The sequence below is a fragment of the Nelumbo lutea genome, chromosome 7 (genome assembly GCF_056320005.1).
Source record: "Nelumbo lutea isolate HS-2025 chromosome 7, American lotus-T2T, whole genome shotgun sequence".
Taxonomy (NCBI): Eukaryota; Viridiplantae; Streptophyta; class Magnoliopsida; order Proteales; family Nelumbonaceae; genus Nelumbo; species Nelumbo lutea.
In genome coordinates this window covers 27751983-27891313 of record NC_142690.1, presented here as the reverse complement: position 1 = coordinate 27891313, position 139331 = coordinate 27751983, and the positions used below count along the sequence as shown (strand labels likewise).

The 139331-nt window shown below is 36.4% G+C and overlaps 4 protein-coding genes, 2 long non-coding RNA genes and 1 pseudogene across 15 annotated transcripts in view; 6 read left to right on the top strand and 1 right to left on the bottom strand.

Moving 5' to 3' along the window:
- The window catches only part of LOC148845860 (F-box/kelch-repeat protein SKIP20 pseudogene), a 2475-nt pseudogene extending 2295 nt beyond the window's left edge, over nucleotides 1–180 (top strand). Inside the window, exon 1 of the transcript XR_016102352.1 lies at nucleotides 1–180. This exon is cut by the window's left edge and continues 2295 nt beyond it. The product of XR_016102352.1 is annotated as an F-box/kelch-repeat protein SKIP20 pseudogene (transcript).
- A 3462-nt stretch (nucleotides 181–3642) lies between these two features.
- On the top strand, nucleotides 3643–4254 carry LOC148845859 (uncharacterized). The gene is made up of 2 exons (XR_016102353.1): nucleotides 3643–3801; nucleotides 3925–4254. It is a non-coding gene; the product is annotated as an uncharacterized LOC148845859 (long non-coding RNA).
- A 14982-nt stretch (nucleotides 4255–19236) lies between these two features.
- ASHH3 (histone-lysine N-methyltransferase ASHH3) lies at nucleotides 19237–61597 on the top strand. 9 transcript variants are annotated; one of them, XR_016102071.1, is made up of 17 exons: nucleotides 19237–19586; nucleotides 19973–20029; nucleotides 38922–38976; nucleotides 39071–39142; nucleotides 40026–40155; nucleotides 40659–40770; nucleotides 41070–41169; nucleotides 52023–52101; nucleotides 52223–52394; nucleotides 52484–52564; nucleotides 52741–52918; nucleotides 56222–56249; nucleotides 56408–56495; nucleotides 58267–58315; nucleotides 58433–58515; nucleotides 60855–61005; nucleotides 61135–61597. XR_016102071.1 is itself a non-coding variant. In XM_088953921.1 (16 exons), exons 4-15 carry the CDS (start codon nucleotides 39125–39127, stop codon nucleotides 58502–58504), a joined length of 1107 nt encoding a protein of 368 aa, XP_088810047.1. In that variant the 5' UTR covers nucleotides 19281–19586; nucleotides 19973–20029; nucleotides 38922–38976; nucleotides 39071–39124; the 3' UTR covers nucleotides 58505–58515; nucleotides 61135–61597. The 9 variants fall into 9 exon arrangements, 8 of the variants coding, with proteins under 8 accessions (XP_088810047.1, XP_088810048.1, XP_088810050.1 ...); XM_088953921.1 differs by lacking the exon at nucleotides 60855–61005 and having other exon boundaries at nucleotides 19281–19586; XM_088953925.1 differs by lacking the exon at nucleotides 60855–61005 and having other exon boundaries at nucleotides 19306–19586; nucleotides 52741–52870.
- A 4136-nt stretch (nucleotides 61598–65733) lies between these two features.
- On the bottom strand, nucleotides 65734–69436 carry LOC148845857 (uncharacterized). Its single transcript, XR_016102070.1, has 3 exons — nucleotides 69346–69436; nucleotides 67305–67370; nucleotides 65734–66106 (listed from the first exon to the last, which is right to left on the bottom strand). It is a non-coding gene; the product is annotated as an uncharacterized LOC148845857 (long non-coding RNA).
- A 6677-nt stretch (nucleotides 69437–76113) lies between these two features.
- Nucleotides 76114–86546, top strand: LOC148845856 (methylenetetrahydrofolate reductase (NADH) 2-like). Its single transcript, XM_088953920.1, has 11 exons — nucleotides 76114–76742; nucleotides 76833–76893; nucleotides 77022–77104; nucleotides 78359–78532; nucleotides 78908–79081; nucleotides 79184–79284; nucleotides 79403–79514; nucleotides 83453–83533; nucleotides 83640–83817; nucleotides 85685–86019; nucleotides 86217–86546. Exons 1-11 carry the CDS (start codon nucleotides 76341–76343, stop codon nucleotides 86298–86300), a joined length of 1785 nt encoding a protein of 594 aa, XP_088810046.1. The 5' UTR covers nucleotides 76114–76340; the 3' UTR covers nucleotides 86301–86546.
- An 18089-nt stretch (nucleotides 86547–104635) lies between these two features.
- LOC148845855 (large ribosomal subunit protein eL33w) lies at nucleotides 104636–106009 on the top strand. The gene is made up of 5 exons (XM_088953919.1): nucleotides 104636–104713; nucleotides 104837–104872; nucleotides 104976–105204; nucleotides 105295–105337; nucleotides 105818–106009. Exons 1-4 carry the CDS (start codon nucleotides 104682–104684, stop codon nucleotides 105334–105336), a joined length of 339 nt encoding a protein of 112 aa, XP_088810045.1. The 5' UTR covers nucleotides 104636–104681; the 3' UTR covers nucleotide 105337; nucleotides 105818–106009.
- Nucleotides 106010–120030: 14021 nt separating this feature from the next.
- LOC148845854 (large ribosomal subunit protein eL33w-like) lies at nucleotides 120031–121646 on the top strand. The gene is made up of 5 exons (XM_088953917.1): nucleotides 120031–120276; nucleotides 120406–120441; nucleotides 120545–120773; nucleotides 120864–120906; nucleotides 121309–121646. The coding sequence occupies exons 1-4, from the start codon at nucleotides 120245–120247 to the stop codon at nucleotides 120903–120905; spliced, it is 339 nt and encodes a 112-aa protein (XP_088810043.1). The 5' UTR covers nucleotides 120031–120244; the 3' UTR covers nucleotide 120906; nucleotides 121309–121646.
- The last annotated feature ends 17685 nt before the right edge of the window (nucleotides 121647–139331 follow it).

Below are 139331 nucleotides of genomic sequence, written 5' to 3'. Positions count from 1 at the left end.
CGACTTTTTATCCTTTTGCAAAACAGAGAAGCCTTGTATTACTTAGAATAGTCTTACACGAGGGGAGGTGGATATATCACAGTGCAGCGATTGTATGCAAAAAGATGAGCCGCTTGATTGTTGTTCCTACTTATATGTACAAACTGAATAAAAGCAAAAGAGGAGATTAGTCTTTGTAAATGGCTTCTGTAGAGCTGATTAATCCATTGGGTCGGGTTATCTGTATTAACAAACTCCATTAAGGGCAAGTCTACGCTGTCTGAAAATACCAAAAGATGATCAATACCATATGATAGCGCTGCGTGCAATCCCCCTAGGAGAGCTCTCGTTTCGGCATCATGACTGTTGATGGCCCAGCAAGGCTTGCCTTCTGCAATGGAGAGCTGGCGTTGTGCATGTTGGATGATGAACCCTCTTCCTGCATAACCTGTGTTAGGATCAAAGGAGCCATCGATATGCAGGGTTTTGCATAGGCTGGATGATATGCGTGAGTGGGAAGTGAGATGCAGACTGTATAACATGATATAGATCTGGTGGTTTATTTTCAAATATGCTTTTATTCCTTGCTTTCCATATGAAGTAGCCGATGATACTGAACTTGCTAAGATACAAGAGTGCTTGCTGCTCACCTAGTAAGGATTTTAAACTTGTAAACCATTCGGTGATGATGGAGAGAGGTTGATTTTCCGGTAGTGTGGTCGGATTCAACCCAAACTGCTCTGGTGAATGTGCATTGGAAAAACAGGTGGAAGGTTGTCTCCTCACTGTTGTTACAAAAAGTACACATTCGGTCCTCTTCTTGTAGGCAAGCCGAACATTTTCGTTTAGTTAGCAAGCCATCCCATATTAGTTTCCATAAGAAGAGTTGGAATCTGTGCGATATTTTGAGCTTCCAAATCAGTTTCCAGATGTAATGAGAACTAGAATTGGAGCCTTCAAATGAGAAGAAGTATCGGTAGGCTGATTTCACCGAATATGTACCCGATTTGTTCTTCTTCCAAATCACTTTTATCTGTCGTCTGGTCTGGCTCTTGAGTTACTGATAAAATGCGAGGCACAACAGACTCCTGGAAGAGAAGGTTTAGTTTGGGAGTATCCCAAGAGCCTTGAGTGAGAAGTTCTAAAACCTTCAGATTCTTGACTTGAGGTTCAGAAATCGAGGAGTTCAGGCTTGGAATGTGACCCGGTAAAGTCGGTATCCATAGGTCAGTGATTGCTAGGATGTCACGGCCATCTTTGATTGACCACAGTAAATTTGGCTTTAACTGGGGTAACATAGAGTGAGCTTGCTGCCACTAGTGTGAGCTGCTTCTAGCTTTCCGAGCTGCAAATAGAGGTATAGGGAAAGTATTTGGCTTTTATTTGCTTGCTCCAGATCCCCTTGTTATCAATTAAGAGCCTTCAGATTTGTTTCCCAAACATAGCCTGTTCATGATCCCATAAGATCTGAAACCCAACCCTCCTTGTTGTTTAGGCCTACAAATCTTGCCCCAAGAGATCGTACGTGTGGATCTCCCTGTTGTATCTCCCCACCAGAACTTTCTTGTGAGTTTATCTAATTCTGAGTTTGTAGCCTTTGGGAAGATTGTTGTGGTCATGGAGTATGCTGGGATGGACTAAAGACTGATTTGACTAGGGTGGTTTTTCTTGCTTGGGATAACAACTTCGAGCTCCATGCATTTATTCTGGCTGATACTTTGCTAAGAACTTCTTTGTGAGTGGAACATAATCGGGGGTTTGTTCCAATTTGGTTCCCTACATATTTGGAGCCCACTAATGACTTCTTCACATGGAGAGTATGTGAGAGGAACTTACGGTGATGCCGAGGGACATTTCTGCTGAAGGAAATGTTTGATATAGAGTCGTTTATTTTTTGCCCTGACATGAATTCAAAAGTGTTGATAACCTTGACTAAGGCTTTGACTTGCGCCAAATCTTCTTGGCAAAATAGAATACAGTCATCTGCAAAGAATAGGTGGGTGACTAGATTGCTTCTTTGCTGATCTGAATTCCTTCAATTTGTCCAGAGGACACAGCCTGATTGAGCAATTGGGTTAACACCTCCATTCCTATGATGAAAAGGTATGGAGATATAGGGTCCCCTTGTCTTATCCCCTGTTTTAGTTTAAAATGGTCATGGGTTTCTCCTACTAGTTTTATGGAGAAACTGGCTGTGGACATACATTGATGCAGCAGATTACACCATTTTTCTGGAAACTCCATCTTTTTTAGCACTTATAGTAGATATGACCACCCCATTCTATCAAAGGCCTTGGACATGTCTACCTTAAGTGCAATGTATTTTTTACCTTTTTTCTGGGCTTTCATCTTGTACAATAACTCTTTCACCAGTAAGATGTTGTCAGTGATTTGCCTTACTTTGAGAAAACCCGACTAACAAGGGGAGATTAAGTCCTGCAATACTGGCTGTAGTCTAAGCACCAACCATTTGGAAATTATTTTGTACAAAACATTTCACAGGCTGATGGGCCGAAAACTTGCAGCATCAGCTTGAGTTGTGGTCCTCTTGCTTATATATATCATTTAGGTCACCCATAATGATCCAAGGTGCTAGGGTTGATGACTGTGTTTGGGCTATTTGTTGCCACAATTATTTCCTTTGTTTTCTAACTGGGTGCCCATAGAATAACAATAATTGCCATGGGTTGCTTGGAGGGTGATTTGTGATTTCTAGGTGGATCAGATGGTTGGATACAGAGAATAGGTTGACTCTCGGTGAATTACCCCAGCAGCTAAAAAGACCTCCTAATAGGCATGTGGCTTCGTGCAAGACAATTTTTTGTTTTCAACTTATTGGCCAGATCGGTACTATTGTCTGCTGATAATTTGGTCTCGGATAGGAAAAGTATATCTGGTTTTTCTCTCTTGAAGAGCTTGATTAACTCAGTGGTTTTTGTTGGATCATTACATCCACGGGTGTTCCATAATAATATTTTCATGATGCTAGACGAATGCAGAATTTGTGAAATTATGATAATAATGGTAAGATAAATGAGAGATATAGATTGTAGTACCTGATTCACGAAGTGAAGTGAAGGGATTGGCAGGGGATGTGTATCCGGTTCAGTGAAGATGTAGTCCTCTGCACAGTGGCTCATTGGAGATGTAGCTGCTACCATTTATGGAGTGATCAACTGTTCGAAGATGAAGCTCTCTGTTAAAGTTGCCGCAACTAACGGGCTATTCAAAGGTGCAGTGGGCGGGCATATGATTGTGGTTTTGGTTAATAGGCTTTTGGGTGATATCATCTGGCCCGTGAAGAAATCAGAGACTTACCCATTTTTTACATTATATAGGGCGTTGGAGTTCATGTCAAAATGATAACTTTTGGGACGGCCACAGTCTCCTTTTGCCGGTTAGCAGATCAATGGTTCCAGCCCTCCAATCTTGGTGAGGTAATGAGCTATGAGAGAGGGTTTTACTTCTTCATTGGGTGATACATTATTGTTTTGTACATGCATGCCACGTGGCGCATTATTGGTCTGGAGGTGGTGTGCATGGCTTTGTGTTGTCTTTGGCGTGATGCCACTTGGCTGGCATGCGGTACTGTGCATTTGGTTGCATGCATGGCGCGTGTCACCTTGCTAAGAGTTGGGCTCGGCGTGCACTGTGTGGCTTGATCCCTATGAGTTGCCTCGAACTGCTGTTAGTAGCTTACCGGAGAGGTCGACACATCGTCGCTTTCTCCCGTCGGTGCCGTCTTCTGAGTCCTCATCCGATCCAAGGTCTCCATGCCTTACTTTGCAAACACTTTGTACCTCTGGTTTAGAGGGAGAATAGGTAGGTAATTTGAACTGCTTCTTGGGTCTATATTCTGCTCTAAGCCATTCTCCAAGGAAATCTGCTGTTCTTTCTTCGAAGAGCTGGCGATGATCCTCTACTGATGTGTTTAGTCGTTTGTAGTTGTTCCAGATGTGGCCGACAAGCCCACAGTTGATGCAGATGCGTGGAAGCTGCTCGTGGCAAAATCGGAGCCAGGTTTTCCATAGGAAAGGATAAACCTACCAGTGGACCTGTTCATGGGCTGGGCGGGCCAGGCTTTTGCTTTTCATTAATAAGATTTTTTCAGGCCTGAACTCGAGCCTGGCCCGGCCAACGGCCTTATAACATGGGCCCAAGCCTAGTCCTCATAGAAAGCCCGAAGCCCGATTCACACAACTTTTGTTCTAAAAAATTCTTTAACTTTGTTCTTATCTCAAGTCTTCAATAGATGGCAAATGAGTTTAACTTCAATGTAGTTGTGATTTCATTCATAGGTGATAAGCCCAAAACTTATATACTTGAGCTAACAGAGTTGAGAAATGCATGATTTGTACATATTACATACTACAGAATGCATGATTTGTACAAAACTAAGAAATACAGGAGCACAGGATTCACCGCCAAAGAGGGGCGACTGAGTTCACTGGTGGCGCGGCTAGCGCCGATGCTTTGAGTTCACTGGTTCCTGAGAAAGTGAGAATATGCGACGGTGAGTGAGAAACTGAGAATGAGAACTACAAGAGAGGTGAGAGAGAGAGGACTCATCGCCAGAGAGAGAGATCGCTAGTGCCTGAGCTCGTGTGTTGCCTCTAAGAATGAGAATGGTGGCTGCTTGTCTGGGTTCGTGCCAGTTCTTGAGAGTGAGAGTGAGGAGAGAAGATAGAAGATGAAGACTGAAGAGAGGGAATAGGAAGGGATGCAGCTAGGGTTTAGAATATGTTACACTTGGTCGGGCCGGGCTTTTGTGGCAAATCCTGAGCCCAGCCCGTAAAACAATCGGGCTCGGGCTTTTAGGCCTGAGGTCAAGCCCGCAAGCTAATATCTATGCACAAGCCCGTCCGGGGGTCAGGCCGGGCTGGGCTACCCGGCCATGAACAGGTCTACCTACCAGTACATAGTGGCTTTCTTACGTCTATGAGAATTTTCTTTCTTACATACATACCTTGTACCAGATGGCCAGTTTGTATTTTCTCTTGATTTGGCAGGACTTGGCCTGCTACACTGGAAAGAAAGTTAACTCTTTTTTCTTCTATTGTTCCTTAGGAAGCATGTGGACTAGCATCTAGATTCTTTGTGTCCAGACCTTGTCAACCATACCTATGAGGTAATCTTTCCATTCCCCTAAAAGTATCCAGCTTGACCTGTAAAACCAGGGCCCACCCTCTAGCCCAGTAACTCTATCCTAGTAGTAAATGCACCGATCACGACTTGGACTCACGGCTTCTCCTCCTCTAGGCTCTAGTAGTAGCATCAAATTTCATCAAATTTCAATGGACCAAAACTTCCCCCTTGTTTGCAAAATCCTATAATTTATGCCAATCGACATCGCTAGTATGGGAAATTTTCAAATTTCTATTTTACCCTTCATTTTTTGTGTTTATGGCTGTTCTTGTGGCCACAACGGTTTCATTTCTATGTCATTTTTTAAAATCATGTTTCAGAGTTCTCTCTATAGGTGGAAACGAATTTTTAACCAACTATTCAAGTTAGGCTCCTAAAAGGGAGACCGGATCTAGTAGGCACGTTAAATGAGCACTTGATAAGCATTTTAATCTTTTTCAGGTGAGATAAGGGTATTTTAAGGGACAGGTGTCAAAAAAAATATTTAAATACTCATTGAACGCACTTACAACATTGTACCTACCTGATCCGCAAACTACCTGAAAAGTTCGATTTGGCTCAATTTAAATCTTTTGAAAAGCTCGATTCAAGCACATCAATAAACATTGCAATATTTTTAGGTTGTGCTTGATTTGAAGGAAAAAGTAGGGAAAGGTATAGTTTCCCTACATTTCCCTTCCTTTCCCTATTTTTTCCTTCAAATCAAACCTAAAGAAAATCGTTGAAAGGAAAAAACAAACTCGTACTTTTTCATCGTTGGGGTCCTTATTCCTTTTATAAGAAGCAATAAAAAATTGTTTCTATGTATTATATTCCATGTATCATATAATAAAATGAAAATGCTTAGGATGGTTTATTCTAGCCAACTTTGAAGGCAATTTGAGTGGTGCTAGTGTGTGTTTATATATATTAAAATTGGTTTGTCCACGTCACCATACCTCTCCTTGCATCAAACCCCTTCCTAATTCATCATGAAATTATGTAATAACAATATAAATTATAATTTTATGAATTATTCAATTTAGATGTTATTCAAATAATAAACATTTAACACTAAAAAATAAAACATTATTTAAATATTTCAATAACTAAAAATCTTAAATAAGAAACATTAAAAATAGCTAAATAATATAACAAAATATTTAATATTACGTAATAATATTAAAATAAATAAAATTCAAATAATGAAAATATATAAATATTTTACATATTATTTAAATATTTAAATAACAAAATATTTAACATGACAAAATTTTAATAGTTAAAATAACGAAATTATGTAATAAATTTAAAAAAAATCTTAAAAGTAGAAAAACAATTATAATATAATTCATAATATTCATATTAATAATAATTTAATATTTTAGAGAATTAATAACGAATTATGTAATAATAGTACAATTATAATTTTATAGATTATTAAATTCAATAAATAATTAATATTTTAAGAATTTAAATGACATTATTATTTCAAAAACTAAATAATGTTGTAAATAACTAATTTTCCATATATCAATTAATAATTATAGAAAATAACTATCAACAAAGTTATTTTATTAGTAATAATTTTACAATAATAGTGTATATTCATTATATATGTATATATACTATAATTAATATTTATTTTATTTTCAGTAATTATTTATTATTTATTTATAAATATGCTTTCAATAATTATTTATAAATGTATTTTTATTTTTGTTATTTAATAGAAAATTATCAATAATTATTGGAGATTAAACAACTATTATTTAACTTTTGAAATTTAGTTTATCGTATTTATTGTATTTTTGTTATAAATTTATTTTTAGTAATTATATATTTTTATAATTTATAGATTAATACTTATTAAAGATTAAACTATTATTTAAGATTACATTATTTATTGACTAATTTAGTATATTTTTAGTATTTATTATATTTTTGCAATTATTGTATTATTATTATATCTCTATTTTATTTTCATTATAAACTTATTTTCAATGATTGTGTACGCTTGCTATAAATTTTCAATAATTATTGGATATTAAACTATTGTTATTTATTAGAGATTAGACTATAAATTTAGTTGAAATTAGGAGTGTTCAATGATTGGTTCAGTTTAGTTGCAAGTTGTTTCGCCAACCAAATTGATTTGGTCAAGTCCGTAATTTGTCACTCAAACCGATTGACCATTAGCAAAAAAAACGGAAAGAAAAGAACCATTAATGCTTAATTAGATTGAATAAAAGAAGAAGGCTTGACAATGAACTCTCAAGATTTGTTGTCCACTTGGCTCCCTAACATAATAGCAAAAGGTGAGTAGCAGAAGACCAATTCTCTAAAGAGAGACTTGTATTTGTTTATGCTTTAGGCTTTTCTTTTCTTTGTTTTTCTTGGGTTTCATTAATAGTTTGGTCTTGCCATCTTATATAGTTTCCTTACATTTGTTTATAAACTCCTTACCAATGGTGACCAGTGTTATATATAGAGCTATAAATCGAGTTGTGCTGCTCACGGCCTGGCACGACATGGACCAGGCCTAGCATGGCTCATCACTGTAGCATGTGGGTTGTGTTGGGCACAACATGAAGGTATAGGCTATGTCAGGCTTGAGTTTTCAGGCCCACAAAACTAATATAACCATTTTCAATAAAGGGGTAGATTTGATATAAAAATCAGGGTCAATCAACCAAAAGGTCCAAAACAGATATAACCATGGCACGACCCAGTTTACACTTCTAGGAGTGACCAGCTAAATTCATGCACAAATCTAATAGAATAATTTTCAATAAAGGGGTGGTTTCGGTATAAAAATCAAGGTTTGTTGACCAAAATTGATAGAATCATTCTCATTAGTAGTAGAATAGCCCGTGTTAAGCGCAGGATATTTGAACCATGGATAGATAAATGGATAGGTTATCATTCAAGGGATCATAAATCTTTATTGAATTATAACATATAGATAAAATCAGAAACAAACCAGAAATCTTTATTAGAAAAACAAAGCAGGAAAAGATGAACTAACCCATGCATGTCACGAGAAATTCTAACAAGGTCTGTAGTTTTTCTAGTGATTGAAGAGATGAGAGATCCATCATATGGATGGCCAAACCCTATAGGAAGATTAGGCGAAATTTCAAAAATTTCTCTCTCTCCCATATGGGAATCACATTCCCTATTTTAGAAAATTACATTTTCAATGATCAATCTTGAACCAAACCGGACCAGATCTGAAACAAAAAGGGAGAGGAATATATCTGATACGGAGTAGCAGTAACTCCCAATGAAGGTGTTTACGCCCAAGGAGAAAACCAAAACCCGCTTTCACTGAAGATGACATAGTGTGAGGATCAACAGAATGACTCTTCAGCAAGAAACGAATTCTTCAGCAAGAATGGAGTAGAGGGCTGGTGAGCACGACTTCAGATTGCTTCTTCTACCAATAAGCAATATTAAGAACAATTCTTGCCCACTCCCACAAGTAGAGATCGAATTGGGTAGGGGCGGCAATAATAGGGAAGAACTCTGCACTTTTCTGTGTCTTTTTTGGTATTTTTGCATGTCCACCTTACTCTCTAATTTATAACCTTAAAGAGACAACCTCCTAATCTAATTAGGAGTTTCCTGATCCAAATCTTTATTTGGATCTGCACTCTTTAGGTGGATAAGACTTATCATCTTTTTCTTATCTGCTGATCCAAACCCAGATATGCCCCTATTCAATTAATCCAATTAACCCATTTCAAAATTGGGCTTTATGCCCATTAAGTTTATGTGCTCACTTAACCTCTTAACCTGCTGCCCAGTTGGCTCTCTTTGTATGGTGTGGAACCCAAACATTGATATACACATAAGCTACATGGGTTTATCCCAGCCTTTATTATAAGGCCTGGCCGAATTCACTATAGGACACAATGAACTCCTAAGTCCATCACCATGGGCTCTTAATGGGCCCAAAATTTACACTAAATGGTCATTGAGTCTAGCCACCTTATGAAAACCCAGGGACCGTGTGCAGATGCAAGAATAGCCCATCAGGTATTACCCTCAATGGTCTTACACTTAACCTCTTAGCCCATATTGATCAAACACTACCCGACAAGAGAGGACCTCTCCCTCGGCTACAAGGAACAATGTTGCACTCTCTACTCACATGGATCCCGGGAATTAAAACTTTTTACAAAATATTTTGAAACCATAATATGTATATCTCTATATAAATATATTTTGCAAAAACAAATTTCAACAGTTGAAATCAACTACCGGTAGTTTAGGTTTCCATCAGAGAGGGCATCCCCGATCATTCACTTTGTCCGACAAAGGGGTTGATCCTGTCACTATGATCACCCACTCAGATGAATTCTTGGAATGTCCCAACATACCCAAGTTTTGACCCCCTCTAAGAATCTTACTGATTGGCATATCAAACACAGCCCAATCCAACACCTAGTGTAGTACCATAATTGAGTCTACGGGTCAGGTGTAGCATTCCAGTTTTGTCCATCTATCTCCAAGGTCCAGGGCAATATTAGAATTTTGGTCCGGTTCAAGGTTTCAAGAAAACCCACACTGCATGTACCTCATGTCTCACCCTGGCAGCTGAGACAAGCCACCCCAACCAACTTGGCAACACATCAGTGTCAGCCTTGGCAAGATAAATCTCCCCAGATCTATCCAATGGCTGTGAAGATTCTAAACTAACACGAGTCTCATAAGTGTCCAATTAAAAGGTATTACATAAAAACACACCACAATGACATGAATCAATTATGTACTTTATTCATTTACAATAAATGTCAAAAGATACATCAATCTGATTGGAGCTAAGGGCATAACTGTCTAATAGTGATTGCATGGAGTATCTGGATTTTCTAGTCCTCATTACAGACTTCAAGAAGCTCAACAATGTGACCAATGATCTCAATAATAATGTAGAAATCTAGATAGATAAATGGATAGGTTATTATTCAAGAGATCATAAATCTTTATTGAATTATAATATATGGATAAAATTAGAGGTATGAATAGACTGCTTAAGTAGAGAACCATGGAATCTTGTTCTAGAGTCTTAAGAGTTTTAATCAGTTTTTGTACAACCCAAATTCTATTTTTGGAGAAAATCTTAGTGTAGGTTAAAAGATATTGAAAAAACAAACTAAAAACATAACAAGGCAAGAAAAGATGAACTGATCCATGCATGTCACAAGAAATTTTAACAAGGTCTTTAGTTTTTCTAGATGGAGTATCTGCATTTTCTGGTCCTCAACACAAATTTGAAAAAAGCTTTTGGACAAAGTAATTCTCAAAAGAATCCATCATGATGAGTTTAGCAATGTGACCAACGATTTTAAGAAGGGGCAGCCATGTTGATCCTTTCCTATGAGATAAATTATACTAATGACCTAATTTACATAATTATATTTTTAATATGCTGATTTTGGATTATTACATCAGAGATCTATAGTGCCCGATAATGAACCTCGGGAATTCTGACTATCTAGCTGGAAGAATGCCGCTTTTAGAAGGATGGATGGTACTGGTAGTCACTATGAGTTTTCCATGGTTTAGTGTTATTGTTCATAAGTCTTATCGGATTGTCGTTTCTTCTTTTCCAATTCATGAAATGGTAAATGTTATGAAGTTGATCCATAAAAAATAGAGCTCGGACCTCCTACACTCGTCTTGGTGTATTCACGGGTGCTCTTCCACTCATGTTATTACACATCTTCTCCATGCATGAAAACCCGGTCTTACTTGTGCGAAGTTATTAGACAGCAACGTTGACCCTATTATGTCTTTATTTTTTAATTCCATTTTTCAAAATATAAAGAATAAAAAGAAAAGTGAGAAAATGAGAGATAAGAGATAAAAGGGAAAATTATTAGAGAGAAAAACTTAGCCCTTTCTTTACACCCAAAACCATTTACATGGTGGTGACCCTTAGCATTTCTTCGTCTACATCAAAAGATTTACACCCGAAACCATTTGCAAGAGCGAGTTTCTTTGAAATATGCTTCTTTTAACTTGAAACCCAACATATGCTCTTTGCAATGTGATTCCAGGTTCTCTTCTTAGTTCTCAATCTTGCAATTTTAAAAGATACAATAACAAATGTGAGTTTAGGCATGCATTGAAGTGATTTGAACTCTCTTCCCCATTCCTCCTCCTTTTGTGAAAAAAGGAATATGTTAAATTTTGGATCTATACTTGCATAAACAATTTTCTTTATTTATTTCTTTTAGTTTTCTTACAAATTTCAAAGATAACAATTGGAGAATACAGAATAGCTTTCTTGGTGTGATTTCATTTGATTTTGCATTATTAGCACGTCATGGCAATGGGAATATCTAATTAATATGGGAAACTTCACTCCGTTCCCACAATCCCCATGTCTAAGAGGAAAAGAACTGACCAAACATGTTTCACCCTCTTTTTGGGATTTCTCAAAGTCTAAGATTTACAAGTTATAGCTTCCTGCAGAAGTCCATGGAGCAGAGCCGTTTGTTATGGCTTCTCTTGTCAAGTTGAAAATTTTCAAGTCATATCTTTTCTTGTTAAAGTTCAAAATTGACCTTCCACTAGATCCATTATTCAAAATGTTTTGCCCTGAAATGTGACTTCACAATCTAAAGGGGGCATTTTCTTGAACAAAATATCAGGACTTCTGTCGTAGCTAAAGTTTGAAGAAGAAAGTTCTACAATGCTCATTAATGGTGTTCACCCATCCAGGGTTTGGCAAGCAAGCCCTTAGATTGAATTTTCCGATTGGGTTTGTTTAATCTCTTGCATCTGTCCAACTGAACAATCTTTTTTTTTCTTTTCAAATTAAAAAAAAAAATTAAAAACATTACATGATAATGACCTAAACTTACTGTTTAGTTTTTCCCGCACAAATGAGATAGGATGCCATGGGATGTGTGATGTGGCTGAATCTTAATGGAAGTGCACCCCATCTCACACCAAAACGAGTGTAGGAAATCCAACTTCTAAAAAATATTATTAGTCAATATATATATATATATATATATATATATATATAAGAAACATACAATAAGAGTTTTTTTGGTAGAAAACCAAATTTGTTTGATTCATTTGGGCATTGCCCATCCTCTCATTGTCATTGAACCAAAACCATAGGAACACTTTGTACTTCATCTCTGCCAAGTTTCGAAAAAATGCAAAGATTTTTTCTACTGGTCTAGTTCAGATCTTCTGCTATAATGGAATGTTTAAGGAATATAACAATGGGCTAATAGGGCATGTTCAATAGGAACCACCGCTTGTTTAAAATGAGGGCAAAGGTTCATCTCCAGAACATTGGTTAATCCATTTTTTTCAACATTTGACAAGTGATAGAATTCAATCCTCCACATGCATTGCAAAAAGACTACATAATTTCAGCGCATTAGTCCTAAAACACAAAGCATAAAAAAGGGCCATTACCTAATGTTATCCCATTTATCTGGGGTCTTGAGAGGGTGGACTAGATATGGAACTAACATTTGGCAATTTTTCCCACAAAAAGTGGCTATTCTCATATTCAAACATCATTCTCATGCTTGTTAAATTGGTTTTTAAAGAAAAAAAATCCATCCGATAGCTTACCAAATGTTGGTTCTATCTATCTATGGTCTTGGGAGGGTGGACTGGAAAGACACCTATATTGGATTAAAAATTGATCTAGAAAGCCTATCCACCAATTTTCAAATAAGAGATTTCATTCCCCCTGCTTAGGGGCCATTCAACAATAATTGAAGTGGTTGAACTGAAAAGCTTATAGTTGTGCTTTTTAGTGAATAAGATTTTAGGGAGATCAGGAGCCCTTAATGGCTAGAGTTGAAGTTGGGTAGGTTTCTATACCCTTGAATATTTATCCGCTAAAAGAAAAAGCAATAAGTCATTCAGTTCAACAACTTCAACTATTATCAAACAACTCCTTAGACACCATAGAATATATATATATATATATATATATATATATATATATATATATATATATATATATATATATATATATATATATTTATTTATTTATCTAAACTTCATCAAGCATGATAACCATCCATTACCAATTTTTGCACCACACATAATAAGCTCGAGTTCAAAACCTTTAAAATGATTTACATTTATGTTTCACATCATTATAAGGTACATAAGTAGTATATGGAGATCTTTCACTAGTTACATTGTTATAAAAGGGCCAAAAGGTCTTCAAGGACCTTGAGCATATATTCTTTTCATCAGGAAAGAAAAATATACATATAATGAGGCAATGGCAAGTAATTGACCTTGAAGTATCAATACGCAACATCTTTTTCGTGAGCTCGTGAGTGGCAATTTCCCTAATAAGATCCAAGAAAAATTATTCTCATGGAAACCTCTTAAAAATAATTAATGAATCAAAATCCATAAATTCTAGTTACTACAAGAAGAGAAAAGTTCTGTAATGAAATCTTATAACAAAATAGGCCTAAAATAATATATCAATCGTACAAGAATCTAATTCAAAGTGAAGGAGTAAGTGTGAAAACAATCTTACAATTATACCTACAAGTCATATTCTTTTTTTTTTCCCTTTAGCTCAACACAATAGAAAGTAGAACAATTAAACTTGATAGCACAAGAGGTTGAACACTTCAACTCCTCTCTAAATAAAAGAGGCTATAGTTGTACAAAACAGTTTCAATTGTTTTGGTATGTTCCACTTAAAACAATTTTCATTAGATTTTCACTATCAGATAAAATAAAGAGAAAACAACTAATGGTAAATTAAAATAATAAAAGAAAACAAAAATAACAAAAAAATTAAAGTAACTATTGTCATTTTTTCGGTCCCAAGGAAATATTTTCAGACACCACTAAAAGGTTGATGAATTCTTCTAAGCCGACCAAACTTTATATTTGTAGGTTTTAAGACCCCCAAAGTAAAACCAAAAGAATCCCATCAAATCATTCCACCAACAAAAAGTAATCATGCAAAATTGAATAAAAGAAAAGAGAAAATGTTTCAAATGAGCACCTCAAGAACGTCGAAATGATCCCGCACTATATCAGTAAAGAAAATTGTAAAAAATTAGTAATTGATTCCCCACATAACCTACTCAATCCGGTAATAATGGTCAATTTTGACCTGAATTAAGTGTCCACGACATAATAAACTTAAAAATAAGAAATCTAACCTTGAATTTTCCAACAGAACAATAAATTTAAAAATAGACATAGTTGTGGATTATCACATAACAGTAAACCAATAGGACTCCCATCATTTACTACTTTGAGAAAACAACAATTAAATTTTTATCTAAACAAAATAAAGAAATTACTCAAATAACATCCAGAATAACATGTGAAAGCCTTCTTTGGTTGTGTTCTCAAAAGAAATTCCTTGAATAGTAGCTGAAATCCATGAAGACTCCTTGTACAATATGATCTCAAAATTGGATTCAAAACGAACAACTGTGAATTGGGGTGATTCGATTCCATTAGAGAAGATGGGAAAATGCAAGAAGTTAGCAAGGAAGAGCACCAGGGGAAGCTTCTCCATCTTCCTTATCACAAAAGGCCCCATAGTCATCTTGTTTATATAGACAAATGTTGAACTGAGATTTAACAATCTCAATGGTCTTTGATTTGTCTTAATGGACCAACAATCGTTGAGATGTATTCTCCAACAACAGAACATGAGGACGTAAGAGGGAATAAGGGCTTTTTTGTTAGAAAACCAAATTCTGGGCATCTCCCATCCTTTCACTACCATTGAACTCAAACCAGATGAACACTTTGCACTTCATCTCTGCCAAGTGTCAAAAAAATACAAAGATTTTTCTGCTAGATCAATGTAGAAACCCCTTTCCACTCCAGATCCTCTGCATTTGGACTCGAAGGGATTTTCTCTTTGAATCCAGTCACATTTTGACACGTCATTAAGTGCTAAGCTGGAGTAAATCTGCAACCGATTGAATGAAAACTCATTTTCTATGAAAAAAATATACATTCAAAAGAAGAAAAAACAAACAGAACGAGGGCAACCAGAGCAAGCTCAACATTACTACTTTGGAGCAACAATTCAGCACACCATCCTCATCCTGCATTCCAGAGTGATCATAATGAGGGTAACCGAAGTTGGATTCCTCCTCCTTTCTAGTGGCGTAAGGCCAATTACAATTCGTGCTACAATAATACATTAGAGCTTTTGCCATGGCTTGTGTTGTTCATGAGTTGTGACCACAAAAGGAAGTTGGTCAATATAGTGAGTGACTACAACATGAACTTGGGTGAAATTTGATGCCAAACTTGTCATTGGAACCATTTTCCACGTGGAGTAGGCATTGTTCATCCCTTTCTTTATTATCGGCATGAAGTGTTTGATCGGAACCAGCCATTTCAAAGACTCGAACATTGCTACTTTGGAGCAACAATTCAGCACACCATCCTTATCCTGCATTTCAGAGTGATCATAATGAAGGTAACCGAAGTTGGATTTCTCTTCCTTCCCAGTGGCGTAAGGCCAATTACAATTCATGCTACAATAATACATTAGAACTTTTGCCATGGCTTGTGTCGTTCGTGACTTGTGACCACAAAAGGAAGTTGGTCAATATGGTGAGTGACCACAACATGAACTTGGGTGAAATTTGATGCCAAACTTGTCATTGGAACCATCTTCCACGTGGAGCAGACACTGTTCATCCCTTTCTTTGTTATCGACATGAAGTGTTTGATTGGAACCAGCCATTTCAAAGACTCTCGACTTTCCTTCATTCCAAGAAGGTTCAACAACACAACTCATGAGGTACATGAAAAATGAAAGCAGACCTTTTCCTTTTTAATGAGTCTAGCTAATAGCTCGCCCCCCCCCCCCCCCCCTTGGTTAATATGCGATTGCTTTATTATTGGCAAGTTCCATTCCATTTGGCTTTCAAACAAGTAGGAGGTGGTGATTAAAATATGGTCGGTCTAATTGTCTAAATGCACTGCCCTCCCAACATAATACGTTCCAACATGATCGGACACTAAACATCTCCTACATGGCGGGTCTCAATCTCATGATGAAATGTGTGGTGTTCGATCATGTTGGCAGGGGGTTGAGATGTGTTTTTATTGGTAGGTGATCCTAAGTCTTAACTCTTCTCTTTTGATGGGTCCTATTAGCCACCATTCCAGTTTGGAGTAAGTTGGGTGCCGATTGTTCTCTCTCTAGGATGTTGTTGTATATTTAGTGGGTTGGATTTGGGTTTCATTGCCATGTCCTGATTGAACAGGTCCAAGAAAATGTTGCCTAATGTAATGGTTATCCAACGCAACAAATTGGAAAACCAACTAAACAGGAAGATGGGAGACTGGATACAAGCTAATTGGTCCACTTGGACAGAACTCTAATAAATAAAACAAAAGGAAAAGCTTTAAGCTTTATTAGCCACCTTACCCACATTTGACTTTCTACCAGAGACCAGAGTAGGTGTTTACTTGTATATAGTAATTTGTCTACTATACTTACCACACATAGCTCACCATAATAATAATAAATAGGTTGTCTTCAAATTTGGTTTAGCCAAAAGAACAAATGATTCAATGAGTGGACTCTCTCTGAATTTCTAATGGAGGCCTTCTTTGAGAACTGGGATTGAAACCCAGCCAGCCAACCCAACTCATTCTTTATTGAATATTATTACTCACTGCCCTCATTTAAAATGCTATTGGATGGATGGATCATCACCACCCTCTATCCCTCTCCCTATTAAAACTAAAAGAAATGCGATTTCTTTCATGGAAAAAAACATGCTTTCTCTACAAGAAGGAAGGGGGAGCAACATCAATATCAACAAGCGAGACTTGAGAGCTATAATTTTTGGTTCCCAATGCTAATAGCAAGGATTTTTTATATATACTAGTGGGGTGCACATGCGTTGCACATGTATGTTTATCATATTATTGCTAAAAGAATATATTTGAATTATTATAAAGTAATTTTCAAATTTCAAGTATGAAAAATAATACACAAAAATAATAATGGGATGTGGGATCTACCATTAAGCACTTATTAGCATTTGGGAAATATGCTTGAAATAAATGCTTATTGGAGTAGCCTAAAATTTCAAAAATTTAAAGTGCTTATACAATAAACACTTATTCAAAATTTTGATTACAAAATTGTCCCCAATTAGATTTCAAAATGCCACTTATGCCTTTCAATCGTCCAAAAACATAGGGTTAGGTTCTTCGACACTTTCTTCTCCATCATCTTTTTCAACCAATGGTAGAACTACAAGTCAAACAATTAACCAGGTAAGGTATCCCCTCTTTTTTTTTTTCTCATTTTTTCATTCTCGAACGATCAACTTGACTGGTTTTAGTAGTTCCATTGTGACCCAGATCATCAACTAAGCACTTATTCTTAGGACTTTTAAACTAAATTGGTCTGAAATTGAAGAATTACTAGAGCATCTTTTTGTTCTGCCATGCCTACATCAACAACTTGAAATCTATCATTGACTCAACATATCATAATCCTCGGTCGTGATATCTAACTCATGTTTTGAACAAAACACCATCATCCTATCCTCCTAAAATAGTACAAAAATTCACAGAAATTGTTAAGAAATTGAAAATCCTTACTAATACCCTAAAAAATGCCATAAGAAAATCATTATTTTGTTATCCAATAATTTGATAATTTATAATTATGCCAATTCCAATAGTTACCATTATTTAAAATAATTTTCAATAATTTTCTTATTATAAATTATGAAAAATTATTTAAATTTTGTTATTGAAAACAATTATTGATAACTATTTTTTTATTCAATAATTTCATAATAATATGAGAATTATTGAATAACAATAATTGTTATTAAATAATAATAGTATTTATAATAATTTCGAAAATGATAGTTACATAATAATAACATTTATAATTATCCATAGAAATGATTGATAATTTCAACTTTGTTGGAAATTATTTATAATTCAATAATAATAATGGCTTTTAAAATAATTTTTGTTATTCAATAATTTTGTTAAAATTATATTTTATTTGATGATTTGTTATTTTAGAAATTTGATAATGGTGGAAATTTGAGTAATTATAGTAATTTTGTTATGTAACAATTTGATAGTTTTGAAATTATTGATAATTTCAAAATTATTGAGGTTATTAATAGTCAAAATTATAGATAACTATTTTTAATAATGACTAATGAATTGATATTAACAACTACTGAAATTACCATCATTATGAAATTATCAAATTATTGAATAAACAAACTAATTATCAATAATTATTATTGAAGTATCAATATTTTTGTAATAATTGTAAATCATTTGTTAGCACTTCAATGTTTAAATGCCATTTTCAAGGGAGATTTTTACTGTATTTTCCTCATAAAACCACGGCCCTTGGGTCATTCATTTGTCCATCCTAACAAATTCTTGGTGACGATTTCTACAAAGAGAGTTCAGATTTGAGGAATGGGTTGAGACGGAAGCTAAAAGGTTTTCGAACTCCAGGTTGAACGCTTTACCTTTATGTTTATTTTTTTAACAAAGAAAAAATTTTTAGAGAATTTTCATTTTAATAGGTTTTAGGTTTGCTCCAACTCAGCACCCGACAACATGTCGAAATATAATTGGACTCGAACCTAAAACGATAATTATACATACTTCTCAGTACAAAGGGCAGTTGACGATTTATCCATTTCTTCATTTATAAAATAAATGAATGGAGATGGAGATAAATGGAAAAGATGGAAGATAAGGGATAAGATAAGATATATATAACAAATGAGTTAATTATGATTATTTATTTATGTTGGTTATCATTTTATTTCAATCTAGCGCCTTTTATAAACCGATGATGAAATGGCTTGGTTGGTGGGGTCATGCCGACGTGGGTGGGGGTCATGGGAATTTCGATTTGTGAGATGGGGGGATGGATCCGACTTCCGAGTTCCGACCATGATCCATAGGGGAAAGAGGCGGATATTTTTTTCCCGGGGGTTAAATGGAATTTCCCCTTAAAATTTTTGTGGGGCCCATTTTTTGAATCACATGAAGAAAACAAAACCACCTATGTATGAAAGAAGGAAAAGACCTTTTCAGTCCTATTTTAGCAACCGTTTGGCATAATTTGATGGGGTAAGTTTGTAAAATAAATATTATGATGCCAACAGATTGCCATCTCGTCCGACAAAGCAAAACCCTAGCCAGTCCGAATTTGAACTTTGGAGAGAGAGAAAGAGAGGGAAGAGAGAGAGAGAGAGAGGAAGAGAGGACGAGACAAAACTTTGAATCTTTGGAGGAATGGAGGGTAATGTCCCCTAGTTGAAGATGGAAAGAAAAACTCACCTAGATTCAAGAACATACTCGATTTAAGATATTTCTTTGCAATTCGTCTCCGGATTGAAGCCCATCCGCTGCAAAAGCTTCTTTACTGGAGATTCTTCCATATCAGGTCAGGAAGGGGCATTATTCTTCCATATCTGGTAAGGATTTTGTTTTTAAAGTCAATTTCTTTTTCTTCTTCTTATTGTTTGATTATTTCTATACTGCAAAACAAAGGCTCCACCTTATCTTCAAACTGCTCTCTCTCTCTCTCTCTCCCTCCGGGCTTGCCTACTTAGTCACACACCTGTGTACAAATTACAGAAAATTTCAAATTTCTCTATTCAATTAAGTAGTTTTACCGTCTACATTCTTGCATCACGTTTCAGTGGTTGTTTTTTTAATAGATCAAGCAGAGAGCCTCTCTCTCTCTCTCTCTCTCTCTCTCTCGATTTGGAGCAGTCAATTTGTGGTCTATAGTTTTATTTTGTCTTGTTTCATTCTATGTAATTTTAATTATATTTTAGTTCAACTTAACTTTTTGTAGGATTTGATGGGAGCAACGAGTGGAATGAAAGTTATCAACTGTTACATATAAAAAATGGTAGTTTGTCTGTAATTGGTTCTTTGCTATCTTTTGCTTTACTTTGCGACTTTTTATGTTTTTCATAAATTATTAAATCAGCATTGTATTACGTTGTTTTGTTTTCCGCATTTTGTGGCAATGGACAAAATATATATTTGGTGATTGCTTCTTATTTGTTTGTTTGTTTTTTTTTTTTTTTTTTTCGGTTGTGAATTTAGTGTTGAAGTTCAAAAATGATTAGATCTGCTTTAGTGCTTTGCTGAACTAGACGATTATAATTGTGAAGTTATTACACTGTTTTGTCTTAATCATTTATTTGAACTTTAATTCAAAATAAAATTAAACCACCATTTTACTTGTTCCTTTAGTGCTTTGCTGAACTAGACGATTATAATTGTGAAGTTATTACACTGTTTTGCCTTAATCATTTATTTGAACTTTAATTCAAAATAAAATTAAACCACCATTTTACTTGTTTCTTTATTGCTTTGTTGAACTAGATGATGGTTACTTGTTCTGACTCTGAATATTGTTTAACAAGCCAAAAGCCAAATTCTTTTTTTGATCGATTAAACATTTACTGAATGAAATAAGAAAATACACAAAACATATACAAAAGGGAGGGAGATGGGAAAAAATACAACATGCAAGCTGCCATAAGGTGCTCTCCCTAAGGCCAAAAACTTACTAATCATGGCTATTGAAGAGCATCCAAGATACAAAATGGCTTGAAACCAAAATAGACCTCTTTCTTTCTTTCTACAGGAAAGCGTTTGTGTTGAGCTGTACAAATTTACTTGTAATGTTTTTATGCAATTGCATCTTTTACATGTAGCTTCTCATATTCTCCAAGTCAATTGCTATTTTCATGCTGAAGACAATACACGTAATATTTAAATGATCACTTGGTGAAAATACTTTCATACCCAGATTTGATACTTGTCCCTTTACCACTCGTAGGGTCCAGGGGCCACTTTCAACCAATAGCATTCTGCCCTATGGATTATTCTAAAAATTATCAAGTCGTACATTTAATAGGATTCAAAGCTTCTTGAAAAGAGTTAGCTTCATGCTTCCTTGTAATACTAGCACAAGTTGCATATGTTTAGAACCAATCAAGAGGCATTCTTATCTTCTCATAAGGGTGCTACTAGGGGTATGCTGGGTTGGGTAGAGCCTCTCTAAGTCAACCTGAAGGGAGACTAGGCCAATGTAAACATGAAATTAGACTTTTTGGTCAGTGACGAGCAAAGTTCATTGAATTATAAACAAATGAATAGAAATTTTACAAGTGAGATGATATCAGCAAAGATGAAATTAACCTTAAACTAACCTAAGCTGGTCTATGCTTGAGTTGAGCCCAGCTGAAAGTATGGGCTATGAAATAATTTGATGGTTACTTTTGAATTTACAAACTCCATCAAACTCAATTGTCTTATCATTGGGTCGATATCTTCTAATGATATTATGCCTATACATATATTTATACGAGAGAAACACAAAGCTAGGGTCCAGTTGCTTGGAGTCAAGACTAAGCTCAACTTTTTCCTGACTTGGGTTAACGCTTTACCGATGCTTGCCAACCTGATGGGTGGAAAGCCAAACCCATCCTGAATGCCTACCTAAAATTTAGTTGGGCCAATTGGTTCATAGGTAGGGTTCGAATAAATTGTTTTATAGGGCAACCACATTTGATAAGGTTTGGAATATGTCTTTCACAAAAGGGCAAAAATTCTGGTTTATAAGGAAAATCTAAGAACTATGGAATATAGGTATGACTGGTTTAAGGTTAAAGGTTCCAGACGGGGTGCATAAGTCTTGGAAAAAACTAAAATTTAAAGCAAGGGTTTATGAAAGCTTAAAATTCTATATCATGAATTTCTTGTCCATGTGCTGATTATTGACTCATCGAGGATTATGATATCTATTTTTAGGTGGTATAGTCGTAAAATGAGAGGGATATCCTTAATCACTCATTGGGCGCCTTTTATCACTTTTGGGTTTTGGATTAGGGTCTTAGGGAAGCGCTATCCAAATTCATTAACTTAAGAGTGGAATGACATATGTCTTCATAAGCCAGTAACTTTTGTTAGCTGCTTGGGAAACCCTGGAATTTCAGGAATTATTGAAGTGTTTAGAAATGCTGTATTCTGGATCTATTAGCCAAGGTGTCTCCACTTGGGATGATTTATTGGCAGTTTTACAGGGCATGAGAGTTGAGACTGGCTAAATCTATAGTCTTAGAGATCTATTGGTGGAAGGGGATTTTCATACATCTGTGGGCTGGTTAAAAAACAATACAAGATCTTGGAATATTGATATATAATGAGAGAGATTGAACACTTGGCTGTAAATTTTATAACAAACTATACTTCGGTTCCAAATCCTGCCAGTAGCATGGCAGATGGGTTGGCAGGAATCAATTGTATTGAGGAATAATTCCCCAAGGTGGGAACTTAGCAGCAGGGGAGACTAGTAAGAGCAGGCTAATTTTTGGGGTGCTTGGCACAACAATGTTCTACATTGTTCTCTTATATATGGTTAATAAAATTTTCATTGTGACAGATCTAATAACTTTTTCCCTCTGCTTGTCACTCACTTGGTAGCTTCTTGGTGCAAATATGGAAGCAAAGAAAGAAATGGAAGACAAGAGGTTAGATGGAAACCTGCAGAATGCACTGTCAATGAAAAATAGTGACTGTTTGACCAGTCAGAACTTGTTTGATTTGGCTGAAATTCTACAGTGCTAAAAACTGTAGAATTTCAGCTCAATCCAACATGTGGAAGTGCCCCATCTAAAGACGTCAAGTTGGCTGATTTTTGGATTCTGCAAGTCATGGTGAAAGTCCTAATCAATAGATTGACTAGTGGACCATATTGACATTTATAATAATTCCTGTCACTGATATTTATAGTAATTATCATCATTACTATTTATAGAAGAAAACGACTTACTATTTTTAGTAATTTCTGGTTTCTTATATTTAGTAGAACTAGAGAGTTTTAGCATCCTAGTTTGAAAGGAAAGTTTCTCTCTCTCTCTCTCTCTCTCTCTCTCTCTCTTTTAAGTTTGAATATGAGCAGGAGTGAGTCCAAATAGGAGTTAGAAGTTGCTACTTTTGGGTCTATAAAAGTGTGTCGACAAGTCTTGTAGAGAATCACCCATTTTATTCCATTCTTTTGTCCTTGCTAAGGATTAAATATAGAATTCTTTTTTTCCTATTTCTACCATAGCTAACACTTATAGTAGATGTGGTTGAAGCTTCTAATTGCATGTTAGATTTTATTTATTTATTTATTTTTTGCTTCAATTGGTATTAGATAACTAGGTTGAGGATCTATATTTTGGTAGATCCATGATTGGGCAGGAAGATCAACACCAAAGGGTGCAAGAAACAAGGAACAAGTGACTAGAGAGGATGTAAGAGTGATGCAACTGCAGATTAGGCATGACGTGCAACAAAAAAATTTCAACCTTTATGCTAGATTGGAGAAGTTGGTAGGCATGGATGATGATGGTGATGCTAGATTGGAGAAGTTGGCATATGTCATGGATGATGATGATGATGCTAAATTGGAGAAGTTGGCATAAGGCATGGATGATGATGATGATGCTAGATTGGAGAAACTAGGACTTTTAAGCCTTGCCAATTTCAACGTTGAAGGCAAAGGAATTGAAAACCTCAAGGTATGTATCAAAGGGAAGGATGTCTACTAGCTATAGAAACCTTTCACTAACCCATGGGAGACTCTTCCAATGAGAAAGGAGTGTGTGGAATAATTGGACATCAAGTACACCAATATTTGGGCATCAATAATCAAGATCAAAGCCCTAAGATCAAAGTAGAAGTAGTAGAGTTTTTTTTTGGTATAGAATCTACGAAAGAAGCTTTGGATTTGTTCAACTTGATGAATTTCGTTCACCCTAGACTGGGGATCCCATTGTGAAAGTTTAATTGCCAAAACCCTGCTCAGAATAACTTCAAACCATTGTCCAATTAGTCTAGGGAGAAAAGTGATAAGAGGAGGCCCTACCCCATTCATATTTGAGAATATGTGGCTTACTCATCCTAATTTCAAACATAGGGTAGAAGGGAGGTGGAGTGAGGAGTTGGTGGGGCTATAAATGGAAAGGAATTAGATTTTGTAAGAGGTTACATAGGTTGAAAGACAAAATAAAAGAATGGGTTAGGGATTGCTGTGGAAGACTTAAAGAAAACAAGGAAGATATAATTACCCATATCGATCTCTTAGACAAAAAGAACCTCAATCTGCCTTAAGCGATGAAGAAAAGAATAAAAGGTGGAAGCTGAAAAAGGATCTAGAGGAAATCCTTCTACGGGAAGAGATCAGTTGGAGGTAAAAATCTAGGTACAAGTGGATAAAAGAGGGCGATGGTATTAATAAAATTTTCCATGCTATGCAAGCGGGAGAAAGAACAAGAACTTTGTGTCCAAAATGGTTAGGGAGGGAGTGGAGGTCATTGATCAAGAGGGGATAGCAAGGATTTTTATTGGCCATTTTAAATCTTGCTTAAGAAGGCCTTTGAGGTTTGGATGGAAGTGGAAGGCCTAGAGTGGCCTTCACTAGATGAATCTAGTAGATTTATAGGAGAGGAGTTTGATTTGGAAGAAATAAAGAGGGTATTTTCCATGGCAGATCTAAATTACTAGGGTTGGATGGATTTACTTTAGCTTTCTATCAAAATTATTGGGACATAATGAAGCATGACTTGCTTGAAGTTTTCACTAAATTTTTTGAAAGAGGCATCTTAAACCAAGGACTCAACGCCACTTTTCTGGTGTTGATTCCAAAAACTCTTGAGGCCTTGACCCCTAGAGATTTTAGGCCAATTAGCCTGGTAACTAGTTCCCACAAAATAGTGGCCCAACCAAGGGGCTTTTGTGCGGGGCATGCAAAGTAAGACTGAATTTCGATAGCCAATCAGTGCGTATAGGAGAAAAGGAGGGAAGGTAGCAAAGGCTTTGTGTGTAAACTAGATGTGGAGAACACTTATGATTTGGTGGATTGGTCTTTTTTGTTAGAGGTCTTAAAGAATTGTGGGTTTGGGGAAAAATGGTGTAAATGGATCAAAAGGTTGCTTGCGAAATAGTCATTTCTCTGTGTTGGTTAATGGCGTAGTAAGGGACTTCTTTCTAGCTAATAGAGACCTAAGATAGAGAGAGCCATTGCCACTCTTACCCTTCCTTTTCACCTTAGTCGCAAAGTCCTTAGTAGATTGATTTCTAGAGTCGATTGGTGGTCACTCACCTACAATTTGTAGATGATACAATGATTTTTTGTGATGAGTTCAATCTACAACAAGTGAGAAGGCTAAGGTTGATGTTAAATCTTTTTGAAAGATTTGTAGTTTGAAGATTAACCTTAAGAAATGTTGTGTAGTAGGGGTAAACTTACATGAAAGGGAGGTAGAAGCAATCACGGAGACTCTAGGTTGTTAAACTAGTGTGTGGCCTTTGAAGTATAGGTTTGCCTTTGGGGGGAAATCCTAGGAGTGTGAACTTTTGGACATCTGCAGTAGAAAGGCTTGAAAAAAGATTAGCAACTTGGAAGTGGAATTACATCTCATTAGGTGGTAGATTAACCTCGATCAAGTCTACCTTGGTGAACCTTCTAATGTATTACCTCTCTAGTTTTAAGATTCTCCAAAAAGTGGCTAACTTGCTGGAAAAAAGTAATCAAGGATTTTCTATGGGAACTTGGAGATAAAAAGGACCACGTAGTGAAGTGGGAAGTAGTGAGCAAAAGCAAGAAAGAAGGTGGGTTAGGGGTGGGGAATGTGACATGTAAGAATCAACCATTGCTAGGGAAATGGTTGTGGAGATTCCCTTTTGGAGAGTGAGAATTTGTGGCATAAGGTGATAGTTAGTTTACATGGACTGTTGCAAAATGGTTGGGACTTTGGAATCTCAAATAGAGCTAGTTTGTCCTCTCCTTGGAAAGCTATTCATGCAATACTTCCTTGTTTCCTCGAGCAAGTCATGTATGGATCTTATTCAGGGTCTAAAATTCGGTTTTGGGAGGACCTCTGAGTGGGTGACTCTACTCTTAAAGATGCATTTCCCACTCTTTATTCTTGATCTTTATTTAAAAATGAGCCTATTTTTTCTTTTTACTCTGTTTCTGAGGGAGTGGCTTGAAATTTAGGTCTCAAAAGAGGGTTAAGAGAGGCTGAATGTGTTCTAATCTTTGAGTTGTTTATTATCCTTGATTCAATTGTTGTTTTTCCTTTTACCCTAGATGAAAGAATTTAGATCCCAGACCCCAAAGGTTCCTTCTCTTGTGCTTCTTTCTTTCATTCTTTGGTTGCTCATGCTCCTAATGGGTCTTCCTTTCCAATGAGTGTGGTTTGGTGTAAACAATTCCTTCAAAAATAGAGTTTTTTTTTTTTTTTTTTGTTGGGAGGTCTTTCATTGAAAAATCAACACTTTGGACATGCTTCGAAAGAAAAGTTAAAATGTTTGTTTATCCATTGATTGGTGCATACTTAAAAGGCAAATGGTGAGACTGCTTATCACATTCTAATTTCTTGTCTGTTTGCAACCTCTATTTGGGAGTGGTTCTTTGACCTCTTTGGGTGTAGGTGGACTCTACCTACAAGTTTACCTAGTCTGTTTGCAAGTGAAACCTTCAGGTGGCCAAGGAAAAGAGCAAGAATTTTATGGAGACGTATTAGGGCTGTTGTAGTGTTATGGGCCCGGGCGTAGGATCTCATCACGGGTCGGTCCACGGGGAGAACATCTAGCTTCCCCTTGCCCCTCCCTTTGTGTGAAGACCCTATCGTGGTGACCTAAGGGTGATTTGTTCAAGAGATCACCCTAACTCTCCTCAACTCTTTCCTTGACTGAAAACTGAATGCCTTTATTCTCAATTCGTAGCTCCTTAAATAGGAGATTACAAGAGGTGAGAATCCTCCCTGTAGAATTTGACTACTTATAGATAAGGCTAAGATAAATCAAACTTTAAGATCAATCAAACTCCTACTTCTAATAGATAAATCAAACTCTAGAAGATAAGGAAAACTACTAAAGATAAGATAAGCTGAGAGCTGATAAGATAAGCTGCCGCCATGTGGGCCCCTCCTCACTGCTGTTGCCGGCGGCTGTACGCCCTCCCCACGAATGCATCCACAACATTACACCCCTCCTGGGCGACGAGCTTGTCCCCAAGCTCGTGATCTGGGTAGGCGTCTTGGAGAACAGTCCAGGGGATCTAGGTGGCCTCAGCTGATGGTAGGTCGTCCCATTCCACTAGGACTTCGAGAGTACCTCGATTGACGCGGGATCGAACTAGAGCCCGAGGCTGGAGAATGGGTCTACTGTCCCTTAAGGGTGGTAGGGAAGGTACCTCATCAGGAGTACCTGTAAATGGCTTGAGCAAGGACACGTGGAAGGTATCTTGGAGTTTGCTGTGCTCTGGTAGCTCAAGCTGATATGCAACTTTCCCGATTCGCCGTACCACCTTGAAGGGCCCGTAAAATTTGGGAGCCAGTTTAGGGGGAGATATGCTTTTGAGAGAGTGCTGTCGATAGGGTTGGAGCTTCAACCACACGAACTGTCCGGGCTCGAAAGTTAATTCTCTGTGGTGCTGATCGTAGACATTCTTCATGCACGTCTGAGCCTGTTGTAAGCGGAGAGCGACTTCGGCCAGGAGCGCATCACGATCTTGTAGACCATGATCGATTTCTTCTAGCCGTGTTGAACCGGGTTCATAGGACAATAGGCGGGGGGGGGGTTCCCGACCATAGATGACCCGGAATGGAGTCATGCCAAGAGAAGAGTGATAGGCCGTGTTGTAGCAGTATTCGGCCCACGGAAGGCAATCCACCAACACCATGGCTGGTCACCCACAAAATAGCGGAGGTACATCTCTATGGTACGGTTTACTACCTCCGTTTGCCCGTCCGTCTGTGGGTGGTGGGCGGAGGAAAAGGCTAGGGTTGTTCCCTGCAATCGAAATAGCTCCTTCCAGAAGGTACTAGTAAAAAACCGGGTCCCTGCCACTGACGATGGATTCGGGTAGCCCATGCAAACGGAAAATATGTGTGAAGAAGACGTGGGCAACCGAAACTGCGCTATACGGGTGGGATAAGGGAATGAAATGAGCATACTTGGAGAAACGGTCCACCACTACGAATAAGACCGATTTTTCGGGAGTGTAAGAGGCTGGAGAAGGCCCGCCGGGTGTAAGTTTTCCCATTTTTGTTGGCACATGGAGCAATTCTGGATGAAGTCCCGAATCGAAGCTCGCATACCATGCCAATGGAAATCGTCGTGGACGCGGTGCAATGTCTTCTGAACACCTTCATGTGTGGAGTTATGAATGCTGGAGATGACGGAGGGGTTTAATGGACAATCGACAGGGAGATATACCCGTCCCTTGTATAGTACTAGCCTGTCGTGTATGGACTAGTTCGGGTTGGTCGCTCCGGATTGTATCTTCTGAACAAGGTCCCTCCACTCCGGTGATTGGGGCAGCATGCTTCTAACGCTTTCCAATAGGGTGACGCGGGGCCGAGAGATTGCACAAAGGTGTATAGCATCTTCGTCATGCCTGGACAGTGCATTTGTGGTCCGATTTAAGGTCCCTGCCTTGTAGTCTACCCGGAAGTCAAACCTGAGCAGTTTACTCGCCCAGTGCTATTGAGGCGGAGTGGTAAGCCACTGGTCTAGTAGATACTTGAGACTGTACTGGTCTGTCTTGACGACAAAGGATCTCCCTCACAAGTATGGCCTCCAGTGCTGTACGGCCTTGGCTAGTCCAATCAACTCGCGCTCGTAGGCCGGTAGCTTTAGATGCCGGTCAGCTAATTTGAGGCTAAAGAAGGCTATGGGGTGTCCCTGTTGTTATAGTACTGCTCCAATGCCTATACCGGAAGCATCACATTCAACTGTGAATTCCAGGTCAAAGTTTGGTAACTGCAACACGGGGATGGAGGAGAGTGCATCCCTTAAGTTTGCAAAGGCGGCGCCCGCTGCTTCATCCCACCAGAGCGCGTTCTTCTTCAGCATCTTGGTTAATGGGGCAGCTGATGCAGCGTGGAAGCAATGGAAAATCGGAGCTGGCTATGCAAGCACCGGGTGAACACTAGTTTCTAGTGAAACTACACGATTTCTCTAGGAGAGAGAAAAGGTGGCGAAACTCAAAGAAGAGAACTTGAAGAAAATCTAAAAAAATGAAGTATGAATTGATGAATAATTTTGGGAAAGTAGCAGTATTTATAATACATTTGGAAATTGTAAAAGAATTAGGAAATAACAACTAGGATAGATCCAAATATCTAATCTGATAGGATCGAACTTCTCTTGGTTTGATCTCCACCGTCCGATCTCCCTAGATGCATGAATCTTGGATTATCTTGCTAATCTTGATGCTTCTTGGAGTCTTGTTGGAATTCTGATCTTGATTTCTTGCTAATCTTGGAAGAGTCTTGCTTTATCTTGATAATCTTGGAAGAGTCTTGCTTTATCTTAACCTTATCCTAGGAGCTGCCGTCCCTAGGGGTGAGATGGGCCTCCATCATTCTCCCCCACTTGGAGAGAACTTGACTTCGAGTTGTGACTAGGATAGGCAAGTGATATTTCTGGCAGGTACCGGTGAAGGTCAGCAACGTTGAAGGTCTTGGAGATACCCAAGACCTTCTTCATGATCTTGTATGGGCCATACTTCCGAGGCTTCAACTTGTTGTAAATACCTACGGGAATTCTTTCCTTCCTTAGGAAGACTATAACCTCATCACCTACATCAAACACTTGAGGTCGACGGTGCTTGTCTGCGGCCATCTTGTACTTGGCGTTAGTCTGCTCTAGTATCTCTGTCCTGCTGAGATACTGGCGCTGGGTACTCTGGGTAGCTTCACTAAATCTAGTGCATGGTTAGGGACCTTCATGTATACGATGGAAAATGGGGATCTGCCTGTAGAACTGTGCTCTGCATTGTTGTAGGCGAACTCAGCCTGGGCTATGGCGACATCCCACTGTTTTGGCCTCTCCTGACATATGCTGCGAATTAAATTCCCTAAGGTCTGGTTTACCACTTTTGTCTGTCCATCTGTTTGTGGATGGGTTGTACTGCTGAAATTAAGTGATGAATCAAACAACCTCCACAGGGTCATCCAAAAGTGACTGAGGAACCGTGTGTCACGATCTGATGTGATGGTCTTGGGTACCCCATGCAAGCAGACAATCTCCTTGAAAAATAATTTGGCTGTTGCGGATGCATCTGCTGTTTTCTTGCATGGGAGGAAGTGAGCCATTTTTGAGAATCTATCAACCACCACGAAGACGGAGTCCATGTTCCTCTGGGTCTTTGGCAAGCTTAGCACAAAATCCATGGACAAGTCTTCCCATATAGCAGTAGGAACGGGTAGGGGCATGTAGAGACCTGTGTTCTGGGTTTGTCCCTTAGCTGTTTGACAAACATAACACCTGCTTACAATGGTCGGCCAGTAATATCGCCCCTTAACTGCTTCTACTGTTTTATCCCTTCCCAAGTGTCCTGCTAATCCACTCCCATGCAAATCCCTGGTGATCTTTTTGCGGAGGGAAGTGCAAGGGATACACAGTTGTTCCCCTTTCATAAGGAACCCATTATAAATAAAGAAGTCCTCTGCTGGCTGCTTATTCACGCATTTCTCCCATACTTGTTGGAAGTCTTCATCCTAGGCATATAAGTCTTTTAGGCACTCAAAGCGCACAATCTCAACATTGAGGGTCTTGATGAGAGCTACACGCCTGCTAAGCATCAGCCACTTTATTTTGCTGTCCTGCCTTATACACAATTTTATATGGGAACTTGTTTAGGAAGGCAGACCATCTAGCATGCAAATGACTTCTTAATTGCTTTTGCCCACTAAGATATTTTAGGGCCTGGTGGTCAGTGTATAGAACAAATTCTTTTGCAATTAAATAGTGTTCCCATGTCTTCAAGGTTTTAACTACAACATAAAACTCCTTGTCATAAGTAGACCACTTTCTCCTAGCTTCACATAATTTTTCACTAAAGAAAGCAATGGGTCTCTTCTCTTGGGACAATACAACCCCTATGCCAACTCCACTGGCGTCACATTCAACTTCAAATAATTTATTAAAATCTGGCAAGGCAAGAATAGGAGCAGTACATAATTTTTCTTTTATGAGAGCAAAATTTTGCTCTTGTTCTTCTCCCCATTGAAATTTACCATTTTTCAAACATTTAGTAATGGGAGCCATGATACTAATAAAATTCTTAATAAAGCACCTAGAGAAGGTTGCCAACCCATGAAAACGCCTGACATCTGTGACAATAGATGGGGTTGGCCACTCCTTAATGGCTTTCATTTTTTCTTTATCTACTTTTACACCATCCTTGCTTATAATAAATCCCATGAATAATAAATTATCATTCATAAAGATGCATTTCTTCAAATTAGCATATAATTTATTTTCCCTCAATGTTTGTAGGACCTCTCTAATATGTCCCACATGTTCAGTGATGGATTTGCTGTATATCAAAATATCATCAAAATAGACTACCACAAATTTACCAAAGAAGGGGCGCAATACCTGGTTCATTAGCCTCATGAATGTGTTGGGTGCATTGGTTAGTCCAAAGGGCATCACTAACCATTTGAACAGGCCATCTCTAGTCTTGAAGACTGTCTTCCATTCCTCTCCGGGGCGGATCCTGATTTGATGATATCCATTCCTGAGATCTATTTTTGAGAAAACTACAGTTCCGCTCAGTTGGTCCAACATGTCCAGCCTAGGAATGGGAAATTTGTACCTAATAGTAATCTTGTTAATGGTACTGCGCAAGGACTCATGCTGATTTGAATGTGTCCCTTTTTCAATAATTCTTCTACATTTTCTCGTAAGATTTCATTATCCTTAGGACTCATCATATAATGTGGGAGGTTAAGTAGACTGGCACCTGGAACAAAATCAATATGGTGCTGTATATCTCTCATGGGAGGGGAGTTCATTTGGTAACTCCTCTGGAACTACATCATTGAATTCATCCAGTAGTTCCTGTATTTCAGTTGGAATTTTATTTTCATCATTAACATCTTCTCCCTTTACTACTAATAAATGTATTTCATGAGTATCCTTACAATCTTTAACAAATTCAGCATGATGATGGGTGATGGTAAGGAAATTCTTCTCATATGCTTTTGGAGCATTTGTAATATTTTTTTCTGCTATGGGTAACAAAGTATAATGTGTACCATCTTTTTCAAATTGATAGGTATTCTTCCTACCCATGTGCCTCGCATCCGTATCAAACTGCCAATGCCTCCCTAACAAAATATGTCAAGCATCCATATCAACAATATCACAATATACTTCATCATGGTACTTACCAATCGAAAAAGGTACCTTGCAGCGTTTTTCCACTCGTACGCCGCCTCCTTCCTTGATCCACCCTATTGTGTATGGGTTGGGATGTTTTTCAGGAATCAGTTGTAATTGTTGGATGACATCCCTGCAAATAATATTTTCCCGTCTGCCACTATCAATAATTAAATTAAATAATTTTCCCTTGACAGTACATCTGGTATGAAATAATCTGTGCCTTTGAGAAATATCCTTATTTTTCTGGGACAACATTAATTTTCTTACCACACAAGTATATTCCTCATGTTCATATGGACCCTTTTCATCCTCCCCATCAGGTCAACAATATACTTCCTCCTCAATATCTTCTTCCTCCGCCCTTTCTACCATATTATCTGCCTTCCTCCTGGGACAGTCACTGGATCTATGTACAACCTCATTACATTTAAAACATTTAATAGGAGCAGGCCTTGCATAAGAGTTACTGGGTTTAGGAGGGTTGGAAGGATTACCTCGAGTATATCCTCCTGTAGTAGCCTTACCGGTGTTACTTGTGCTTGCCGGGTGAGAGGGTTGTACTGCCGGGACTGATTTGTTCCTGTCGACAGTTGCTGGTTTGTTGTCGCTCTTGCTGTACCGACAGTAATTATCACTGCGTGCCTTGTCTTGGAACATTAATTATGCTTTCAAAGCTAGGTTCCTTGCTTCCCGCACACTGAGAACCATCTGTACACCAATTTTGTCCCTGATGGATGGTCTCAACCCGCTCAGATAACGGGCTGCCTGCTGGTTATCACTTTCAGACAACTGGTTTCTTTCTGCTAATCTTAAAAATTCTGATGTGTACTCATTAACACTATGTGAACCCTACGCACATCGTTGATAAGATTCAAACATATATTGTTCATAGTCAGGAGGTAAACCTCTGATTAATTGTTTCATGTGCCTCTAGGTTCGAACAGGACCCCTTCCTTCTCTGATCCGGGTCTCTGTCATCCGTTTCCACCAAACAGATGCGCCTCCCTTTAATCGGAAAGCTACCAGTTTTACCCTTTGTTCCTCTGGTATTTCCATGTAATCAAAGAACCTATCGACTTCTGTGATCCAATCTAGAAGTCCCTCTATGCCAAGATCTCCACTAAAGGTAGGAATATCTACTTTAAGTTTGAACTCATCATTATTCCTACAGGGATTGAAGCTACCTTGGTTATGCCAATTTCTGCCGTTTCTGTCGTTGCCGGGAAGAACTGGAGCACCACCAAATTCTAAATCATCATCATTGTCGTCGTCCAGGACTGTTCGTCGGAACGTAGTATGGACGGGTCGTCTGTCGTGGTCGTCTCCCTCGATTTGCTGTGGATGTTCCCGTTTCCGTGGAGCAACCTCCCGTAACAAGGTTCGCAGTTGTTCAACCATCTCTGCCAATTGCTGCTCGATGTTACGTGTGGTCGTATGCTGTTCTTCGATTGCTCTTCAAACAGCTTGAAACCCCTGATCTCCGTCACGGGGTGGGTTGCGACTGCTACCGTCTGGGTTGGTCATGACTGGGCGAATTCCTTGCTCTGATACCACTTGATGCAATGTGGAAGCAATGGAAAACCGGAGCTGGCTATGCAAGCACCGGGCGAACACTAGTTTCTAGCGAAACTACACGATTTCTCTAGGAGAGAGAAAAGGTGGCGAAACTCAAAGAAGAGAACTTGAAGAAAATCTAAAAAAATGAAGTATGAATTGATGAATAATTTTGGGAAAGTAGCAGTATTTATAATACATTTGGAAATTGTAAAAGAACTAGGAAATAACAACTAGGATAGATCCAAATATCTAATCTGATAGGATCGAACTCCTCTTGGTTTGATCTCTACCGTCCGATCTCCCTAGATGCATGAATCTTGGATTATCTTGCTAATCTTGATGCTTCTTGGAGTCTTGTTGGAATTCTGATCTTGATTTCTTGATAATCTTGGAAGAGTCTTGCTTTATCTTGATAATCTTGGAAGAGTCTTGCTTTATCTTAACCTTATCCTAGGAGCTGCCGCCCCTAGGGGTGAGATGGGCCTTGTGATGGGCCTCCATCAGCAGCCAAGAGTCCGTAATTCTTTACAAACTTGCGGTAGTATCCGGTCAGTCCTAGGAACCCACGGAGAGCCTTGGTGGATTGAGGTTTGGGCCACTCTTGAATTGCTTGGATTTTGGAGCCATCTACCGAGACACCCTGCCCGCTGATTACATGTCCCAGATAAAGGACCTGGCACTCCCCGAAGGAGCATTTGGGCAGCTTCAGGAAGAGTTTGTGTCGGCGTAGTAGTTCCAGAATAGTTCGTAGGTGACGAACGTGCTCAACCCATGATGTACTGTAAACTAGGATGTCGTCGAAGAATACTAGGACGAATCTGCAAAGGTGGGGTCGAAATACCTTGTTCATCAATGGCTGAAATGTGGATGGAGCGTTGGTGAGGCTGAACGACATGACTAGAAATTCGAAGTGGCCATGATGCGTTCGGAAGGCTGTTTTTTCCACATCCTCGGTGGCCATCCGGACCTGAAAGTACCCTGCTTTGAGATCTAGCTTTGAGAAGTACTGAGACCCGTGGAGTTCATCCAGTAGTTTGTCTACCACGGGAATTGGAAAATTGTCCTTGACGGTTCTGTTGTTGAGTTCTCTGTAATCCACACAAAACCTCCAGGTGTTGTCTTGCTTGGGTACCAATAAAACCGGCGAAGAGAAGGGGGAGTAGCTGGGGCGGATGATTCCTTGTTTCAACATTTCCGTGCACTGTTTCTCTATCTCATCTTTTTGCAAATGCGGGTAGTGGTATGGCCGGACGACGATGGGTTCTGAACCTGGTATTAAAGGAATCCGATGGTCACACGATCGGGTAGGTGGGAGTCCCTTGGGTTCTTGAAACACGTTCGGGAAGTCGGTGAGAAGTCTCTCCATCTCTGCGGTGTGCATGGTTTCGCCATGGAGAGTATGCACCTGCGGTCTTTTTGCCTTTCCCCTGGTTCCCTGCCAGGAGACTTGTTTTCCATTCAGATGGAATGACATGGTTAGGGCATTGAAGTCCCATAGGATAGGGCCTAGTGTGATGAGCCACTTAACTCCAAGCATTATATCAAACTCGTCCAGGGGCAGTACAAATAAATCAACGGAGAAGGGTTCGGATTCAACCTATATTAGGATGTTCCTGCAGATTCCAGGGATATGAACTCTCTCCCCATTTGCGACGGCCACCTGAAGTTGCGATCTGCTTTCCACCGGTAGTTTCAGTTGAAGTGCCGCTTGCTCGCTGACAAAATTGTGCGTGCTTCCCGAGTCCACCAGAATACGTACTGGTTTCCCTGCCACCTGTGCCCGTAGCTACATGGTTTGAGAGTTCTTTATTCTAGTGATGGCGTGGAGGGAGATCTTGGGTTCTAGTGCTGTGGGTTCTTCCTCGTCTTCCTCCAGTTCGTCTACCAGGAGGCAGAATAACCGCTTTCATCGGTGCCCGACTGAGTACAACTCGTCGCAGTTGAAGCATTGCCCTCTTGCTCTGCGCTCTGCCATCTCAGCTCTAGATAAGCGTTTGATGGGGGGTGCCATCATGTTGCTTCCTATGCTGGGTGCCGATCTGGAAGTGCTACCTGTGTGAAGCCTTTGTTCCTTGCTGGCTGCCAAAGAAGACCCCCCTCCAGTTGATTTCGGGTTTGTCCATGAAGTCGCTGAACGCCCCATGCTGGAAGATCCTTGGCTGATCTGTAGCTTGCGCTCGAAAGCGCGAGCTAGGTTCTGGCGAGAAGGGTATGAAATTTCCGCTGGTACTTGGCTACGGTCCCGGTTTGCTTGAGGTTAATTAACTCTCCCAATGGGTTGCTTGTCAATGGGGGCCCGAATCGGAGGAGGCAGTAGGACTTGAATTGGTCCCATCTGAGTCCTGGTTCCTCCTGCTCTACCCGGTAGAACCAGAGCTGTGCTTCTTCTGTCAGATGAAACGCGGCCAAACTGACCTTATCCCTTTCCTCCGTGCGCTGATTGCGAACGAATTGCTCGCAGCGGTACAACCATCCTAGTGGGTTTCCGTTGCCGCTGTATGAGGGAAACTCTAGCCTACTATACTTGGGTATGACCGTTGCTGTTGGGGCGGCGATTTGTCGTTCGCCGGATGCGTCCACCAAATCTGGTCGGCGGCTGCTGGTGGTGGTCGCCCCTTCCCTGGTGGAGAAATACAACTCGAGTAGGCGACGAAGCTCTCAGACATCTTCTTTGACTTCTCTCACTTCCGTGTGGTTCTCCACGAGTCAGTGTTCCAATTCGTGGACCCTGGATGATAGCTGCTCAATATCGCCCATGACGTTTGGCTCTGATACCAAAATGTTATGGGCCCGGGCGTAGGATCTCATCACGGGTCGGTCCACGGGGAGAACCTCTAGCTTCCTCTTGCCCCCCTCCCTTTGCGTGAAGACCCTATCATGGTGACCTAAGGGTGATTTGTTCAAGAGATCACCCTAACTCTCTTCAACTCTTTCCTTGACTGAAAACTGAATGCCTTTATTCTCAATTCGCAGCTCCTTAAATAGGAGATTACAAGAGGTGAGAATCCTCCCTGTAGGAGGACTCCCTGTAGAATTCGACTACTTACAGATAAGGCTAAGATAAATCAAACTTTAAGATCAATCAAACTCCTACTTCTAATAGATAAATCAAACTCTAGAAGATAAGGAAAACTACTAAAGATAAGATACGCTGAGAGTTGATAAGATAAGCTGCCGCCTTGTGGGCCCCTCCTTACTGCTGCTGCCGGCGGCTGTACGCCCTCCCCACGAATGCATCCACAACATGTTGTATGGAAGGTTTGGGAAGAAAGAAATGCAGACTCTTCAAGGAAGAGGAGAGAAGTTTGGAAGCAATTTTAGATAGTGTCCTCCCAAGAGTTATTCATTCAGTTAAGTCCTTGTACTTGTTCTCACCCTTCTCCTTTGCCGATAGAAAAAGGAATTGGAGGGAAGTGGTCTCTTCATCTACCGGGAACAGAACAGTTTACATTTGGGAACCACCCTCAGAAAGCTTATAAAACTCAATTTTGATGGGAGATGTTTTGGGAACCCAGGCCCTTCAGGCATTGGAGGGGTGTTTAGAGACAATAAAGGCAGAATAGTTGGCCTATTTTTTGGGTCCAATTGGTGTAGATGATTCTTTAAGGGGGTGTTTAGAGACAATAAAGGCAGAATAGTTGGCCTATTTTTTGGGTCCAATTGGTGTAGGTGATTCTTTAAGGGCTGAGGTGTTGGCTGTCATGGAGGGACTCCAAAAGGCAAAGGACATGAGTATACAAAAGCTGGTTATAGAAGGCAATTCGAAGCTGGTAGTGGAGTGGCTGCAGAAGGAAGGAAAGGGACTTTGGGTTTTTAATAATGAAAAGAAAAGGTTTAAGTGGTTAACACAAAATATGGATGTGAAGTTTAATTGGGTAAAAAGAACTGCAAATGGGTTTGCTGATGTATTAGCAAAGCAAGGGGTGGGAAGGAGTCATATGTTTTGGGCTCAGTTGTAATAGCTAATTTATACTATTGAGAGTTAAGAAAGTTTACCTCTCCTGCTCTTGTAATTGTTCTGTTTTAATTTAATGAAATTCTGTTATTGATCAAAAAACAAAAAAAAGTTACTGCTTTGGTTCTGGTGTTTTCTGTCTTAATCTTAGGAGTGAAGTTTGAGTGATTGGTGCAGTGGTTTGTACTGGTGGTAGATTTTCTTCTCTCAGGCGACTTTTGGTCACTTTTCTTGTGTTTCCTTTTTCTCTTTAATTTATAAAAAAAACTTTTGTTTCTACTCATAACATGTTTGTCAGCTTCTTGCTATCTCTTTCAAAGTTTTTTTTTTGATCAGCAACTATCTCTTTCAAAGTTACACCTTTAGCTTGTCATTCCTTGTCACTTGTCATCTGATAATATCTTCTTAAAGTGTATCATGGTTGCTGAAGGATGTCAGCATATACATTCACCTAATTGCTAACTACTTATAATCATTTATTTATACAAACAAGACCAAAAGGAAACAAAACCTAAATTACAACATAGCTAAGGACTGAGTTGCTCCCATATCTAATTGTCTCAAGTAAGTCAATCATAAGTCCTGAACCAACATAAAATATGTAAAATGACCAAAATATCTCGCTGTACTGAAAGTATAGAAAATACACAAAAGATTCAGAAAGTCCTATAGTTGAACATTCAGCTTTTCCATTGTGACCCTACACCAAACTTGAAATGAACATAAAAGGTCTTGAATGAATTTGTCACTGTAGATGTTTATAACTATGCTTGGCTGTGTTTAAGATGGGCCACAACTTTTCTACTTTCCCTGAAAGCTCCATCCAGGCTTAGCCTAACCACTCAAGCATGCCTTGGTATCAAGGCCAGTGATCAAATTTGGCAATTGTGCACTGAGATGAAGCTGGTTTTTTATTTTATTCTTCTTTGGTTTTTAGCATTACTTCTAGAGGGTAGGATTGCAATTGAGATATATCTGCTTTGTGTTTATGCAAACCTTGGTATTTATTCTGATTTACCAGACTCAAAATCCTTATATTTTGCAGGTTACATGTGTTGATATTAATTGTTTTGCAATTTTTGTCTGTGAAAAGTCAAATGGTAATGAAACTATTTAGTCTCAGTTTTTATTGCTTAAGAATTCCCTGCTTAAAACTAATTAATATATTGGTTATTGCCTTCTCTGGTTGTTTAGGTGAAAGTTGCTCAATATCTTAATACATTACCATAGATTGACTCATTCAAAACCATGCCTGCTATGAAGAAGGTTGGTCAAAGTTGCTACCCTTTGCAGAAAATTAAAAAAACTTCATTAAGTTAATAGGATCTGTAACTTCAAGGCCGTTTCCCTCTCTAGTAACCATGCATGGTAGTGAGTTTCTATCTTCCTAAAAGTAGCTAAAAAAGGTTTTTCATGGAACATTTATTATTGGAGTTGGTCTTTGTAATTTTGTATCTATGCTTGATTATATTATGGATGTGATTGGTAGGTTTTGTTGTAATGGGTGATTAAGCTATGTGCTTGTGCTGTCTTTATGTTATTAGTTATGTTGTAGTATTGAGCCTGAAGTTAATTGTCTTGATTTAGTTCTTTTCCATTTGTGCTTATGTGGCCCTCAATGGGGCACTCTTTTCATTTCATGTAACTTCACTTCTTCAATATAAATGGCACATTTTGGCTGGCTGAGCCAGAGAATAGTCTTGCTGCCCATTACTTTTCTTCCTTCTTTGTTTTCTCTCTTCTTTGCCTTACTGGCATTGCAGGTCAACAGACAGGTTAATAGGTGATTTTGAATAAAAAGTTTTATGCTACATTACATTAGATGTTCATAAATGCTTAGGGCCTATACCCTCGTCTATCTTGTGATACTATCAGAGTTTGATTGCTAATAACTAAATGAATCTTTTATTTTAATTGGCATTTTGGCACCATGCAAGATGTGTCTGTATTTTATGGGATTTTATGTCTTCTCAATTTTTTTTTCTCTTATGTAATTGTTTTTTATCAGCAAAAGGAAAATTCATTTTCTCCATTTTTTTTGGTCAAGGAGAAGAATTTCTATTTTTGGAATTACTATTATCTCTCTCAATTTTGCCCTAACTAATTGATATCTTTTTGCTTCCTCCACGATTTTTCTTTGGCAAATCAGAATTCTGAACGCAGTAGCATCGGGCACATTTTCAACAAATTGCTGAAGGATCTAGGAAGTCCTGTTGAGTTTGACCTTCCAGATTGTTTGAAGAAACGCAAGCATACACCTTATACTTTTATAAGGCGCAGTATCCATCTGATTCATTGTTCAGGAATTTTTATATTTTGATACAAATTTCATGGTTGAACATTATCTGGTGAAGTGTTTGTGGTGTTTACCATGATTAGTGTGTGTGTGTGTGGATTTGATCATTACTCCATAGGTTTGCACTTTACCATAACAAAAAGGTACATACATTTTTACTTGAACGCAAGCATACACCTTATACTTTTATAAGGCGCAGTATCCATCTGATTCATTGTTCAGGAATTTTTATATTTTGATACAAATTTCATGGTTGAACATTATCTGGTGAAGTGTTTGTGGTGTTTACCATTAGTGTGTGTGTGTGGATTTGATCATTACTCCATAGGTTTGCACTTTACCATAACAAAAAGGTACATACATTTTTACTTGAACCTTGCAGTTTTCCTTCTGAGCAAATTATAGGTTTTGAAATTTGATGTGTATTCTTTTTGGTTTTCTTTTTCATCTTAAATTTAACCATTGTTGATATTAACTCTTCAAAAGATATATATCTCACAAAAAAGGTTAAGAGACGTCTGGAGGATGATGGTATTTTCTGTTCCTGCACTGCATCACCAGGATCTTCTGGTGTGTGTGGTAGAGATTGTCATTGCGGGTAAGAATCTTCTTTGGTAATCTTGGTTGCTTTATTAGGTATTGTCTGACGCTTTCTTACTCACTACCATCTGTAAGAACTGAAGTATCATCATTGTTGTCTAGGCATCATCAAGTGATTAGGGTTGGATTCTTGATCACCCTTTGTATTGCTAAAAACAAATTGCAATTATTAGGACCATTATTGCCATCATTGTTAGTTTCTTAAATAGTTTGCAATCACTGCACTGCAAAATTAATTAGGTTTCTTTACTTGCCATAAGAACTTAGATGCAAATTTCTAATGTCTTGCTTTAATAGGATGCTGCTGTCTAGTTGTTCATCAAGCTGTAAATGTGGGACTTCATGTCTCAACAAACCATTTCAACACCGAACTGTGAAGAAAATGAAACTAGTGAAGGTATGACTTTGTAAAAATGGTTCTGATGTTATTTGCTTCCTATATCAGGTGGGGAGGAAAGCTATACATCAATTACTCTAGTTATCATTGGAAAAGCTAATAGGATAGTATATTATGTTTATTGATAATAGGAAGGATAATATATTATGTGGATATTAATGCTGCAAACACCTCCCAGAACTGTCAACACTTCTAATTTACATGGTTGTGCTAAATAAGGGTTTGGCTAGGGATTTTGCAAATTTCCCTGTTTAATGTGGGGATAGAAAGTATTATTTTGGGGCTTGATTTTTCTTTATATTTCTGAAATTTTGGAAGATGTTAGAGATGCGAACACTGTAATTTGTCTATGTTATCTATGGTATTGTTTCATAAATTCTCTAGTTGCTCCAGTAAGTGTATGAAAAAGAAAAACAATAGAGGAGGATTGTAGTTGTTGAATCTAGTGTTAAAGTTATTTCTTGAAGATGGATTTGAAAATTGCTGACTAGCATCCCTGTATGCATCTGAATAGATCATCAAAATGAGTTTCTATATAGAGCAAAGTTCCTTCTTGTAATAATACTGGTGTTATTTGTTGTTTTTCAATTCCATGGTAAACATGCATGAAAAAAAGTTATCACTATGACTTTAAGATCAGGGGATACAAGCAGACATTACATCTATGTCTTATGTTGGTGGATAATCATCAACATGTCATTTTTTAGTCGGTTCTTGGATTTTATTAAATGAATCAGAGACTAATATAGTATGATACTAAGATGATTTGTCATGACCTCTTGTGACACTTAGGCTAGCCCTCTCTGCCTAACACCAAACCCAAAGATTTCAACACTTTGACATATATACATTTAAAATCCTGATTAGTTTTTTTGGTAATAAATGAAAGTGAAAATTTTATTAAAGAGAAGAGAGAAGAGGATACAATGAGGTGACAAGATATCATCCCAAACTCCCAAAGTTGAATGCTAACACCAGACCTTCAAAATCCTCCTTTTCCCTTTGAATAAGGTCTTTACTCCCCAAAACCTTATACAACAAAGCAAAATTCATCGTCAAGACCAAACAAACTTCAAGACCTAGGATAACTCCCCTTCAATTTTAAAATAAACCCATCCCTAATAACCTTCCAAATAGCTCTCCCCTTTCTAGTTTTACTCATTCAGCAAATATTTCTTTTCCAATTCCCCTAACTTTTTTCTCGCAAATTCTTCCTCTCCGATAAAGAATAATCCCAACGTCTTTCTTACTTGGACTTCAGTTTCCACTATCTTATCCAAATCCATACTTCCGTGTTCCTTACTCAACTGATCTCTACTTCCGTGTTCCTAAGAAGAATGAATTTTGGTTCTAAATGGCGGAATTGGATGAAAGTATGTGTGACTACTCCCTCGTTCTCAGTCCTGGTAAATGGGGTATCCTGTGGTTGCTTTAGTATTTCTAGGGGCTTAAGGCAAGGGGATCACCTTTCTCCCTTCCTTTTTTATATGTGACTGAAGCTCATAGCAGAATGATGAAAAGGGCCACGACAGGGGGCTTCATAGAAGGTTTTCAGGTGGGAGCTGAGAGGGTGGAGGTTTCTTTGTTGCAGTTTGCAGATGACACTCTCATATTTTGTGATGCTTCAATTGATCAGCTTGGGTATGTAATGGCAGATCTGCAGTGGTTTGAGGTTGTGTCAGGCCTCCATGTAAACAGGCATAAAACTGAACTGGTTGCCAGGGGGAGATGTACCAGAAATAGAGAGGTGGGCGGAGGAGTGGGGATGTAAAAGAGGTAAGCTTCCTTTGAAATATCTGGGGATGCCTCTAGGCGCTAGGTGCAACTCCAAATCAATATGGGAGCCCATTGTGGAGAGATTAGACAAGCGTTCTTCTTGGATCCAAGTACTTATCTTATTTGAGGTAAATTATCTCTGCTGTAAAGTGTTCTATCTTCCCTCCCCTTTATTTGCTCTCTTTATATCCAATTCCTAGTGGGGTGGCTAAGTCTTTGGAGGGAAAGATGCGGGAGTTTCTGTGGAAAGGATGGAGGGATGAGAAGAAAAAATTCATGCTGGTTAACTGGTCCAAGATTTGCAAACCCAAATCTCAGGGGGTCCTGGGTGTGAGAAGAATAAAGGATCTCAATTCTGCTTTACTGGGGAAGTGGCTTTGGAGATTTGGGGAGAATCAAGGTGGTTTGTGGAGAAGGGTGATGGCAGCCAAATATGGTTATGGGATCTCTGACTGGGTCCCGGGTGAGCTAAACCAATCTTATGGATGCTTTGTCTGGAAAGGGATTGGGAAAACTTATGGTCCATTCTCAAATGGAGTTATATTTAGGGTTGGGAATGGGAGGCGAGTTCTTTTCTGGAAAGATTTATGGTGTGTTAATATACCCTTAAGGGTCTCTTGCCCTACTCTCTTTGATGTAGCAGTGGACAAAGATGCTCTGGTTTCAGACTATTTGCAGGTGCAGAGTGGAAGTACTGTTTGGTCTCCTATCTTCAGGCGAAATCTGAATGATTGGGAAGTGGAGTCTCTGGTGGAATTGCTGCACTTGTTGTATAGCATCCCAGTGGAATTAGGGAGAGAGGATAGAAGAGTTTGGAAGTGGGAAAAGTCGGGAATTTTCAGTTAGGTCCTTTTACAACTATTTTTCCAGATCAGAGGATGAGCCTATCTCAGTTAAGTCTGTATGGTGTAAGGGTGTGCCCACAAAGGTGGCATTTTTCTTATGGACAGCCTACTTGAACAGGATTTTAACTAGGGACAATCTGGAGATGGGTATGTTGTTAAATACAACTGTCTGTGTGCTTTGTCAGAATCAGACCGAGTGAGTAAACCACTTGCTACTCCACTGTGTTTTCTCCTGTGAGGTCTGGAGCAAAGTAAAGAATTTATATGAGGTGAACAGTTGCTGCCCTGAGTCAGTGGCAGATTTTGTGAAGAGAGTCATAGGTCTAACTAAAGAGGGCAAATTGGCTTGGAATCTGACTCCTGCTGCAGTTTTCTGGTGCATATGGGAGGAGAGGAATGCAAGGATTTTTCAAGAACCAACACAGCTCCTCAGATACAGTATTTCAGAAAGTTATGGGAAAAATGTTTTCCTGGTTAGCAGTAAACAATGTTTTCAAGGACAAATTTTAATTCTTTTTTTGCGGTTGGGAATCTTTTTGTAAATCAGGGTTTGGGGGTCTAGCTCTGCTGGTGCAGTTCTTGTAAATCCCCGAGTACAGATCCCTGTTATACATGTTTTGTCTTAATGAAATTCTTACTTTACCTGTTTCAAAGAAAAAAAAAAAAAAGAAAAAACCTCCTACCCATTTAACAATGTGTTTTCTTTTTGAGTAACTGAACCAATTCTCAACTTTTCCTTCTCCACCCCTTTTTCCAGATGATCTACACTAGATTTGATTCTTTCACCGTTCTTGGTTCTAGTTTTCTCCTTCACCTCTTGTAATATCTTGTCTTTACTACATGGACCAACCCTGCAAAGCTCTGCCTTCAATCAGTGAAAATCTTTTGTAACAACTAACATGAATTAATTGACTGCCATATGATCATCTGTTTTTTTTTCAAGTTAACCAAATAATTATCACTTTTTTTTTGATAGGAAATGTTAACTTTCATAGATAAAACCATAAGAAACAACTGCCACCTTCCAAAGTAAAAGGTGACCCCTGAATAACAAAAATCTTACAACACTGCACAAAACAAAAACTCCCGATTCACCCCCTGTTTTGCTAGGTAGTCAGCAATTAATTATCACTTTTTTAGAATTCTTCAGTTGAATTTGTAACCTTTTTCCTTCCTGAAGCCACCCCCAACTTTCCAATGAACACATGGGAAAACAAAACATTGTCCACCTTATCCTGGATGCCACAAGGCCTTTTTGATTTTTTTGAAATTTCAACTCCTTTTTCCCCAGTACAGCTGGTTTTTTGGTTACTCCCTGTTTTGCTAGTGCTTTAGCCAAACTATTGGCTGATCTTTGTATTCATGTGAAAATTTCCCTTGATTCTCTTGCCAGCCATCACCCTTGAAAATTTCTCTAGCCAGTGATCTCACTTCATTGAGTTCCTATAATGCCAAGTTCTGAGATTTCTTTGTAGCCATCCAATAATTATTTCCTAGCCCTAGAATCCCCTTCCACCACAGTCTTTGTAGTTAAAGTTATTTTCCTAGCGCTAGTCCTTGAAGATTTGCTAGTAATTCCACTTTTGTTGAGTTCCCTTGACCAATAGAACTTGATAAATATTGCCATAATTGTTCCATATGTTCCTGAACACTACCAATACTTGAATTGCTTTGTTGCCCATGGCATACCTGCCCCATTAGTGGATAGGGCTAAGATATCTGTATAATCCTTCTTATCATGGGGAATTTTGCTATCCATTGATAAGAAGATCTTGTACTGAAAATGTTTAATTTTTTACCTAGTGTGCGGCCTTTACCAATATATTCTCATTTGAAGAATTGTTGGTATGAGTGTGATATTTATCCTTGAAAATTCTAGAATTACTATCTTCCTGTCCATAAAATTGCATCCCTAGTGCATGTCCACATGGTATCTTCCTTCTACTTATTGCAGGAGAAAAAAAGAATCCAAGAAGAGGCTCCTTACTTCTCCTAGAAGCGTCCATTTGCATCTAAAAAGAGAAGAAAACTCCCAAATAGCTTCATAAGGCTTTCAAAGCTGATCCCTAACATTGTAGGGAGAGTTCTTAACTAAAGAAACTCTTTGCTCCATGTACTATAGCCCTATACTTGGCCTTAGCACTAGATTGGGCCACAAATGATTGTTGCTTGCACCTCCAAGAAACATTTACCTCCCATGAGGATGCAATCCTGAAATTGACCTTAAGATGCATGACACTTGCATATGCCAGTCCTCTCCTTGGTAGGGGTGATCATTTCTAGTGGCTAGCCTAGGCTGCCCTAGAAACATGGCATGATACTGTCTACAATATGCACACATATTATTTAATATAGGTAGTGTCTCCAATAGGTGACAGAATGAGAGAAAATAACTAAGATGGGTTTGGTCATGTGTATAGAAGACCACCTACAACACTTGTAAGAAGAAGCAATCTGTTACGAGTTGAAGGGGCTAGAAAGAGTAGGAGCAGACCAAAAAAGAAAAAGAAAACATCAGTGAAAGTAGTAAGAAATGATTTAAGCACTCATAATTTAACAATGGATAATAGTTGGAATAAGGCTTACATGGTGATGATATGGACATATATACAATATATTATTATATATAATATTTTATATTATATGAAGTATAACATATTTTTTATTCATATTACTTAATATAAAATGTTATAATATAATATATTTAATGTTATAGGCTTAGAAGTCCAATTTGCCATGGGCTTGTGTAGGGCTTAGCCTAGGTTATAGCCCTTGTCATGGGTGCTAAGCTTGGTTTAGGCTCAACCTAGGCTGGGAGTCTAGGCTTGTGTAAATATTGACTCACCACACAAACAACATAGAGGATATTTGGTCAAGTCAACCAAAGATTCAGAAATCTGCCTAGCAATCATTGATTCATCAGTGTATCTATAATCACGTCATCTTCTTTCACTTGAATCTTATGATTACGATCTATAGGAATGTTAGCTGGTTGAATGTTAGCACATTCAATCTTCCCCGTCAAATAAATTATCTTGCCCTCCTTTTTTTTTGATCAGTAAAATTTCTTGCCCTCCTTCCTCGTTCCAAATTTCCCCCCTTTGCCAAAATTTCATAAGTCTTTCTTCCTTCCTTCTCCTATCAAGTTCTTCAATGCAAATGCCTCCCCTCCCAAAGAGAACAAACTCAAAGACTTGCCAACCTCCTCCTCCTATCAACAATTTCCTTTAAGTTTAAACTACCTTGCTCCACCCCTCCCCTTTCGGCATCACCTTGACCCCAACCTCCCCCATCTGCTCTTCAGAAGACAACCACTCTCCTCCACAAGTAGACTGTTTTTTTCGGACTCCCTCATAGGAGGAGACAATGATAGATTCTTTATCCCCTCAACACCTTGTAGATCTCGATTCTCCCCCACAGGGCTAGTACAATTGGAATTTCTGAACTTAACCCCTTTTCTTTTGTAAATCCTTTCGAATTTGTTGGTAAGCCACGCCCCAACCAAACCATCTTTCAGACGAGAAAACACCTTAAGTTGTGTTTGGTTTGAAGGAAAAAGTAGGGAAAGAAAGGGAAAGGTGGGAAAACCTTTATAAATCTTGTATAGGTTTTCCTACCTTTTCCTTCAAACCAAACATAGCCTTAGTAACATGCACAATGTGGGTTTTACTTGAAACTCTAGGCTTCTTCGAAACCACTAAATCAAGTCCTAAGCGTAGCCCTTTCGAAAGGCACATGCCTGGTGCGCCTTTTGAAAATTTGACACTTTTTGCTTTTTTTTTTTTAGTCTAGAGAGCCCTCGGACCTTCCTGCCACACCCCTCGAGGCAAGCCCAAACAAGTCCATGTTAGGGTCATTGAAACTTCGAGAACCCCCTATTTGGTAATGTTGTCCATTCATTCATCCTAATAAAATATCTTCTTAAAAAGCAATTAAAACTATAAAATCATTATTTTTTATGTGAAAATTAAGAATTTAAGATCCTAACATGGACTTGTTTGGGCTTGCCTCGAGGGGTGGGGCACAAAGGCAGCTCATAGAATCAGGAATGTAATATGTCACATTAGCTACTTTAAGTAATGTAATTGAGAAGAAAAAGAGATTGTGGGTTTTATATGCTTGAAAATGTTTTATATGTTTGATTTTATTTTTAAATTCTGATTTGAATATGCTTTACATGTTATGTTTATGTATTTTAATTTTGGATAATAGGTTTTTTAAAACATTTATTTTAAAATTTAAGTTTATATTTTTATTAATATTATGTTCATATTTTTTTTGGCAATTTTTTTTTTGATTTTTGACATTTTTTTTATGTGAAAATTAAGAATTTAAGATCCTAACATGGACTTGTTTGGGCTTGCCTCGAGGGGTGGGGCACAAGGGAAGCTCATAGAATCAGGAATGTAATATGTCACATTAGCTACTTTAAGTAATGTAATTGAGAAAAAAAAGAGATTGTGGGTTTTATATGCTTGAAAATGTTTTATATGTTTGATTTTATTTTTAAATTCTGATTTGAATATGCTTTACATGTTATGTTTATGCATTTTAATTTTGGATAATAGGTTTTTTAAAACATTTATTTTAAAATTTAAGTTTATATTTTTATTAATATTATGTTCAATTTTTTTTTGGCAATTTTTTTTTTTGATTTTTGACATTTTTTTTTTTACTTTTAGCTTTTCTTTGCACCTTGCTTAAAAAGGCGCGCACCTCGCCTTGCGCCTTAGGCGCAAATTGACCCCTGCCTCTTGTGCTTGTGTTCTGAGGGTCTGTTTGGTTCACAATTGGAATCAGAATTGCAATCAAAATCCTTCAGAATTGGAATTGGAATGGTCTATTCCCATAGTCTGTTTGGTTTAGATAGGAATCAGAATGAGAATTAGAATCAGCTGGAATGGGATTTCATTCCCAAGGGAGGGGGAGGGAATGGTCATTCCCTCAAATGGGGCAATGCCATTCCTGCCATTCCACCAGGAATGGGAATGGGATTTCGATTCTGCCCAACCAAACAGTTGGAATCAGAATGGCCCATTCCAATTCTGATTCCAGACCCCTATTTCTGCGAACCAAACGAGACTTGAACTATGCCTCATGCATCCGTGTAGTGGAATGCCTTGGTTCATGACTCCACATTTTAAAACATTGGTGTGAAGTTGGGAAACACATAAAATAGACCTGAGATGCTATCACTTAGCTTGATATTACTCATGTTGGAAGCAAGAGTATGAGATAATCTTATCTCTATCAGTAGATAACCTATATAAACCAAAACAAGATGGCATACCTATAATGTAGTTAGATACTTAGATGCACTTGAATCAATAAGGTAGTAGGAGGACGTAGAGGCATGATGAGCTATGAAGTTCTCTGATTTGGAAAAGGCTGTAGGACCATTAGACCTATAAGTGTTCACACTCCCATTGCCTTCAAGTTGTTTTAGAAGGCGTCTAATCTGTTCCAATTCAGCTTGGGCAGCAGCTAAGAATGTATCTGTTCCAATTCAGCTTGGGCAGCATCAATATTGCTAGAATGTATTGGTATGGAGATGGTAGTTGGAGAAAGTTCGGAATTGGTCGGCACAGGAGCATTGCCTTTCTTGTTCCCCTTAAACCTTGTTGGCTTAAAATATGGGTGTTGTTTTCAACATTTATCTCTGTTGCGCTTTGGCTTCTTGAGCCTTTCTAGAACTGCCACTTTGCTTCAGTTTAGTAGTGACAATCTGTACATGAGTATTTTCTATGGTATTCCTTTTAACTCTCCTTCCCCTTGTATAAGAGAATAAGTATTGGAAAGGCTAACGACACCATTACTCAAAATATGCTGCCTTGTGAAATCAAAATCATAGTTGAGATCAGCTAGAAAGCCCAAAACTATGTTTATGTCTTTCCATGAAACTTGAAGAAAGGAAAAGTTCATAGCCACAGATTTTTCCGCTTGTCTTATATTGCTCACTTGCTATATGCAATTGGTATGTGCTAGCAGTATTTTTGGCCTATGAATATGTTTTGGTCACCCTATCCAATATATCCTTGGTTGTGGATAGGAGCATATAATTCCTTGTAATATGAGGCTGCATGGAGCTGAGTAGCCATGACATTCTCCTTCTGCCAAAGTCCCACTTAAGGTGAGAGGGATCATCATATTTGGGTTTCTTCTCTTGTAAGATACCCCATCTTCCAAGTTCCAATTACCTCCAACAAATAACATTGTGCATATGAGAAGTTATAACCATCAAGTTTCACGATAGTAATCTGGATATTTGGCTATCATTAGCTCCCAAATAATATACAACTCTTTTTCTGTTGATCACTTGCTATCAAGAATAATTTTACAGTCTATTTATCAAAAAAAAAAGAATAATTTTACGGTCCTAAATGTTAAAGTGCTTGGCTTGATATGTTCCAACAGTCTCAAGGCTTTTGGCATATTGGTCAAGCACATAATAAATAAAAACTGCTAGTTATCAGTCCTGGAAGTATATGCAGAGGGGCAAGAACTCTTGAAACACCAGAAACGGCACTGAACATTCCAAATCAGAATACAATATGGTCAAATTGACCATCCAAATAAGCAATAAAAAATTGACCTTCCAATACCAGATAGCTCTCATACAACGCAAATCAGGCATCAAAACCCTTCAAATGGAGCTGGGCAATAAATATGGAAAAGGAAAATCAATGTTACAGTTTCTTTCTTGCTCCAATCAACTTGAAAGCAAGTTTGGAAGATTGAGAAATGTCAAGCAACCTAGATTGAGCTCCTCTGACCAACACCACCAATACAGAACCAGGACTGTCTAAATATCCTTAAATATACAACAACTGCTTCTAAACAGTAAAAAAATTGCACCAAGAACTGTCTAAATTCATATTTTAGGGTTTCATTGACCTGGAAATAGGTCTGATTGTATGGTCTGCTGATGTCAGTAATCAATGATGATGATGTCAGCAGCCTGATCAAGTTTATATTGATTAGTTCTTGATCACAATCCAACTTGTGGATGATATTGATGTCTGATTGTGTGTGGAACAGAAAATTTCTAAAACTTGAAGGTTTCTTAAATGGCTTATTCTCATTGAAGTCCTGCATATTCCTTTTTTGGGAATGACAGTAACACTGAAATTTTGAGTCTTTAATATCCTGTGTAAGGTTGTGTTTTTCATATTGAGTGTGGACCATAATCCTAGACATGTAGGGAAAATGGTGATTTTGAACATGTATTTCCATGTGTAAGAGTTATTAATTTATGAGGAGCATGTTACTAAAATGACTTTTCCTTAATGGCTACATTTTATTAAAAGGTTTGACTGTGCAAATTTCATGTCCACACGAATTTATTCCGTTGAATGGTGCTTGGCCTTTGGCCTTTCATGGGATATGGTAGAGGGTGAGATGTTGATGATTTCCTCCCTTTTGTGATACTATAGGGAGTATACAAAGAAACTAGTTGATTTTTGAAGGTAAGGAATATTGCTTTGGGGGAGGCTGCAACTCGCACCTCTCCGGGGGTTGTTGTATGAACTTTCAATCTCAAGCCTGTTCATGATTTAATAAAATTATCATCATTCATAAAAAAAAAGTCATGGGAAAGGTAGAAAAGCAACTGTCATGTGTTTTACAAAGATGTGAAGGTTCTGTGTTTTGCAAATAGTTGGTTAATATTTTGTACGGTGATGTCTTCTGCATAGCTTGGTTTGTTATATTGCACATGCATTTTTGCCTTGTAGCCATGGTATGGGTGTACTAAGGGTCTTGCTCTTCCAAACTGGGCAGGTCATTAAGGATTCAATGCAATAATGTGCATTTTCTTTATTAGGAAGAGGTCAAACTTGGGCTGACATTAATCAAACTCAAGTGTTCTTTTACAGAAAGCCATATTGGCACCATCAAAACCAAACATTTCCACTGTTTTATTTCATAAAAGCAAGCATAACATAATAATAAAATACATTAGTGGCATGGCTTAAGCTCAAGTACAAACTAAAAAGGTTGGAGTGAATGAGAGGACAGGAAATCCAGTGCAACCCTAACTTGGCTGGTAGTTTGGTATTACATCTGTGCTCAACTTGATCTAAGGGTGGTTTTGGATCATTGCATTTTGGTTGCGCCTAGGGTCAATTGGATTCTTGTTTTTGTACCAATTATTTTTATATTTTTCCTAGATATTGTGTTCTTTATGGATTTTATACATCTGTCATGGTAAACTAAATAAGCTATTGCCTGTAGACAGAGAAATGTGGATCAGGATTAGTGGCAGATGAAGATATAAAGTTTGGAGAGTTTGTAATAGAGTATGTTGGAGAAGGTGCTGTTTTTTTAACCATTATGAGTTCTCGTTAAAGTTTGTTGCGTTTAGTCTTTGTTATATTTGTTCTTTCTTTTGCAGTTGTATTTATTTACAAACATTGTTTCTTTATTTGACTCAGTTATTGATGATAAAACTTGTGAGGAAAGGCTTTGGAAAATGAAGCACCGAGGAGAAACCAATTTCTATTTATGCGAAATTAATCGGGATATGGTAATTGATGCCACATACAAGGGAAATAAGTCAAGATATATAAATCATAGTTGTCGGCCCAATACAGAGATGCAGAAATGGTTTGTCATCCTCCATTTTTGGTATTCAATTTATTTGTCAAAGCGGTTCCTACTTTCCTTATTAATCTTATGATGTTTATCTATTTCAGGAGAATTGATGGTGAAACTAGAATTGGCATTTTTGCAACTCGTGACATAAAAAAGGGAGAACATCTGACATATGATTATCAGTATGAGCACTTATATGAAACTTTGTTTCTATGCTCACATTCATTGAAACACTTATGTCTATTCATGTTTGTTGGCATGCATATTGTCTAAAGTTTTTGCTTTTTGATCTTTCTCTTCTGAATTCATCTTTCTGCAATTCTAAGTTTTTGGACAACTAGTCTAACAAAACCAGCAGGTTTGTTCAATTTGGTGCAGATCAAGATTGCTACTGTGGTGCTTTAGAATGCAGGCAGAAGCTTGGGGTCAAACCTACCAAGCCTAAATTGTCTTCTTCAGATGCTGCACTAAAACTGGTTGCATATCAGGTGGCACAATCCTCCCCTAAAGTGAAAGCAATTCTGTCTGGAAAACATGTATGTGTGAGTCGCTGTTTAATTATGTTATTAGATGCATCCTGGCATATTATTTCTTTGAATCGTAGCTCATCCTTGTTCTGGATTTGCAATGTTGAATTACTGATGCTTTGTTTCCTGAAAATCTCGTTTTTCATGGCTTACATACAAGACTTGGGGAATTATAAGATGGTTCATTCCAGATACCCAATAGATTGAAAATATGTTTGAAGATAGCATATGAATCAATGATGGGTTGAATCATTTCTTATTTCAGATGTACCCTTAATTGCTGAGTAGGTAGTTTCAGATGTACCCTGTCTGTGTGGCTATAGGCAGTACATGGCTGTTGGAATGCTCATTCCTCTTTTTTTTGGCCCTAGGCACATTCTTATTTCAATAAAGCCTGTTTTTGTTGTGTATTTTTTAATTAATTAATTAATTTCAACAATTTCTGAACTGTTCAAGCAATCTAATTTGATAATACATACATACACCATCAGACTAGAGGGCTTGTTCATCGGAGATGTGCCGTATACTTATTCTGAGAACAATTGAATTGGAGATGTAGTTACCTCCAGGCCCTCCACTCTGAAAAAATCTAGGGGTAGTTATCTCCTCTCTTGGAAGTACTCACTTCTGATGGTGTGTGACCCATATTATTAATGACCAAATTTTCTAATTGAATTTTGTCAAAATACAAATTCATTGGTGTGGCATCCAACTAATTTAACTATTTTTTAAACTCTTGACATAGTTTCCTATCTCAAGTTCTCAACTATTTGAACCGAAAAAAACCCAAAAGATTTTAATACCTGTTGTGTGTCCTAATCTTCTAGAAAAGTGGGTTATATATAAATAAAGCCTGATTTAATTTCTTAAGTCAAATAAAAAATGATCTAAATGTACTGCATGTATAACGATTCCTAAACAAAATATTTGTGAATAGTGGCCCCATTATCAAGTACAGGGTGGTTGCTTGCTAGTATATTTGTTAAATGCTAATCTGCTTCTTCTCTGAATTCTACATTAACTCAGTAGAACTATTATTTTATTGGAAATGGTAACTTTCATTAAAGATAGGGGCCATGCTAATGAAAGTTACCTAAAAACAGTAACTTTCTATAGATCAGAAGAACTATAGAATTCAGTCTAGGGTATTTTGGTCAGTTTTTTTCTTTGTATTCTTTCTCATCCTTCCAGGACTAATGGTATCATCTATACTACTGGTTTTAACATAAAAAAAACCAAAAAACTGACTAGGAAGAACAACACTGCATGGTGTGAGATTGAGGATAGAGTTTCAACTGATTAATAACTATCTGACCTACTTTAGGAATTGTTGAATTTAGCTGCTCTCTCAATCGTTGCTTGGTCCCTTGACAAAATTGAGGTTTATGGTGGTGAAAATAAGAAAAATGCAAATATTTTTTTGATCAGTAACACAATTTTATTAATTACTAAAGTAGAAAAAAAAAGTTGCAGCAAGAGGTTGTTAAATCTGGACACCCTTTACTTCAAAAGAACCCCACCCTCCTGTTACAATCGAGCACAATACAATTGAATGTTCATCGGTCTTGACAACATCTCGAACCGCTTGGGATCATTTCTATATTGCCAAATCACCCCTCTCCTTTCTTCACCACCTAATTACTACAATCTTTGAGTCACTTTCCACTACCAGCCTTGATCCCCTTCTGCTTAGCTTTTTGTACCCCAAAAACAGAAGCCATTAAGTCTGCCCTAATTGAGTTACCATGTCCAATTGGCCCTGAAAACAGTCCACATATGTTCCCAACCTCATCCTTAATTGAATCACCATCTCCAATTGCCCAAACAACTTCCATCAAAATTTAATTTTTCATCCATCCTCCATCTTGGGGTGACCAAACCTCAAGGATTTTTTGCTTCCTAGGGGAGGAATCAACTATTGACCCTCCGACTTCTGAAGAAGTCTTCCACTGAAAAAATCTGAAAAAATTTTCAAATGCAAATATCACTTCGGATCTACATTGCAGGAGAAAAGCCCTCTCACATAGATATCTATATCTACCAGTCAACCACCATCCTTGATCATAACAACCACCATCTATGTCTACTTCGGATCCATAGATTTATTTTTTATTCTTTCATCATAACAACCACCATCCTTGATCTGCCTGTCAATCTGGTTCTATCAATTAGCCTGTAGAGAGACCTTCTAGGGACTCTGGAAACCCTGTAGTTGGTGATTCAGACAAAGAAAGTAGAAAAAGGCTATTACCCAGTGTTGATTTTAGCTATCCAGAGTCATGGGAGTGGTGGACTGGATATGGACCTAAAACTGATGCTATGCTGCAATTCTATGATACTATGGTATGTCATATACATAAAAATAAATTCCATGTTACCTATTTTGTTTTTTAAGGTGTGTTACCTATTTTGTTACTCCTCTTGGAACTGATGTGATGATGAAATTGGTATGCCAATTAAAAGTCATGGTGTTCCAATCATGGCTTTGATAAATGAATATGCACTGTTTAGTTTTTAGCTTTGTGACATAGTTTTCAAGGCCAGGACGAAGCTGGGTGATAGATAATTTTTTGGAGGAAAAAGTGGATTAACACAAACAAGAGTGATAAGAACAAAATTAGAAATTACCCTGTTGGAGATGCTAGATAGTTAGTTGGAAAGGCCTCTGTGTTCTTCTAGTAGATAGTTAGTTGGTAAGTTATTTGTTGCAAGACTAGGGATTTGCTGGGTCATGCACATCCACTAATTGGCATTGTGTGATTTACTTGAGCATGCTGCCTAGGCATCCTCTTGATTACATTGGTTCAAGGTTCAAAATATTGATATGCCCCTGTGTATCGGTAGGGGCATATCGGTACTTAAATCAATGTGCTTTTATATTTTTTTTAGTTTTTTTTCAAATTTTGGTTTTTGGGCATATTTTTAACCATATTTTTTTATAAAAATAAGAGTGATTCCTGAAACACCTTTAAATAGGCGTATCGTGAAGCCATCGATACGATACGATACACCCGATACGGGGCGTATTGTATTGAAACTTTAAACCTTGCATTGGTTTATACATGTATGTATGGATTTTGTGAAGATGCTTTTGACAACATATTGAATTCTTGTTTTCCTATATTGTTATCTTCAGATTAATGGTTATACATGAGTCTCAAAACCCTAAAATTTTTTCTTCCTCTAAATGATAGATGGTTCCTTAACAAATTTCATTGATGTTTTAAAATTTGTTTCTCATGAAGTTTTCATATTTAATGTGACAAGTTTGGGAAAATAGTTGAGCTAACTTTTTTGATATTGTTTGTAAAGGGCTATGCAAATGGAGGCATACGTGTAGGTAAGAATGTTTACTTCATCTATTAGAATGATGATTTATTTTACTTAGAACGTTGACAATTGAAAAATTCAAAGTTTTGAAAATCTACAAGAGAACCTTGTTTTGAGACTGCAGTTTCTGTTCATGTTCCATTTATTTATACCATCTTTATGATGTAGGAAGCTCGCGACATGCCCCTAGCCAAAGATCATGTTCCCATAATTGTATTGGTGAAGTTGTTCGACTAATACGTCCCATGGATAAGAGGTATCTCAAGAATTATATCCATTATGCCCTCAGCATTCTATTTTTGTACTTTTATTGTTTTTGAGTGGTAACACAATCAATGGGGTTTTTATAAAATTTAGTGAGAGAGTAGAGGGGTGGGAGATTATATAAGTTCTTCATATTAAGTTAACCATTGTACATTGAAAAATGGATGGTTGTTACTTATCAAAATAAATAAATAAATAAATAAAAGACAATTGATTTTTCTGTTCAAGTTGATCTGACAATAAACAATAGATAACATATTTTTCAAGAAAACAAGCAAGATATTCAATACTTTAGATGTGGAAGTGCAAGAATGAACTTGCAACATAATTATTAAGTAAAAATCCAAAATATGATTATTATTTTTGGTAGGTACAAAATATGATTATTGTGTTCCACTTGTCTATATTGCATAAAGTAAATTGGTTTAACCCATTCTTTTTCTAGTATGCAATGCAACTATGCATACAAGTCTCAACATTGGGCCTTCTTTTTTCCAATCTATCCATTTTTTTTCTTTTTCTTTTTCAAATGTACCCATCTTTTCCTTGGGCTTGAAAGGTTTTGCTGAGTGCAGCAGCTGTAGCTCTCTACATCCTTCACCAGTCTGGTAAAAGTTAAAACATGTTCTGTTTGACTGCAACATATTGCAAACACTCCTTATTCTTGCAGACTTGTTCAAGCAGGCTTTGCAATCACCCCCTATGGATATAGGGAAGCTAGAGTTGGTGATGAGGTTTGGGGGGTTCGACATGAAACCCTGCTTGTAAGGTTTGCTAGCTAGGTGACCATGGTTTAAAGTATCAGCTAAACAAAACTATGAATTTTTTTTTTTTATATATATTTTCTTCTGATAATTTGATAGGAGACCTATCAAATTGTACATTTAAATGTTTTAAATCCAAAGTCCTAAAATACCTTATAATAACCTTATTAGATACCTAAGGATACAATACAATACACCCGATATGGGTTCTATTATATCAACACTTGAAGCTTGAAGCTTGATCTATCAACACTTCTCCACTTATGGCCTGTTTCTTTGGATTTTGGGGGATGGGGCTTACTTTTTGGGCTATTTAAATTTAATTTATCAACATGATAACTCTGAAGGTACTAATCAGATGGGTTAAAAGGACTGCAAATGGGATGACATATTTTTTTGGCTAAGCAAGGGGTTCATTGGCATCAATTGTTCTGTGATGAACTGTAATTGGCTTAAAGTTATAACTGGAAGGATTGTTGGGATTACCTTCCGTAATCCCAACTTTGATATGTACTCTTAAGTGTTAACTATTTCTTTTAACAAAATTCTCCGTTACCAATTGGAGAAAAAAAACTGAAGACTGAAGCACTCACTGGGAGGCTTCAGTATGAAAGGGGGTACCAGCCAAGTGGAGATGATGAAGTGTAGTTACTCCAATACAAAAGGTGTTGATTGTAGATTTATTGTAGAGCTGGCCAGGAGATGAGATTTTTTTCTTTGGAATTTGTTTCTTTCATGGTTCCACCTTTTCTGCATATGTTTATACTTATCTTTTCAGTTTTTAACAAATTCCTTTTTTTTAGAGATAGCTTTAACAAATTCTAGATCTAGGAAAAACTAGAGTAGGAAAATTCTTCAAAATACAGCTTCATTCCTGCTTATTTTTTTTAATATTGCTTATAATTGCATTAAATTCTTAATACTTTTAATTTTTCTTCGACTGACTGCTATATTGTGAATTCTTTCTGAAATATATGCTGTGTATGTCCAAAACTCCAGGTCTTTTGGAATAATAAAACGGTTTGATAATAATTCCAAAAAACACACGGTAAGAGAGGATTTTCTTTTTGTCCATTTTAAATGTAAATGGGTGATTACAAGCTTAAGTTGTCAACTCGCATCTTATGGCAGATTATGTTTTTTTTTTTTTGATAAATTATGGCAGATTATGTTTGAAGATGGTTGTGTTGAAATTCTTGATATGACAAAAGAAGACTGGGAGTTTTGCAACATTTAATGGTGTTTGGGGTAAGTTTTTTAATGTCTTCTCCATAAGTATTTCACTTCTTTTTTTTTTTCCCCCTACTCTTATTCATATCCTGGTCAATGAAACACCTGGGTGACCAGGGTTCAAATCTTGGAAACAGCCTCTCTGTATGTGCAGGGACAAGGCTGTGTACATCTGTCCCTCCCCAGACCCCGCATTGGCGGAAGCCTTGTGCACTGGGCTGCCCTTTTTATCAATGAAACACCACAATCTACATGTGAATTCCATATAAGCACACAAGTCAGCATCCTTTGTTGTTTATAACGATCATTGGTGTTAATGGCTCTTAATTGCTAGAGAAACCAACAATTTGTTGTTTCTAATTTATTGTGTAGGCATTTTATAATCTTATTTCAGATAATTTCATTAAAGGTGAAGTTGTTGATGCTACACATTTGTTACTGAGGCTCTTAATTTAATTGAACTTATCCATAAGCAATGAAGAGTGGAGTGGATTGGCATAATAGCATTACTATTTGGTCTACAATTTTCCATAGCATATATTTTCTAATGAAGCAACTTTACCTTTTGGTTCCTAATACCAAGATCATGCTCATGGTTTTCACAAGCCTCATCGAGACAACTAGGATGGTCTAGGAATTTTACAATTCAGATAGGGAGTGCTGCACGTACTGCATTTAGAGCACCTAATGATGGCTAATGATGTGGAAGATGTTATTACTATATCCACTGTCTATATAATAAAGAGTCATGGCAATGTCATTAGTCATTGGTGTTGGTCAGAACAGGCATGGCATCAACTGAAACTAACAAACTTTTCGAATAAAGTAGGAGATACTATCCAAGAAAACTTGTAGTTGGTTTCTGTGAGATTTAGGCCCGAGGAAAGAACCAAACTGGTTCTATGGTTACTTGAACACAGTGCTGCAAGAGTATATTCCAGAAAGTTTCATAACTAATGTTTTTAATGGAAAGCAATGACTGATAAATAAAGTGGGGCTTTAAATTCATTGTTTCCGGTGTTCCTTGTTATCTTGTTGGTTGTTGCCAAAAATTCACTGCTGCTTGTATTCCCATGTTCCTGGGCTTGAAGTGAATTCTTTGGGCTCTTTTTTATGAATAGAGGTATAATGTGGCTCCTTCCCACTTATGGTTCGTTTGGTTCTTGTGATGGGAATGGGAAAATGGGAATATTCCCATTATATTTCCTTTTTCAGCGTTTGTTTGAGTGGATGGAATGGGAAACCATGGGATGGAGGTTCCCAAAAACAATGAAGTGGGGTCGTGCTGAACGGTTCCCAATGGGAAACCTTAGCCGGAGATCGACAGGAACGACCCCAGTGAGAAAAGAAAAGTTTGGGAAAAAAGTATCGGGCTCTTCCTCTCAACCTTGCGCAGCTGACCATCACCACCTACCTGCGTCCACAACCGTCATGTTGTTGGCGTTGTTCCTGTCGATCTCCGGCTAAGGTACTACCAAAACCATGACCACTGACGACCGGCGACTATTTTCATACCATTTTTGAAGTTGTTGGTCTCGTGTTGGTGGCCAGAAGCCATTCTTTCTGGTGGTTTAACTTGTTTTTTTACAGATCAACTTCTTTCCGGTGGGAACAAATGCCTTGTTCTTTTTTTTTTTTTTTTTTTTTTTGTATCTCTTATGAAGACCTCTTTCTTTCTTTTCATGTGTTTCAGTCACCTAACGGCCAAGAGTCCAAATTTGTCATCTTCGTCCTCTGAAGGGCAGATCTATTGTCTTCTTCTCATGTTTTCTTTGTCTGCTAACCCGTCTTCTTCCCATGCCTTCCCATGTCTCAGCAACCAAACAGAGTGACAGAAATGGGAAAATAAATTTTCCCTTCCCATCCCATCCCTTCTCGGCAACCAAACGGACTAAGGTAGAAATAGAGCTGGAACGTTAGATTTAGCTCTCTTCTAGAACTACTTCAAGGAAGTGAGTTTATTCCGGCAGAGTTATGAACTTGTCATAACCCTTCTTCTCTATCATTTTTTGTAGGAAAGATCCAGTTCCAGTGCTTTACCCTAAATTTCATCAAATCTGAGCAATTTTTGTGCTTGCAGTTGTCTGAAGATGTCATGGAAAGTTGAATTGATCTTGAGGCTTAGTTTGGAAGGAGTACAAATGCAAATATGTAGAGTGCAATACCTTATATTTTGTATTATTTTCTATGTATTTGCACTGTGCATAATTGTATTTGTACTCTTTCCAAACTGAGCCAAGTTCAAATACAAATATGTGCAATGCAAATATAAGTTAAGAAATACCATACACAAGGTTTTGCACTCTACATTTTTGTATTTGTACCATTCCTCAACTGAGCTTAAACAACTGTTGTAGGATTGAGTATTCACTGGCTGATGTATGAACTATCAAAGTAACCATTGGATGCCTTTGCTGTTGTGAAATTGGAATCTTTTACGCACACTGCAACCTCTTAATGGCATGAGTTGTATCTAATACCAATCCAATCAATAAAAGCACTGTTCATGTGAGTTGGAACAATTTACCATAGTTTCTTATGTTTTTGTGCTCATTTTACATGTTTTCAAGGATGTATTTCCATCTAAGCTTGTTGGCATGTTGGTTTATGATACATTTTTTTTTTTTTCATTTGCAGGTGTCAACTCTATGTTATCAGTTAACAAACTGATCTACTATGGTGGGCTTGCTGATACTTTATTCAGAATTGTATTTCTCTACGCCAAGCACTGGTTCTTCAAATGTAACAAAAGCTTTTTACTTCTGGACCTTGCCTTGCTATTCTGGACGTTGCAACGTGAGGTGTCTTCCCTGTAAGGCATTGCTACCTGGGATTTCTTCTTCACTAGTGGCTGGCCTTTTGTTGTATTTTATGTTTGTTAAAGAAAAATGGTAGATGTTGTATGTGATCTTCAATGGAAATATCAAATTTCCAACTACCGTACTTAATCTTCGTCACGTTTGTAGCTGTTGTTGTTGTGTTATTTTATTTTATTTTTTTAATATATCTTGGGAAAGCAGTCAAGTTTGCTGCCTATTGATAAATATAGGTATATTAAGATGGATATTAATGTTGCTGCCTATTCAGGAGAGTTTCTGCATTGATTCAGCTGTGTTGACTGAGCCGTTTTGGAGAAGCTACCTAGCCTACCTGACAGTTTTTATCAGAATGTTGATTGAGTTCTTGTGTTGATTAAGCCCATTTTCAGTTTTCTGATATTTTACCAAATATGGCTTTACAGCGTTCAGGGCAGATTTGTTCTCACAGCGGGAGGTTGGTGTAAGGTTCAAAAATGTTACGTATTGGTTGATACGTATTGTACTGGGAGCACCCTGATACGCCCCTACAGAGGGTGTTTGGGGTTCTGACCGGTTCAGGGGGTGGAGGAACCTTAAATTGGCCCCCTTAACTGGATTTAAAACATAAAATAAAATAAAATAAAATAAAAACAGTACCGTTACGCCCCTACTGGCATATCAGGCATATCGATATTTAGAACCTTGGGTGTGAGGTGCACTGTGAGGAGTATATCCAAACTGATTTGTAAGGTCTCCTAGTGATTATAGTGGAGACCGTGGTCTAATCTCACCTGCACCAAGGTTGGGGCCTGGGGGTTTATGGGTTTGGGGATGGGCTACACCTTATTGTGTACCCCTTGGAGCGAAAGAAGAAAAAACACTATAAGGGTGAGCTGGAAGGTGCAATTTCATTGTGAACAGTGATGATCATTTATGATCTAGCCTGACCTGCAAATTTCTGGTTCCGGTTAGTTGTTTTTCTTCCGGGCCAGGCCTGTTCTGGTCCCGCTCTAAGCCTGCACAAGTGCACATAATGCGGGTTGGGCTCAGGCTGTGAAAACCTTAGGCACCATATGACTTGTATACAATGTTTTAAAAACTGACTGGAATCAGAACCATTCTGGCCAATGGTTATTGGGTTGACAGTTTGATTCGAATGGATGGTCCATTCTGATAAAAAAATAAAAAAAATAAAAACAGAATTAAAATAAAAAAAAGCCAAAAACTGTTGAACAGATTGAACGGATTGGTGGTTTGACCACCCGGGTCAACGTATCATTGACCAATTCAACAGTTTTTTAGTCAGAGACCAGGTTTGGTATAAAATGGAATCGGTTGCCTGAATGATTCCTGGGCCAAATGGTCCAACCATCAAAGTCAACAGTGATTCAAAAGCATTACTTCTATACATTATTTGGCATGATATATTAATAAATGGATAACAAAACTTCTGTATATTTTTCTATAATTTTGATTGTTAAATTAACTTAAAGTTTTAGTTTTTTAAGCCTTTGCCGGGCCTGGGCAGTCATAAAAACCATTGATAGACTGTCAAAACCCAGCCCTACCCATGATCATCCCTAATTATGAACATATCCCAACATTATGAAGGGCTGATGCTGTTGGACCAAACCTCCGTGTTGAAAGTAATATTTGTTATATATTTTTCATGATTTTCAAAACTGGACCGGACCTGAAAAACCAGAAACTGGTCACTTGACCGGTTCCATTTTCCCCAAAACCGCTTTCCCTCCCCTCCCCCCCCCCCCCCAAAACCGTTGATTTTGGTCAGCAAACTGCTGAACCATCCGGTTAACCATTTGAACGGTTTTGACCATTTTTATCAATTTTTTTTTAATTTTTTGTCAGAATGGACCGTTCAACCCGGCAACTGGACCCCTGACTGGTTCAGTCACCGGGTCAGTTTTAAAAACCATGATATTTTCCAATCATGTCCAACAACAAAAGAGCACAAACAGTAATTCCCTGAACATGATCTTCTCTTATTAATCCATAATAATTGTAATTGATAGATTCAAAACTTAAATGTTACATGTATACTATTGGTAAAATTGTTGGTATCTTTGCTTTTGCTCCTATGAATAAAAATTACACTTGGATCCTTTCTTGGCTCCCTGTGTGTAAAGATGGTGAGAAACCCTGCACCTAGGCAACTTAAGAGAATCAATGGTTCAAATTGTTCATCCATCACAGGTAACCTTAACTCATTGCTACACGGTTAAACTGATAAAAAGCGCACACTATCTATGCACAGGCCAGGCTTATTAATTAGACGGTCCAAAACAATGGAAGCTCCGAGATGATCTCCACTATTCAATCCAGTGTTTTAGAAACCGGATCAGATTGAACGGTCGGACCAAAAAATTTGGGAATTGATCACTTAGGCCAAAAACCGTTGATTTGGTCAGCAAATTACTGATCTGGGCGGTTGAACATCGACTCGGATGATATTTTTTTATCTTTTTTATTTTTTATTTTATTTATTAGAATGGGTCTTCTGTTTAGACTGGATGGTCAGACCATTCGACCTGGGAACCGGAGCTGAACGGTTCCATGTCCGCTCCTATTTTAAAAACCTTCATTCAATCTATGGTCGATCAACACAAAAATGTCTTCAATATATTAAAAAATTATTATCTCCTACTTGATTAATATTTGTTTATTTTTAAACATTTGAAGGAAAACGTTAATTTAGAAAAGACAAAATATGGGTTGGCAAAAACATTAAGTCGAGTGGCCACCCTAGTTTTTTTGAAAACCACATTTATTTAGTTGTAGTGATCATCAAGTTCAAATATTTGCTTCATGAAGAGCAAACCAAACTTAGTTTCAACAACTCTATAAATACCTGACAAAGAGAAACACTCTTTGGTGAAGTACTAATCCATTTCCATATCAAGGCATTTAGGAAATTGCCTTTCCTAAGCACAAGTAGTATGAAAATCGTGTCATTGGATTAGACACCATAACCAAATGAGAGTATAGAGTACTCCAATAAGGGCCACTCCGCTTCATGTGTATTACTTTTCCCAATGCCACTTGATGCATCCAAAAACCCATTGTTGAGATCACACACATTCAACCTATTTAAGTAAGGGTTCTACAATAGGAATGGAACGGGGCGGGGATCATACTCCCCGTTCCCGACCTCGATTGTGAAATTAATTCCGTCTCTATCTCTAATCCCTGTTGGGGATAAAATTTATTCTCCATCTCCAATCCCGACGGGGATGGGTTTCTCACGGGGACCCAAATCCCCAAAATTTTTTTAGATAAAAGTATTTATTTGAAAAATAAATTTACTTAAAATAAATTATAAATAATTTTTTAAATATGTTTTGATATATAATATAAATAATATAGTATATATACACAATTGGGGTTGGGGTGGGGCGGGGACCTCAATCCCCATCCCCAACCCTGACCTTGATTGGGGATTCCTATTAATCCCCGTCCTGCCAAAACAATCCCCATCCCCGACTCCATCGGGTCCCGTCGGGGATGGAGAAAATTGCCATCCCTATTCTACAAATGATGAGTGAGCAACCAATTGTTGCCCATGTAGCCTCATCCAAGAGGGGAGGGGTGAATTGGGTTCTAAAAATTTTATCTAACCCTTTACTTTCTAGTATGATAGATGCAAGAGAACAGAAACTGTAAGCAATAAAAACAATGTCCAAGATGTACAAGATGTGCAAGAGTTAAGTAAAAATAAGAGATAGAATGGATAAGAGCAAACAACAAGAATGACACATAAGATTTATAGAGGTTTGGCTATCCCTAACCTACATTATCTCCTAGGCACACCATCTAAAAATTTCACTATACCAACTAGGGTTTCAAATACCATCAAAACTTTTATACTAGTTGGAATTTCGGGTTCTATTCAAACTTCCACTACAAGAAAAATGAGCTAGGCCGGCACTCACCAAGCCGCCGCCTTAGCCTTTTCACCTGCCGGCATAGACATGAGCTGGATGTTCAGTGCTTGCCTTAGGTCATAAGCACCGGCTTAGAAGAAAAAGAGTGCCACCTTAGGGACCCGGTCCAGCCATTCAACAGTCGCCGGGTTTTAGAGGATCACCGACCCAGATAATTACGGCTGCAGCCCAAACCGCTGGGACAGGATAAGTTAGACAATAGCCTGACTGTCGGTCTAGTTATTAAGCTAGCAATCCAAACCGCCGGCTTAGATCTATTTGTCATTTTGATAAACTGTCACCTTACCTAAACTATGTAATCAAATCCAACGGTTATAACTACTGGCTTAGGTATATTGAGTTGTTAAAGGTGGTGGTTTCTATGACCGTTGGCTTAGTTTTTTAAAATTTTTAAATAATAATAGCAGTTGCACCTGCTTCAACCTAAAGCATAAAAATTATTTAATCAGTTGCTTGGTGGCATATTGAGCTTCTTTCAATAGAAAAAGCATTTTATTGAGTATGAAACTAAAACCTGAATTCAATACAATCAATTCTGGTAACCTGATTTGCACTTTTAATCAAGTTCTGGTAATCTGATTTGCATTGATAGTTTTTCAAGTGACAAATGCTTCCTAATCGTGAAACAGAAATTCAGACAAAACTCTTCAATTGAGCATTATTCATCCAGGCCAAGGACCCTTCAAATCACCTTGGAGAGGATGAAACTGAATAGCACCGTGGCTGTAAACGGGGAGCTATTGCAACAAAAAAAAAAAAAACTCCAAGGGGAGGTTTAGCTGGAGGGAATTCAGCCATTACTTCTAGGAGACTTCTCTGACTCTCAACAACCCATTGTGAATATTCATCCTGGAAATAGAAAAGATATTAAAAACAAATTAAAAATATAAAGAAAAGGTACTAAATAATAGCCATGCAATCATAACAGGAAAATAACCCAAATAAATAGATTATAGTACAACCAAGGGAAAAAAGGTAAACTATGGTCCTTTCCCTCAGGTGATGCAAACAATTTTATTCTTTCTGCTTCACTAGGTTCAGATGCATGAGCAGCCAAAGCAACAAGACTAGCCTGAAAGTACCAAAAGACAAAACCCAAATATCTCAAACTTCAAGTACAATGAAGGCAAAAGATACAAGATGATCAAGACTTAAACAATCTTTCTAAGAGGATTCAAGAGATCTGCATAGCGTGCTATTGCATTGCGCAGGGTACAAGGCCTAGGGAAAGGGGGTGGTAATGAGCTTGGCAGTGGAGTCCCATCTTCTTTGTTGGTGTGAAGTGAAAACAGCAAATCCAAGGGTTGAGCCAATAAGTTGCTTGTTTTTTCAATGGTTTCATTACAATTCTCAGCATAAACACCAATAGGGTCTCCAGTTTCATATCTGAGAAGTGTAACACAAATGAATCTAAATGCTAGGACATTCTAATCGAAGTTTTGGAAGAAACCAAAGAAAATAGAAATGACTTGAAACATGATGGACTGAAGAGACTGAAGAACATGATAGACTAACAACATTCAACAATTCATAGAAAGCAAATGACATTAATCTCAGTCTTACATTGTTTGCCAAGTACCTCTCAACATGGTTTGTCATGGATGTGGCTTCCACAATCCCCTTTGAGGTTCTGGCATTCTTGTTTACAGGAAAAACCAAGGTGGGTTTTAGTTATTGCATTTTGGGCTTACTCCGGTTTTGGAGGTTAAGAAGGGTCAAACAATTCTTCACAAAGGTAACAAGGTAATTTAATTTCACCCTCTGCAAGCAAGAGAGGATTATAGGATTACAGAGTTTATGCCCCCTAAAGCTTCTCTAACTCAAAACCTTTTCTCCTCTTTCATTTTAATGGATTTCAGGCTTGAGAAGGATATCATATTCAGCTATTTCTTGATAAGATGTACTACACTTCTATCTATAAGTAAAACTTGATTTGCATTTTGCTTTAAATGAATGTGCAGAACCATGATAGAAAGTTTTAGTGCAGGTTACATTGTTTCTAATTCATTGTGTTGGGTGTCTCTATTACTTCATGGCGGACTATTACCTGCATCAAGGGAGGACATGGATTGGCTCATCACTGCCATTTATTAGTCCACCACTACCATGACCACTGCAAAATCCAACAGTAGGAATCAATTCAAAACATGGAGTGAGTATGGATCCCACCATAAACACTTCTTCCTTTAAAATACAACCAGTAACACAACCTGGTAATCTTCTTGCTATAAGCGGCCATATGCATGGATGCAGCATGACAATTTCTTTCTCAGTTTTCATCATCAATTCAAACCACCAAATTAGAACAATTAATAACTGGGGTTTCAATTTTCAAGAGATTGGTCTCCGTGTTGAGGGGAAATTTGATCGACTTGCTTGAATTTATTGACAACTACGTAATTTAAATTAATTAGCTAGCTTTTACTTAGAATCTGTAAGTTTCCTTCAGCTTCTCTGTTTGGGGCTTTCACTTCAGTCCAGCTAGCATTGGCTACTGGGGTTGGGTGAATGGCGGGGGTGGGGAGAAAATCATGCACCTGTTACCTAGAAATCTATGAAGTCTGATGATAAACTCCTCTCCTTCTGTGGAAATGTTTCCCCTCTTGATATTTGACCTCAGATGTGCATCTGAATATCTAAGCCACACATACATTTCCAAAACTGATCAAGTTGCAAATTCACTTGCAAGTTGTCTTGAAAGGCTTATGGTGTTATGGTTTGGTTGTATATGTCAAATCCATGAGCTTTGGCAATTTCCATTCTTAACTATGAAGCCTTTCTTTGATTTCTTGATATTTAATTCTGATTGTTGAAATACCTGATGACTCTTCCCAGGGTTTGGAATCAAGATGAACCCACACTAACTTGTTGCACCTGGATCGTTTGAGAAAACTTTGGTAATGGGGATTGTGGGTCACAAAGGGCAAAGGTTGATCAGGAAATGGAACATAGTGCTACCAATGAAACTCATTTAATGTAAATTGTATCAGTCTTAGTCTGGACTGTGCTTTAGTTCAGTATGCTCTGTTTTGTAAGCTAGGTGCCATCTTGTCACCTATTGCATGTAACTAGTTTTCTCTATTTAATAAAACTTCTATTTTTACTCTTCAAAAAAAAAAAAAAAAAAAAAGCAAGGATGCACATTATGTAGTTTGATGCTCACTTATTTGAAGTTCCTTTATTTTTAGGTACAAGAACTGTGATCTTTGTTCTTAGTTTTTGTCTTTTCATATCTGACCCTTCTTTAGCAAGACATTCCCTGTTAGAATAGTCATTGAGTTGATACTTGAGCTATTAATTTGAAACTTCTCTTATCCAATGATTGATGATGGAATAGAAGTTATAATTGCTTTTCTTTAAAGGTGTTTATTAGAATCTAATTGATGTGTTATTTTCTGATTTAAATGATGGATATTTGCTTCTAAAGAGTGGGTTGGTTGTTTGTTTTACAAAGAGCTTCAGTATAATCGGGTAGTTTTGGCTAGAGAACATAGAAAGAGTAAATCCTGCTATATGCACTAAACTTGCAACTAAATCCACAACTCTACTTTTATATTTCAGCTATCTATAGTGATCATATGTTGAAACTTTGCCCAACAGGCCCAGATTTTAGTGTTGTTTTGAATACTACGAAAATAAATTCTTTGACAAGGGTGTCCATAACATAAATTCTCATTATGGAATTTCTTCAAACACCTTGCATTCAACTTGAATTTCTTTATGGTGTTTGTTGAGACTTTATTCAACAAAAAGCTAATAAAACTAATCTAACTAGGGAGCACTAATAAAGGATCTACAAATTCTACAAAATAAATAGATAAACAAAAAAAAATGGATAAGTAATTTGGACTAAAGACAAAAGAAAATAATCAAGCTATATAACCAGGCATACAAGAAAATAATAAGGTTAATCAAATCGATCAAGACCATATAAATGATTTACCTAATGACACTAATCTATGTTTTGGTTGGACCAAACTGAATCAGTTGATTGGGAGATAACATTCAAAATTTTCACCAAGAGATGGCGTAGGAAACAAATTAATGGAAATAAGAAGATAAGAGGGAGATTGGAATAACTCTTTCACCTCAGGCACTCAAAGTTCTTTCTTCTTCTGGAATTTTTTTATCTCCTTCATATTTGTATCCAAGTCCAAGACAAGAGGGAGAGAGTAGAAGAAGGAAAAAAGAGATATGAAATAGAACGCGAGAATTGATATTTTCTATTTAAAGTCGAAATCCAAGATACTCGTTGGTTGCTCTATTTTAGACCAGTTTACTATTGATTTACAACCAGTTCAATTTAAAACCGCCATCCCATTTTTTCTTTTTGCATTGTTTAATTCAAAATCGGCGGCCATGTTAAAACCGCCGCCATAGGTTCATCTAAGCCAACAAAATTTTCAAGCACTGGCCTAGAGCGTTTTTCTTGTAGTATTCGTGTGTTCTTTCCAAAAACACCTAACCAATCCAGCTAGAAACCTACTAGTTGATCAATCACAACAAATACAGTATATGAAATAGCAAAGCAAATAACAATTAAAATAATGTCTTTATGAGGCTAATATGCAAATATAATATAAACTACTTAGATGCAAGGGAATGTACAAAAGTATATGGGTTATAACACTTGAATATATTCAAGTTTCTTCATGAGAATCAATCATGAACAAATGGCTTTTTACCTTTTTTCACAAAGGTAAAACTCTTTTATCATAGAATCTTTCCAAACTTTTTCCTCTCTTGTTTTTTTCCTCTCTTGTTTTTTTCCCCTCTTTTTCACTTTAATTCTTTTGATCAATTCACTTCCCTTGAAACCTTTAGCTCAAACTCATGCATAAATAGCATGAATCAAAGCTAGAGACCTTGTGACAGTTATGGAGCCATTGGGAGAGGAGGAAATTATTCTATGAAACATTCAAAGCTAGTTTCCAATGAGGCTAAAGGCTTATCAACGAGGAAAAAGCCATTGAGCCTTCAAATAGTAAACAAAATCTAACTTTGCATCATAAAGTAGTCAACTATCACAATTAAGTATAGTGGATCGCTTCATTCTACCAAAGAGTAGGTAGTCGACTATATTATGACTAAGTAGTTAAGTACTATGTGCAATAGGGAATTTTTTTTTTCTTTGGTAATCGACTACTACCCTTTGATAGTCAACTACTTGATAAACCCAATCTTGACTGTCACAACTAGTTGACAACTACCTTATAGATTGGTACTGGACAAGTTGGCTATGGATATGCTTGGAAAACACATGGATACAGACGAAAAATATGGAAACACTTGGATATGCTAGGGAAATGCATAAATATTCCATAAATATATTAATAACATTAAGATTAATGTCAAAATGACTATAAATAATGTATAAATACATAGGAATTGAATATTTTAATGATATATATGAAGAAATGTGTTACAATTAATATAGTGGGATGCATAGATATTATACAATTTTATTGATAATGTATCAATTAAAAGTCCAAGACACATATTATATAGATTTATACAAATTAATACATGCACAAAGACATTATTATTTTTACTTTCTATTAAAATCCATGGCACACAACATATGCAACTATTATATTTGAAATATTATACCATTTTTTTATTAATAAACTAAATAAAATTAACTGTTAAATGTTTGATAAACAATATTTTCATTTTTTAAACAATAAATATACTATTATAAAATGTCAATTAAAATAACAATTAATAATTTATAAAAACATATAATCTTAAATTAAAATATATCAAATCTATTAAAATTTTGAAGATGCATATCATATGAAAATTTATAAATTTTAATTAATAAAGTAATTATTCCATTACTAAAGTTTTTATTTTTATAATTTTTCTAGAATAAGAAATTATTTTTTATATAAATGTAGATTAGTGGTTTAAACGATTCAATTATATTATATTCTTAAATATTTTATAAAATTTTATAAATAATAAATACATTGTTATTTAATGAAAATTAAAATATTAGTTTATGATTCATAAAAAATTTAAGAAATATATCATGTGTAATTTTATAAGTTTTAAGTATTGGAACAATTATTCTATTATAATTTTTTTATTTGTATAAATTTCTTGAAATTAAAAATTAATTTTTGATATATATGTGGATTTGATAAATTATTTATTCAATTAGTTTATAAAATACTAATTTTGAATATTATTATTTTTAATTTGTATTTGGAGTTGTTGAACATATGTGCATGTTGTTTGTTTGTTTGGATTACATGTCGACATTAATGTTAATAAAATTTAATCTATTTATTTATTGTTATGAAGTAAAAGGTGGCTAAGATGCATGCACTCTTGGGCATTGGGCGACCTAGGTTTTTGGGTTTAAATCATGTTGGACCCCTTCTTTATAATAAGTCAATGAATTACATTTGTTGTCAATTCAGGGTTCGATATGCTTTTGTATTAGTGTGTATCAGACTGTACAAGCTGATACTATATGATATGCCTCAAGATGGTGGTATAGTAGACCAATATGCATGACTGATAGGATACACCTCCAATCATAGCGTATCTCGTGTCGGTGTGATCCGATACCAATAAGATACACCCCATATTGGATGAATCATATTGACATTTTAATCCTTGGTTTTAAGTAGTTGGCTACTAAGTAACATTAGACTCAATTGTCACAACTAGTCAACTACTACGTATAATGCAACCTTAGATCACTCAATTGGTCAACTCCTACTGATTGAGAGTTGACTCCTTAGGCTTCCAATTGTTCAAGATAGAGTCCAAGAAAAGCCTAAAACCTTTTCTTGACTTAGCCATTAGTCTTCATGTTGTGGTAGAATTGAGGTAAGTTTAAGTTAAGCCTATACTGTGCTTCTTGCAAATTGATTACATCAAGTCCTAACAAATGTAATAACTTTAATATTTCTAGAACTTGATATTTTATTCGTCTTGTTCATTAGAGTAAGCTTGCATTCTTTGGATAGGCTTTAATTTATCTAAGGGAATAATCGATACAACTACACTCATATCTCGGATCATTAGTACTTTTAACGAATTTGTTATCATTAAAACACATAGCATCAACACCAACACCCATCTAAAGATTTAAAAAAATCCACAAACCAATTCTCCATATTGGAGAATTCCTCTCTATTGAGAGTCAAACAATGCCATAAGTAAAACATGATTTCCTATTTAAGAACTAAATTTACATATAACACAACTTTCCATTTAAGAACTAAATTTGCAAATAACACAACTTCCTATTTAGGAATTGAATTTACACATAAACTAGGGTGATCATTGTTGGCCCGACTTGGAAACCCAACCCAGCTTAACCCATAAGTTTCTAGGCTTAGGCAGAGGTTTTTAATTTGTGAGTATGGCTGATCTACAATATAATATAATATATATTTTAAGGATTCGACTATGATATTAGAAAGATATGATATCTAAAAATTTTTTGACCAGTCAGCTGATATCATAAACATGGTAGCCAATCAGGGGTTATTTATCAAAAATCATGGGTGGGTTTTGATTCTACAAAACTCTTCCGATAACGTCTCTTTACACTTTTTTCTCTCTTGTTTTTTATTTTTTTCACTTTAACTCTTTTAATCAATTATTTTTTCATAAATTATTTAGCTCAAACTCATGTATAAATGACATGAATCAAAATTAGAGACTTTGTGATTGTTATCTAGTCACCGGGAGAGGAGGGAACAAATCTAGTTTTCAATGAGGTTGAAAGGTTATGAGAAGAGGAAAAAACCATTGAACCTTCAAACAATAAAAAAATTAGTTTCTAAACTTTGAAAGTTAGTTTCTAGTCGACTATCATGGCAAAGCAAAGATTTAAATATTGATATGATATGTTCGATATGAGGCGTATCATATCGGTATTAGTCAATAAGGGTATGGGATAAATCATTTGTATTGGACCAATATGAATGTGTTGACCTTTATCGCATTGTATTGGCTGATACACACTAATATGGGTCGATGCACATGATATGCTACATCTCTCTTTATTATCTAAGTCTCGATAAAAAGATGCACAAGGTGATCTGAACTTAGTTTCACCTAATACACACCCACCCTTTGTTGGAAATTCTAAACCACCAAGCCATGCTTCATTATGTAATAAAAATGAAATAAACTTTTGTTTCCATATGCAATTTAAACAAAAAATATATTTATATTTAACTACTCTAACTAAAAATTCAAAAAAATATATATTTTATAAACTAATAGAATAAATAATCTATCAAATCCACATTTATATAAAAAGATAATTTTAATATCAAGAATTTTACATAAATAAAATATTAATAATAGAATAACTATTTTAATACTTAAAATTTATAAATTTGCACATGATATGCATCTTAAAATTTTTATACATTTTTAAAAATTATTAGCTAATATTTTGATTTAATTAATAAGTAATAACAGAATATTTATTATTTAAAAAAAATAAAAATATTGTTTACAAAATATTGAAGAATATAATATTAAATTGAATCTATCAGATCCACTGATCTATCTAAATTTATATATTTTTTATTTTTTGTTTATATATATTGTTTTTTATTATTAAGCAGATGTAGATTGAATCTGATTACATAAACACTTTATTCAAATATATGATAATTAGATCAAGTTTTGAAGTTTCAAGTATTATTAATAGGTTTATGTACTTAGCTAGACTATTCTTTTTGTAATGTTTTTATTTTTTTGGCATATCTTTTTTGTTCATTTATCAAAAGAAAATGTAAGATTTAAATAGAGGGAATTGAGTGAGGTGAAAAGTAGTAGCTCCACAATCTTATTCATATCTTTAATATAGATGTGTTCAAGTTTTTCTATAATTTTTTTTTTGTATTTCTATATGTAAAAATAATTTTAATATGCCACACTTTCTTTTTGTTTAATATGATAAATATATGATATTATACATGTGTCTAAATGTTTTTTGCAAAACTTATGTATTTTTTATATTTTATTATTTATTTATGACATTAAAGGTTAACAAATTTGACCCAAAAGTTGAACTATTGATCTTTGCTAACCAATAAAATAATTTCATTTTTGATCAGTTATAAATTATGTATTTCATTTTCACTATTAATAAAAGTAATTCTTTTTTATTACACATATTTTTTTAGTTTGATTAAAAAATCATAAATGTGTATAATTTTTTTCTATATTTTTGTAATTTTCTATATTTATTTCTATTTTAAAAATCTTATTACCTAACTATGATTTCATAGTTTGATCAATTTGTTTCGGATGGTTGAATTTCTTAGCCACCACTTGGTTAAAGAATAGTTTTATTTTTGAGTCAGTTTTTAAAACATATAGGTTTATATTGTTAAAAATATTGACGTAGATCTAATTAATAGCATTTATTAGTAAAAAAACTTAAATGTAAGATTTAATAAGAGAAAATAAGAGTTAATATCTTAAGTATAAGACTTAATGAGATGGAAATTAATAATTGAAGTTATATTTTCATCCCTTACTGTTAGAGATGGACTAAATACACAAATGTAGATATTTTAGTAGTCATAAAAATAGCACTAAAGTTATAATAAAATGGCTTTTATACCCTTTCTCAAACAAAGAAATAAAATACCATTTTAATCTAAAAAAACTTTCCTTTGACCAACCACAACCCATTGAATTTTGAATTTTGATGAAAATTCATATAATTGGTTAATACTTTTATGATGTTGGATGGTTGATTGGTAGAGTACCTTGGACCATGTGTTATTCATCCATTGAGGTTAGCTCTCATTTTCAGAATTTAAAAAATGCAAGAAAACATGCACCCACTCAGCCATGCTTCCATACGGAGATGGGAATCTTAGATTTGCTCTTCACACCAACCTTAGAGGACATTGCAGTCGTATATTCGGAATATTTGTTATTTATAACATACAAGTATGGAAGATATTACCGATGTGCGGCTCCCACGTGCCATGAAGTTGGTGTGAACTGTGAAAGATCGCTCTGAGGTTGGTGTCTATTGACCGAGGCCGGAACACCTTTGCCGTAAACAGCCACATGGATTCGCAAATCGGCCTTCGTGTTACCTGTATTCTACTGCAGTTATTCTGCCGATACCAACTCCCGAGTCCCGAGGAATTGGCGTGGAAGTAGGTGTAGTTGGTCCCACTCACCAACCCACCAGTTTGCCAACCTCCCAGTCCCCGCCAATCTAGTGGTGGATGTGAGGTCCTACTCCCATTCCCTCTCTTTCAATTGGTGGTTTGGTGGGCCCTACTCTCATTTTCTGTTCACCAAATCCTTTGACAACCGCGCAACCGTCAAGATCCCACAGTACATGACGTGCGCCTTTTTACATTCTTTATTTCTTTAAAAGAATTAGAACGGAATCTCGCCTTACAGACATCCACCGTGTATTGGGAACATCCACTGTGTGAAGCGCAGATCCGGTCTCGTTATGTTCTTGTATCTACGCTCCCATTTTAACGCCTCTGATCTTTTTATTCGTAAAACTTGCCAACCTGTCTAATGTTTCAGTGATCAGACCATCTTTTTTAGCCATCTGATATGGACATTTTTGATATACTCTCTTTTCAATCTTAAGCTGATTTGGTGGATTCTGATGCTCTAAACATGGGACAAATGGCAAGTTAAAGCTTACAGGTCCGAGCAAGTGTTGAAATTCTCATCTTGCCAGCTGGCAACATTGGATCCCGTACACATATTTTATCATTCACTGGGAGATGTCCCCAATTAACGGCTGAGATGTGGTGTAAGGAACGCTCTGTGAGGTCATTGCGATACTGGACGAGGAAAAAGCCGAGGAGCCGAGGAACCAGTTAAACTAACTAGTTACCACCAACCAAAATACTGTTTCTCTCTCCATTTTAGCCCAAATGACCAAATTTATTTACATATATATCCGACGCCAGAGCATTTGCTTTTGCGATTTGATTCTCCGTTTCCACGTTTTGTCGGTGTTGTGCTGCTCTGGTTCTGCTTATCTACTGCTGCATCTGTGCTCCAGAGAGAGAGAGAGAGAGAGAGAGAGAGAGGGAGAGACAGAGTGAGAATGAAGGTGATAGATAAGATCCGGGACAGTACCTTGGACGGCCGGGTGGTGTTCTCGTTCGAGTTCTTCCCGCCTAAGACTGAGGATGGAGTCGACAACCTGTTCGAGCGGATGGATCGGATGGTGTCTCACAACCCATCCTTCTGCGACATCACTTGGGGCGCTGGTGGCTCTACCGCCGATCTCACCCTTGAGATCGCCAACAAGATGCAGAACATAGTCTGCGTCGAGTCCATGATGCATCTCACCTGCACCAACATGCCTGTCGAGAAGATCGATCACGCTCTCGACACCATCAAATCTAATGGGATTCAGAACGTTCTTGCTCTCCGTGGCGATCCTCCTCATGGCCAGGACAAGTTCGTCCAGATCCAGGGCGGTTTTGCTTGTGCTCTCGACCTGGTAATTCAAACTAAATTCGTTCAGTTATAACTGCCACCGGATCCTGAAAATTCAACCTTTTTTTCAGTAATGCACTGTTTTCTTTTACAGGTGAAACACATCCGAGAGGAGTATGGAGATTACTTTGGAATTACTGTTGCTGGTTATCCAGGTCTGATGCTTTGAATTGTTATAATTTGTGAATCTTCATCATAATCTCCAAAATCAGATGCTGTTTCAATGTTTTCTGCTCTCAAGATCTGAAAATGTCTTCTTGTTTTGTGAAAAATATCTCTTTAGAGGCACATCCGGATGTTATCTCAGAGAATGGAGTGGCCACTTTGGAAGCATACCAGAATGATCTTGCTTACTTGAAAAGGAAAGTAGGTTAAATCTCACTGCCACTATCACCACTGTCTCCTGATTAATTCGATAACCATTGGCTTTCCCTGATATTTACTCTGATTTTTCTTCAATTTAGCTAGGAAGGTGCTGTAATGGCTGCAATTAAATGCCAATACAAGATTCATATTATATTCACATTTCTCAAGGTTAAACCATTTCACTTCTTAATAACGGCTAAGTCAATATGTTTTCAGCATGGGTATTGAATGAAGAACTGAGAAGCTTGGCTGTAGTTCCTTCTGATTTGCCCAACTTATGCTAAGTACTTGGTGTAACTTGTTGCAATCAAATGAAAATCTACCTACCTATCTAAAGTACACCATGGGGGTGGTTTCTGTTGCCTTTATCTTATGTCAGGAATATGCTCTTGCCTCTTATTATGGATAAGGGTAAACCTTTTCTTAAGGCTCAGTTTGGGAAGAGTACAAAAACAAATATATACAGTGCAAATATAGGTTTAGAAATACAAAATACAAATTTATATTTGTACTCTTTCCAAACTGAGCCTTAAGGAGTAGACTTACCAACAGAAGGTGGAAAATGCATAAAATATGTTGGAAATTTCCAAGGATGAGAACATTAAATACCTTCATTAGCTGTGTAATAATCACATTATAGTTCTGATTTTGGATTTCTATTCTGCAAATAGCTGTACTGCATCAACGATCCATTGCAACTTTACCCTTTACCATCTTCTATATATTCACTTCGTTTATCTTTTGCAAAGGCTATATCAAGTGGACTGTTCACAAATTTTAGTTTCTAAATTCTAGTGGAAAGTTGAGAACCTCAGAGAGCATTCTGAATGTTTTCTAGGGTAATTATTAGATAAAGTGGTTTTTGGAAGGTTAAAAACCTTCATTTAGATAGATGGATTTGTTCTTTCATTATCCATACTGCCAAATAAGATATTCTATTTTCAAACGAATCAAGTCCCAACTGCATGCTACATAAAAGCCCCATATTCATGGGTTCAAGAGAACTGTTTTTCCATCTGATTGCCGCAGTTTTTCTTTTTTGTTATTTTCTGTTTTGATTTTCTTATACCTTTTTTTTTTTGACAAATTCTTCAAGTTATTACATTATACTTTATTGATAAAAAAGTTGTTACCTTATACTGTTCCATTTGTTGTGCAAGGTCTAATCTGACGAATATTTGATAGTTTTAAGTGTTCTCCTTTCTGCTGCATATTTTGTTTGTCCCCATATTCATGGTGATTTTTCTTTTGTAGGTTGATGCTGGGGCAGATCTTATTATCACTCAATTATTCTATGACACTGATATTTTCCTGAAGTTTGTGAATGACTGCCGGCAAATTGGAATAAAATGTCCTATTGTTCCAGGCATTATGCCAATCAATAATTATAAGGGTTTCTTGCGCATGACTGGTTTTTGCAAAACGAAGGTATGCTATCTGCTGCTAACCAGTATTCTGTAGGCGAGATTCAGGCAGAGATTAAATATAGTACTGAGAAAATGAAAGAATATGTATGTCCTATATTTGACTTTTGTGCTTATATAGGTATATCCTTTTTATTACCAACCAAAATTTAAATGTCCTGTTTGTTACTTTGTTTTTTATATACCAAATGAATAAAAAAAAAAAGAATGCTTTATTGCCTAGGCACTTGCCTCGACAACTATGATTTAATGCAATATTTTCATTGTAATTGATTAAAGAAAAAATTGAAATAGATCTCATTCCCCATCTTAGTGGCCTTTTAGGTGGTGCTTTTCTTTGTTTTAATATGTAATATTTATATCTAATATCATTTTGCAGATACCTTCTGAAATTACTGCTGCCTTGGAGCCTATTAAGGACAATGATGAAGCTGTTAGATCCTATGGAATTCATCTTGGAACTGAAATGTGCAAGAAGATTTTAGCTCATGGGATAAACACATTGCACCTGTACACACTAAACATGGAGAAATCAGCATTGGCTATTTTAAAGGTTATCTAACGTTTCTCATTATGCTTGAACATGCATAATATTTTCTTATGCTTTCATGTTATATTTGACTTGGATCCTTATTAATTTTTTTTTTTTTGGCAGAACCTAGGATTGATTGATGATAACAAAATTTCAAGATCCTTACCTTGGAGACGCCCTACAAATATACACCGCGTCAAAGAAGATGTTCGCCCAATTTTCTGGTATTTTCTGTCTTCAATAATCTGGGATTGGTGAGATGCATGTAGTTGATTGAACCCTATTGGGTGTTTAGGTTGATTACTTGAATAGTGTTTGATGTTCCCTTGTGGATGATGACAGGGCTAATCGTCCAAAAAGTTACATATCTAGGACAATTGGTTGGGAACAGTACCCACAAGGGCGATGGGGTGACTCTTGTAATGCATCATATGGAGCACTGACTGATTACCAGGTAGATGGGATTTTCCTTGTTTTTCTCATTTCTATTTGTAATCCATGCTTTATAATTTGCATAGCATTGGACCAAGGCTTTTGGGCTGGTCCCATTCAAATTTTATCAAATCATCAACCTCATCATCATTACCATCCGTGCCTTATCCCAATTATATATGGGCTCAGCTACATGAATCCTGTTTTGCCAATTCGTCCTATTGAAAGCCATGTCCACAGTCCACTGTTAAATTATTAGTAGTTAAATCATTTCTTACTACTACCCCCTAGCCCCTTCAACTTGTACCAAATCACCATAGCTTTCAAGGTGGCAAGGTGAGGCTAGGCGACCATGGGGTGCCTGGGTGCCTAGGCTTTGCCTAGGTGATGGAATCTAAAAATAATAAGCCTATAGATTTCTGCCCCTCCTGAACTAGTTTTTTTTTTTTTTTTTTTTTTGTAATCTTCCTTCAAGTAGGCAAAACAAAATATTAGAGTTACAACTTACAAGTTAGAACTTAAAAGAACTGAAAGGGGCATAGCCCCTAAAGAACCTACGAAGAAAGGGGGGGGGGAGAGCCCCCATGTTATACCAAGAAAAGCTAGGGAACAAATACTAAAATAAAAGAAGAAAATGAAGAAGAAAAGAAGGGGATAGAGCCCTGTTTCAGACACCAATGATAAGGAAAAAAAAGGTAAAACAATGCAAGAAATTTAAGAACAAAAGAAGGGGGTGGAGCTCCTGTTTCGGTCCAATAAAATGATCCAAAAGGCTTGGGGAAAAGATAAAAAAAAAAAAAAAGAAGAGGTAAAAAAATGAAGTGTAGGTGTAGCTACTGTTTTAAACCAACAAAAAAAGGAAACAGAGCATAAAGCAAAGGATTGTGCGGGGAACAGTGGAGGATTCTTGCTCTTTCCTCTTCCTTTGTTTAGTTCTCTTGTCAAAGTGAAATCCCCGAAGACAACGCTTGTTTTTACTTTCCTCACAACAAAAAACATGATGACATGCAACAGGTTCTATTATAAAAACTAAAAAAAAAAACAATAAACTATTGTATATTTCATATTTGTTTTTATTTAATAAATATTGTATATTTTATATTTGTTTCTAGGCGCCCACCCAGTCGCCCAGGTATGTGCCTAACACTATTTTTTCCTAGCGTTTGGGCGAGGCGCTCCTTGAAAAGCCCCCAAGTGTCTAGGCAACACCTTGAAAACTATGCAAACCACTTCTAATTGTTACTGTCGGTGGTCTTCTATGCATGCGACCATACCATTCTTAGTCTACTTCCTCTAATTTTATCACCTATTGGGGCTACTCCTAGGTTCCTGCGGGGGACTTCATTCCTGATCCTATCCTTTTGTAGATTTTCTGTTCATCCATCTTAACATTTACATCTCTGCTACAGTCATTTTTTGGACATGTTATTTCTTGACCACCCAACACTCTACTCTATATGACATTCCTGATGCTATCCTTTCTAGAGTTTCTGTTCATCCATCTTAACATTTACATCTCTGCTACACATTTTTTGGACATGTTATTTCTTGACCACCCAACACTCTACTCTATATGACATAGCTGGCATCAAATCCTCATCCTGAGCCCCAAATTGCACCCTACCTGTAAATATAATCTGACATGTTACTGGCCTGCTATTTTCCTTTCTTCCTTAATTCCAATGCTATATTCACTTTTTTCCTTTCCAAGTCATTTACTCTTGTGTTACAGACTTACCGTATATGAAAGCACATCTGCTATTCTCTTATATATCTCCCTAGGTACCTTTATCATCTAAGAATAGGATTTGGCACTAATGTTTGGATTTATCTGTATTTTTTAACTGTTATCTCATATCTTGTTTTTAGTATTTGACAACCTAGGTTTTCTTTTTTTGTTCTTATAGAGTTCTCTATTTTTATGCAATAACTCAGGTCTAATATGTGGAGATTCTGGTCCTTTCTGTATATCGATGGTCATTAGTCGGGGGGGGGGGGGGGAGGGATAGGATTTTGAAGTAGTTAGGGTTGATATTGGGCTGGAGCTAAGCCTGGGTGAAAAGAGTGAAGGAAACTTGAGAGAGGAATAATAGATAGAACAAGAGGTACTGAGGTAGAAGTAGATGAGGATGATGCTATTTGTAATGGTTGTAATCAGGGTGGATTCATGTTATTGGTGATTGCTTATATGTCATGGCTGTTAGTTATCCTGCTCCATTTGGTTTGTTGGGGTTGTTGACACATTGTTTGGTTGGCTTGTGATAAATTATCGTGGCCTGATAAGTTTATGCATTGTTGGCAAGATTTTTTTACTCTCCTTTTTAGTGCATTTTTCTCCATGAGCATTTCCAGGATATAAAGATTTTAACAAATCAATCTAAAATGAATTTGAAAAGTTGGGTATGTAATTACTGAAAATGATACCAAAAGCATGGTATTAGCATATGAAAATTGAATGGGTTACTTATTGAATTTATATCCATTATCTAGATCCCAGAAACAAAGATCTCAAGTCACTGTTTTCTTTGTTCATTCTCATGCCCAGTCCAATTCTGGGTATCTTAACCTTTGGCTCCATTTTTACCAATGGTCCACCTTGAGCAAGCAAACAACTAGCCTGCCTATGCCTTGATGTTGATGGATGAGCATTTTTTAGCACCTGCAACCAAAGCCACCACTCAAGCCTCATTCTTCTAGGACCAGCCATGTGGAGTTATTTGTGCTTGTCTCCATGGGGTCAAACGTCCTTAAGGCATCCATGCCAGCATTCCCTATTTATAAACAGTGATAAAGATATTCTTGATAACAAGTTTACCAGAATATGCTCTATGTAAAGACTGAAAATTGTTATTGATTATTGGAGAGCTGTCATCACAGCCATCACCATTTTGTGAGAGCTTGTAAAATCTAAGAAGCATGTAAGACATTTTATTTTTTACAGTGCCACTTATATCCCCTCCATCTCCATCACACATGCTTTAAAAAAATAGTATTCATAAAAAGATAATAAAATTTATGTTTAACTTTTATAAGTACATAAATTAGTCATCTAATGCATTTAACCTATCTAATAAGGTCTATTCACTTAGCCACCATTAGTATACTAACTAAACACAGATTTTACATGTCAGTTGAGGTATGAATTGCCTAGGAATCCAACTTAATGCTCTATTGGCATATTACTCAAGCTTGGTTATAGATGTCCCTCTATTCAAGTTTCTCTTTAGCTGACTTAGTTATAATTTGGAGTGCTATAGCTGTATCCTCTCCTTCCTCCCTTGTGGTACAAGAAAGTTGGGTACCACCGCCTCAGCTCAGGGTGAAGCTAAACTTTGATGGAAGCTCTTTGGGTAATCCAGGTCAATCGGGAGTTGGGGGTGTGTTCAGAAATGAGGATGGAAAAGTCTTGGCCCTTTACCTAGGCCCAATTGGAGTGGGAGATTCATTAAGGGCAGAAGTAATGGCCTTACTTCAAGGTTTGAGACTAGCGAAACAATGGGGAATGCAGCAATTAGAAGTGGAAGGAGACTCCAAGCTGGTAATAGGGTGGATGCAATCTGGAAACTTGGAAGTTTGGTCTCTTAGATGGCCTCTAAGAGAGATTATTAGCTTAGCAAGGGAGAGTGGGGTGCACTTTAAATGGGTAAGAAGGTCAGCAAATGGAATGGCTGATACTTTAGCTAAGCAAGGAATTACTAGGGAGGCTTTGTTTTTGGGCTTGTTTGTAAGTTTTTGTTTTTTTCCATCCATTTTGTGGGTGGTAAGTCTCTAATCCTTTCAATTCTCTAATGAAAGTTAACATTTCCTATCAAAAAAATATAATAATAATGATACTTCTTTTCTTTTTTATGTACATGATATTGTTAATATCCTACAATACAGAACTGGAAATATTATTTGTTAGAGGTTTTCACTTGTTTAGTAGCCAACCATTGAACCCTTTTTGAACTTTTGTAACAGTTTATGCGGCCACGTTCACGTGATAAAAAGCTTCAGGAGGAATGGGGTGTCCCATTGAAATCTATTGAAGATATACATGAGGTACACCGTTTATCTTCCAATTTATCTTGGTCTTTTGTATTTAAATGATTCTTGGTTATGTATAACTTTACATGAGATCAATGCTTTTCTTGTATTGTGTCACCAGAGGTTCATGAACTACTGCCTGGGCAAACTTAAAAGCAATCCATGGTCTGAGCTAGATGGGCTTCAGCCAGAGACAAAGATCATAAATGAACAGTTGGGAAATATCAACTTGAAGGGTTTCCTTACCATCAATAGCCAACCAGCAGTAAATGGCGAGAAGTCTGACTCTCCAGTTGTTGGTAAGTAAATATAATTTGTATATTATTTGTACAACATGTTTGTTTTTCCTGAAATTAGGGGTTATTGCTTGGTAGACGGTAAGATTTGGGCTGACAAGCATGAAAAAGCAGGCTCAAGCCTGGGAATGGCCACCTTATGCTAAAATGCATGAGGTTAGGTTCATATCCAGTCAGTGATAGAAAGGCGTGCCTAGGCTCAGAAGTAAGGCACATTTCAAGGCTTGTGCCTTGCTTAGGCCCAGGCACTGCCACTTTACAAAAGTGTGTGCCTGGTGTGCCTTATGCCTCATCCCAGCAGTGGTGGAGCCAGGAATTTTCTCTTTTGGAGGTGGGGGTGGGATATGTTATTAGGGATGGCAATTTTCCTCATCCCCGCTTTAACCTGACATTGGAGGTAGCATATATATGTCCTTAAAATATATTTTATATTCAATTCAACTCAAATAGATGTTAACCAAGTGCTAAACCAATTTAGATTAATTTTTTTCCTTTCTTTTAAGTAAATCTCTTCCCAGTCTTTTTTTAATTAAAGGAGTTCAGGGATTCGGGTCCCCGATGGGGAACCTGTCTCCATCGGGGATCGATTTGGAGGTTCATTTTTCTCCCTAATAGGGATTGAGTATGGGGATGGGGAGTTACATACTTAGAAACTGGGAATGGGTATGGAATCCATCCCCATTTCTATTCCTACAAGTCATTTAACTTTTTTTGGTTTAAATGGAAAAGTTATAATAAGTCTACATTCACGATAGAAAGCTTGGAAAATAGAGAATATCCAAAACAATAGATTTTTTGTTAAAATTTATATATATTTAATTAATATTATTTTAATATTTTTCATTTTTTTGAAAATTTTGAAGTTTTTCGTTTTGTTTTCTTTTTTTTTTTTTTTTTTTTTTTTGTGCCTTGCATCAAAGAGGAATGCATTAGGTGAGGGCGCCAAAAGCTCCTTGTGCTTTTAAAATATTGTAGCCAGTCCATCCTTCCCAAGATTCTGGATAGCAGCCAGCATTGGGTAATGACATTTTTTATTTGTTTTTCCTGGAATTGTGTTCTTATGAGTTTGTTATGATATCATTATGTAAAGAAATGCAAATTTCCGATTCATTGTTCATCTATCATGTTAATTTGTCTCTATGAATCCAAATCTATGTCTAAGATACATGTTATTGCTATGAAGTGTAAAGCCTGCTCAAGAAACTCAAATGCATAATAGAAAATATATTGCAAGTTGATGAGAAACGAAATGGAATTCCTAGTAATGTTAAAGAATTTTTAGGATAAGGGTTTCTTACCTTGTATTGGTTGTTTCCCTGAAAAGATTAGCCATTGAAAGTTTTAAATTTATAATATAAAACATGTCAAAAAAAGAAGCGCTTCCTCTTGACACGTGGCAACTGCTTTGAGGCTTTGCTTCATGAATAAAGGCTAATAAGACATAAAGGCTAATAAAATCACTAAATGGCCCCCTACCTGCAACCTGCTCCCTTGTCAGTGGTCTCTCGTCTCCCCAAATGAAAAATCCTGTTTCTACCTTCGGTTACACAATTTTCTTGAAATGCAATTAGCTGGCTTCTATATTCGATAAGCAAGATGCTTTTATTGTTACTTATCACTTGTTAACTAGTTCTATGAGAATAAAATGATCATTTTAATTATTTTCTGTCAAAAGAGAACCAATAAAAAAAGTATTCCTGTGGAGAGTGAACAAAGAACATTTTATTGTGGTAATTGAAAGAACTTCAGGATCCAGAATTCTTTCTAGAAAATGATTACCAAGTGTAGGGTTGGATTCTTCCTTTTGGTGGTTTATGGTCTGCTTTAACCCACTTTAAAGTCTGAATTTCTTTACCTATTATGTTGGTAGGATGGGGTGGACCCGGTGGGTATGTATATCAGAAGGCCTATCTAGAGTTCTTCTGTTCTCGTAGAAAGTTGGAAACTCTGATTGACAAATGCAGCAATTTCCCATCTTTAACCTACATGGCTGTGAACAAAGATACACAATGGATGTCTAACGTTGGCGCAAGTGATGTGAATGCGGTCACATGGGGAGTCTTCCCAGCAAAAGAGATCGTCCAACCAACTGTAGTAGATGCAACAAGCTTTTTTGTCTGGAAGGACGAGGCCTTTGAAATCTGGTCCAGGGTATGGGCATCCTTGTACCCTGAGGGTGACCCATCAAGGAAACTGCTAGAGGAGGTATTATCTGTGTGCTGTCTTTCGATACATTTGAGGCTCGGTTTGGAAGGAGTACAAATACAAATATGTACAGTGCAAATACATACAAAATAATAGAAGGTATTTTGCACTCTACATATTTGCATTTGTACTCCATCCAAACTGAGCTTCCAAGGATTATTGGATTTGGACCAACGTATGGCTGTGCTTTTTTGCAGGTGCAAAGTGGTCACTTCTTGGTCAGCTTGGTGGATAATGACTATGTCAATGGGGATCTGTTTGCTGTTTTCAATGATATCTGAGATTACGTGCTATCTATCGATTCTTTCAGTTGTAGCAGGGCCCGCTTAGGAAGTTAATTGATTGCAACTAGTATTACACGCTATGTAGGTTTGTTGTTTGTGTTGCATTATTCAATAACACGTGACATTTGAAATATTAATTATTGTCTCCTCCCAAGTGCACATTGCATTAAGGGGCAAAGCTTAAGGTTTTATCTTTTAAACAATTTTATATCTAATAGTATGTTCATTTACATGTTCTTTTTCTTTCTTTCTTTTTATTTTTTTGGCTTGGTGGTTTTTTTAAAAGGTCATTTACGTGGGTTATGAATTCATTTATCCATGTTCTTTTGATTATCAGGTAAGTTTTATAATGACTTTTTTGCTCATAAAAAACCAATGTTAGAATGGACAAATTTGTCTCATTATGTTTTGTAAATTTTTCCTATTTAATGAAAAAATTATTTATCCACTTTGGAAATTGACTATTTAGGAAAACTAATTTCACCCTAGGGTCCAGAGTCCAGGCCTAACCACATTAGACTTTTGGAATGATCTGGGGTTCTGAGTTGCAGCTGCACTGTATGTCTGGGGTCTTTGGATGCAAATGATGTGTTTGTGTTGTATCAAACACCACAAAATCATGAAAAGAAAATGGAAGAATGCACTACTGACCATATGTATATGTATCCCATTTGGGTCCCCATAAGGCCATCTAGTAATAAGCTTAACATTTCCCTTGTAATTTTCCAATGTGGACTCAAGCAAATTAGGAAATTTAAAGTAAGGCTCAAGAGTGGAGGGAAACAAAATTTTGAAATTTTTGGCGAAGGTCAAAGCTTATGTGAGCATGTGACTTGTGTGGGTGTTTGCAAATAAAGACAAAAGACAAAAAGTTAAAATGGCAACTAATCCTACTAAACTTTTGAATCACACTCCAAACAAATTACAATAATCTCCCATATGATTCAAAAATTTAATGCAATGATGAGATTATTGAGTTGAGATGCTAAAACAAAAATGTAATGATGTGTCTTTTGGACTAAGAACCCACATTAGGGTATGCAGTTAGGATCTATAGAGATATGGTGGATTGAGCCTATGAACGAGTTCTCTTTATCGTAGATCTATTGATTTTCTACCCATAGAATTGTCTTATAATTGTTGCATGTTCAACGGGGTGGTACTAAATTGGTCCTGTGTTGTCCTGGTTTCATGAGCTTACTAAAAAATCGACCTAAGTTTTCATGGGAGGCAGCCTCACCTCCAAGCTCACATAGGTGAATCCAAATGTATAATACATGCGTGAATTGCTTAATCACACAATAAGCAATCATGAAATTAGCAATGATTCATTAAGAATATGCAACTCAACGTAAAAGCAACGAGCACTTTAAAGTGAGATAGGGACAAATAATTTAATTGTGCTCAATAAGTCATCTCAATGGGTTGGTGGCATCGTTTTTCCCATATGAATCTAGCTCATGGGATCTCCACTTGCATAGGTTAGGTTTCCATCGCTTATGACCTCTAAAATAACCCTAAGTCCCATACCTCCAGAAGATTCATACATAAGCTTCCTAGGAAGAGCTTTGGTCAAAGGATCTACCAGGTCCTTTTCTAATCATACAAAATCAAGAGAGATTATCCCATTAGAAATTAATCTTTTGACTACATTATGTCTCAATCTGATGTGTTTGTTTTTACCATTATAGGTCCTATTTTTTGCTCGATTAATAGCAACCTAGCAATCACAATGTAGTGAGATAAAAGGGAACTGGTTTTTTATAAAGGAATATCAGCTAAGAGATTTCTTAGCCATTCGGCTTCAGTCCCAACATTTTCTAAGGCTAGAAATTCATATCCCATTGTGGACTTTGTTGTGTAGGTTTGTTTAGATGAAATCCATGACATAGCACCCCCACCAAGTGTAAAACTATAACCACTGGTAGAGTTGGATTCCACATCAGAGATCCAATTTGCATCATTATATCATTCCAGTACTTAAGGATACCCACAATAAAACAGGTCATAATCCATAGTTCCTTTAAGATATTTTAGAAGTCTAACAATAGCATGCTAGTGATCATTATTAGGACAATGAGTATACCTACTTAATTTGCCAATCACATATGCAGTACCAGGGCGAGTTCAATTTTTCAAATACATCAAACTTCCAACAATTCTGGAGTATTCTACTTGAGACATAACATTCCCTTTGTTCTTACCTAAGTGAATACTTGGATCATAAGGAGTTTTAATTGGAGTACTATCAAGCTGACCAAATCTTCTGAGTATTTTCTCAACATAATTTGATTGAGATAACAAAATACCTTTATTGGTTTTATAAATTTTCATCCCTAAGATAACATTAGTTTCACCCAAATCTTTCATATCAAATTTGGACATTAAGAATCTTTTAGTATCTTTCACAACAAACAAGTCAGTTCCCATGATTAACATATCATCAACATATAGGCATATTATAACCCCAGAATTGTCATTAAATTTACTATATACACAAGTATCACTATCATTTATGACAAAACCATTAGAGGATAAAACATTGTTAGATTTTTCATGCAATTGCTTTGGTGCTTGTTTTAAACCATATATGGATTTTACTAATTTGCATACCTTATGTTTTTGTCCTAGAACTTGAAAACCTTCAAGTTGGTTCATATAGATTTCTTCTTCAAGATCTCTATTTGAAAATGCAATTTTTACATCCATTTGATGTTAACACCAGATTATGTATAGAAGCTATGGCTAGGAGTACTCTAATAGTGGAGATTCCGGTTTCTAGTGAGAAAGCATCAAATCACCTCTTTGTTTGTATCCTTTAGTAACCAACCTTGATTTCAATTTATTGATGGTTCCATTAGTCTTAAGCTTTTTCTTGAAGATCCATTTACATCCAATTGGTTTAGCTTCTTTTGGTAAGTCTACTAATTCCCAAGTATAATTTGATAATATAGACTTTAATTCACTATTAATTGCCTCTTTCCAAAAGGCAGCATCAGAAGAAGTTAAGGCCTCTTTATAAGTTTTAGGATCTTTGTCAACTAGGTATGCAAGCATATCATCACCCAAGTTAGTTTCTTTTCTTGTTCTTTTGCTTCTTCTAAGATAAAAAATTTATTCAAAATTATTATCAGGTATTTGGGTGTTAGGTGTTTCAATTAGTTTGCCAATTCTCTTTTCAATATTGGTTTCATCCCTTTTATGGGGAAAGATGGTTTCAAAGAATTATGCATCTTGAGACTCTAAGATAGTATTAGACTCTATAATATTGCCTTCGGATTCTAAGACTAGAAACCTATAAGCTATACTATTTTGTGCATATCAAATAAAAGTACAATTTATTGTTCTTAGTCCAATTTTCTTCTTTTTAGGTTCTGAATTCTAACTTTTGCTAGGTGTAGGTATATAGTGTCCGCTTAGACCCTCAAAGAATATTAAACACTAAATTAACACTACATGGCTGCATGCGAACAACCTACAGTCAACTTTCCTGTTGTGATGAACCCACAATGCACAACAGGTTCTACGATGAACTTACAACGTGTATCGCAGAACCGCGATAAACCTGCGGTTCACTGCACGCCCTCAACGAGCCAACTCATAGCTCGAGCCAAGGGAAACCATAGCCAAACCTGCAATAGGGTTCCACACTTGTTCGGACATGCGATAAACTCACGGCCCGTTAAAGAACTATGCTCAAACGACACCTACATGCGTGACTCCAAAGGGACAAACATGGCAAGGCGCCAAGTGTGACTAACAAGATATCGCCCGCCAAGCGATGATGTCACGAGTGCCACGTCAATTAAAGTAGGGTGCATAAGAGGCGGTAGCATACGTGAGTGATGAGGACTCCCGAGTGAAAGGAAAGTCAATCCTCAGGAAGATCCCCATGAGACATGTGGCAAAGCCCCAGTGGTGAGCCTAATGATTGACAATAAACGTAATATTCCCTTTCTCGATAGGTCATAAGCACCTTTATCTCCTACCTTTTAGGATCTCGGGATCTCCCCCATAAATAGAGATCCTCCTCGTATTGAAATTCATTCAGCATCCAACACTCGATCACCCTTTGCTTTTGGCTCTTTTCCCTAACACCCTTAGTCCGAAAGCCAATCTCCTCAATTCTTGGTCTTTCTCTGTCTTTCAAAGAGATCATCTCCCAACCAAGCCTTACCCTACCTATACTAGGCACCCCCACACTTTCAAGAATTTTAAATTTGGTTTATAACCCTTCCAAAGTTCGAAAGGTGTACTTCCTGTTTTCTTACACATTACAAGTAGTAATTATGGCTTCCCCTACATATTTTGTGGCAAACCATAACTTATTAGCAAATAACTCATCATTTCTTTTAAAATTTTTTTTTTTTTTTTTGCAACTCTATTTGACTCAGGAGAGTAGGGAGCGGTTGTCTCATGTATTATTCCTGTATTTTCACAAAATTTCTAGAAGGATAAAGAATCATATTCTCCTCCCTAATCAGTTTTAAGTCTTTTAATTTTCTTTTCTAATTGCAGTTCAACTTCATTTTTGTACATGTAGAACATTTCTTCTGCTTCATCTTTATTTTTAAGAAGATAAATTTTGGCAAATCTGGAAAAATAATCAACAAAAATTATGTAATATGATTTTCCTCCTCTAGACATAATGCTTTTCATATCTCCTAAGTCACTATGTATTAAGCCAAGTAACCCATTTCCCCTTTGTACTAGTTTGTGACTTTTCTTAGTGAATTTTGATTCTATAGATATTTGACATTTGTTAAGATTGTTTTCTAAAAAATAAGAAATTAATCATATTTGTTTCATTTTCTTTAAGTAAGGAACACTAACATGTCTTGATCTACCATGCTAAATGTCAACTATATAAACATAAGTAGAATCATTTTCATTCATAATTTCAAGTACATTCAAAGCAAACAAACCATTACTGTAGTAACTTTTCCTGACGAAACCCCCATTTTGCTGAGTATAAGCTTATCGAATTCAAATGAGAGTTTTACCCCTACCTTATTGAGTAAGGAGCCTAAAATCAGATTTCTATGGATGTTGGGAACGTGAAGAACATTAGAAAGGGATAGAATTTTCCCAAAAGTCAATTTTAAGAGAACATTTTCTTTGTCAATAACGAGAACAGGCCTAAAATCGCCCAAGAGCACCTGTTCACCTTCTCTAATGGGAGTATAGGATTGGAAACAGGTTTTGTTGTTGCAAATGTCTTGTGGCTTTTGTATCCAAGATCCATTTCTTAGAATTTGCTACCATGTTAACCTCTAAAACAACAACTGCAGCAGTGACATTTGATTCAACCAAACTGATTGAGTTTTTGTCATTGTTGCCATTGCCCAAGTTTTTCTTATTGAATTTGCATTGTAGTGCCCAATGTCCTTGCTTTCTACATTTGTGACAAACACATTTCTTCTTGGAGTTGGGATTGAAGTTTTTCTTGAATTCCTTGTTTTGGTCTCCACTTTTTCCTTCAATTCTTTCATGCTTCTTGCATGCTTTATTTTCAATGAGATTAGCCTCCAAGGACATATCACTAAGTGCATCAGCTCGTTCCTTTTTCATGTTCTTTTCTCCAATTCTAGTGTGAACTACCAATTCTTGTAGTGACATTTCTTCCGCTTCTGTTTTAGATTATTTTTGTAGTACTTCCAAGAAGCAAGGAGCTTCTCAATGAGCCCCAATAATAAATTGCTCTTGGAGCGTGTTTCCTTCATTCTGAAGGTCATTTATGATCATATGGTAGTCATGAATTTATGATGGGATAGATTTCTCCTTAGACATGGCAAAGGACAAGAAATTGCTAATGACATATTTTTTGTCCCCACCATCCACAATAATATATTAAGAGCATTCCAAAATTCAACAACAACGGGGTACAGTCAGTAAACATCAAACAATTGGTTTGTCATAGCATTCAGAAGTGCATACCGACAAATCTTATCAGTGAGAGTCTTGGTTTGAGTTAATGTGAATTTTGTAGGTTCATATAGGTCCTTTGGTGGGGAGTCATCAAGTACATAAGAAACACCATAGATGTCTAACAGAGAGTAAACTTTGTGTTGCCAACGTACAAAATGAGTTCTATTGAAAGGTTCAATTTTTGAGACATCAGGAATTACAATTCTAGTAACTTCCATTGTAAAATTAGAGCAAACACAGATAATAAAGGAAGAACTAATTCTACTTAAGATATTGTGCGTGAAAGTAGACGCTACTGTGAATGTGTAGAGGATATAAAGGTAAATGGAGCTTGAAGACTTATTGGCTTAGGCGTGTATGTAACTCAGTAACCATGCACTCAAAATACTAGGTGGGTAACCCACACCCACACCCCGACTTAGCCCGGTTTGACGCATGCATATGAAATAGAATCCCCAACCACCCCAAGCCATGAGACCATATGTATATGTACTCTATTTGGGTCCCCATAAGGGAATGGCCATCTCCTAGTACTAAGCTTAACACTTCCCTTGTAATTTTCCAATGTGTTGCCAATGTACAAAATGAGTTCCATCGAAAGGTTTAATTTTTGAAACATCAGGAATTACAATTCTAGTTACATCCATTGTAAAATTAGAGCAAACGTAGACAGTAAAGGAAGAACTAATTCTACTTAAGATATTGTGCGTGAAAGTGGATGCTACTGTGAATGTGTAGAGGATATAAAGGTAAATGGAGTTTGAAGGCTTATCGGCTTAGGCGTGTCTGTAACTCAGTAACCGTGCACTCAGAATACTAGGTGGGTAACCCACACCCACACCCCGACTCAATCCGGTTTGACGCATGCATATGAAATAGAATCCCTAACCACCCCAAGCCATGAGACCATATGTATATGTACTCCATTTGGGTCCCCATAAGGGAATGACCATCTCCTAGTAATAAGCTTAACACTTCCCTTGTAATTTTCCAACGTGTTGCCAATGTACAAAATGAGTTCCATTGAAAGGTTTAATTTTTGAAACATTAGAAATTACAATTCTAGTTACATCCATTGTAAAATTAGATTAAACGTAGACAGTAAAGGAAGAACTAATTCTACTTAAGATGTTGTGCGTGAAAGTGGATGCTACTGTGAATGTGCAAAAGATATAAAAGTAGATGGAGTTTGAAGACTTATCGGTTGAGGCATGTCTATAACTCAATAACAATGCACTCAGAATATTAGGCGAATAACCCACACCCACACCCACACTCATGCCCCGACTCGGCCTGCCCAACCACCATAAGGGAAAGGAAACCGTGTGTATATGTACCCCATTTGGGTTCCCATAAGGGAAAGGCCATCTCCTAGTAATAAGCTTAACACTTCCCTTGTAATTTTCCAATATAGGATTCAAGCAAATTAGGAGATTAAAAGTTAGCTCAAGAGTCGGTGAAACAAAATTTTGAAATTTTTGGCAAAGGTCAAAGCTTATGTGAGTATGTGACATGTGTGGGTATGTATAAATAAATAGGAAAGACAAAAAGTTAAAATGACAAAACTAACCCTATTAAACTTTTGAATCACAGTCCAAACAGATTAACACAGTAACAACCCTTCCCTCCCAGAACGTGATGAGAAGGAAAAGAAGGAACAAAATCCATTTAAATCCGATCTTGTAGCTTGTCGGCCTTGACTGTTGCATTTGCCTGAGCTATGGCAAGTCTTCCTGCGGTCTTGAAATCGAAGATGCAATTGTGCTTTTCTAGGTAGCGGTGTAGCGAGCAGAATGTTCTCCCACACCTGCAGGTGAATCCCAGTAACCCCACATGCTTGATACAGTTTGAGCAACGGTTCGCCAGTGTTTTCCGGCCACCGACCAATGATGCAGAAGAAGATGTCATTGAAGGTGATGCCGACGACGAAGATGAAGAGACGATTGGGTGGCCACATTCTCTAATCTCCACCGTGGCCCTTGGAATAGATTATCCTTACAAAGATGGTCTCTGTAACACTTAGAACAGAGGTTCTGATTTGTTGGTGTCCCGAAAAACTCACATCCATTAGCGCACAGTCGTGGCTGCTCGGGAGCTTCAGACCTCTCAGAAGCCATGTCTTCGCTCTTGCTATCTCTGGGAGATGCTGGTTTTGGTGCAACTGAGTACGTTGAGTCGTCTTGCCTTAGATTGTTGTCTGTGTAGTTCTCAAATCTTCTATATTTAAAAGGAGAAGAAAGAAACCCAATTCCTATACCCAGTCGGATTTTTACGAAGAATAGAAACCTCTGTTCTAACTAGTGAATATCAAAGAAAGCATCTCCTAATTAAGATTCAATTCCTAAAGATCATAGTTTAGAAGCTTAACGGAAATATGACTGGAGTTTGTTTTCCCAAAAATGAAAAAAGAAAATCTTTTTGGACTCTATCAATCTTTGTCCAAGGTTCAAGCCTGATTTACCCAAAAGCTTTGTCCAAACTAAAAATTGACACAGTTGATTTGGGCCTTGAGTTAGTTACTTGGGTTTGGGGGGAAAACGGGCCGAACATGACCCGATCCAAAAAGGTCCTATCCTGATTCCAATCAAATTCAAACAAGGATTCGAATTTTAATTTAAATCATATGAATTATTTATTGGATCTGATTCGGATAGACTCCAATTTGAATCCGGTCCGATCCATTTGCATCCTAGTTCAGGCAAGCCTATCAAACTAAAACATATCTAAATAAATGATAATCACCTTCATTTTTTTGGAAACCTTGGAAATGTCAAGTGAGAAATGGGTGTGACTTTAACTCTTAAGTAGCATATGCTAACTCTAAAGTTTGATGTCTGAATTCTGAAATAGGGTATAATTGAGTCGAGTCAATTGGAGTATTCAAAAAATATAAATCTCCAAACTCGATTCAAGCTCAATCAAGTTTCATGTATTCGGATCGAACTCAACTCGAGTTGATATTCATGAGCTACTCGAGCTTGGCTCAATGAAGTTCTAGGTTAGAATCCTAGAGTTACCAGTAGAATGCATGACACGAACAATTGGGGAGAACTTAGGGAAACAAACAAGGGAAGTCTATTAGACTATTATGCCCTTAGCTCTAATCAAATTGATGTACATAAACAATTATCAATAAATGACTAAAGTAAATTATTGTTTCATATTCTTATCAGTGTATTTTTTTGTGAAATACTCCTTAAGCTAGACATTTATGAGACTAGTGGGTTGCACTAGTGGAGCAACTTGTCTCAACTGCTAGGGTTGGACTCTAAGCACAACCAATAGGTGTTTAAAAGAAATACCAACTCGAATCAATTTTTAGTAATGCCCTAGACTTTGGAGATAGATAGGCAAAACTAGAAAGTTGCACTTAATTCCAGACTTGATTATGATACTGCACTAGGTATCAGACTGAATTATCTTTAATGTGCCAACCAATGAGATCCATCAAGGGTGAAATACCTGGACATGTTGGGGCAGTTTGGGAAATTACTTAAGTGAGTGATCATAGTGATAAGACCAACCCCTTTATCAAATAAAGTGAATATTAGGCTTTACACTCTCTCTGATGGAAACTGAAACTGCTAGCAGTGGATTTCAATTGTATTTGAAATTCGATTTGTAGAATATATTTAAATGTTATATTACCATTTTATGAAAAATGTTTGCAAAATGTTTTAATCTAAAATCCATCCGAGCAGAGAGTGTGGTGTTGCATTTTGTAGTTAAGGAAGAGGTCATTCTTTATGGGCAGTGTCCTGATGATTATGGGCCAAGAGATTAGGTGTAAGAGACCATTACAGGGTTGATTGCCTAATAGGTTTCATCTTACATAAGTCCATTATCCTTAAGTCTTCATAGGGTGACTGAATCTAATGATCATTTAGGTGTAAATGTTGGGTCCAAATTGAGCCCAAGCTGATTGGGTCAGGGGTTCATTGCCTTGAGTAGTGAATTCGGCCTAACCTCTTTCAAAGGTAGGGTTGAACCCTCATAAACTTGCGTGAGGCCTTTGTGGGTACAATGCCATACAGTATTTAGGCCCAAAGTGGCCATGCAACACCTTGAGACATAAAACATTAGTGAAAATGGGCCTAAGGCCCATTACTAATATGATTAGTTAAGTGATCACATGACTAGGGTTGAAAATGGGCATGGATCTGGGTATGAAGCACTTATCTTCTTAAGAAAATAATACTTATCAATTAAAGATAAAGTTGGATCAGCCACTAATTGGATTAGGAGAATGCTTTATATAAGGGACTAAGAGGGGAGGGGTGAACCAACCATTTTCTCCATTCTCTTGTCTCCCAAAAACCCTAGTTTGACCTAGCTTTGATAAGGGCTGATTTTTATTAGTTTTCCACTTTGTTAAACATCAAGGCATATCAGGTTCAAAAACCCACTTCAATCCAAGCAAGTTAGAGACTAGTTTTGCTGAAATGGTGTTGTTGAATGAATCGGCTTCACATACACACTGCACCATCCTTAGTTGAAGGGCGATTTTAAGACTGATATTGGGTGTGAACTACCACTCTAGGAGTTGTGCATTGTGGTCTCCATATTAGGTATTATCATTTTTAATTTGGGTTTCAAATCTGATTTGGTTTAGCGCAAGATCGACCCCAAAATTTCAAATTTCAAAATCACTAGGAAATCAGCTCCCGAGTTGAGTTAGAAATTTTTTTGAAAATGCAGTCAGCCACCAAACCTGGTTCAGCCATGTCAAACCTGATTTCTAATCCTTCCAACAAAGTTATCTTGACCAAAGATCCCTGTGTGATAAACACAAAAAATGATTTACAAGTGGGACTTTTCCTCAGGGTTTGTGTGGAAATTGATGTGTCTCAAACCACTTGTATGTGCGGTGCACAAAAATCTACCAAATGGTAAAGTTAAATGGTATCATGTCCAAATGGTACCAAATGGTATCATATCCGATTCTTCTAGCAAATGGTAAAAGAATCGAATATCTACAAACCAACTATGAAAAATTATGGGGAATAGATGTCTTAAACATGTTTAAAAACCATAAATTTTGTTTAGAAGCGACATGCATCCAAAGGCTATAGCCCTTAGCTGAAATAAAAAATGAGTAACGAAGATCAAAAGTTCATCAATGGCGATGAACATGTAGCAATTCAACAACGTTTAGAGAGGTGTGGGTCAAGAGTGTTGAAGGTGCTTTGACTAGAGACCACCCGAAAAACCTTAGTCTTGGATCATCGTGACAACTATTTCCTGACGAGATTAATCATCCAGCAAGCCCAACTAGATCGGGTTTTCCGATGGGAGAAATCTTGTAATTTTCTCTCTATCCAAATCAACTGGTAGAAGAACTGGTAGGTGAAGGCAAAAAGGTAGAAGTGGCAACTTGGTGGGCAGGAAACCTCAAATCAGAGTCAAACCATTGAGAGTTGGGATCTCCTACCCATACAAACTCTGCCCACGTTTATCACAGCCACACATATAAAACATCTCATCCTCTACCTAGTATTATGCAGGGGGAGATGTTCCCAATTCACAGGGGGTAGTGTGTTGTGGGTAGAGGTGGGTAGAGTTCTCGTGGGTAGGAGAACATGAGAATGTGGACCCAAAACCAAACAAATGGACTGAATGTGGACCCAAGTCATATTCTGGGGAAAAAGAGAATCCGAGAAGAACATGAGAGTTCAAGTGAATAAGAAAGTGAGGATAGAGTGGAAATTATAGGAGAAAACTAAACATTGAACAAACAGATGTTGATTTTGTGCCTGACTCACAAAGGTTTAATCAGGAAGGGAACACTCTAAGGGTTGAATAATCTATAGTTCCCGTCATGCAAGGGAAGTTGATATAGTTGGAGCTGGGCCAGATTATGGACGTGCATACATGAAGAAACAAACTTGCTATTTTCAGTGACAAAGTGCAGGAAGGAGATATGGATGTTAGTGAATGTAAATTTAGCAATTTGTGTTTCTCAACATCTAACTACTTGCCTCACAAGATGTCTGTATTATTTTGCTGATCTAAAATTAGAAAATGTGTTTTGAAGAAGTGCAAAATATTTGAGGGGATAAAAGAGGTTACAAAAAGGAAAAGAAAATGTCTGATTTTTTTTATTTGTTAAAAATACCAGGAAAATCTGGAAAAGAAGAAAGCCAAAAGAAAATCTCAAAATGAGGGGAATGGAATTGCATCTCATTTCAAGAACTGGTGGTAGGAATAAGTCAAAGTTTTTGGTCTTTGGGTCTGCATCAATATTTTCTGATGTTGTTAGGGTGTGGGTGGTTGCCTTTTCTCAGCCCCTAAGGGGCAATGTTAATCCTCAGTTGGAATTGTCAAGGGCTAGACTCACCTATGACAATCCGAGCCCTATAAAGGACATTTTTTGATGTTCAACTTTATATAATCTTTCTAATAAAAAAAATGTTCCTTGTTAGTTTGTAAAAACAAAATTCTTTGGATCAATCAGTGGGATTGCTAGGGAGTTGATGTTGTAGGACTGTCTAATGGTTTAGTAGTGTTTTGAGACTCTAGCCTTACTGTCAAAATAAAGTCAGCCAATGAAAGAACGATCTTGGCATCTGTGAAGGAAAAATAGGCTAAAGAACAGAATATTTCTATTATGTATGGTGAGCCTAATAGGAAAAAAAAGGACTTTCTACAATTATGGCACTCTATAGCCAGTTGGATAAGAAGTAGGGGTGGCCACGAGCCGAGCTCTTCATGAGTTACTCAAGTTCCGCTCGAGTCGGCTCAGTTCCAATCGAGTTTCGAGTCAAGTTCGAGCCCAATTTATAGGCTCGATTAATAAACGGGCCGAGCTCGAGCCTAATAGAGCTCGACTTGTGAGGCTCGCGAGCCAAGCTCGAATATATATATATATATACACATTATAAAAATATAGAAAATAATATATATAATAATAAAATATTATAATTCTTAATTTTTTAAATATCAAATAAAATATATTTTTATATATAATTTTTTATTTTTATAAAATTTTTTTCTCAAATCGAGCTCGGTTCTCTCAAGGTTCTAGTTTGAACCGAGCTCGAGCCTTGTACTACTTTGGCGAGCTAAGCTTAAACCTCATACTATTCTGCTGGGCTCAACTCGGCTCGAATCCATCCCTAATATTAAGAAGCCCCTGAATTTGCATAGGAGATTTGAATATGATTTTGAATGTCGAAGACAAATGTGGGGGTAAGCATGTTAGTAGATCTAAAATATCCAGGAGCAGAAAGTTCTAAAGCACTATAGGCCTAAAGCAAATTCCAAGCCATGGGCCTAAATTTACGTGGACAAATAAGAGGGAAGATAGGGAGAATGTAAAGGAAAGTATAGATATGGCTTTGACAAATAGTGAGTGGTTGGATATATTTCAAGAAGCAAAGGTGATTCATTATACCATAGGAGGGTCTGACCACACCCCAATCGCTCTAGATACTTCCCTGATTGCGCCAATGTGGTGTTTACTTCCTTGGCTGCTTCTAGTGTCGGCTGTGGTGATCGTGGTTGTCATCTTTTCAAGTGCGTCAGTGTTTCTCTTGGTGCAAAATCCGGTTTGAACCACTTGGGTCAAACGACATGGTTCTCGTTTCTTAGTAGAATTTATCTTAAATTAATTTAGACAACATGGTTTGAACCACCGAATCCGATTGATGGTTCTCGTTTTGATGCTTCATTGGTGGGCCTTAAACCATTCACCAATTACACCTGTTAAAGATTACTTCTGGTCTGGGTCCAAACTGCCACAATTGTTTGAATCGAACCACACAATAGTTTAAATCATGGTTTTCAAAATCGGACCAGATTGGACAATCGGACCAGAAAAATTGAGAACCAGTCAGGTGATCAGTTCTATTTTTCTTCAAAATTTGGATTTCTCAAAAAACCATTAATTTTGGTCAACAAACCACTGATCCGGGCGATTAACCGTTCGGACAGTTTTGACTGTTTTTAGTTTTTTTTTTTTTTAATTTTTAAATTTTTTTTATTTGAATGGACCGACCGTTCAACCCGGTAACTGAACCCCTGACCGGGTAGGTTTTAAAAACCATGGTTTGAATCACCAAATGGGATTGGATAAGCCTCGTTATTATAAGTTATCTTATTTATTTTATAATATAGATGTATTAGGCTTTATTATTGATTTCTATAATATATACATATATTTATTTATTTAGATATGTCAATTAGATAAGTTAAGGAAATCATTTAATATTAACTTGATTGATTAAACATGGTGAATTAAATAAATTGTAACTTCATTAATCTAATTGCATATTTAGGTTTGCATGAATTACTCAAGACCGATTTGAATCACCCGATTTAGATGGCATGGTTCTCGTTTCTTAATGGGGGTAGGCTGGCTTCGTTCTTATAGTTTTTTATTTATTTTACAATATAGATATATTAAGCTTTTTAGTTATTTAGATGTTTCAATTAGATAAGTTAAGGAAATTAATTTAGTAAAATTTGATTAGTTATCTTAATTTATTTAATTCAATTCATTAAACATGGCATGTTAAATAAACTATTAAGTTTATTAATCTAATTACATATTTAAGTTACATTAATTATTCAGAACCGCTTTGGAAAACCCACAAAGAAGGGGCCCCTTGCTAGTTTATTCTTAATGTGTTTTGAAGTGTTATCTCTATCCCTTCAAAATTCGCACAGTTCCAAAATTGCTCTGCCATCACTCATTTATTTTTTTTGCAAATGACTTGTACATCATAACATATCTAAAGGAGGTGTGATCATTAAGTCCTGAAGCAATATGAAGAAGCCTTGGGTCAAAAGGCTAATCTCTCAAAGTCTAAAATTTTTTCAATCCTAAGATGCATCCAAGGCTCCAAAAATAATCATCTCTAGAGTTTAAGGCATTAGAAAAGTAAATAAACCCCATCCTACCTTGGCTTGCCTTTTAAAATGGGAAAATCAAAAAGTAAAGGAAGTGGATGGAAAACCACATTCCTCTCTTCAGATGGAAGGGTGTAATGATAAAGATGGTTATATCTGCAATTCCTGTGTATGTAATGTCATGCTTCTTAATCCTAAATACCATTTGTAATAATCTTGCAAAATCCCAAAAGTCTATAGTGAGAAGAAAAAAGGGATCAAACGAAAATAAATTGGGTCAACTGGAAAAAGGTTAGCAAAAGCAAATTTAATGGAGGATTAGGCTTTAAACACCAATAAGGGGATTTGGAACTTGAATTCCAAAGGCTCATTTTGAAAGGAATACAAATACAAATATGTAGAGTGCAAAAAAATTTCAATCAAATCAGCTTATTATGTGGCTTCTGAGCTAGTGGCAAGCTAGTCGAGCTCGGGTTGTTCTAGTAGGTTGGACAGAGTTCATTGGAAGAAAATTTGGAATCTGAATGTTCCCCCAAAAGCAAGCATTTGATTTGGAAATGATGCCATAATAGCATTGTAGTTAATCAAGTTTTGGCATTGTCCATGCCCCATTTGTGGAGATGCTAATGAAAGCATTGCCCATGCATTGTGTTATGGTGATGAGCATGCTAGAGCTACTTGGTTTGGCTGTAATCTAGGTGTGACCCTCTCAAACTTTGATCTATTTCAGTCCCTTTCAGATTGGTGGTGGTGGTGGTTGGATCATCTTCCATCAACTAAAGAAGATTATGAAATTATCTTGTCTCTTTCTACTTATCTGTTGTGGGCTATTTGGAAGGTGTGGACATGTGGATGAAGGAAGCGAGGAAAACTTCCCAACAAGAATCAGTCATTTCTTCTAAGGATCAAAATTCCATCATCGACCGATTCTCCCCTACAAGGGGTGTTTCGAGTTGGCGAGTGGTTCAGAGGGTAGACCGGCCTTAAATTGGCCCCTATGAACCAGTTTCAAAAAAATAAAAATATAAAAATAGTACCGATACGGTATATCGGCCTGTATCGATATTTTGAACATCGATTTTTTCCCTTAGTAATGATGAGAATCTTGAGTCAAGTAGTCAACTTTTTGGTGGTAGGTCTTTCTTTAAAGCTAGTACCGATGATAGTTTTTTGAGTCGAGGTTTAAGTGGTTATGACCTTTTGATAAACCTTTTTGTTAGCAAAATGTGGCCCTTGTAATTGTAAGGCAAAATCTACAGAATATGCTGAAATTGTAGCTATTAAGGCTGCATTTGTTTGCAATGCAAATGCAAATATGTACACTATACATTTACCAATTTTTTGGTTTATAAATGCAAGCGCAATTCACATTTTAAACTGTTTTTGCATTCATCTTATTTGTTTGAAATCAGTGTAAAAGTGTGGGCCAATCACTAAATACTCAAAATATCATATGCTTTAATGTCTCAACTTTAGTCAAAAAGTTAATTATCAAGAGAACACAAAATGGTATCCAAAAAATAGGTACAAAAGTGTGAATGCATTTTTGCTCTGATAATTATTATTTTTTTACACATCAAATAAATACTCACAAACGCGAAGCAGAGTACATAAATACCCCAATTTGGTTTTTGTATCACAAACAAACGGAACCTAAAGAATATTACCACTTTGCTCTGGAGCTTGGTACTACAAACCTGTTGATTGAATGTGATTCTCTTAATGTGGTGAATGTTGTTAATAATAAATCCTCAAACTACTCTCCTGCGGTGTGGCCCATGCTTGCTGATATTTATAATCTGTCTTTTTTGGAGCTCAGACTGGCCTATATAAACAAATCTCTCAATGGTGCAGCCCCCGTCCTGACTTGATAGATGTGAAGAAGTTGGTTTCTAATAATTGCATACCTAACCTAAAAATAGGGCATTAGGATCTTCTTCTTCATGGAACCTAGACCCGAGTTGTCCAAGATACTAATGGAGGAAGAGGATGTTCTCTTCTACTGTTCAAGAAGAAAGAACTCAAATTAGGGCTCAAATCGGATTAAAAGAAAAGGCAATACAGGTCATTTTGCTCTGAAATGTGTCTAACCATGTTAAGAATTGAGTCATGTTTTATCATTTCAAACCTATTTTGCCTTATTAGAGTTTGCGTTCAAACCTAAACATAAACATATCACATGTCTAAAAATCAATTTGTTACCAAACACCACCTTACATAATCATGCATTGTACTCAAAAATGTAATTTGATAAAGCTTTTCAATAAAATATAAAACACATAAGATAGAATAATAAGGAAAAATTAATGATGAAAAATGGATGATTTTCCAAAAGCAACCAAATTGTAACGAAGAAATTAGTAGGAGGGAGGAGACTTTGGAAGGTCGCATGGTATTGCCTCAAGGAGGGCGGGGGTTCATTCTAGGTAGAGAACTGTTATCAATAAAACGCTCCCAACGCTGTCCCAATAGGACGCTGCAGCTTCACATTGGGAACATCTCTCTTATTATTCATAGTGAGGTGTTCCCATTAGAGACCAGATTGGCACCCCACAGCACTCCACCCACTCGTGCATTGGGAACATCTCATCATCTCAAATATGGGAGATGTTCCTAATGCACGCTGAGATAGTGCATGTTGTGCGTCAATCTGAACTCTTCCCATTATGTGACTGTAATGAGTTGTTGGGACAGTGCTGATAACGTTTGTTGGCATCAGATCTGAATTTGTTAGTTCCAAACCTATTAGGTAACTAATTGGGTAGGATTGGTTGAAGACTCGTTAGAGGTCGGTTCCATTCATTATGTATAGAACTTAGGGTCTGTTTGGTTTTCAATTGGAATTGGAATTGGAATCGCAATCAGAATTGTTTATTCCCATAGTATGTTTGGTTCAGACAAGAATGAGAATGGGAATTGAAATAAATAGGAATGGGATTTCATTCCCAAGAGATTTCATTCCCAAGGGAAGGGTAGGAAATGGCTATTCCTTTAAATTGGGGAATGTTATTCCAGTAGGAATAGGAATGGAATTCTGATTCCGCCCAACTAAACTGTTGAAGTTGGAATAACCCATTTTGATTCCAATTCCAAACCCCTATTCCCATAAACCAAACGGGACCTTACATATTTGCATTGTTCATCTTATTACACATATCTATTTATATATATATATACATATACAATTATATCAAATTTGAGGCTCATCTAGGTTGGACAAATGGACTTGACTAAATTCGGATTTGTCTTGGGCCTTAACCCAATTCTTAGGTTGGGCTGGATAGAACTTATATATTTGCTTTGTTCGTCTAACAATATATACCTATTTATTTATATACATGCATACATATAAAATTATGTGACAAATAGGACTTTACCCAGGTTTGGATCAGTCTTGGGCCTAACCCAATTCGTAGGATGGGCCTGGGTTGAGTTTAGACCCGGCCCATTCCGCCCGACTTGCACCCGAGTACATTCTTTACAGTTTTGGGTTTTCGTCATCCTGTTACACGTTTGACGTTTGGGATTTATTAGGGTTTTGGTCTTCTCATAGTGGCCTCCGAGTGCCGAGTGAGCGAGGAAGAGAGCGCTCTAACGAAAATGGTGAAGGGTCGCCAGGGAGAGCGAGTCAGGTCTGAAATCCTCCTCTTCGTTCGTTCTAGTAATCCTTTCTCTTGCCGTTAATTACGTTTCTATTTATCTTTAGTCTTTTGATCTCGATTGGTTTCTGTTTTGTTGTCTTTGTGTCGTTGCAGATTATACGTCAGAGGGACGATTCTCGGCTACAAGAGGTAAGAGACACAGTGAGGTCAAATTTCCATTGGTTTCAAGGATTGATTTCCTTCATGATGATTTTCTATCGACTTGTTTCTGAGTACTTCTGTGATGGGTCAGGTCGAAGTCGAACCAGTACCCGAACACGTCGTTGATACAGATCGAAGGCGTGAACACCAAAGAGGAGGTCGCATGGTACTGCGGCAAGCGAATGGCCTACATCTACAAAGCGAAGGTGAAGAAGAACGGATCCCACTACCGGTGCATCTGGGGAAAGGTGACCAGGCCTCACGGGAACAGTGGTGTGGTTCGTGCCAAGTTCAAGTCCAACTTGCCCCCCAGATCCATGGTACATTGTGCTGGAAGGCATCTGTTGTAAGTTTTGTTTCATGGGTTCTCGGGAATCATCTCAGTCTAATTTCTTTTCTGCTTTGTGCAGGGAGCGAGGGTTAGGGTCTTCATGTATCCGAGTAATATCTGAGGTATTACTTCCGTTTCCAAGTGTCCTTTCCTATTGTTGCTGGTTTGTTATCTTTCGTAATGTATTCCCCTTGCTTACCTGCCGTTTGATTTATTGCCCCTAATAAAATGGAGTGGTTTAGTTACCACTGGAAATCTTTGGTCCTGTCTTAAGGTTGTTTAGCAGCAGTCTTGGAAGTTATTTCCAGTGTGAAGTATTCAAGTAATTTATTTGCTTGTTTCAGTGTTGTCGGGATGTTTGTTTAAATACTCCTTCGGTTCTCCTTTCTCCCTTTTCATTTTTTCTGTCATGTTTTATGTTCACTGAAGCAGGAAAGTCCATGCATTCTATCGAATTCTTAGTTGTAGTCATAAGATAAGCTGACCCCGTATAGTTGGGACACTGCTTAGATGATGATTATGAGTCCTGACATAGTTAATTTTCTTGGTTTTGACATTTTCTCATTCTTGTTTTCTTTTTTTTTTTTTTTGTTTTATGTCAGGTTGAGCAGATACCAGGTTGAGGAGTATTAGGAACATAGAAGGATTGGGTTTGAATAGCTTCACATGCTGTTAAGAGTTTTTCTTTTCCCCATTTATTCCAGTACTTCTCAACTAGAATGGATATTTATTGCTTGACACTGTTTCTTTTGTGAAATGGAGAATAGTGCATTGAGAATGTTAATTTCTAGTTATATGCCTTTGTGGGAGCTTTACTTTTTTCTTGGTTAGTTGCATACCTGATTTTCTTTATTGCATTGAATTATACACAGGGCATAACTTTCCTTCGATTTATTGTGGGTTTGTTGCCTTGAAGTATTTTTCCTTTTATTTTTTATTTGTGTTAATGAGTTCTTTGTTTCTTTTAAATTCATACTATTGTGCATCTAAGATTACCATTTAGAATCCCCCCTTTAACGGGATTCCAATTCTATTAGAAGCCACCAAGGAAATGCTTTCTTTTCTTTCAAAGTTAATGCCTACTGCCCATGTGGCAGATATTTGTGTGTCGTTTCTGTGTTCTTGTGTTAAACTCCTGTGTTCTCTCTACATATGTAAATACTAAATATCTTAATTCCTGACAATTCACCTTGGGAAGTAACCTTTTATGCCATTATGGGGCATAGTGTAAATTAATATGTTGCAACATAGTTATGGCATAATGTAAATTAATTATTGCATAGTGTGAATTAATTATGATGCCATCAAGCATGGCATCCTTCCAATGCAGGAACCACCTTGCAATTGTTACTCAGAAACTGTTGAAAGTGGTTTCTTTCTGCAATACATACTGTTTTTTCTTGTCAATAAGCATGATGTTACATTAAGGATTTGTCTTCACACCAGAGAATTATCCATATAGGAGTCATAGGATCAGCTTTTCAAGCATCTGCATTTATGCTCCTGTTCATGTCATTTCCCCCCTGAATTGATAGTTCTTATTTTGAAGAATGTAAGGCATTTACATGTATAACCGGTTCAATGATTCAGTGGTTAAAATTCCTTAGAGGGTGTATATGTTGGTGCCAATGCTTAAGAGTTGTGAAATTATAGAAATTTTGAATTACTTGTAGAAGTCAATCCAGGTATGAGAAGATTCCAGGAGGATGATGCAGGTTAATTGCTTGTTGCTACATGAGAAAAATTAGTAGCTTCGCCACCGCTCTACCCTCCAAAGAAAAGCATCATTTAGTAGAATGAATGAATATAGGACACTGATTCCCTGTGGGTGCTACAGAGTAGATGAGATGCAGGTGTGGAAGCATCAAAGCATCCTACCTCCTCTGAGTATCGTACTTAATATCCTTGTATTTCAAGGATATCCCGTTAATATTATTTCAATGGTTGGGTGGGACCAAACTTGCCTAAAAAATATCATCTTTTTTAGATGGATTGGGTTAGTGGCAAAAGTTGATCTGGAGAAACTCAATTTGATCCTATTATCAGGGTTTAATGTTTGTTTCCATGGTGTCAAGATTCACAAAATATTCGAATATTCGATGGTTTCAAAAAACAAAAAAAAGGGAAATTATATTGCATGGAATTTTGTGTGGTCAAATGCTCTACAGTTGGATCCGGAGAAACTCAATTTGATCACATTTTCAGGGTTTTTAATGTTTGTTTCCATAGTGTCAAGATCCCCAAAATGTTGGAATATTTAATGGTTCCAAAAACAGAAAGGCTGAAAGGAAGGGGATTTATATTGCACAGAATTTTGTGTGGTCAAATGCTCCAAGATACCATAAGGAGTGTTTATGAAATCATGCAGGCTTTGCATATGCATCACCACGAGGGAATGTGGATGACTGGATGTCCTCTTTCTAGAGTTATTCAAAGTTTCTATTGACGGAAATAGTAGTTAATGAATGCCAATTTCATTCCTGGTTGGGTTTGGTTCTAGAGTTAATTGACCAAAATAGTAGCATCAGTGCATCACCACAAGGGAATTTGGATGACTGGATGTCCTCTGCCTAGAGATAATTGGCATTCCATCCCTGTTTGGTTTTGTGCTAGAATGAAATCAAGATTTTTTTTTTTATCAGCCACAAGTCTACAATGAGAAAGAGGGTTCCTAATGGAAAGTAACAAGATAAAGATAATTTGAATGGATTAAATTATCTGGATAGCATATTTTTGCATGGTTCAAGGGATAGAAGTCAACCGGCATTTGAAGTAGATATATACTCGTCACAAAATACCCTACTTAATGCAGCCATAATTGCAACTATTTGGGGTAAGCTACATGAATTTTATCCGGCCATTTTGCCCAATGAAGAGCTTTCTGTCAAAGTGTAGGTCAGACAATTTCCTTCTTCAGGCTTCAACCTTGTTTTCTTTGTTTTGTGTCTGCTCTTTAACTCTTTTATTTTGCCTTGTACTCTGCAAGTAGCAATGGGTTATTCTTCATCGGTGCAACATTGGCCATTGTGCATATGATATTGTCTAGGTCTACTCCCCCCCCCCCCGTTTCATCATGTCAACTTTGGATCTACGCCTAACTTCCCTCTCAATTGTAATCATTTCAATATTACCATTCCTGGCCTTTACAATCATCCATCCAGTATTCTCTTCTTAGATACTGCTGTCTTTTTTTTTTATTATTTTTTGAACATATTGTTTCATTGCCCATTACTCTATTCTATGATACATTTTGGCTTGCTGTCTTGTAAAAATTTCCTCTTAACTGTCAAACAATAATTGCTCCACTTCCAACTTTCTTTCTCTAATACTATGGTGAACATCCCTTCATTGGGGATGATTGATCCAAGGTGCTGGGATGGGAATACTTAGTTTGGGGCAAGGATCAAAATTTCACAATCTTTAGGCCAATACAATACACCAATACTCTATTTGGGGTTTGACTAGATTCACGGGTAGGCAGGCCTAAGACCGATTCCCTGACTAATTTTGGAAAAAAAAAATACTAAAAAATGTTGTGATCAGTTGAAACACCCAATAAGCAGGTTCATGTGTATTGGATGTATCAAGGAACCTTGGTTTGGGTTATTTCCTAATCATCAATCTTAACTGCACCACCATTGCTAATGTTATTTTTACTAAAATTGTTCTACAATCATAATCTAACTTATCTTGGAACCTTTTAATTTTGAATCATTTATCTATTATACTAACTTAGTATTTGGCCCATTTTTACTTTCAATCAACGATATATATTCTCAAGCGATAAAAATGTTTACTTTATCCATGACTAGGATATTTTATTTGTAGTTTTTTCATTTGCGTTGGGCCTGGGCCCTTTCAAAATATAACAGATGCTCAGCTCAAGCCTCTCCAAGTCTCCATCCATAACTATTCCAAAAAATGTATATTGCTGATTCTCGGTGTAAATCCATTTTGATTGGATATTCTTATGTTTCTTTTAGTGGTTCCTTCACCGGATGCCTTCAAATCTTTCTGATATGAAATTACGAATATACCTACTTAGGCTGCATTTGGTATTGCTTATTTTTAGGATTTATCTCCTTTTTACAAAAATTCAGTATTCATAAGGACATTTTCACTGCAAAAAGGTGATAAGGATGTATCCAATAATTGATATGGTCATCATGAACCAGAATTGGTTTTGACTGTGGGTTTATAGTAAACACACATGGGATCTGTATCTGATGCTCTAAAAAATTTGCTACTATTGCCTTGTGAGATGTCTCTCTTAAGATAAGAATTCCATGTCTGAGATACATTTTATCGTTGGATTAGAGTTTTGATATCAGGCATCATAAAGAAACTCTAACCATGACGCTAGACTCCAAAATGACTGATTTCACTTTAAGTTGTACATAATTCTAGCCCAGTAACATCAGTAACTATGTTGATAGGTTTGCAACAGTCGAATCCAATGTAAATTGAGAATATATCCCATACATGTATATGTTAAATTCATGAAGAGATGTTTTTGATTTACCGCTGGATGCTGTGTTCTTAAAATGTTTGCACAGTTTTTGTTTTTAGAAAACCCTCTTTCGCAAGTGAATAGTCAATAGTGATTAGTAAAAACATATACTGACGAAAAGGGCCTCTAATTGCTTTTACAATTGTATCTACATAAGCTAGGAAGTAGAATCATGAATACAAGAGGGTAATGCACAATTATTAAGTATATAGCCTATAGGTGTAATTGTATTAATCACCGAAATCTCCCCAATGTTTTTTATTTCATATTAATTTTTTGTATGTAAATTATTCATTAAGAAAACTAAAAAGCAAATTACTTAAACCTCCCCTATGCTTTGATCTTTACAAAAACATATCCCCTTTTAAATAAATGTGTGACACACCCCTTCTGTTCAATCTCTTTGTAATGGGGTATATTGAAATTGCATTAAGGCCCCATTTCCGTGGAAACATTTCCCTTGCATGGCAGTGTTTCTGCCTCACCGGCGTTCACAGGCGGCTCTACAAACGGTAAAGGCCTAGCATGGACTTCAACACTACTAGCAGTCGCCATACACAGATACCACTTACAGCATAGAGAAATTTCCATGTTGCATGACAAACTAAGAAATAAAAATGAACAGAGAATTCTTTATTTGTTCCTACGCCTCATTTGTTTTTTGGGAAGTTACTTATCTGGGTAGATGTTTGGCATTGATGCTGTTGCTTCAGAGATGTTTTTTAAGAAAACGGTGCTGTATGTGTGAGGGTTTGTTGCACCGTTTTCTAAGAAAATGGCTCTTTTTATTTTTTGACATTGATGCTACCACATAGGGTTTTGTTTGGTACCAGTGCTATATAACCGATTTCAGCATTGGTCTACTTTATTCAACTCCCAAGGTGATGTCATCTTGATGCCACGTCATTGCACCGCTGGTAGCAATGGGTAGTTTTTTGAGAAAACATTTAAATTTTGTGTTTCTTTAGACCACACTTTCCCAATTTTCAAGGTGTGGTCTGGAGTAACATTTTTTTTTTTGGAAAAACGATGCCAAATAAGAGGTTTTCTGAAGCACCGCTTTTTCTGATGTGGCATCAATGTGGCACTGTTTTCTGAATCAATGCCAACCGCCCAAATAAATGCACTTACCCATGGGAACATTTACGCTAGTAAGTGCATTTACCCATGTTCTTTTATTTATTGGGTAAACAAGACTGATAATTTTAGCAATAAAAACCATGATTAAAAATGACAATTTTATTCCATCAAAGTTTTTGACAACTTTCCCTCAGGTGAGAATGTTATTTACCCATCACTTAAGGAAAATAAATTTTTGTGAACCCCACATATATTTGAAAAGAGAACATGAGTATCTTGGTCAATGGAGTTTTGGTTTCTATTGACCAACTTCACCCCCCCCCCCCCAATACTAATGGGCCCTTACGGTTGAAAGACAACAGGGGATACACCGATTTTCATCAACTGAAAGGGAACACCCAAGCCAAACTGAGGGATCTTTAACCCAACAACCATGGGGAACATTAGAACTGTCTAGGAGACGAGCTACTATTCTATTTGAGTTCCTATTTATAAAAGACCAAATAAGAGAATCCGAACTACAAACTTCTTGTAGAATATCATAAAAAAGAAACCAAAGGTCTGATTTAGTTTTGCCACCTATAAACACCAGGCCTCGAATCGAGCCCAATTTATCACTATTTATACTAATTTGGCATAGGGTAAAAGGCTCTATTGGAGGATCATTAACCCAACAACCTCGGGGTCGGGGGTGCCCTAGAAACCATTTTACAAGATGACAATGAGACCAAAATATGTAATTTTTGAAGTTTAAAATTAATGAGGTTGAGGAAGAAATGAAGAAGAGCTATTAATCTTACAAAATTTATTTGTTTCTTTTGGTAGAACAGTGAATTTCACTAAAACATAGAAACAGAACAAGCAACAAACAAACAACTAAGAACATAACAAAAAAAAAAAAGACATGAGGCATTCCAGCAAAAGTGCTTGAGAAATAAAGGCCTTGCTTTGCTGTAATATGAGCAGCCATATTGCCATCTCTTCCAACAAAACCACAAGAGAAATGGTGTTCTTGAGACGAATGCAAGATGTCAGCAACCATGAACCAACAAACATGATCACACTATACTTCAGATGAAGATAAAGTTTTACCCAAAGATTGTCAATCACTTTCAAAAACAACCAAAGTCCCAACCTTGATTCATAACAAAAAGGAGACTCTCTTTGATTGTTAGGGCTTCAACATGTTGGGTAGAAACAATAAAGCTAGAAACTCATCCTTATAACCACAAAAGGACCATCATAATTATGCACGACCAAACCAAAACAATCTTATCCCACTTGCAAAAAAACCAACATTGATATTAACTTTTAACCATCCTCATGTTGGTGAAAACCAAACGGATCCTTTTGTCGATTAACTTTATTGGGAGATAGGTCTTTCTTCTTGAGATCTTGGCTTTGACAGAGGCTTTTAAATACATGTTGAGACAATGAAGCAACACTAGACATAAAATATTATTGTAAAAAATAAAATCATTTCTTTGCTTCCAGATGAACCATAAAAGTTGAGCAACAAATTCTTACACCAAATTTTTTTAATCCTTGTGAGCTCTAGGAAGTTCATGGCCGGCTCAAACAAACAAGTTGCCATCCATTTTTAGAGGAAATGGGTAATCATTTCAGCTCTAAAGATTTGATTTTATTTCAAACATAGTGATTCCATTTCTCCACCGAAAGACACTTAACTAAGAAACTTTGGATTTGAATGGATTGGTAGAAGGAAGGTATTAGGCACCCTTCTTTCTAAGCTGCAATAACGGTCCAATTTGAGATTTGTCTAGGCTTAACTTTTCTTCAAGAAAAGTTAGCAATAAGATTGCTCAAAATTCCAAGACTTTGTGGAAAATGCTCTCAAACTCCTAAACTTTCTCAACTCCTAAACTTGGTTCGAGTATAGCAGAAATTGAAAATACAAATTCCCTAGGTTTTGAGAGTTCAAACAACCCAAAATTAAAGTAAGGTACTACTAGAACTAAAATAAGTTGCTCAAAATTCTAAGACATTATAGAAAATTTTCTCAACTCCTAAACTTGGTTCGAGTAGAAGTTGTCAAGAGTTAAGTATGGATGCTTCCCTAAGATCCTCATTTCTTTGCCTCTTTACCCAAGTCTAGCAGAAGCTAGGAGTGCAAATTCTCCAAGTTTTGAAGCTTCAAGCAATTTAGAACAAAAATGGGTAAGGCACTACTAGTAGGGGTGGATTTGAGTCAAATATCTAACTATTAGAGCCCGGTTTGCCAATTGTTAGGCTCAAGCTCGATTCGAGCTAGAGACTTAAGCTCAAATTTGGCTCGGCTTAAAAGCTCATATGTTCGAGCTTGACTAGGCTTGAGCTCAGTTTAAATTAAGCTGAATCGAGCTTTTCACGATTCGAGCTTGAATGACTCATGAAGAGCTCGATTAGTTTTCCACCCTTAACTGCTAGAACTAAAACAAATTGTCTAGGCTTAACTTCCAACAAAAATTTAGCGAGAATATTGCTCAAAATTCCAAGACCTTATAGAAAATGCTCTCAACTCCTAAATTTGGTTCAAGGAAATGTTATCGAGAATTAGATATCGATATTCTCCTAAGACCACTGTCTCTCTACTTCTTTACCCAAGTCTAGAAGAAATTGAGAATGCAAGTTCCACAGCTTTTAAAAATTCAAGCAACTCAGAACTAAAACAAGGCAATATTAGAAAAAGATACTAGATTATTTGAAATGAACTTGAAGTAAGTAAAAAAATGGGACACTTACCTTTCAAATTTAACTTTATTAGATAGTTTCTAGAAGCTGAACCAGGTTGGAATGACACTTGAATGAGTCCTTGAGCTTAGGGGCTGCTTCTAGTTAATCCTCCAAGGAAAACAAGTGAGGGGTTTATGTTCCCCTAATGCCAAATGAAAGTAGAAAATGTCAATGGAGGAGGAAAGGCTTTAAGGGACAGATTTGAAACTCTAGGATGCAAGAATTGGGTGGATTTCTTGTGAAAAGATGAAAATAAGAGTTCTCTAGAAGTTTGGAATGCTTCTAGTGATCCCCCTTAGGCTCGATTTTTTACTCTATTTATAGAGAAAAAAGGGTGAAGAATGTATGAAACTCGTCTAATAGTAGGGTTAGTATTCCTATAACACATTTTCTTGTTAAGGATATTAAATGGAAGGTTTGCATGACAACCCAAGTAGCCTAACCCAATAGGGGGTAAATTGGGTTTTACGAGTTTTTCCTCTCCAAATGCCTTTTTAAAACTCAATGTGTTAAACAAAGATAAACATAGAGCAATATTGTGTGAAGTGCTTGTGTGATAAGCAAAAACAATATGAAGTAAGTATATATTATAAATAAACAATAGTTGCAAACAATAAAAGCATGCACAAAAGTTTATAGAGATTCGACTAAACCCAACCCTACATACTATCCCCAAGCACACCACCTGGGAGTTTTCACTAAAACCATCTAGACTATATATGCCAATCAAACCTTACAATTACATGTGCCAACCAAACCTTTAATGGTGTTCAAGCAATGAACACTCAAATACAACAAGATAATAACAATGTAAGCACAAACTATGTAATGCCTCTCAATAGAATGCTAAACAGCAATGGGCAACTAATCAAGAAGAAATTGCATGTGAACTATTCAAATGCAAGAAAATTCTAAACAATAATAGGCAACTACTTAGGAAGATATTAAGGAACTCTTGGCAAGAAGCTATGAAGCAAACAACAATTGCAAGTATGAAAACTTCTTTTAAGCTCATAATCTCTCCACTCAAGAATGCTCTATTGCTAATTCTCTCTAAAAACATTTTGCTCTTTTGCACAATTTCACTTCCTTGATATTTTTATCTCAAACATATATATTTATAGCAAAAAAATGCATAGAGAGCATATGACCGTTATAGATTTGTTGGGAAGAGGTTAATCCTTTCTAGGAAATGTTTATAACTTGTTTCTAACAAGATTGAAGGCTTACCAAAAGAGGAAAGATCTATTGAGCCTTCAAATGATAAAAAACTTATTTTTTGGTGAATTAGTCGACTGACTTGAATTAGTAGTCAATTTCTTCAACCTTATCAGGAGTTAGTAGTCAATTGATATAAACATATGTATTTATAACAAAAAAAACATGCATAGAGAGCATATGACCGTTATAGATCTGTTGGGAAGAGATTAATCATTTCTAAGAAATATTTATAACTTGTTTCTTACAAGATTGAAGGCTTACCAAAAGAGGAAAGATCTATTGAGCCTTTAAACGATAAAAAACTTATTTTTTTGGTGAATTAGTTGACTAGCTTGAACTAATAGTCAATTTCTTCAACCTTATCAAGAGTTAGTAGTCAATTGATATAAACATATGTATTTATAGCAAAAAAAATGCATAAAGAGCATATGGCTGTTATAGATTTATTGGGAAGAGATTAATTTTTTCTAGGAAATGTTTATAACTTATTCCAAACAAGATTGTAGGCTTACCAAAAGAGAAAAGGTCCATTAAGCCTTTAAACAGTGAAAAACTTCTTTTTTGGTGAAGTAGTCAACTGGCTTGAATTGGTAGCCAATTGCTTCAACCTTATCAAGAGTTAGTAGTCAATTGAGATCTCCAATAGTTGACTATTACTCACAAGAGAAAATATTTTCTCTATGGTAGTTGACTACTACATCTTGGCAGTCAATTACTTGGTGTACTTAAGTTCTCGATTGTTTAAGATAGTCACATATCCCATTTCATTAGTTGACATTAGACTCAACTATTATAGGTAGTTGACTACATAGTGACACCAATCTCGGCTTTCACAAGTAGTCGATTATAGGATATGTCCAACCTTAAAAAACTTTATCCAGTGACACCTAAAGTTAGGAAATCGACTCCTTAAGATTCCACACGTGTAAACATTACATTTTAGTTTAGATAAAGTCTCCTATCCTCCTAAAACTAATTTAACTATTGGTCCCTAATGCTGCATTTGGAAATAATGCAAATGGAGTGTAAATCCTAGTTCAGGGTAAATTTGCACTATTGTTCACTTTTGCCTGTGTTTGGCAACATTACATTTATGTATTGACAAATGACAAACCAATGCATATTTACATTGATAGCAAGATGTAAAAGCATATGCTTTTAATACATATTTACATTTGATAACAAGATGTAAAAGCTATTAACATTTGCATTCAAGTGGGCTTTTGATAAGAAAAAGCATATGCTTTATTGAAATTCATGTTTGCGTCCATTACAACTAAAAGTATTATTGGTAAGAAGGAAATTTGTCAGTGCAAAACTAACCCAACATTGCAATTTATATGAACCATTTTACACTACATATTTACATTCACACTTATTTGCATGTTTCGAAACATAGCCTAAGGTCTTAATAATGTTGAGGTAAGCCATAATTAGGCCAATGCTGTCCATCTTGCATATGATTATATTAAGTCTTAAATAAATAAAACACATAGGAACCACTAGAGCTTGATGCTTTCTTCTTCTTCTTCTTCTTCTTCTTCTTCTTTTCTCCTCCTCCTTATGTTGTCATGGTAGCACTTCTTCTTGCTCATTTAGCTTTAGAGATGTTTAGTCCTAAATAAATAAAACACATAGAAACTATTAGAGCTTGATGCTTTTTTCTTCTTCCTTATGTTGTCATGGTAGAACTTCTTGCTCATTGAGCTTTGGAGAATGTTTAGTCCATTAATAGACTATTATTTGCTTCATTAAGACTCTTGAGTTCAATCGATGATTCTTTTGCTACAATTACACACTTATTTTTCCACATTATTAGTAACTTTAACACGTTTGTTATCATCAAAATACATAGAGTCAACAATCTCCCCCATTTTAATGATGACAGACCATTAATTGAAAATGATAACATTTGAAAGCACATATAGAGAGTTTAAGTTTAAAGCCCCCTTGTAATTATTTTACATGACACATATAAACAGATAAATATGATAAAGAATAAATAACAATTCATAAATAAAACGCATGTATAAAGATCAATTTTCATCTCCCCCCTATTTCAAGCAATTGATGCATCACCAATTTTTTAATTCTTTTTTGCTTTCCCTCTGTTTCATGAGGTGATGCATCTTCCTTTGATTTGGGGGTATTCTTCCTCTATTTAAGTTGGAACATGCGAAAGTTGCTCATTTAATCAATTGAGCATTTTCTACTAGTGTGCTTGAGCACTTCCAACACATCATTTAACAAACATATTCAACAAACATTTATAGCAAGCAAATAATCAATTTATGCATTTTTTCACATTTTTCACATCAATCATATATTTCTCCCCATTTTAGCATTAACAAAAAGGAAAGAAAGCATGTGGAAGATTAAGCAATCAAGAGTATATAGACCAATGCTAGCAGATATGCAACATAATATATAAGTGTACCAACATTATCAAAACACCGAATAAAAACAAAAGTGTATGAGTTGTAGATTATGGTGCCATGGAAATAAAGGGAATGATTAAAGAGGAGAGTTTAATAGTCCAAGAATATAAGAGAGACAAAGAGGGGAAAATAGATTAAGACACCATGAATAAAATTTTCATGCTGTAGCTGATTAGGTTGGCTTCTAAGAATTTGATCTCTGATATCCATTAAGATTTCAAGTAAGTCCCTAGTTTCCCTTTGCATTTTTTCTTAAAAGGCAAGAAATTCTTGTTTATCCATCTCCAATTGTTGCTTCATGCAGTTGATACATTCCATTTTAGTGTTGATCATCTTGACAAAATGGGTAGTTTGTGCTCATTTTCATACATTGCATCCATACAAGCTTCCAAAGTATCAAAACAAATATGTAGCCCTATACTATGGGTGAAGGTGTTGAGGCTTTGAGAAAAGTCATTCTTAGTGAAGGATGTTAGACTTTGGGATGAAAATGGGATATCTATAGGATCAAAATGAGTCATGTTATCCCTACCAAATTGATCATTATCCTCATAACGAGGAGTCTATTCCTCCTTGTCATTTAGATTCTTGATAGCTAAGCAATCAATGAAATAATGTCATCCCATACTCCAAAGCGTTCTTGACCAAATTCATCCTTCTTAAGGTACAAATGTTTATAAACTCACCTTCAGGGGTGACCCTTGGCTCATTGCATAGATTGACTCCCACCTAATTGATGACCTTTGTGAGTGCCATCCCATACGACAAATGGCTTAAGGTGTTGATTGATGCCTCGTTATATGTTTCTTGATGCAGTACAAGTAGGGGTGTCAACAAAAAACCGATTTCGAATTCAAGATGTGACATAATCGAATTGGATTTGGATAATTCAAATATCTAATTGGTCGAATTCAGATATGACTTGATTCTATTTGATAAATATCCGAATTTGACAGATTATTTAATTCTTCTATATAATATATAAATATTTAAATGCCTAATATAATTTATATATAATAATTAAATTATATGAACAATTTATATATTTATATACTTATATAAATAAAATATTTATTTTATATATTTATTAATTACCTAAAATACTTAATTAATCAAATTCAAATTGAATCGATATTCAAATATTTAATTAGATCGAATTTGAATTTTGATTTTCAAAATCCGTCAAAAATAAAAAATTCTAATCGGATTCAAATTCAGATATTGCTTGATCCGATTCGAATTCAATCCGTTTACACTCCCAAGTACAAGAGTAGAAGTTTCAACTAAGAGATGCTACCAAATGAGCCCTTCTTTGGAAAAACACCTTAGCCATCATTAAATGCATAACTCTCATGGGTACTTGTAAGTCCTTCACTTGGGCGGCCTATATGTGTGATCAAGATTGGGGTTTTCAGTGCATCTACATACCCAATATCTATATTGTCAACCACCTTCCTTTCTCATAAGACATAGGTCCCTCATCACTTATCTCTAGAGTTTTTCCAATTCTTCTAGTATAAGTTGTATTGTTACCCCTTGGACAATTGTCTCAAGCTCAAAACATTTTAGGGTAAGGTTGGCATATAAGTGACATACTAGTGTTGGGTAGATCAATTCATGAAAGTGAACCAAGTTCTCCCACCCTAGGCAGCATAAGGGAGATTTAATATCAATTCCTTCATTATTTAGGAAGGAAAAATTAACCATCATCCCTTCAAGAATTTCTCCTCTTTGGGCCTTAAAGGGTGCATTCCTCTTTTTTCTACCACTTGTTGAAGCCACTAATGAGGTTGGATAGTGATATACAATGAGCACGGTCTCTCTTTTCATGTTTTAAGTGGATAGAACTTTAAAAGTGAAGAGAGATTTGTATTTAGGTTGCATTTGGTTGTAATGCAAACACAAATATGTACATTATGTATTTACCTGTTTTCGGTTCATGAATGCAAACATGGTTCACATTTTAAACTGTTTTTGCACTCATCTTGTTTGTTTGAAATTGGTGTAAAGTGTGGGTCCATAATTAAATGCTCCAACTATCTCTATGGTCCAATGCCTTAAATTTGGTCAAAAAGTTAATTATCAAAAGAATACAAAATTGTATCCAAAAAACAGGTACAGTAATGCCCTCTTCTCAGAGCACAAAAGTGTCAGAAAATACATTTTTTTATCTGATAACCATTACTTTTTTACATATCAAACAAACACTCACAAACGTGAACCGGTTTACAAACTTTGCTCTTGAGCACAGTTTGAAAAAATAAAAAAATCCAAAACTTTTGGCTAAATTTGGAAGGAGTATAAATACAAATATGTAGAGTGCAAAACCTTATATTTTTTTATGTATTTGCACTGAACATATTTGCATTTGTACTCCTTCCAAACTAAGCCAAATTACGCCAAAACTTGGACAAGGACTGAAAATCCAAGCATAAATTGCATGTTAGATTGGTTTGGGCTAAAGTTGAACCCTTTTAAGTTGCACCCCCAGAATCAATTCATCAACCATGTAAGAAATCCTTCCAAATAGGGGTGATGATAGGTTGAGCTGGGCCTTCAACTTTTATGTATAAAATATTAAATGTGTGATATTTTATATTTTGTCATACATAACATATTTTATACATTACATAATGCAAAATGTTATATATAATATATTTTGCAAGTGTCATATATTTATATAAAATATAACCATACATACATGTATATTGTTTATGTATAAATAACATTATATATAGGAGAATATGTGTGAGCTTGGCCTGGCCATGCCGAGCCTGAAGTATTGGGCCCAGGCCCGGCTCTGAAATTTCCAGGGCCTCATGTGGGCCTGAACACGACACCTAGGCCCAGGCCTGGAATTTTCGGGCCGGGCTGAATTGATGCCAAACAGGGCCTTGTTTCAATCAAGGCGATCTCACCATTCTTTACAGCAAGTTATGGGCTTTGATAATGGGTTATATTAGGGTTTTTGTCTTCCAATAGCAGTCTCCGAGTGCCGCGAGGGAGAGAGAGAGAGAGAGAGAGAAAGAGAGAGAGCTGTAACGAAAATGGTGAAGAGTCGCCAGGGAGAGCGAGTCAGGTCTGAAATCCTTCTCGTCGTTCGTTCTAATAGTCCTTTCTCTGTCCCTTATTTACTTTTATATTTATGTTTTCTTCAATCTTCTGATCCCGATTGATTTTCTGTTTTGTTGTCCTTGTGTCGTTGCAGATTATACGTCAGAGGGACGATTCTCGGCTACAAGAGGTAAGAGAAATGGCAAAGTCAATTTTCCATTGGTTTCAATGATTGATTTCCTTCGTGAAAGTTTTTTCTCGACTTGTTTCTGAGTACTTCTGTGATGGGTCAGGTCGAAGTCCAACCAGTACCCGAACACGTCATTGATACAGATCGAAGGCGTGAACACCAAGGAGGAGGTCGCATGGTACTGCGGCAAGCGAATGGCCTACATCTACAAAGCGAAGGTGAAGAAGAACGGATCCCACTACAGGTGCATCTGGGGAAAGGTGGCCAGGCCTCATGGGAACAGCGGTGTGGTTCGTGCCAAGTTCAAGTCCAACTTGCCCCCCAGATCCATGGTACATTATGCTGGAAGGCATATATCGTAAGTTTTGTTTCATGGGTTATCGGGAATCACCTCAATCTTGTTTATTTGCTGCTTTGTACAGGGAGCGAGGGTTAGGGTCTTCATGTATCCGAGTAATATATGAGGTATTACTTACATTTCTTCGTGCCCTTTCATATTCTTGTTGATTTATCGTCTTTCGTAATGTATTTGCCTTGCTTGCCTGGCGTTTGGTTTATTGCCCCTAAGAAAATGGAGTGGTTTAGTTACCACTGGAAGTGTCTGGTCCTTTAGCGCTTGTTTCAACATGTATTCTTCATACAATAGGCTCTTGCTATTAGCAATCTTAAAGTCGTTTAGCAGCAGTCGTGGAAGTTATCTTCCGTTTTGGGGTATTCAAGTAATTCATTTGATTGCTTTCATGATGTTTGTTTAAAATTCCGTTTGGTTGTCTTTTTCCCCCTTTTTCAGAGTCCTGAGATAGTTAATTCCTTTTGGTTTCGACAATTTCTCATTCTTGTTTTCTTGTTTTTGTTGTTTTATGTCAGGTTGAGCAGATACCAGGTTGAGGAGTATTAGGAAAATAGAAGGATTGGGTTCAAATAGCTTCCCATGCTGATAAGAGTTTTTCTTTTCCCTGTTTATTCCAATATTTCACAGCTAGAATGGCTAGTTATTATTTGATACCCTTTCTTTTTTGAAAGGGAGAATGGTGCATTGAGAATGTATGCAAGTTTCTAGTTATAAGCCTCTGTGGGAGCTTAGATATTTTTTTCTTGGTTAGTTGTATTCCTGATTTTCTTTATTACATTGAATTATACAGAGTGAGTAACCTTACTTCAATTTAATGTGGACTTGTTGCCTTGAAGTAATTTTCTTTTATTTATATTTGTGTTAATGAGCTCTTTGTTTCTTATAATTTTATATGTTGTACCTCTTGGATTACTATTTACAACCTCCCCTTGTCCATGTGATTCCAATTCTATTAGAACGTACCAAGGAAACGTTCTTTTTTCTTCAAAGTTAATGCCTAGTGCCCATGTGGCCAGATATTTGTGTGTTCTTGTGTTATGTTCCTGTGTTCTCTCAATATATGTAAATACTAAATATCCTAAAAATTCCTGATAATTCACCTTGGGCGGTAAAACTTTTATGCCATTCATGGGGCATAGTGTAAACTAATTGCGTTGCAACACAGCATGGTTAAAGAAGCATCAAGCATGGCATCCTTCTGATGCAGGAACTTTCTTGCAATTGTCACCCAAAACTGTTGAAAGTGGATTATTGCTGAAATCTCACATCTGCTGACAATTGACTATGGATAGTTCTAGTGTTTATGTATTAAAGTATAGGGATGGACGGCAGGAGGCTTTCGAAGTAAATATATATTCTTTTCACCAAATACCCTACTCAACTCAGCCATAATCCCTAACTATTTGGGGTAAGTTTCATGAATTTTATCCTGCCATTTTGCTCAATCAAGCGCTTTATGTCAAATTGTAAGTCGGATAATTTCCTCCCCGTTGAACCTTGTTTTCTTCGGTTTGTCTCTCTTTTAGGGCCTTGTTACTTGTACTTTTTAAAGTTATTCTTCATCACTGCAACATTGGTCATCTATGCATATTGTCTGGGTCTACTTTCCCTCATCTTGTCATCATTGAAGCTACTGCCAAGTCCCCTCTCTCTTGTAATCGTTTCTTTTTTACCATTCCTGATCCTTCCACTCAACTTGTCATCTATGCATATTATCCAGTATTCTCTTCTTAGGTACAGCTATTTTTTGAACATATTATTTATTAATTGCCCATCAATCCACTCTCTTCTATGTTACATTTTTCGTATTGCTGTCTTATAAAAATTTCCTCTTACACCGTCAAACAATTGCTCCACTTCAACTATCTTTTCTCTAATTCTATGGTGAATATCTCTTCTTCAGTGACTGATAAAAAAAATCTCTAATTCTAATGTTATTTTTTACTAAAATTGCTATGCATATTCTTAATCAGTTAATCTATCTCATCTTGAAACATTACTTTTTTTTTGGTAACATCTTGAAACATTACCTTTGAAGCATTTTATCGTTCCCAGACTTTGTATTTGGCCCGCCTTTAGCTTTAGATAAAATGTATTCTGCCAGAGAAATGATACTGGAAGAGCTTTAGCAGATAGTCTATTGCTGACTCTTGGTGTAAATCAATTGTGATTGAAACTCACTTTTAGTGTTCCTTCACTGGTTATAATACCTTCATATATTAATTATTCAATGACTAATTCAATTAATTGATATGGTTATCATGCACCCAAATTGGTTTCGAGTGTAGAACCGTGCCTCTTCTACTTGCTGCTTTTACAATTTTATTTACAGCTGGGAAGTATAATCATGAAAATAGGAGGCATAGAGCTAATGCCATATTTTATTATATAAGGGTAAATTATTTAATCCTCCCCTCCATATTGTTCTTTATAAAAACCTTAGTCCTCTTTCAAATAAATGTATAAATACACTCCTTCCCAAATCTTTGCCTCTTCTCGAGAAAGTTGGGGTTATGTCTCAATGGGAATCCCATTCACCTCAACTTTCTTGAATAGAAGAGGTAAGGATTTAGGATTGTTCATTTTTTGTCAACATTTGGATGATTGGTAAAGAGAATTAGATTATATTTGAAGGGCATTTGTGTCTTTTCAAATGGCACTTGATGGCTGGTTTGACACGTTTTGAAAGTTTGGTATCAAGTTTAGTATCCAAATTTTAAAATGTGACAATTTAGTACTTGAACTTTCATGTGAGATTTAATAATTTTGAAAATATCAAAATTACCCTTAGAAAATACATTGCTCATCATCTTCTTCCTTGGGAAAATGATGTGCCGTTGCACTTAAAGACCATACCACCCTCTCCCGGCTCCCATCTTCCCCACCATCATTGGTCAATCCCTCCCAAATTCACATTGAGTCGGACTCGCTCGACCAGAAAAGAGTAGTCGACCAGATCTCTTCCATCCTTGATCGCCGTGATGTTCCTCATCGTGAAGCCCCTCTTTGCCTTGTCTGTCTCAATGACTCTTTTGTCGCTTGTACTCTTGCTATTGTTGGCGTTGATGTCTCCCTTCAGAATGCCTCTAGATGGAACCCTTTACAGGAAGCGGTGTGTCGCTACAGCTTCAAGATCGCTCACTCTGCTCTGCCTCCACTGCCGTTTCGCTTGGTCTAAATGGCACTTTAGACTCTCGCCTCATTGCGGTTCGTTGAAGAATGCGACTATTACATGGAGATCGCCTCATTGCGGTTCTAGATGGAACCCTTCGTCAGCAAGATCGCTCCTTCGGACACTTATAAGATTTGGAAGCGTGATGGCAATCTCCGTGTTGACACTTATCTTGCCGAATTCAATGGTTTGAAGATACAATGGGCTGATCAAAGCTTTTTGTTCCTTGGAGAGGGCGTTCGAGATTTCGGTGTCCCCTTTGGCTCTTTACTAGTACTCAATCGTGACAAGCGGAAGATATTCTACACCTTAAAAAATGCTGTTTGCAGACAAGTGTTTACCGCCCTGGCATGGATGTTACCAAGGCTGATCTGGTAGGGAGAATGAATTGGAGAAGGCAAGAGAAAATGGAAACCGTTGGAGAGTGGAAAGCCAAGGTCTACGAAGGAGCGATCTTGCTGATATAAAATTGGAGGCTATTGGGATATAACTAAGATCGAGAGCTGAAACTCTGGAGTCCTTACATGTAACTCTGTTGAAACCGCAAGGATTCTGATTCCACTGCCAATTTTGAAGTAAGTTTGGATTTAAAACCGCAAGAATTCCATCCCCAAATCCGGTGGCAACAGATGCACAGTGGCGGTGAACAGTATGATGCAGAAACCATGGTTCGGACTAGAACAGTGGCAGTGAACAATGCTCATAGACTAGAATATTGGCAGTGAACTCTTGTTTAGTTCTGACTCTATGAACACTGGTTTTCTTTCTCTGGTTTTCTCCTGTGGCGGGGAACAATGGCGGTGAACTTTTGTTTAGTTCTGACTCTATGAACATTGGTTCTCCTATGGTGGGGAACAATGGGGTGTTCAACAAAGGAAACGAAGAACAGTGGTAGTGAACAATAAAAAATTAGATGAAATTTTAGGGGCATGTGTCTTTTCCCATGACACTTAACGACGAGTTAACGCCATGTACTAGATTGTCACAAAATGAAAGTTCAGGTACTAACTTGTCGCATTTTAAAGTTCGGGTATTAAACTGACACTCGACCTAAAGTACAGGATACCTATTGAGAATTTTCCCCAAGTTATATTTTAAAGTTCGGGGACCAAAGTGGTACTAGGCCCAAAGTACAGAGAGCTAATCGGGAACGTTCTCTTGAAGTTACAACAATTCTTTTAATTGTAACCATTGAGGTAGAAACATTTCCCTTTTTATGTTAGAGTTTCTTCCTAATTGGTCTTTATAGGTGGCTCTGCAAACGGTAACAACCAATCATCGGCTCCAACACTACAAGCATTCATTTGACATGGATACCACTTGTTAGGACATAGGAGTGAGCAAATGGGTAGGTTCTACGTGGAACCAAATGGAACTGATCTCGGACTGGCCTTGAACAGACCCTACCCAATTCTTAGGACCAACCACCTTGGTCGGTTTTTGGGTTTGTGGGTTTATCCTACCCGAACTGACCTGATGAATCGGCCTTTGCTTGGCCTTGGTGAAATGGTCTTGGTGCCTTGGACCAAATTTGTCTTTCAATATACCCAAAATACTTTTGAGGATGTGAAAGATTAAACCCTAGCACTAATGATTACAGAGGCCATTGTATCACTACATCACTTAAGTAATTTGATCATTTGTTTTCATTTTGATATTAGTGGGACACGGGCTTGTTAAAGGAAATTGAGATGAAGTTTTGTAACATTCTTAGTTGGGCCGAGTTACCATTTTCAACCCAAATATTATTTTTGGGTTATTTATTATTAGATAAATTTGTATTAATTCTCATTATTTTTATTTTTTATTATTTTAAAGTATTTTTAATTCAACTTATTATTAGTTTTTATTTTATTTTATTGTTGCTATTTTTTAAAACTATAAACATTAATTAATGTTAATAGATTTAACAAAATTAAGTATTCACTATTAATTATTATTATTATTATTATTATCAAAATCAACTAATTTACTATTAATTAAATGAAATCTAACTAATTTCTTATATAACCTACTATTAACGAATTCACAGGAAAACCTCACTACAAGAAAAGTGATTTTTAGCGGCATTTGAAAGTGTCGCTAAAGATAGGTAAAAACGCCACTAAAGGCTATTGCGGCATTTACAAATTACACCACCGACATCTGAGTCGGTAAAAGTTTTAGTGGCATTTATCCCATTTTTAGTGGCACTTACATAAATGCCAATAAAACTTACTTTCAGTGGCGTTTATCCAAATTTTAGTGGCACTTATATAAACACTAATAAAAAGCATTTTTAGTGGTGCTTTATTCTTCCTTTAGTGGTAGTTTCAAATGCCATTTTTAAATTTAATAATGGAATTTATTGGCACATTTAGTGGCAATTCGTAGTGCCACTAAATAGCAACCGCTATAGTGGCAATTATAAGTGCCACTATAAGGGTACCATAAAAGCGACATTTTTAAATATTTATCTGTATAGTGGCATTTATAATTGCCACTAATATTCATTTAGGTTTTAGTGGCATTTACAAGTGCCATTAAATGTCTAAACGTATTCACATGCATGCTAAAAAATAATAAAAATGAAGCAACAAAAAAGATGTGGCTTATAATATAATGGTAATTGGACCTATATCAATAAATATTAATTTCATCATGCCCTTTAAATCAAATGCATATTATATATTTAATTAAAAAATCAAATAATTATAAAATTTAACCAAATAAACCATTTTCATATAAAACAAATTTATCATAAAATGTTTATATATACAATTGTCACTTACAAATCATAGATCCATAATGGATAAGGCCAAAAACCAACAAAAAATCATTTCGCTCTATGATGTCCAAAATCTTCATCAAAATCCAAAGTATACATCTTCAATACCTTCCATGTTAACAATTTCTTGAAAAAACAAATACATCTTGTTTATAAAAACTAGATATAATATTTATATTTTTGGATCTAATAATAGATGGCTTAGAGATAGATAGATAAATAGAGAGAGATCTTACATAACTGATATTAAAAACTAAAAACCAAACACAACCTAAGACATCATCAATCACAGTAAAAACTAAAAGGGTTCGACTATGATATGGAAAATATATGATATCTGAAAATTTTCTGACCAGTCAATTGGAATCATAAACGTGGTAGCCAATCAGGTGTTATTTATCAAAATTCATGGGTGGGTTTTGATTGGCTAAAACTCTTCCCATACCATATTTCCACATCATAGATTTTCCCAAATTAGAAGCCTTTCAATTCGATGGCTATCTATTCAAACTTTCAAACTAAAAACTTAGGCCACACATAAAGAAGGCTAAATCTATTTAAACTTTCAAAGTTCTATGGACAATCAGCAATAGAACATTCATAAGTTATTGGGTATATTTGGAACCATGGTTGTTTCTTAGACAATGTTTATACCTTAGTTTTGTCTTGTTCACAGAACCTCCCAATTGAAAATATCTAACAAGTTAAATAAATTAGCAATCTAATGGATTAAAAGAGATTAACTTTTTTTTTTTTTTTTGTAGAATGTGGTCATAGTTTTCTGTAGTTTGTCCTCTGCATGGACCGGATATGGCAAATGGTGGAGCATTGTGTACGAAAAGTTAAATACCCAAGTGGACTTTACCTTTGACAGACAACTCTAGTACCACCTACCTGACAAGTCAAAGGGCCAAAGCAACTTTGAAAAAGGGTTATGGCTTTTCAAATTGAAGTTTTAATGGCTTTGTTGATTGACATTCATAGTAGATCTAAAATGAAGCAAATTTTAACAGTGGTTATTTTGGAACAAGGTTCCTAATGGACTCATGTAAACAACCATCCTATTTCTGCCTTGTCAAGTGATCATCCCTCCCATCTAGACTGCAGAAATTTGTCTCATTGCAGAAGATGAAGAAGATAAAGCATGTTTGGCCCCAACCCAATCAACAAGCAACCTCTTTGGTAAAATAATTGTTTTCAATTTCAACATCTGAAGGTGAAAGGGGACAAAATGGTTGGCTGATTCATTGTCATTCTAATCCATTTTTTCATTTAGAATAATATAAGGGCTCATGAGGTATAAGCCTCTCCACCTTATATATAGAATTCTTGGTGTCTTGACCTAAAAAATAGTTGGATGCCATATTTGAATGCAAAATATGAAAATGATAAAGTTGAGGTACAACCAAAGTTAATACCATGCAGAAGAGCACCTAACAGGTTCCCATAAAGGTTTAACATGTACACATATATGCTTCACAATTTATTCAAAAAAGTTCATGTATTAATAAACATCCAATGAGGTATTAATGACTTAAACAACTGTGTCCAATATCCTAATGGTAACTCTGAGGATTCACAAGGCATACATGATTTACATGGAGTCATTTACCTTCTTGTAGAGTTCCTGAAAGTAAGATGTTGGTAGTTTCACGTTTTCAACAAAATAGTATTAAAACGGAGGAAATGATTTGAGCGTTCTTTAAGGGACAAAACAATTCCGTATGCACTATATAGCCATTAACATATATGAAGAACAATCAGAAATCACAATACATGCAACAATGAGTAGTTGTGTCATGTGTGCATGCATAATTCCTCAAAACTATTGCAAAACAATGAAACCTACAAGTTGCACACTGTTCAAGCACAAGACATCAGAAATCGTTGAATCATGCCATTTGAGTTGCAACTTGCAAATATCCAATTTTAGCTTAAACAATCTTCAAATGGTTTGTCAAAAGAAATTAATGAACTTTATGGTGGATGGCAAAACTGCCATAGACTAATTAACAGGTTTGAATTGACATTAATTGGTGTTGGTCATTGACTAGTTAACCACTCATAAAGGAGAAACACAAATATCATAAATATATTACTTTTGCTTATGCAACGCAAACTCCAATCAAGAATTGTGAATAAGGAGAGTGGTCATTTTTGATAAAGAATTAAAGATGTTGATAAATGAAGAAATGGAAGCTTAATATTGAAAAACTATTGTTAAACAGATTCTAAAAGTAAAAACAAGCTACTAATGTATAGTATACATAGATTAAGATATGATGTGCTTAGAAAAATATAGTCGAGATCTGCTTCAAATACTGACATGTAAAATGGGCTACGTAACCAATCACAAGTGAACACACTAGTGCTTCATACACATGAGACCCACATGTGGTATGTTTACTAAACACTAGCCTGTTCACTAGTGATTGGTTATATAACCCCTTTTAGACATCAGTGTTTGTAGTAGGCCTGGATTTGGAAAATGCTTAAAAGTGGGTGTGAGACAGTTGGAGATCCTAAATGTTTCCAACATATAGTACTATATAATAACATGTCTAGTACCAATGACATAATTTAACTCAGAATGCAATATGTGGTGAATAGACAAACTAGATCTTCAATAGTTTTAAAATATGAGATTTAGTCTAAGAGTAGTCACTTTGGGCAATGGAAAATGAAGACATAAAGAGAAAAAAAATTCAATGTTTAGTTCCATGTCCATTTTACTTTGTCTCCATACCCAAGAGAGTTAGGACAATCATTGGGTAATGGCCCTTTTAGATTATATAGGTCTCAAGGTTGAAATGTGATCTTTCTCAGTTATTTGAGAGCTTATTGTTAATCATTTTTTATCAATAATCAAATCAAACTTTATTAATAAACCAACAAGGTTTAATTCAAGTTACACATCAATCTGAAACAATTTTCACCACTTGGCTAGTCAACAAGCTCCCCATTACATACAACTACATTCCCTAAATAGCAGGACTACAATGCATTTTTTCCTCATTATGCCATCTCTGGCCAATTCACCTTCCACTAAGTTAACATACCTTTGAACCTACCTGAAAAAGAAACTTGATCTGGACATAAAGGACCTCAACTCTTCTCTAATGTAATATTATAATATCTAAGTAACTAAAGTCCCCTCTTTGTTCATTAATCCATCCTATTACCAATTTGGAATCTCCCTCCAATTCATTGGAGAATGCACGCCAAAGATCTACTAAATTGTAAACGTAGTAGTAAAGAAAGAATCTTTGCTTGACTGAAGTTCAGTACCCATGGGCCCTAAGTAGACCAATGGTTCCTTCGTGATTTTTAAAAGCATTCCCCCACCTTGGACAAGTCTTAATCACCTAAAAAGAACTATTTGAAGTTTAGTTTCAGTAGTCCTATATGAGGTCAAAGCCAATTTAGGTTATTTCTCAATCTCAAAGTATTTGCATCCACAAAATCCATGAAGTTAATTTAATCTTACTAACATCATTCCACCACAAAAACAAGTTTGCAAACAACCAACCAATTTTGTAGTAAGAGAAAAGCAAAGCTTAAATCTAATTTTTGTCTTGGTAAATGTTGAATGAAATTTGTCCTGGTTGTAAACCAAGCTTCGCTAATAATCCTTGCAAAACAAGCTTTAGTAAAATTAGGAGTTTTTTTTTTTCTCAATCTCAAAGTTGTTTCCATCCGTAAAACCACTCAAGTCACATAAATATGATTAACACAATGATTTAAAAAGTAGCCACCTACACTAGCTGGTTCCCTAGCTTGTGGTGGAATTAATAAGAAGCTTTGATTTGGGTGGGGGATACATTTTGCATCATAGGAAGACTGTGCAGTTGTAATTCAACTCTATAAAGGGATAAAGGAGCAGAATTGGGCTAACTATATGTACACATATAGTGACTATACTTGTTGTATGTCATCATTGTATATATTTTACCATCAAAAAACACCACCATTTATCAATAAAAAGTTATTCAAGAACTTGTTGGTCTTAGAATATTATTAAAAATGCTCTATTTCACTTGTTCTCCATGATGTCTTAGGGAAAAACTTGTTGTTTTATTTTTAGAATGTACGGAGCTGTTATCTAATGGTTGTTGACTGTAATTCTACATTGGAACTGGCAGCCCAAAAAGACTCCACGTGTTGCTAATTATCAACCCTTCAGTGGGAGAGGAAACCCTTTTCTTCTTCTCGGGTTTCCTTTTTCATTAGCAAACATGAGGCCGAAAGACTCCAATAATGGGATTGGCTTACTAATTAAAGAGTTCAAACTTCAATGGTGGACAATACCATCCCTCCACATGGCTTATCTCCAAGTGGAAGGTTGATTTAGTCAAATCCAAAACATTCATCTAGTTGGGATTCCTTAAGGTTGACAACACCAAATTCAAATGGGTAGCCTTGCTTCAAATCCAACAAGGTATGTTTTGAATTTAGTGGAAAATCCAGAGAATAAGTATTATTTTTTTTTCTAGTAGTAAAGAACTACAATCTACAAAAATCTAGGTAATAGAAACTTACTTTGTTGTTGAAGCAAAAACTTTTCCTAATGCATATTTGTCCAAAGATAACATGTCTACAACCTATAAAAGAAAATAAAAATCAGTAAATCAAAGGTTCTAAAAAGGTAAGAAAATTTAACTTCAATGAAAAAAAACTTACCAATGAAGTCATCCAAGCAACACTTGGACCGTTGCATATATTATGATTTGCATATGATGTAGTGATACGATTTGGTAATATTTCAATGTTACTGGTCTCAGAAATTTGAGGACCCAGCAGAAGGGGAGGAAGCATTGGTGGCAAAGTTCAGGAAACTACATGAGAGATCCTAAATAAGTACAGAAATCCATTGAATGTTCCTTTCAATGTTCAAGAAACTACATGGGAGATCCTAAATAAGTTCCAGGAACTACATGAAAGATTCGGTAATCTTCAAGTGATCTGTTCTTTTTGACGACATGTATTAGTTAGTATTCTTATTTCATAATTTTCAAGCCTGTCAAATATGAAATACAAATACCTACTTAATAGAAATTACCATTCTTATTGTGAGAATGCAGTTGAAGGACTTTCATTTGGGAATAGTGTGTACTGGATTTAGAAATTACCAAATCCCATGCAAAACTTACTAATTAGAATAAAACAAGACTATGAAAGTTCAAAGAATAATCTGCATAAATAAAAAGGAAAGATCATTCTTTCATAACCTTTTTTAGTTGTCTATAATAATAAATATATTCTAAGATTATTTGTGGGGATTATGTTCTTGAATAGTGTCACATATCAGAAGAGGTCAAGAAGGGTAAACTTGAAATGAAAATCTAGAGCACCCACTCTTGAAAAGAAGGTCTGTTAGAGCTTTCTTTGCATCTTCACATTTTTGATGTGTTGCATATCTCATATAGTTCTGATTCTAGGTATGTTGCATTAGAGAATCTCAAAGAAACATATATGCAAACATTAAATGGAGGTAACAAAATAAACTAATGCAATGCTGACTTGGATTGGGCAATGCTGAATAGAGCAATCATTCTGGGCTGGATTGTGCAATGCTGACCTGACAGAAATGATTAAACCTTAAATGGAAGTAACAAAATAAACTGATGCAAAGAAAGTGGTAACATTAGTAGGCCAACATATATGCAAACGCATGTTTCACAAGTTGCACTTTTAAGACATTAGACTAATAAGAAAGACTAGGAAAAAATAAAGAAAATATCATCAATTTTTTATTGGAACACAACAAATAAGGGAATAGAATTCTTGAGAATTGCAAAATCAGATGGACTCTGGCTCAAGTTGAAAGAGGTTCTTGGTCATACTGAATAGGCTTTGCATACATACAAGTGATTCAGGTAAGACCTAGTACAATCTTTCCCAGTAACTGGATGCAAAATCAAACAAGTCCTTTAGATCAATTATTTTAAAACAAGGAAGCAAGATGCAAGATGTTCTACCATCCTAAGGCATGAGGTGTAAGCCTCCAAAGCATGGAATTTTTAATTAATAGATAATTAAAACTAAGATCAAACAAATAAAAAAATAAATATCTAAAGAATAGGAAAATTTATGAGAAATTAGAAAGTTTCATATTTGCAATTTCTAATAATAAAACCATCACATCTAAATATAGAATTAAAGCATCCATATGCAACTAACTTTTTCCCACATCAAGTGGTCTAGCCTTCTCTTCCAACATCTTTTTCCGCCAAGAAATAAAATCCCCATTATTTTGAGGGGGACTTAAAACTATATCTACACACAGAATGGCAATAGGGAGAGATTTATCTGAACACCCATGTTAACTAAGTTCAATTTTGTAGGTAATTTATCTAAAATCAAAGACCAAAGATATACTTTTATTTTTTCTAGACATCATAAGCTCTAGGGTTTCTTTAGTTGTTTTAACAGATCACCATTTTGCACTACTTAGCAGTACAAATAATATTTATACTAAAATTTCTAATAATGAGCAAGTGGGTGGCTCCTTAAAAAAAAGAAAAACAAAAAACAAAAGAAAAACATAAGCTTGTATTTGGGGCTTATGCAACGAGAGAAGATAAAAAATAGAAAAACAAGTACTTCAAGAACTGTTATAAGAAGAATGCCCAAATGTGAGACATATTCGATCTGGCAATGACAAAAATAGGTTCTTCTCTAGAACCCAAAGAAGCAAAATGATACCCAATAGAGAAAGAAGATAAAAAAAATAGAAAAACAAAAAAATACCTAAACCGAGAACACCCAAATGTGAAGGATTCAATTTTGAGAGGAGATTAATAGTTGAATCAGCAACAATAAGCTTCTTCGGTGGAGATTGTTCACCAGAGAGAGTTCGACTGAGTTCTTCCTTGAGAGAGTTGAATCAGTGTGCTGGTAGACTTCGACTCTGAGAGAGTTGAATCGGCATATTTTCTTTTCTCTCATTATTAGATTTTTCTTTTGCATTCTCAACCATTGATTTTAATTCAAATCAATGGTTAAAAAAATGATATATCTTAAAAGTCTAAAATTACATTAGTGGTGCTTTAAAAGTGTTTTTAATGGCAAGTTCATAAAAGCCACTTAAAACAAAGATATAGCGATGTTTTATACATGCATTTTATGGCAATTTAAAATATGTTGCTAAAAAATATATTTAGCGGTGACTTTTTTGCATATATAATGGAAATTCTTAAAATCGCCACTAAAACTAATGTTTAGTGGCACTTAAATAAATGCTACTATAGAAAACGCCTCTAAATAATGATTTTCTTGTAGTGATTGATTTTCAATGCTGTGTTTTCAGATTATTGCAATAAGGGGGAGGTTTATGTATTTCAAGGTTCAAAATATTATTATGTATCGACTCGTATCGGCCAATGCGTGTCATACAGTGGCCTTCCCGATATGCCCCTACAGGGGTGTTTTGGGTCAGACCATGGTTCAGAGGGTAGTCGGGCCTTAAATTGACCCCTTTGAACTAGATTTGAAAAGAAACAAAAAAAAAAAAAATACCGATACAGGCTGATACACCTTACTGGCATATCGACCTGTAATGATACTTTGAACCTTGATGTATTTAAAGGATTGAATTTAATTAAGTAATTTGCATGCTATTGCAAATTTTAGCATTTTTATGCAAGTTGTTGCAACTTCTTGCAATTCTCTGAATTGCCCTATATTTTCTTTCAAGCACTCCTTTTTTTTCTTGGAAATTTCTGCATGTTTTAGCATTTTCTCCAAATTATTAGTAATGCTTAGTGTTATAAATTATTATTATTATTATTTGTTTTTTAAATGGAATTTAAATGATTTTAAATTATTAAAGTACAACTTTGTTAATTTACTAAATAATTAACAAAATCATTAAAATAGATAGTTATTTAATTAATTAACAGAAATTGCTGTTAATTATTGGTTATATTTAACAAAATTACTATTAATTAATATATTTTCAATTAGATATGAATATAAATTATTAGTAATGTTTAGTTGTTAATTAACAAAATGATTGTTAGTTAAAATTATTAATATAGATAATTGCTCTAATTAATTAATTAATTAATTAATAGAAATTACCATTAATATTTAGCAAAATTATTATTAATAGTTTACCTTTATTTAGTGTTAATGTCTAAGTTCATGAAGACCAACCGCTTGATTTATTTAAAATTTTAAAGGACTGACCGGTAACTTTGAAATAACTGGATTGACCTTGATGGATCTGTGCAAAGTCGACCGAATGAAACCATCGATAATTAATGGATAGGGGTCAAATTTGGGCCATATGCACGAATAATCCGACCCATTTAAACTTTCTTCCTAACCCGCCTACCAGCTACAGTGTTTGTTCGATATATCAAACACAACAGTGGTTTTGGGCTATAAGAACCCAACATTTAGCATCTAAATGATCCCAACTCAGGTCCAAAATCTTCATTCCGAATCTACAAAGCAGATTTGGATAGTTTCCTCAGTGTTTCAATGTGCCAAATTGTGATTGGGTTGAAGAAAATTAGGTGGAATTAAAAAATATTGTAAAAGTTAATATTTATAAAATTTAAATTATAATAAGTTTTGAACCATACATTAATATAAATTATTCAATTTCATCAATAAAGATAATATAAGTTTTAAATTATACATTATATTTATTGAAAATCAAGTTTTTAAAGAACATGTTTCATTTCTTCTAAAGGCAATAGTAAAGAAAAAGTAGATTCCACGAATAGACTCTAGAATCGACCCCGGAACCGTTAAGACCAGAACCGACTTTCATAGGAAAAGTTTTGGATCCAAAAACACAAAATCAACCCGTGCAGGGTAAATTCCAAGCTTTGCCATGGAACCAAACTGACCCATGCTCACCCCTACCACTTGTAGCACACAAAAGTTGCAAATTGCTGACAAATTATGAAAGTCCAAAAGCAGAGAAGCCATGAAACCTTTCATAGAAAGAAACACGAACATAGAATTCTTTCCTTTGTTTCTATGACTCAATTTGGAAAATTGCAAATACAAATATAATATGTTGAGTGAAAAACCTTGTATAGGGTATTTATTAACCTAGTATATGTACTAAACATATTATGTTTATATTCACACTCTTTTCCAATTGGAAGGAGTCCAAATAAAAATGTGTAGAATGCAAAACCTTGTATTTTATATGTATTTTACATATTTATTTTTCCACTCTTTCTAAACTAAGCCAATGGTACAAATTTTTATCAATCAGGTGTGTGCCACCTTGGTTAAAATAGGAGGAATATCAAGCAGATGACTGGATAAACTTGACATAAAGATGAAAAAAGTAATGCTGTTTTGAAACCAACATATGAGAGTTTAAGAAGATTAAGGTTCCGTTTGGTTTGCAGTTGGAATCAGAACTGGAGTGATCTATTCCCATACTCTGTTTGTTTCAGACAAGAATGGGAATGGAAATTGGAATTGGAATAGGATTTCATTCCCAAGGGAGGGGGAGGGAATGACCATTCCTTCAAATGGGGGAATGGCATTCCACCAGGAATAGGAAAGGGATTCCTGTTTCACCCAGCGAAATAGTTGGAATTGAAACAGTCTGTTCTGATTTTGATTCCAACTCCAAACCCTTATTCCCATGAACCATACGGGGCCTAAATTAAGAAACACATTTTCTGACTAGAGTAGGGTCATTTGGAAAAAGTAGACGAAAAGGGGAAATAGTAGTATATGGACAGATTCTAGAACAAAAACACACAAAGATCAACCTCCATGTCCGAGTACGACTGCTTACAAGTATAAATCTAGAAGAGCAGAAGCAGACTTCAATACCCACAAAAATCTAAATTAGAGAAACAATTTTAATTGCATAGAGATTGTAGATATTTCCAAGAACTACTACAGTCTCTTCATCTGATTTATGGGGCATTAGAGAACCTTTCAACAATTGCCACTATTGACGAATTCTGTGAGAAGCAAAGAAATAAAGCACCTGAGACAATGGAATCAAATCTGAAAGATAGTACAATCTGATCTTGTGTCCCATAATGACAAATTCTGTGAACAGCCACATATATCATCAATAGTAGCAAACTCTTGTTATTGAGCTGAACTTTATGCAACACTAATACATATATGGCCCATATGTTTCAGATTCAGGGAATTCAGGCATCCCAATCCAATCATTTCAGCTAGAAGTACTTTCAGGGTCCAAGACAGATATGATGCAGAAATTAGAGCCTTTCTGATGTGGTTGAATGAAGGTGAAAAAAAGACATATTAAGAGACTCAAAGTCTGCTCAGATTCAATGAGAGTAATTCAGCTCGCTCCGAGATCAAATTAGCTCCCCACAACATCTTATAGCACATCCCCGCTCTGTATTGGGAACATCTTCCGATGATGACATCATCATTTCTAGTATTATCATCGAGAGATATTCCCAATACATGGCGGGGATGTGTTGTGGAACGTTGTGAGGGACAATCTCATGGGGGGCTGATTTGAACTCGCTCCTAAGCACACAAAGTGATTTTTTATGGCTTGAGCAGTTATGCAGGTGAGTCCAGAATCTTTTCACATTTTATCTAGAAAGATCCTTTCTCATATAGTTTCTTCTTTTTTGCATATTTTGCCGTCAAGGCTTAGCCCATTATAGATTACAATTTGGTGATGAGGATTCCAATCATCCTTTGATTCATCGTCATCATCATCCATGCCTTATCTCAAGTATATGGGGTCAGCTACATGAATCTTGTTCTGCCAATCTTTCTTTTTAAAGCCAATACTCAAAAATTGAGAGCCTTGAGGATGCTCTAGAAACTATTTGATGAGATGACAATGAGATCAAAATATGTAAATGAACTAAAATTGAAAAAAAAAGCAAAACTATTGTACAGTGTAAATTCTTACAAAAATCCAAAAGTTGGAGAGTTGTTTCATATATATTATTCAAGTTTAAAATGTGGATAATAATTATTTAGGGTCAATTCAATTTGTAAATATAAATATGTACAGTAAAAATCTAAGGGTTAGAATTACCATATACAAGGTTTTACATTACTTCACTTATTTGTATTTGTATTCTTTCCAAACTCAGCCCTAATGATGTTTATCAAAAAGTGGGGTGCCCATATCAAATCAATTGAAGTTTTTCCTGACCTTTTCTTTCCTTTCTCTATTTTTTCCTTCAAACCAAACATAGCTTAAAGGCAAATCTGTTAATCGCTCAAATCACAATCTGAGTACCAAACGCTCACAATTTTATCAGGGGGTGACGATCATGTAGCGATATGCAAAACTGAGAGAGCACATTTGGCTATAAGGTGTGCTACAGTGTTACATGATCGAAGAATGAACACAATTGCAGAACTCTAATTAGACGAATCCCCCACTACTCAATTGTGATTGTTACTTGATCATGTAATTGAGGCTAATTTTGTCCTTTAGGCTCCATTTGGAAGAGACTACAAATACAAATGTGTAAAGCGCAAAAACCTTGTAATTTGTATGTATTTACATTCTACATATTTGTATTTGTACTCTTTCCAAACTGAGCCTTTATCAAAATTAATGATCCATACATGAGTAGGGGTGTCAACTGGACTAGATTTGATCCAATCTGATCCAGTCTAATGTGAGTCCATTATAAATGGACCAGGTCTAATCCAATCCAATGAATGTTTTGGACCAATTTGGATCGGTCTAATTCAATGTCTGGACCGTTCAATCTGTTTAAATTCATTTTGATTTTGACTGATTTCAACCCAAACCCGGTTCACTGACACATATATTCTTATCTTATACCAATGGACCAAATATTAATTTAATCCTTCTCAATCCAATATAAATTTGTTACGAATGGACCAGGTCCAATCCAATCTAATAATAAATATTTTAGACCGGTCCAATCCAATATATCTTGTTAATTCGTCCAATCCGTCAAAATTGATTTTGAACTGGACGGGGTCCAATCCAAAACCGGTCAATTGATACCCTTAAACATGAGAGCGTTGGTTGGGAGGCAGGAAAGGTTCATGCAAAGCTTGTGGTGACAGACCCATCCCCTCCACTTTCCTCTTTTTATCTTTAGATATAAATGGGCAACCTGGTGAGCTTGATTCTCTTGGCAATGTGGGGAGCCTGGTGAGGGCCCTCGTTGGAACTATTTTCTCATAAGAAGTTGCTGCTTTCTTCTCTATTCCCGTGGATGGCCAACTTTGCAAGGATGTTCAAATTTGGCTGAGGCTATGGATGGGAATTACTTAGTAAAGAGAGTGTATCATTTGGATTGGAAGATGGAGGAAGAAGAGCAAGCTCAAGGTGAAATTTCAGTGTTTCTCGAATGGTGAGGTCTCCTCAGATGATGTGGGTGTCATCTATGGAAGCTGAAGGTCCTGTATATCCAAGATCAAGTTGTTTTTGGCTGGGCGGAAGGCTTTGATCGATAGAGGAATGAGTGTTAAGCCTATCTATGTGATATGTGGTGTTGCAGAAAAGGATGTCATCCATTTGTTCCTCAAATAATGTAGCTTTGCCAGTTGGTCATATTTCACAATGGGTTGTTTCTTGGTTTTAGAGGGATGTGGGTGGAGTTGTAGATTCTTCGGAAAATTATGGA

Bases quoted from the DNA above. Each gene is read 5' to 3' on its own strand.
- ASHH3 (XM_088953921.1), top strand. The intron at 40,771-41,069 runs GTAAGAATCTTC...TTGCTTTAATAG, and splicing joins GGTAGAGATTGTCATTGCGG to GATGCTGCTGTCTAGTTGTT. The intron at 52,395-52,483 runs GTTTGTCATCCT...TATCTATTTCAG, and splicing joins AATACAGAGATGCAGAAATG to GAGAATTGATGGTGAAACTA.
- LOC148845856 (XM_088953920.1), top strand. From the start codon at position 76,341: ATGAAGGTGATAGATAAGATCCGGGACAGTACCTTGGACGGCCGGGTG. The intron at 76,743-76,832 runs GTAATTCAAACT...TTTCTTTTACAG, and splicing joins TTGCTTGTGCTCTCGACCTG to GTGAAACACATCCGAGAGGA. The intron at 76,894-77,021 runs GTCTGATGCTTT...ATATCTCTTTAG, and splicing joins TACTGTTGCTGGTTATCCAG to AGGCACATCCGGATGTTATC.
- LOC148845855 (XM_088953919.1), top strand. From the start codon at position 104,682: ATGGTGAAGGGTCGCCAGGGAGAGCGAGTCAG. The intron at 104,714-104,836 runs GTCTGAAATCCT...GTGTCGTTGCAG, and splicing joins CGCCAGGGAGAGCGAGTCAG to ATTATACGTCAGAGGGACGA. The intron at 105,205-105,294 runs GTACATTGTGCT...TGCTTTGTGCAG, and splicing joins ACTTGCCCCCCAGATCCATG to GGAGCGAGGGTTAGGGTCTT.
- LOC148845854 (XM_088953917.1), top strand. From the start codon at position 120,245: ATGGTGAAGAGTCGCCAGGGAGAGCGAGTCAG. The intron at 120,277-120,405 runs GTCTGAAATCCT...GTGTCGTTGCAG, and splicing joins CGCCAGGGAGAGCGAGTCAG to ATTATACGTCAGAGGGACGA. The intron at 120,774-120,863 runs GTACATTATGCT...TGCTTTGTACAG, and splicing joins ACTTGCCCCCCAGATCCATG to GGAGCGAGGGTTAGGGTCTT.